Below are 117,106 nucleotides of genomic sequence, written 5' to 3'. Positions count from 1 at the left end.
ACGGGTTGTATTTGGTTTCAAACCTAATACAGATCGGAATATAATAATTACATATTGGTTCTTATTACGTATTGTATTGTTGGATACTTATAGTCTTATACGAGTATAAGTTATATGAAGTGCTCTATAGAATATATATTTCGTATTAATTAGTCGTTCAACACATTGATCTCTAATGATATATAGTCAACTAAAAGAGATCTCATAGATTACGTCCCTGCATGTGTCTCATTATAATGTTATCAGATCCAATTAACTATTTACAATTAAGTACTTTGTATACTAGTAATAATTGACCAATGTTTAATGATATAATCCAACTCCTAATAGTTATTTCCGCCTAGTTGTTATACTTTCAATTCTTACACTTGTAGAGTACGTTAATGTCTTGTGAATTTTGCGTTCTTATATGTCATTATGATCGTTAACACTTGACATATTGGTCGTGTTTGGTTTTCTGTCGACTGATACAATCTCATAGATTTATTGTTTCATACTTTAATGTATATGTTATCTCGATATAGCGTTATCAGTTTCAATTACCTATTTCTTGTTAATCAAGTACTTGTATACATGTAATAATCATTAAATGTCTAATGATATGATCAAATTCATGATATAAAAATGAATACTATGTTCTTTAAACCTGTTAGGACTACTAGTAAATTGAAGAATTGTTGTGATAAGTTATACGGAGTAGTTGTTTAACTATATTTGGAGTATATATTATGATGTATGTTCTTATACACTATAATCGTTATTATTTAGTAAGTTGAATTTCGTGTTAACTTAAAGAGTTATATTCTTAATTTCTTATAGATTTACATATATTGTATATCTATTATTTACATATGGTTCTCGTTATATAATCATTAATCATCTAATAACTTAAAACAAATTGTTTGGGCCCATATACTTGGTCAGCCCAACTCAATGTAAAAAGACAAAAATGCCCTTCTTATTTAGGAACCAAGAAGGACAGTTGTTCACTAAAAATAGACGTAATTACATAATTACCCCCGTGTAATCATATAAATACTCTGCTGTAATCATTAAAAAGATCTATCTAATCATTACCTAAAAAAGCAAATCAGTCACTCTCTCTCTAGTTCTTCTCACTTAACAACAACTTATCTAATTTTAATTATCATACGAAGGTTCCTCGGATACATTCAGGGACTATCTAAAAACGGTAACACAGGTGGTCGGATATAAGGAAATCACGGTCAAATACGTCATCGGTTACGTTAATCCCCAAGTTATTATATTCATAGTTTCTCAGGCAGAAACAGTTTGGCGCCGTCTGTGGGGAACGCTTAACAAGAAGCCATGGTGAACACCAGACGTGCTCGACGACCGTCACCCATTCGACATCCCTCACCTACCCAGTCACCCTCTCAAGGAAGGTCCTCGGCCTCCAGACATGTCGATGATCAGTCGCGTCATGGTCCAGTGCTGTCTTCTCGACACGATCACGTGCTCGAGTCGATCCATGCCAGCGACCCGCAACCTCATGGAGAAGTCGAGGGACCTTTGCCCGTCACACAGGAGGACTTAAGGAGACTGGCTGAGCAGTTCAATGACACTTTGGAGCGCAGCCTCAGGGCCGCCGTGTTGAACCTCCGGGATGGTAATGAAGGCCCATCTCGACCCAGAGGGCAACCAAGGTCATCGGAGGAGGTCCTAGACCAGCGGGAGACAAGATCACGCCTCCAGCCCCCTAGAAGCACATTCTCTACGAGAGGTCCTCCTCGGTCCGAAAGAGACCATGAACTACCACTGAATCCTCCTCGACACACAGGGAGATACCAGACATCGAGAAGCCTCCCCCCGCCACCCCAGAGGCATGGCCGAAGCGATGCTCGAAATGTGATTGTCCAACGAAGACTCAGGAGAGGCGAGCTCGACGCCAGGAGGGTCTCTACTCACTCTCAACATGAGAGTTCGAGAAGGTCCCTTGATCACCCTCGACGCTCCCCCACCCCAGTGGAACCTCCAAGATCTCGACACGGATCCTCTCGAGAACGAGATCAAGAGGAAAACTCAATCACATCTGGAAGAAGGGCGGATAGACACACCCAAACAGGGAGAGAACCTCCTCGGACCGGGAGACGGGAACCAACCCTCCCTCGAGATGAGGTGCAGCTCGACAACCTCAGCTTCCTAAGTCCTTTTAGTAGGCAGATCATTGAAGCACCAACCCCGAACAAAGTCAAGGTGCCCTCTATCGACCCATATGACGGGACCTCTGACCCGAATGACCACATGGATGCCTACAAGGCCCGAATGACTGTCCAAACAGGAGATGAAGCGGCATGGTGCCGGTTCTTCCCCGCCACTCTCAAAGGGATGGCTCTCTCATGGTTCTCTGGGCTATCGGCCGGTGTCGTCACGAGATTCTCAGTGCTCGAATCTCTATTCAAATCACAGTTCATTGCCGGACAAGTATACAAGAAGACCAGTATGCATCTCATGTCCGTCCGACAGCAGCCCAATGAAAGTCTCAAGGAATACATCAAGAGATTCAATGACGAGTCCTTGAACATACCAAACTTGCAAGATTCCGTTGCCTTCACCGCACTCATGACCGGGCTAAAGGCAGGAAGCCGATTTCGTTGGGTCTTGGCCGACGAGCAAATATCTACCCTGCCCCAAGCAATGGTCCGGGCTCAGAGATACATTCAATCCGCGGAAATCTGCAATCCGTCGGTCGAGACTGACCTTAAGAGGAGAAAAGAGGTCGTTGGACGAGAAAAAGAGAAGAAACCCAGAGAAACTGACAATGGAAACGATCCTCGGTATAACAATAACAGGAGGGAGATATACCTTGACATCAAGGAAAAGTCGTTGTTGCCGAGTCCAACCCCGATCAGGACCCCCGCGTCCAAAAGAGACAAGAGCCTTTGGTGTGAGTTCCACAAAGAGTGCGGACACACCACCAAGGACTGTCGAGAATTGAAAAGGGCCTTGGACAGACTCGCCGACGAGGGAAAGTTGAACAAATATTTGAAGGGTTCCTCCTCTGGCAAGAAGGAAGATAACAAGGGATCAGATGTCCAGAGCGATCATACCGAGGGATATGTTGGGGTGATAGCCGGGGGTCTCGCATATGGTGGCCTAACCGACAACGCCAGAAAAAGACACTTGCACGCACTAACCCATCAGATCCTCGACGTCGAAGCACCTTCATCAGACCTCAAGTGTCCACCAATAACGTTCCAAGAGGACCCCTCTCGAATTATCCGTGCCCCGCACGATGATCCCCTAGTCGTTGAAATTAAGGTAGCCAACCGAACAGTAAAGAGGGTGTTGATTGATAGTGGAAGCTCGACTGACATCCTAACTCTTGAATGCCTCCAGAGGCTACGTTACAAGAAAAGTGACCTCAACGACATCAGCCAACCCCTCGTAGGATTCGGTGGTCAATCAGTATACCCCGTCGGCATGATCAAACTCCCCGTCTGTATCGGAGAAAAAGGAAAAGGAAAAATCCTTCCCATAGACTTCATGGTCGTCGACATACCCTTGCCCTACAACATAATAGTGGGGAGACCTCTGCTAAACAAAATCAAGGCTTCCATCTCAACCTATCAACTCCTTCTCCAATATGAAACAGACAACGGGTTAGTCGGAAAAATCTATGGGGATCAGCGATCTGCTCGACAATGTTACAACAACAGCTTCAAGAATGAGAAAAACTCGATCTCAAGTACAGAACCCCCTCTGAAGAAGAGACGTTCGGCGGAAAAAGGGTCCTCGGCTGACGATCTAGGTGTATTCCTTGGCGAAGATCCAAAACATTATGCCCGCCCTAGACCAGCCGAGGAAGATGAGGAGATCTTACTCGACAAAGATCCGCTACATACTGTTCGGGTTGGAAAGAACCTAGACGAAGAGTTACGAGGTAAAATCATTGCTATTCTGCGAGAATACAGGGATGTGTTTGCCTTCTCGGTCAAGGAAATATCGGGCATCGACCGACAAACTATGGTGCACGAACTGAACATCAAAGAAGGTCATCGACCAATCAAACAGAAGTTGCGGCATCAAGGCCTAGAGCGCAGCCAAGCTGCTGCTGAGGAAATCCACAAATTGTTGGAGGCAGGGTTCATCCGGGAGTGTCAATACTCAGAGTGGCTCTCTAATGTGGTCTTGGTAAAGAAGCCAAACGGAACCTGGCGAATGTGCGTCGACTTCACAGATCTAAATAAAGCTTGCCCCAAAGATGACTATCCTCTGCCAAAAATTGACAGGCTCGTCGACTCCACGGCTGGACACGACCTGTTCAGCTTCATGGATGCCAATGCAGGCTATCATCAGATTCCCATGTCCGAAAAAGACCAAGCTCACACTGCCTTCATCACCAGCCAAGGAGTATATTGCTACAAAGTGATGCCCTTCACGAGATTTGGAGTCCCTTGGACACTCATATCAGACAATGGTCGACAGTTTGACAGCAAAGCCACCAAAGGATACTGTGATCGCTTCGGCATACAAACTCGGTTCACGTCGGTTTCAAGGCCCCAAAGCAATGGCCAAGCAGAATTTGCTAACAAGATTATCTTAAATGGACTCAAGACAATGATCGAGGGGTCTAGTGGTTCTTGGGTCGATGACCTACCTGGTGTCTTGTGGTCGACTCGAACCATCGTCAAAGAATCTACCGGGCAAACTCCTTTTTCACTTGTCTATGGAAGCGACGCCGTCCTTCCCGTCGAAGTTGGCATTCCCTCACCCCGAGTCACTTACTATGATTACGAGAAAAATGAAGCCAAAAAAAGGGTTAATCTCGACTTGCTCCTGGAAACAAGAGGAAACACTCTGCTCAAGTCCATTGCCTATAAGCAGAAGATTGCTCGGTACTCCAACAAAAGAGTTCTCCCTCGGCCACTGCACGAAGTAGATTGGGTACAAAGGAAAGTCGAGGCAACTGGCCGAAGAAGCACTCTCGAAAAATTGGGACCTAACTGTGAAGGCCCTTACAAGATTGCAAAAGTCTTTCGACCTGGGACCTACAACCTAGTCGACACCAAAGGCAAGCACCTTCCTCGACCATGGAATGCCGATAACCTCAAAAAATTCTGCGTCTAAAGTGTCCGGTACGTATTTAATAGCAATGATGTAGCTAGAGGCATAATAGGGGCATTGTCGCCAAAGTGATAAATAACTTCATCATTGTAATAAATAAAGTGTAAGGCTATGTTGAATGAAACGAAAGAAAGTTTTGAGCCAAAAATCTCGAAAAGTACTTAGATTTAATTTCTTGACAATGTTCCTCTACGAAGGACCAAACTTAGTTCAAATATCAATGTTCCTCTACGAAGGACCGAATGTTCAAATATTCAGACATTACATCATACTAAATACGGAAAGAAATCTACAAAAGCAACACAAGAAAAGCACAATCATCTGCCTAAGGGTCAACGACATCAACATGGCTACCAACGTCGTCATCACCACTACTGCTCGAGTCAGAACCCGAAGTACTAGCAGAATCAGAGTCAGACGAATCGACCTCGCCTCCATCAACCTTGTCCTAAGCAACCAGCTGAGCCCTAAGATCCTCTCGCTCCTTGGCCAAAATAGAATCATACTTCCCTTGTATCTCATCCCAACCAATACTGGGCGCAAACTCAGCCAAAGCAAGTTGAACTCGACGCAATATATCTGAAGTAACAAAAGTAGTCGCCTCAAGACCTATCTCGACATTATGAGCCTCACCCTCCTCTGGATTCTTCCATTCCTCGACGATCTTCTCCTTGAGACGGTTCTGCGAACTCAAAATCTCACCAACCATAGCCTCGGAGGTCTTCAGACGACCCTTGACGACCTCCAACTCAGCTTTCACATCCTTCAATGCCCGATTAACGGAGTCACGCTGACTTTGGAAAGTCGTTGCCTCTTCCTTAGCCTTGGCATATCATCCTTGGCCTGCTGAAGCTCCCCCTCGTCATTCTTGATGCTCCTCTTAGCGCGGTCCAACTCGGACTCAGTCTAGTGAAGCTTCTTCTTCAGCTCACTTACCTCCGAAAAATGCATCTTCTCTTTCTCCTGAAGTTTCCCGATCTCGTCCGTCAGCTTCTCTACCTCATCCGCAACCCCATTGTAGCATCGACGTGTGTAAGTCATCATCCTGATGGAAAACTGAAATGGAAAATCTAGTTAGAGGAATAGAAAAGATTCAAAAAGAGAAGAGGGAACTATATCGAGAAACTTACCTCAACCCAACTCTCATGAAGGGCATCGGTCTCAAACTTCCCAAGGGAGGACAAATGAGCATCATTGGCAGGAGTAAACAACTCATTCATCGCCTTGCTCATACGCCGATTCTTCAGATTAGCGAGAAGCTCTGCAAAAGGCTTCGAACCTCCATCATCTGTCAAAAGACACATCAAAGACCCCCGAGCCAAAGAAGCCTCCTCGGCGAGATACTTAGAAGATAGTTCACGACCATCCTCGGACGCTGGGGCTTGGCGCCTCTCCCCCTCGTCGAGACAAACACTAAGAGGGGTAGGAACCACTCTCTTAGCGGCTTTCGTTCCCTTGGAACCCGAAACAGCGATCGTCGACACGGCACGAGACACCTTCCTTGGCGCCGGTTCAGTCAGAGCAACCGTCGGAACCGAATCGGCAGGCGCTCTCTTCCTCTTGAGTTTTTTAGGATCCTGTCCATGGAAGAATTAGATAAAAGAAACTAGGGAAATAACCCTGAGGCTCTAACAAGCCCATAACCTACAAAGCCCGCGTTGGCTTACTAACCTGATCTTCAGACTTAGACGACGTGGCGAAGCGGCCCACCATGGCCTTGTCCAAATGGATTGTCACACCACTATCGACTCCATGTCATCTTATATCCATCGCCTAATCGGTGCCACGTCACCACCGTTGTTGTTACAAACTTTTACTCTTCGACACGAAGAGCGAAACCCTTTACTGAATACCTCTTCGAACTCTCGGGACTCATTAGCTCCTCGCTCAAATAAGATGTTCGAAGAGTACACTTAAAATCTGATTAAGTGTCCAAAGACCTTTTTCCAAGGCATACTTAAGCATATCGTTTAAGTGTCCAAAGACCTTTCTTAAAGGGCATCCTCCTCATATAGAGGTCGACCTATCTCATGCGGACATCAAACTTACCCTTGGGGCTTATTAGTCACTCAAAAATCTCAACGTGAAGAGCTAATTATCTCTCTACTTAAAATTAAATCAAGTCGACAAATCCAGAAAGTTCCTCGGCAAAGCCTCCTTGACACTCCTATGACACACGATCCGACTCGACAAAAGCAGAAGGGACGAAGGAAGGTCCCTCGACCGGATTCGAAGGGTTCCTCGACCAAGCGAGGTGCTCAACACATGAGGCCCACGACCGAATGCCATAATGTGAACCCAAAGTGTTCCTCGACAACGCAAGGTGAGGCCCATCCCATGAGAGATGTTCCTCGACCAAGTCCATTCATTTCCCCGACCAAGCAAACACTCGAAAGGAGAAGGTCCTTGACCAAGCTTCATCACGTGGGCCTAGGATCTTCCTCGACGACGCAGCCATCGACCGTGGTGTCGTTGGGGGATCTCTATTTAAGTCGACCATCCTATATAGGGTCTTCGACCAAAAGCCAAAGAACTCCACCAAAGGAGGTTCCTCGACCGCAGGAGGTTCCTCGACTATGAATCCCTACTCGGATGACAAAGTAGGTTCCTCGACCATGAGTTCCTACTCGGGCAACAAAGTAAAAGGGGATATCGTTAATCCCTCCGACCAAACCCTCGATGAGTGGGTTTCCCCTACTACCTCACGTCGCACAAGCCCAAAGGGACGCTCCTCGACAAAGGGAGGTTCCTCGACCAATGGAGGTCCCTCGACCATGAATTCCCATTCGGACGGCAAAGTAGGTTCCTCGGCCGTGGAAAAGTAGGTTCCTCGACCGTGAGTTCCTACTCTACCTTGACTACGAGTCCTTACTCGGACGACAATGACCTATCGCACCAACCCGAAGGGACGCTCCTCGACAAAGGAAGGTTCCTCGACCGATGGAGGTCCCTCGACCATGAATTCCCACTCAGACGGCGAGGTGGGTTCCTCGCCCAAAGATCCGAAATTCCTATACCAAGGAGGCCCCCTCCATCGCCATATAGGATGGCATCATCAACGCTTCTTGGCCGAGGCCATAGAGTTCCGCCACACTTGGGGCTAATGCATGCTCGCTCGCAATATGAGGTCCTCGACCGAATGTCACGGTATGGACCCCGTGACGCTCCTCGACGGCGCAAGGTGGACTACACACGAAGAAAAGACTCCAACCGAGCAACATGAATGGATGCTCCTCGACACTATAGGATCCAGGAGTCCAAAAAGGAAGAGGTTCCTCGACGCCATAGGATAATATACCATGTCTGGTACTGAACTCCGCTCGACATACGACATACCGAGGATGCCATCTCCTACGTCAAGCGTGGGGCTAATTGTTTGGGCCCATATACTTGGTCAGCCCAACTCAATGTAAAAAGACAAAAATGCCCTTCTTATTTAGGAACCAAGAAGGACAGTTGTTCACTAAAAATAGACGTAATTACATAATTACCCCCGTGTAATCATATAAATACTCTGCTGTAATCATAAAAAGATCTATCTAATCATTACCTAAAAAAGCAAATCAGTCACTCTCTCTCTAGTTCTTCTCACTTAACAACAACTTATCTAATTTTAATTATCATACGAAGGTTCCTCGGATACATTCAGGGACTATCTAAACACGGTAACACAGGTGGTCGGATATAAGGAAATCACGGTCGAATACGTCATCGGTTACGTTAATCCCCAAGTTATTATATTCACAGTTTCTCAGGCAGAAACACAAATATTGATATAAAATTATAACGATGTTGTAGTTTAGTAAATTTAAAATACTCGTAAATACGTAGATTAATAACTTGTCTAATTAGAAATAGAATGGAAAAAGTAATCGATAATGACTTGAAAAGATCTAGAATGAATTAATCGATTCAACCCGAGACCTAACTGAAATGACCCGAACCGATATCGAACTGGTACTGAATTAACCTGAACTGAAATGACCCGAGTCAAAGTCTACCCGGCCCAAAGTTACCCGACCCGGGTTTGACCCGATAAAACCCGTTTAGAACCCGACCCGGGAACACCGGGTCCGTTTTTTACCCGAATCGAACTTGAACCGACCCGAAATTTACCCGGACCCGACAACAATTGACCTGAAATTGACCCGAACCGAATAGACCCGACCCAAACCCGATCTGATCCCGATAACTTTTGATCCGAACTTGACCCGAACCGAATAGACCCGAACTGCCATGGGTCAACCCATAACCCATCCTGTGACCCGATTTGACACCTCTAGTCATAACGCCTTTCAATCCTAAGTTCATAACCCCGACCATGAAGACCATGATAAATAATAGGGGGGGGGGGGGTTTGGGCAGTTGGATCATAGAGGTTATTCTCATATTAACTCTGTTTCGCAATAGATGTATCATTTCTTTTTTCACGTATCCTAATATGCTTCTTTGAACATTAATATCTCTAATTACGTGTAAGTAAAAATTATAAAAAAATGATATTTGGAATCCTCACATTGACACGAATTTAACAAGATCTCACTTGACTATGTTTGTTTTTACATAATATACAAAAATAATTGTCAAAGTTAGTTAATAAATTAGTGTAAAAAAGAGAAACGATACATCTATTGCGGAACAGAGAAAGTATGAAGTAATAGAAATTGAAACAAGTTCATCCCCTTTACATTCCTTCCCAACTTAGTCATAAATTCGTTATACACTTATACGTCCCAAACTCCCAATTCCACATCCTCCCGAACGACCAACCACCAATTCATTATCAAGTAGAAAAGTTGTCATGCATGACACTATTTATGACTTAAGTCTATTGAGCAGCACAATCTTAAGCGGGTGCACTCAGCTGCAAAAAAACTACTTCCTTTGTTTGAAAATATCGCGCCATGGTTAACTTTTACTATTCTAATAATTACTTTGACTCTTAACATCTCAAATTATGTGCAAATAAAAAATAAAAAAAAGTAATATTTAGAAAATATATATCGATACGAATCTAACATGACTTCACATAACTAAAATTTTCTTACGTACGAATCACAAAAAATGCCAAAGTCGGAGTTGTAAATGGTGTAAAAATCAAATGGTGTGATATTTCCGTAACGGAGGAAGGATGTTATTGTAATGTAATTTGTAAATTATACTCCGTAACGGAAAGTGCACCAGCCCGCAAAGATTGAGTTGTTCTTTACAACCAAGCCAACTATTAACATCATTAAGGCTAATATTGCCTTCTTTCTTTGAATATACTTCTTTTTGATGGAAGTGGACATGAGATTGGAAACAAGCATTAGAAGTTTTGTCCAAAAGTAAATTTGCTTCTAGATAACTTATAATATGAGGTTGTGGACGAACATGATAAATACTGCTTTTAATTTTAATTTGATGATTATTATATTTAAGTATTAAATTTAAGTGCAAGTTAGATATGTGTTTTTTTCATAGCTTCTAGACAACCTTGCAAGCTGGGATTTATGTGTGGAAATTTTTGGGGCAGAAAGGTAAAGGTAGTACGTGGTGTAAATGAGTCTAGACTCTTTATAAGCTACTGGGATTTGATCTTGGTTAAAGTTCGTTCATATTCGTTAATTTGTAAATTAATTGAGGTTGAACAACTTTTGAAGCTCGTTTGAGCATATGTATGCTCGTTCATTTAAGTTAAGGAGCAATATAACATAATGTAACTCGTTTATTTATGTTCATCAACAAGCTGATCTATTATGTTTATAATCAAATTTACTATAAAAGAGTATTTTTTTTTTTTTATTAAAGATAAAAATCATATTTTGACTTTTAACGTCCAATAAAATAAATCATAGAATAAAAAAAAATAAAAATTAAACTGCTAAATTAATACTCCCTCTGTATTTATTTAAGACATACACTTGCGTTTTCCGGCCGTATTTATTTAAGAGATACATTTGCCATTTTTAGTTACTTATCAACTCCACCATCTAATTAAATAATACATCTAATTTACCCTATGACCCATCATCCTATTAAACAAATAATTTCATAAACTTACCCCACCTCCCACCCCACCAAAATGACATGGTCCCCACTTGTTTACTTGTTACTCCGTAAAATATCTACCCAACCCCACTTGCTTTATTATTTTATTTCATTCAATTCTTCTTCTTAATACCCGTGCCCAACCAATTGTATTTCTGAAATAAATACGGAGGGAGTACATATTTTTCTAAAGCTCATTTATGAACTCGGCTCGATTAATAAATGAGATGTTCACAAAAAAAAACCTCTTAAACGAACCGAGTTTAAACATAGTTTTGAGCTCAAAAGGTCAGGGTCCGGCTCGAGCTCACCTAATTATATAAGTTAAGTGAACATGAGTAATCGGCTCGTTTGCACCACTCCTTAAAAAAAACCTTTGCCATAAAGAAAAGGAATTTTTTTTTTACCGAATAAAATGATTGACAAATGATTTTTTTACCACCTTTATTTTTTTATACCACCCGTTCAACGACGAAATGGTAATTTTTTATTGAGACACGGACGAAGTATGTGCCAACTTTCCAATTCCCCATTTTTAAATGAAGTAATTGGCACCCCACAAATTCTTATTTACAATGATTGTACAATAAATATTGTACACCGGAGTAAAAGTTAACTCAAAATGCTTAAAAGTTAAGCTTATATATGTAAAAGTTATCTATTTTTTAGTGATAAATATTTTCATTTTAATAAAACTTATTTCTTCAAAATCACTAATAAGGTATAAAATTAATCATTTAACCTTTTAAAATGTTTATCTATCAACGTTTATAAAAGTTAATCAAAACTAGGTTAAAGTTACAAAAAAAATGGGTAAAAGTTATCTTGGTGTACAATAAATTTATTGTACACCTTGTGCGCGCAAGACCTTTTGATCGGCACCCAACCAAAAATAAACCTATAATGGAGGTTTTCTGCTAAATTGCCATTAACGATTTTGTCTAATTTACTTGCTAGTTTGTGACATGTTATAAACCTACGGAATGGAGTAGCCGATACTCCAATTGATTGTAAAACATGAAAGTAACAGAGCAATCGATTCACACTCTATTGAAAAACTGCAATTCAATCTCTCACCTCAAACAAATTCACGCCCAAACACTACGCCACAATCTCCATGAGCATCAACATTCCATAACTTCCTCCATTGTTGATGTCTACACTTTTCTCTCTCCTCGCCACACCCATCTCCTCTTCACTTCTCTCGCTCACCATGCCACTGTATTTCTCTTCAATCACTCAATCAGAGCCTTTTCTAAAACCCCATTTCTCTGCCATGAATCCTTGCATTTGTACCTTCAAATGGTGCGACATAATTTTAAACCCGACAATTACACTTACCCTTTTGTACTTAACTCGTGTGCTGCTCTTTGTGACCTTAATAATGGTGCTGAGGTTCATGGGCGTGTTTTGAAATCTGGGTTTTGTTCAATTGTTGAAGTCTTTAATGCTTTGATTGATATGTATGGGAAATGTGGGAAGTTGAGTTGTGCCCGCCAAGTGTTCGACGAAATGCCTCACAGAGATGTAGTGTCTTATAATGCTGTTCTTGGTGCATATGCTAGGGGTGGGGAAGATATGAGGGATGCCCAGGTTGTTTTTGATGGAATGCGTGTTAGGAATTTGATTACTTGGAATGCTATGGTTGTGGGGTATGTGAATGGTGATGATTTGGATTCTGCTCGGGCAACGTTTGATAAGATGTTAGATAAAAATGTTGTTACTTGGACTACAATGTTAGTTGGATATACTAAGAAGAAGATTATGGGTGTGGCTAGGATCCTTTTTGAAGCTATGCCTGAGAAGACTTTAGTTTGTTGGACTGCTATGATCTCTGGGTATGCTCAAAATGGACAACCGAATGAAGCATTGGCTTATTTTCGTAGTATGCGAAAAGCACATGTTAAGCCTGATGCTTTTGCTATGACTGCTGTTATATCAGCCTTGGCTCAGTTAGGGCGCCCTGATTTGGCCAATTGGATCATGACTTTAATGGATCAAGAAGGCATTGAGCGAAACGAAAAGGTCCTTACTTCCCTAGTTGACATGCATGCTAAATGTGGGAATATTGAAGAAGCGTGTCGGTTGTTTGAGGAGATTCGTCAACCAGATGTATATCCTTATAGTGCACTGATAACAGGCCTTGCTTCGCACGGCCATGGTATCCGAGCCCTTGATGTTTTTCACAAAATGCTGATGGAAAAGGTAGAACCTGATTATGTAACTTTTGTTGGTGTATTGAATGCGTGTAGCCATACAGGACTTGTTGAAGATGGTTTAGCCTATTGGGAAAGCATGATAAGTGATTACAAGATTGAGCCAGATGCAGATCATTATGCTTGCATAATTGATATGCTTGGACGAGCTGGGAGACTTGAGCAAGCATATAAGATGCTAAAGAGTATGCCAATGGGTCCTCGCCCTGGAGCTTTAGGCGCCCTGCTTGCTGCCTGTCGAACTTATAGCAATGTTGATATTGCAGAACTTGTTGCCCAGGAACTGTTTATATTAGAACCTCATAATACTGGTAACTATATGCTTCTCTCTGGTATCTATGCTGAAAGAGAGCAATGGGATGAGGCAGAAAGGGTTCGAAAATCTATGAGGGAAAAGATCTCCACTAAACTACCTGGTTGTAGTTGGGTTTAGTCTAACAGATACAGCAAAGGTTATGGTTGCCCAGAGAAAAGAGAGCACTATGTGGATGAGCTAAAAAGGGAAAACGGGCTATGTAACCATGGTAACTGCAATTGTGAAGTACGTATATAATAAGGATACATATACAATTAAAGTCAGCCATCCTTTTGATTACAATACACCTTCCTTTTCATTACAAAAAGGATGTCTTTACGTTGGAATTAGCAGATTTATTACCTTGCTGACTTATGTCAACGGTCTCTCCATCAATTCACTATGTTTTAACCAGTACCCTAACATGCTCGAATCAGAATAACAGCGCCCCTAGATTGATCAAGGTATCATGGTTGCTGGCTTGTACATTTGAAACAGCACAAAAATATTTCAAGTCAACGTCTCATGAAGCTGATCTTGAGAGTGAGACTGCCAGATGTGCCTGAGCTGAGGTTTGTTTCTCTTTAATTTGCTAAACTTTTCTGTCATTTATCTTTTGTTGTATTCAACATCAATTTTTTGCATTGAAGGAATTCAAACTAATCCACATTGGGTATAAACGAGTTCAATGCTCTTTGTTGATGTACTTGAAAGCTTTAACTTTGTTTTTTGCTTTCTTATTCCGTACTTTTGTCCAGTAACTTAGGTGTGTTAGTTTACCTTAACTCTGCTACGTACACATAACACATCTGTCATGCAGCCATTAGATTGGACCATTTGAAATATTTTCAAATATACCACGATGGGTAGGTGGATAACAACTTTAGCAATATTAGAAACACTTGATAGTCTGTTGTAACTTTTCACTTCTATTACAAGAACTGTTTTCGACTAATAAGACCTTAATCCGGGAGCAGAAATTATACACACACTTCATTTAATCTTCTATCTGCTTACTTATTATTTGTAGGCACCATGGAGCACAAGGGGAAATGGAAATCGCCACATTCTCATTACTTGTCTATTGAACCTCTATTTCAGGGGAAAGAAACTGGGTTGGGAGCCACTGCCACCTCAACTCTATTGCACATTCCCATTCACTCCTTATCTGTTGTGTGCATTCACTGTTTTTCAACTTATCCTGCTTACTTGTCTGTTCTCCAGTATTTCTTACTTCATGTTTCTCTTGGGAAATATCCTCCCTTTCTCTCCCACAGCCGTGCCATCTTTCTGGATTCGCACTTACACATATCTTTTGCCTACAAATGCTCTCTTTCAGAGTGAGGTGATTCTGATAGAATGATGTATAAGCCTCAAGCATATCCATGCAAGTAATTGTTGCACTTTTTCTGGCCTCTTCGTTATTTCCTGTTGAAATCTTACTCTGTTTTGCTTTCTATTTCAATTGCTATGCTTATAAAATATTTTAATCTAAGAAGTGCAATGTCTTTTGCATATTGCATAAAGATTCCCTCAGAAATGCAGCCAAAGGCTTTTTTTTTTGATTATAGTTGTAGAAGCTAGTATAGGAACCACATGACCTTGACTAGAGCACAATGCCGTATGTATGTACTTCAATATATTACTGATTGGCAAATAATTGGTAGTTTCTAACATTGTTAATAATTAGTCTGACTGCAGATATTGTAGTTACTACAGCAAGTATAGAAAAAACAATAATGACAGTCCAATGCCATGCCTTCTTCTCAGTTCTAGCTGTATTCCCCTTAACCTGTGGCATAAATTAAGAATCAACATTTTGATCTGAAATTTGTGATGCTACTACTTCTATTTAAATATATTTGGCACTAGTTGAAGTTACCTTGATGTAGATCATACTTGGAAAAATAAACGTCAACGTAACAAGTGTGAATGATCCCAATAGGTTCATGAAATCTCCCATAAAAGGTAAGGCCGCTGCCACAAAAGTATTGCCTGTAAATACTAGTACTCGTAGGAAAATCCGCCTTTTAAAATTTTCTCTTGAGTATGTACCCTCATCATCTTTCAGGAACTTAGTATCTAGTGCTTCGTGAACTGGTTGGATGAACATCTGACATATATGTAATATTCTTAGGTGAGCTATGCTTCTTGCTGACATAGTTTAATTCTTGAATTGCAGGGAAATAGCATCATCAATAAATCAAATGTGAATCTCAATTGGTTAGCTTAAGATAATTGCCATACCAGTTCTTCCAGTGATCTGAGATGGAGACATTGGCTAAACATTCCTTAATGCTTTTTAAAATGGATAAAATACGATAGTACATTTTTGCTTGAATAGTTCTATCTTTAGATAATATTAAGGTTATATAGAAATCGGATTCCTCTTAGAACTACAGCAGCAGACGGCTTGATGATGGTAGATTGGAAGCCTAGTGGAGTAAAAGATTAAAAATAAGATTGAAATATGATACTAGGAGTCTAGGAAAGAGAGGATGGATAAAGCTTTGATTATTCTATAAGGAAAATGATAACTGGGAAGAAGATATTGGAAAGAAAATTGAAACATAGAGGAGAGGGGAAAGAAAACTTTGAGGTAATTTAAAAGGAAAATGTTCAGTACATTTTATTGTTTAATGAAGTAATCTAATAAAATAAATATTGATTATGAAGATTCTTCTACTGATTCTTCTTAAATAACTCCCCCAGGGCACTCGTTAGCATTTTCCTTAGAAATCCTAGTATGTGGAAGATTCCTCTCCCTTCTCATATTCTCCATCACCAAACCTTAGAAGTAATAGTTCATTTGCCTACTACCACACAATAACTAGAACCTTGACTTGAACAATTACTAATTGGCCTACTACTGTAATAGTTTACTGAGATATTTAATTTAGTCCATTTTTATCAGAAGTTCTAAAGTTGCTCATTGGAGACTTTTTCAACTCTGTTTCCCTTTGCTGATTCTGTATATAATCACTCTCCTTAATCCTTTTCCTCCATTTCCATCTTCCACGTCAGAATTACTTACATTCACTGGTACTACAATGCTTAAGGCAACTTCTGTGATTTGCCTAATCCTATAAGATTATAATTTTCATTTACGTCATTTACGTAAAACAGAGTATGAAAATGGAGTGTGTGTGTGTGTGTGTGGGGGGGGGGGGGGGGGGGTGGAGATAGCTTCTAGATAAGCAGAAGAAAAATGACACATACATGTTGCGAGATGACGTTTTGTAGAAAGACTGCTAAGTTGATCAGGATCTTTGCCCATTTCGGCCCGCTTAGTGCCATAGGGAGATAATCTGGCACTTCTGAACCATAAATCCAATATCCAGCTATGCTAACACCATAATATACCGAGAGGCCAACAGTATATTGTAATAACAAGGCTATTCTCATGTTCCTGACAGCTGGCTTCTTGAGGGTTGACTGCACGATACAAAAGTAGACATGGTTATTGTCTCAGTTAAGCTAATTTGAATTTTGTTCTGTCTTTTGATGGCTTTTTTTTTTATGAAACCGTCAGCATGACTTTTTTCTTCATGAAACTGTCAATGCATGACTTTTGTGAACTTTCTATTGTCTCAAAGATCATAATAAGTAGAAATTTTCACCTGTATTTCGGGTATCATGCCTGAACTGTTGCTTACGAGTATGGCGGATACTGCACCTAAGGCATTGAACACCTTACCCACTGTGCTGCCCTTAACTTCATAGTTTTTGTGGCTGATTGATTTGCCTGTAGGGATGAACAGACTAATTAGTTGGCCTGAAATATGCATTGTAGGAGTAGAATGAAAGAAAAAATTATTAGCTCTATAGACCATACATCCACACACAAACACAAATACATACTTGGATGTTAGGATTTGAGTGAGCATTGTAAGGATACAACATTCAGTTTCAGCATCTAAATTTCTTGGATGTTAGGATTTGTTTATTCATTCCGACTTCCGAGTTACAACAATCTGAAAACACGTCTTTCAGCCTTCATTTACTTTCTTCTCTTACCCTCCGTTACTCCTCGTATGAAAGAGGAAAGGAGGGATACAAGAGGAATAAGGCTTAAAATAAAAAGAAATTGATGCTATTTTCGTTTTTGCTTTTGAAGAAGGGTGGCTCCTAATCCATCTCAAGATGAGCAATGGAGCTAGTGATGTTGCAGAGGAACGTTATATTGTGTAGGCCAAAGACCTAGAAAGTCAGGTTCGGGACAAGCTTAGCTTTGGGATCCTGGTGAGGGTAAGTAACCCTTGAATCTTTGAGGCACTCATTTCTTCAGTATGTTTCTCTACTGCGTATGAAACTTTGGTAATATACATGTTATGGCAGACTGAAGTTTAATTCTTAGAGCACTGAAAATTGTGTAGCATTAAGCATACCATCTTTTGCTGATACCACGAGAAGGACTCCAATAAAACCAAAGGTGAGAATGGCCGACGCTCCTATCCACACTCTCATGGCAGACATGTTTGGGACAACAATAGCAAATATGCAGTATACTACTCCTGTGATAATGATGAAATACTGGAGCCTCATGGCTGTGTCACTGAACACCAGATTTATCTCCTGTAAGAAGACCATTACAAGTTTAACTAACTGGTAACAAATTCTTGCTTTATATTTGCATAAATGTTCTTTTTGCAGTTATATTGTTTCTTTTTTTATCTTTCACTAGTATTGATGAGGTTAAATGAAAGATATACCTTCAGTGCTCTGCCTCCGAGAAGGATGAAACCCATATTTACCAAAATGAAGGTTGAAAATTGGAGAAAATATGTTACAAAGTACATTTTCTTCCCTGCACAGTTAAGTGTCTGCTTCAATATACACTTTTGAAAGACTTCTGAATAAAGATGAAACGTATGGTTTTTTGAGCAAACTAACCAAATAGATGTCCCATCATGTCTCTATATCTGATGAATCTCTGACCTTGGATGAAATGAAAACCTGCTAATAGCCAGCCTGAGTAGCAACTGAAGAACCCGACAAAAAGTAAGCAGACGATACCCCATGTCCAACCCAGGGGCACCAACATAAGGTTTGAAAAGCTTAATACCCATCCACAGTTGAAGCTCGTTACGAGCATCAAACTAACCTGCTGCCATGAATCTGTATTTTTTCCATAACAAATTTGTCATGAAAAACATTCTATTTTATCAAGCTGTATAGATTAAAAATCTAAGAACATCCATATAAGATCTTCAATGTATATATATACTCCGTATTATATAAGCGCAGGTTAACACATTTTCCCTCCTAAAACCCCTCTAAAAGCTGTAGTGTTACTAGTTTATGGTCGTTTAAGTGGCTTTAGGGTAAGGGTCAATACCAGTATTGTACTCTTTACTGATATAGAGTTAAATGACACTGCACTATGGTAAAGTGGATTGGCACCTTAGGCCTAAACAAACTAAGGGCCATACTAAGATTCTACTAATGCAGACAGAATTCGATTGCAAGTCTTAATTATCACCTCAAGACTAAACCAACTAAGCTAGCTGCGCAGTTCACAATCAGGGATGTAGTTAGAATGTAACTTAGCATTGTAGTCTAGGGGGTGTTAGTGACACATATCGTGAATGAAATACAGAATTCATAGAGCAATATTCTTTACGGTTTTATTCTATCAGGCTTAGGTGAGTGAATGAAACTAACCATTCCCGATAGCGTGAGCTGAAGCTGGAACTTCTTCCAGAATCTGATCATCCTTTATAGAGCCTGATTCTAAGTTAAAAGCTTGTGGGTGGCTTGTTTTTCCTTCTGTCTCCATATTTTTTTCTTCTCTTAAGGAGTTATTGGCTTATTGCTGCCACTTGCTACTTCTTTATAAGGCGAGCCTATGGTAAAGATTTAGGAGTAAGGAGTAATTTTGAATATTTACTTGTTTTGGCGGACAGTTGTGCATTCTTTAACATCTGTGCTTTATTTTTTATTTTTTATCTTTGTCTCTTTTTCTTTCTTTTTTTGACCAATTCCTAGTCTCTTGGTGGAATGATCAATCATATTTATGTTTGCATACATCTGACTGATGGTGCATATGTGGACAAGATTCAGTACTGATAGATATCACAGTCCCAAGTTTAGATTTGAGGTCTTAATTATTGATCCTATATTGTAAAAAGTGGGTCCTTTCACCATTAAAAAAGACCTGTAATACCAAAAGAATAAGAATAGGGAAGAGTTTAGTGTTCTAGACTCTAGAGGTAAAAGATATCCGCGTTTTTAGACTTTTTATGGTTTATGATTGAGGTATGTGTCTTCTTCCCCGGATTTTACTGAACTGAAATAATTTTACCGCGTAAGCTGGATTTTGGTTGTTTGAAACTGATTACTACTGATTGTTACTGATAAAAAAAAAGGTGCCTTTTACCTATAAAAATTGATTTTTCGGATTCAGTAGTGTTTTGCGTTAAATGTATTGTGATGTTTATCTGTAGGAGTACAAATTAATGTTTTACTAATTATTTGGTTATCCTGTTTGGCTGTTTCATAGATCCAAATGGATTATATGCTCTCTCTTTTTTTTAATATACTTTTTGAGGGGTATATTCTCATTTATTAGAATCTTATTTTTTGCAACTTTTTTAATAGCTAATGGAGCAAATATCTTAGTATAGGTTTCACGTTATTTTGGCAACTCATATTCGGGGTGCTAGACAAGGAAAGTGTTGCTGCAATTCTGCAAGTTCTTCTGTTATGTTCTACAGTTGCAGTTGAATTTGTTGCATAAGTTGACAAGCCGTATGCCTTGTTTCTTCTTATCTGGGGTAGAGAAAGGATGGCTCGGTGGTGACTTATCCCGTCTTGTTGGGATTTGGTCTTGGGATTAATATTCACCAAGGATAAGGGATGGGATTGAAAAGCTATTATGATTTTGGTGTTTCACCCATCAGTTCATTACACCTTATATATCGACTAGGTAGTGCTCGAGCCATGTTTGGATATATACCTAGGTAGTGCTCGAGCAGTTTTCCAGCTTGGTTGTGGGCTGTTATATAAATGATTGCTTGAGTTAAGATAACTGAATGCGATACCACCACACGTATTTAGAGGTCCACTTTCATCCTCGGTTTTTTAGAATTGGATTGTACTAGTCTTTTGGGGGAGGAATAGATTTTTTTTTTTTTTTTTTGGAGTTAGATTTAGTGCATGGCTAGATGATTGAGTCCTTAGGCCCGGATCCGAGGTATGTCATCAAAGAGAGAGGCCATTTCTAAGATCCCACTTCCTCCATTCGGAATCTCGTCACGTATACTGTTTTATGATGTCTCGGACAGAGGGAGTATCTCTAGCATGGAGAACAGAGCCACAAAGGTGGGCTGGAACCTAGGACTTCCTATTGCAGACTATTTCTTTGAGACATACGTAGTTTTTCTTAGTGTTTAAAATTCAGATTTGTCAGAAAAATAAAAACTACTCAAGATGAACAATAAAACGAATCTGACCTTTTCCAATAGCGTGAGCTGATGCTGAAGCTGGACCCTCATCTTGGTATTGATCATCTTTAGTGGAGCCAGATTCAAGGTTAAGAACTTCTTGCTGTCTAATATTGCCTTCTGTGTTGTTCTCCATGTACATCTTTTCAATTTTGACCGGGAAATCGTTATCTTTACGTTGCCAATTGTTGCTTCTTTATAAGGACAACATTCCCTAAGGGCTAAGGACCATATGCACTAATCAGTAATCAGTGGACTATTCCAACTTTTACCTGCCTCTGGTACATGTTTTCATTGTCGACCATGTGTACATCCTTCTTCGTTTGTCTCTCTCTTTTCCCGACTTTTTGGTGGGGAATTCCATCGCGGTGGTTTATCGGTATACGCATGTCGACAGACGAATGTGTTCAGTGTACGTGGTTGAGATCTAATCACATGTATTAGGGGTTGAATCAGTAGTGGTTGGCAAGGGCCGTGACCCCATGAATATCACTCTCTTCCTTTGGAAATAACTTGAAACGAGTCGATATTCGCAGTAATTCTGTCCTTTTCTGTTACCACATCCCTTTAATTTTTCTCACATGACAAAACAATACCAGATGTTATTTTTACACACCGCTGGAAAACTATCTTTGCGCAACACCACTCACTCAAAGAGGAAAACAGGGACTCCAGAGTGATAAGTTGATAAACTGGGGCTTTTTGAATGGTGTAAGATTGAGATTCATTTATTTCTTGATTGATACATATTTTTGTCTAATACTAGATCTATTTATGATCTTTATACCTGCAAGATCGGCGACTCGCTCCAATCTTGTATGAAGTGGACTTATAATAATTTAAGACACTTTAATTTAGTACCTTGATTTTTGCTTTAGTTTGTTTAGGTTGTTTGTTTAGTCAGTTTTTCTTTTAAAACCCCATTCATCCGGGTTTCAAACCCGTAAAATATTGTTCTGTTCGATTCCTGGATCGTGTTTTGATGATGATAAACATAACATTACATTGCATGAGACTATGAGAGAGCATTTCTGTTGGTGACTAATATTGGCATGGTTTAAACAGTTTAATTGTTTGATGTTGATTATTAGTTTCTCTATCAAAGTTGTTTAAAACAAAACAGTAATGAGATTGGTTTATTGTAGGTGAATAAAGACATCAAAGGAATCGGTTGCTATATAAGAGATGGCAAATTGGCAATGATAAGGTTTGTGGTTCCCTTCATCATTATCTTCTTTATGACCAGAATATTTTTGGTAGAAAAATATCACTATCTAATTTATATGATAAGGGTGGAAGATTTCTACATTTATTCTACCTCTTAAAATGTGTGATAATACTCCGTTGATCCGAAAGAGATAATATCCCTATAAGGGAAGATCTGATGTGAGTTTTCAGTTTTTGGTTTTATAGAAAAGTCGTTTTCAAGTGGCTTTAACACACTCCGTGTCTTTCTTGTTTAGCCTTTTAGAAGAATTGTAGTCGGTATTAATGAACAATCAACAAAATTAAGCTAGATTATAATTTGAACACACAGGAAGGGTGAACAACAAGTTTTAATAGAAAAAGACAAAAATTGCACATCAACAATATATTGGAGAAAATGACTTTATTATTCACTTTTACAAATAAAACAACGAATAACGATCAAAATAATTAAAATCGTGACTGATTTGTTCTCTTCCTTTTATTTCAGAGAAAATTAAGCAATCAAATGGTTTTATTTTTTGTGTGCAACAGTGATTTGCTTGTCATTAGTTTGTTTCTAATTAATAGTAATTCTTTTTATCTTCTTAGAAAAAATTAGGATTATATTCATAAGCCTGTAGTTATGCTATGTTCTCTTCATCTTATGACTTATGCTTGTTAAAATCATAACGAATAAGAAAAGTTATTATCAAACTACGTCAACACAAAAAAAAACACACGAGGAAAAGTAAAAGCACCCACAAAAAATCAAGACCAAAGAAGACAAATTTAGGCTATACGCGGAAGATAGAATCGGACCATATTAGAAATTAGAAAATTAAGACCATATGAGGTGAAGAGAGCACAACCTTTAGTCTCTCTCATTACTTGTGAGTTGTGAATCTATTTTCTTCAAGTTTGTCTTTGGTAGTAATAAATAACCGGTAACATTGGGATGATTAGAAATAACACAGAAGGCAAAATAATACATAATCTATCGTTGAAAAAGGTTGTAAAATACAACAATATGAAAAAGAGTAGAAAAATGTGTGATATGTAAAGAATAATTTTGCTTGAAGGACGTTTTTATTTATATTATTATAGTAAATGAACTTTTATTTGATTTAATTGTTATACATTTGCTAGATTCAAATTGTTTCGTTAATGTCGTGAGCCCGTGACTTTTATCAATGAATAAATTTTGTTATTAAAAAAACACCCAATGGCAAAATTATTGATAACTACCCATTTTGTCAATGCACTCACTTTATAAGTTATAACTATAAAATCTTGATTGACAATTCAAAACTTTGTGCATAATGGAAGATTAAAAGTCGGTTTAGTAGTTAAGATTTATACGCATATTCTAGTAATATTTCAATTCTTGCATAATAGATCACTCTTTGTGGTACAAGTACTCCTCTTTGTAGACAGGCGACGGTTTTCCTTATTAAGGTCAAACTATGCAACCTTTTCCAAAGGAAAATGTTGAAGAATATTAGGGAATTGAATTCTTATCAAGTTATCAGACTAATGATCATTATGAACATCCACATCAACATTTGGGATCAGTTCACGAACCCAAAATCGGCAAACAATAGTCATGTTTGAAATCAGATCCTGTATTGTTGGGACCAGTTTCGGATCCAGAAATTTAAACTTGTTAAGAACAATTCTAATTCGGAATTATTTGGACCGGTTCCTATCTATTGGAATCGGTTCTGAAACTATTCAACAAATGTTTTCTAGGCTAAAGAAGGGTTTTTATTAGGTGTAAGTGTGAGTATTGAGTAAGAGCTTTCAATTTATAACCCCAATTATAGTTTTATGATAACATCTCACTTAAGATTTGTAATAACAAACTGATAAAGTTCTATTGGGTTGTTTGCATCGTCTTATTGACGCATATTTGGGCTTGCATTTAGACAAGGCCCATCGTCTCAAACTTTACTTGGGCTTTGCATCATCATCTGATTACAAGGTCTATCTGTTGATGTTTCTTAAAGCTGTAAGTATTGAGTATCTAGATCAATAGAAAGATGAAGGAAAGATCCCATTGTCGATTCATTTTAGAATGAAACCTTATTTAAATCTGTTTGTAGGCATTTCTTCCTTGTCTCTCTTCCATTTGTTATACAAACTGATATTTAAACTAGGTTCAGCTGTGTTTAACTGATTATATTGATTGATATTTTTTTTTTTGACGGATTATATTGATTGATGACGACCCTTGAATGACAAACTTAATTAAGTGCTCAATAATTGCACAATAAGTCGACATATTATGCATTTTTACTTTTCAGCTATGATGTTTGAATGGGAAAAATTAAAAATGTTTACTGATGTTTGAATGGGAAAAATAAAAATGCCAAGGTCCAGTCCTTTAGAGCTGAACTGAACTGAATGTCCTTGAACTTAACTTAATTGAACTGGACTGAATTAAACTTAACTTAACTTGACTAAATAATAAAGTACTCCCTCCATTCCTTTTTGTTGTTCCCATTTCCTTTTTTGGCATTTCTTTTTGTTGTTCCCCTACTGAATCTTTACTATTTTTGGCCATAGTTTTTTTACCAATTTACCCTAAGCTTCCCCACTATTTACCAAAAAACCCTAAGATTCTACCCTTTTTCCACCCTCTTTTTCCCCACCATCCTTATTTAATTATTTAACTATTCCCCATAACCCCACCTCACTACCCGTCCCTTTCTTCCTCTCTCATTCACTTCACCTATCTGATTTCTCTCTCTCTCTCTTCATTTTCTTACCTCTTCATTTTCTTACTCTCTCTCTCTCTCTCTTCATTTTCTTGCTACGTTTCTCTCCTCCTCTCACGTTTTTCACTCTCTCTCCTCCAAAACAACTCTCTGTTCTTTAGATCTAGAAGTGAGATCGCCGCCACCACCGCAAGCAAATCTCCGCCGCATGTATTATGGCTTTAGATGTGAAATTCGACCATAAAAACTCTAGATCTAGAGTTTTCATAGTCGAATTTGACCTCAAAATCCTCAAAATCGTGAGTGATATTAAGGATCAAGTAGGTATTAATTTATTTTTGTGTGGTTTTTTGTCGAATTTTCTGGGTGATTTTTGTCGAAATTTTGGGTTGATTTTGGTCGTTATTTTGGCTGAATTTTTGGGTTAAATTTGGACAAATTTGGTGGTTGATTTTGGGTATAATTTTCTCGAATTTCAAGGTTTAATTTTCTGTTTTTTTGGTTGAATTTCTGGGTTTAATTATCTCGAATTTGGTCGAATTTCTGGGTATAATTTTGCTCGATTTTTTTGGGTTGATTTGGTCGAATTTTTGTCTTGATTTTGGTCGAATTTTTTGGTTGAATTTGGTCGTATCTTGGGGTTGATGTCTTACGAAATATTGGGTTGATTTTGTTATAATATATGGTGAATATATTCTGATTAGTGTAAATTGATTGTAAATTGATTTAGATTGTCAATTAGTCAAACTCCCATATTTAGTTACCAAGTATAGCGTGATTGCTTGGCATATTCAACGCAAGATTATTCTCAATGTATGATGTATATAATTCACGTACAATAATAACATTGGTAACTAATAAAATTGGTTGATTTTTCTGGGGTTTTTTTGTTGATTTTTCTGGGTTTTTTTGGGTGAATTTTGTTGATATTTTTTGTTGAATTTGGTTGAATTTTTGGTCGTTTTTTGGTCGGATATTTTTTGATTTTTCTGGTTCAAATTTAATCGATTTTTTTTTGTCATTAATAAATAAAATATCTTCTATTTATCTTATTTTTAAAATATTTTCTCTCTCCTTACTTTATTTTAAACATATAATCTCTTACACTTAATCATAATTCTTACACCCAATCATTACTCACATCCCAATACAACCAAAGATTCCAGTTTTCTTAAAAACCACCCAACATTCCTTAGGGGAACAACAAAAAGGAATGGAGGGAGTAATAAATAATCAATTATAAATAATTTATAAATAATAACTAAATAATTAGTTATATATATTAATAAATATAAATAATAAATAATTTAATTATAATAATAATTATAATGATATAAATATTTTAATAATAAGTTGAATTAAATTGAATTAAACTGAAACTTAATTAAACTGAACAGAACCACTCAACTGAACTGCGAAATAAGTTCTGAAACTGCAATTAAGCCAAAAAAATAGGGCCTGAATACTACTCCGTATAAGCAATAACTTCTTATCTCTTCCTCGCCTTAAGCTTACGAACTTATCCATGACCGAAATTTTGTGTTAGGAATTGAGGAGAGACAAGGTTGACCGACATACTAATATAGCCCAAGTGAGGTTACGGGAATATCATATGAACCGGATGAACCGGACATGAAAGAACAGTTAGTGTGAAACCACATGCTGAAAATTAAATGGTTCAACATGATACGTTTAATTAAGTAGGTCGGGTTAGAGTTAGACCAACTGACAAAATCCTACCTGTCCCAATAACACGATATGAATCGAACACGAAAAAAACGAATTAGTGACAAGAGTAACGGTGCGTTTAATTAAACGGGTTAACTTAATATTTTTAAGTAAATGGGTTGGGTTAATATTGAGATTCCCAATACAAACTGATATAACTTAACTTTTTTTTTTGACGGGGATATAACTTACTCCCTCCGTCCCGGAATACTCGACCCGGTTTGACCGGCACAGAGTTTAAGGGACTTGAATTGACTTATTTAATTTAATAGGTAGTAGTTGATAGTGGGGTATTGTTTTAATGTAGTTAGTGGGAGGTGTGTTAAGAGGTGGGGTTGGGGGAGAGTAGGGGTTGAATTTTTAATTATTTTTTGTATGGAGTAGGGGTAGGTGGGTTAATAGGGGTGGAATGAGAAATAATATTGTTAGAATATTTCCATTTTTAGAAACAGGTCAAGTATTAAGGGACGGCCCGATAAGGAAAACAGGTCAAGTATTCCGGGACGGAGGGAGTACCTTACTAATAAAAACAATCAGTAATTGAATACAGCTGGTGATAAACCTTTAAAATGGGCCACGTTTATTGATAAGTACGACAACACAACACGAGCCAGACACAAAAAATGCTGGTTATTGTTAAGAGTTTAGTTATTATCACATAACACGTTTTAATTAAACGGGTGTTAAGAGTTTTTCAACTCGGTTATGCTCAGAACACGACAAATTTAAAATTTCAAGTTATTGCTTTGTTTTGAATTGTTGACTTGTTCAGTTTACCCGGAGCTCGTGGTCCTCGAGCTCCATCAATCCACAATTTCCCTCGCGCAACGCGTGATCTTTTCTTGCTGAATATATAGCAATTCTGTCTGGTTTTCACCGTACAATCTGAGATCGACACATAATGGAGCTTTCAAACCCTACCACAACCCCTACCTTAAACGCAACCCAACCCTTACGAGGCTATTTCATTCCATTAATCACAGTTCCAAGCCACATTTCCAATCTTGTTGACATTGCTAAACTCTTCTCATCACGGGGAGTACATGTGACTATCCTCACCACCCACCACACCTCCCTCCGCTTCAAACAATCCATACATGATTGGGGCTTCAAAATCGACCTCCACATCGTCGACTTCCCGTTCAGGGAAGTCGGCTTACCGGAAGGAGTGGAAAATTACAGTGATGCCACCCCTGAGCAAGCAAGCCAGCTTTTCCAGGCCTTTATGATGCTTCAGAAGCCTATGGAGGATGCCATTCGGGCTGCTAAGCCCGACTTCATCGTTTCCGATAGGTATTATCATTGGTCTACTGATCTTGCACGTGAGCTTGCTATTCCACGGCTCATCTTTCATGTCAGATGTTATTTTGCATTGTGTGCTGCTGAGGTTGTTGCCAAGTTTGCCCCTCATGAGAAGGTTGAATCTGACACTGACCTCTTTTTCCTTCCTGACCTCCCTGATACCATCCACATGACCCGTTTGCAGCTTCCCGAATGGATTCAGACCCGAAACATGTTCACTGTTCTCAATGAGAGAATGGACGAGGCCGATAGGGAGTGCTACGGTGTTATTGTAAACAGCTGCTACGAGTTGGAGAGAGCTTATGCTGACTTCTACCGCAGCAACTTGGGTCGACGTGCTTGGTGTATCGGTCCCTATCCGGTACACTGCGACAAGGTTGGTAAAAAGAAAGGAGATGACAGCAAAAAACATTCATGTTTTGAATGGCTTGATAAAATGGGAGAAGGAGAAGTTATATACGTGAGTTTTGGCACTCTGTCGTGTTTCAGCCCTGCTCAAATCTCAGAGCTGGCTACTGCACTCGAAATGTCTGGTCACCCGTTTATCTGGGTAGTAAGGAATGGTGAGAAATTGTTACCTGATGGATTTGAAGAAAGAATTACAGAGCAGGACAAAGGGGTGTTAATAAAAGACTGGGCGCCACAAGTGAAAATACTTGAGCACCCAGCTGTAGGCGGATTTCTGACTCATTGTGGATGGAACTCAACTGTAGAAAGTTTAGCAGCAGGTGTGCCAATGGTCACATGGCCGCTTGGTGCCGAGCAATTCTTCAATGAAAAGTTGATTAGTGGAGTTTTGAAGGTGGGGGTCGAGGTCGGGTCTGAGAAGTGGAGTAGGGGTATAGTACCGAATACTGATATGATTGAGAAGGATAAAATAGAAAGGGCGATTAAAGAGCTGATGAGTAAAGAACCCGAGGCCGAGGAAAGGAGGCAGAAGGTTAAGGAGTTGAGTAAGGCTCCAAGAAATGCGGTTGAAGAAGGTGGTTCGTCTCGTAACAATTTAAGTGATTTGATTGAAAAATTACAACGTTTAAAGGCGAATGAAATATCAGTGTCCACAAACTCAGAATAACCTTCTGCAGTTTAAAGTTCTTGCAGAAATTTTGGAGCGAGCTTTTGAAAAATGCCCTTCTTTAAGTGGCAAGTTGTTTACTTAGTCATATAAATAAATCTTCACTAGCTTGTGGGATGGGGCATTACACTAAGTACATGTGTACTTATTTGTGAATGTTATAATCCTCATAATCAAGTCATTTTTATTTCATTTATTTATTCGGTTTCATCAGATGTCCCTGATTTTTTTAGAAAATTCACTTATAATTCTTTGGGGTTTTAAATATTCACCAAATACCTCTATTTTAAAACTTATTCCTTAGTATATATCGAATACTCTCATGACGTCATCAACCCATAATCAACTCACTTAAACTCTAAATAAATTATGTATGAGCATAATAATCCCACATAAATGATTATCCGATTATTTCCGATTTATAATTGGTTGTCCTCTTGATTTGACAGCTTTAGCTACAACCTAGTGTACATTCTTTATCGCAATAGAAATGGGCTTAAACGGAGCCTAGTTGTGGGCTCCAATGTGGCAAAGAAGGGCTAAAATGGACTGAAACTACACAAGAGTCCAGCAACTCCACAATGGGCTTGCCATTAACACAACTAGGTACTTTATACTGGTTGATAGATGCTCCTCTAGATATTGCATAGTCCATCAATTCCTCAAATGTTCCATTCTTCACGATTCGGATCTCAAGTGGCCCAATTGATTGGTCCGTTACACGGCATTCTCGATAAACCGAATTAAGGGCCTCTTCAATGGCTAGGGAGCACTGACCCAATACCTCATGACCCGGCCCGTTTATGGGATCTTTAGTTAAAAGCTCCCAATAGATGACATAATGGCCTGGAATAGACTCGGCGTCTGCAACGCTTGTGTAATGAACAATGCTTGTGTTGAAGGGTTTGAGCAATTCAGAAGCACTTTGAATGGCATTTTGCAATTCTAACTCGTCCGTTTTGTCCGAGTCGATACTGAGTAGCACGTTCTTTCTTCTAATGAACTTAAATTGTGGGGTTGAGTTGTAGAACCCTGTCACATATAACACATCTCCGACTCGGTACCTATGCATTTTCCACCCAAACATTAATAAAAAAAATAATGTATTTTGCTCTATAGAGCAATATTTTAAGATAGAGGAAGAATTAAACTATAATAGATAATCATACAATAACTTATTGCATAAAATTGCGTAAAAAGACATAATACGACGGTTAAATTGAAACAGACAGAGAGAGTACCTGTATAGTCCTGAATGTGTTGTGACTACAAGCTCATACTCCTTTCCAACCTTCACATCAGCCAAGTTCACAAGCCGGGTTGCCGAAGTGTCGCCGAGCGGGATGAACTCGAAAAACGCCATGTTAGGCAATATAGTGTAAGAAACCTCCGAGGGAGCACACATTGGGTTCAAGTTGAGTCCAATGAAACATTCCGAGGAAGCGTACATAGTACATACCTTAGGCAACCCACCACTAAAATAGTCCAATGTAGGTATATATTGTGCCATCACACCCGTCACTATCACCTCTAAGTATTTAGTATTGGGCCAAATCCTCTTAATAATCCCTTCCCAATTCTCACCCTCACATGCAAGGTTAACGAACTCCGCAAGCTTCGGGTCGGGCCTCATGATCTTACCCATGCAGGCCCGTAGGCCCGAGTCCGTGATTTTTGAGTTTAGGGTACCGGTGGTAATATCGTGGCAGAGGTCGGCGTAGTGGAGTTGGAGGAAGCGGATGACCCGGAGGAGGCCGGATGCAAAGACGGCCCCCATACGGATAACCACGTGGCGGTCGTACAAGCCACATAACATTTGAGTGTACATGGACTGAAAAGAGTCCGTACAAAGTACGGCCTCGTCCGGGCTTGTGAAGACATAGTAAGGGTCATAGGGTCGGTTCTTGAAGTGTTTACTTTTGTAATAGCTTGTGATCACTGGATGAGCCATTAGCCCCCCTGGAGTTTGTCTTTCTGCTCTGATGAATTGGAAGTATAGGCCTTTTCCTTTGTCTAGGCCTGGCATATATCTGTGCACACAAATTAAAATAAATTATTTGGGCCCATTAGGTAAGATATACGAAGTATAACGCTTAAAGCATGGGTTATTCCCGAATTAATTAAAAATACTCTCTCCGTTCTTAAATATTAGTTCTGTTTTAACTTTTCAACTCGTTTCAACTCAATATTTAAACGTAAATATCTCCAAATACATATGTTAAAAAAACATAAAAATTTGATATTGTTAAACTATAAATTAAGACGAATAAAATAAGATCTCACATAAATATGCTTTAGAGTACGTATTAGAAAGAAATTAGAAGATTCTTTTCAATTGTGAATAGTGTCAAGATTCCAAATAAAACTAATTTTCGGCGACAGAGACAGTAGAACTGATTTTAGAAGAAGGGAAACATGTTTGATTAATTTTTAGAAATTTTTCTAATAATAATATCCTTACACTTAAATGAATGTACCAAGATTACCAAGTACCTTGTTAAGTAGGTCCTACTTTGACTAATGGGGGAGAACTTACTGGTTAATAATAGGCATGATTAGGATGCAAAACAGCAGCCTCCTATCCATCTCCTCAGCAGTTGTTGGCATCAGTTTATTCTCTCCTGCGGAAGTTCCCGAGCTGCAATAATCACAATTAATTCACTTTGATTACCTTCCGTGTTTTGTACTTAAGAAAACACATAGTCATATCTCATGTGAAATCTTGTTGGATTATTTCAATAAATTTTTTTTAATTACTAAATAATATGAGTAATATCAAATTTTATAATTATTGTTAATGAAAAATATTAATCGTTGAATTATGTATTGGGCAAACGTATTAAGAAAATGCAACAACCAAATAAACATGGAATAATTTAATCATGAAATGTTATGGAGAACACATAGTATTAATGTTTGATGAATTTGGCGCACTTATAAATTTTTCTAGGGTATGAGTTGGCTTTATTCTTGTAGTTCGACCTTTCACTTACCCTTCTTAAGCAAGAGGAACTATATTTCAATCTCATACTTCGTATATGTTTTGACAAAAACATACGGAATATCAGACCAAAATAAGTTAAAAAGTGGTACTCAGAAGCTCAAAAATGGTACACAAAAGTTAAAAAATGATATTTATAAGTTCAAAAAGGGTACTTAAAAGCTCAAAAATGATACTCAGAAGTTCAAAAATAGTGTTCATTCCAAAATATGATACTCAAAAGTTTTTAAAATTATGGTGTAATTACCACCGTGCCCCCAGATATGTGTTTAGAGGCACATACATGATATGGGCCTCTCCGCCCTTCCTTGATCAATGATTCAATGCTCTGTAATTTGGATTTTGACATACTTTACTTTGAGACTATGTATTTTGGCCTTTGACTTACTTCACTTGCCATCTTTAAGCAATCAATGGAAATTGGGCTTACTTTACTTTGATCTAAATGATTTTGACCTAATTACCCTTCTTACCTGACCCAACTGCTAAGGGTTGAGGCTTGCCCACTAGCCCAAGTCGGGTTGACCAGCGGAGAAATTTAGCATAATAAAGCCTTCTCCTTACCAAAAGTAAAAAGGAGGAATACATAATTAAAAGAAATACGCACCTAGTAAGAAATTCAGTAATAGGTTGAGCACAAAGAAGAGGGGAGAAATCTCCGTTAGCAATACGTTGAATATCAGAGTGAATATCTTCGTACGTCACAACTGGAATTTTGTTCTTGAATGTCTCCATGTCAACACACCCGTTCATTCCATGTCGTTTCAAGTACTCCGTCTCAGCGTTTCGGCTCAAAATCTGAGCCAAAACCGCCCTTTGCACCTCGTCACACCGGCTCGTTACCTCCTCAATGAACCGTAACGCTGCCTCATCCTTCTCTCTCCTCGACATTTTTAAATTGTGGAGCAAGAAATGCACTAAAATTCCAGGCAGCTTAGGTTATTAGAGAGTAGTAGAAGCTTTAATTAGGAAGTTCTTGTCGTTTGAAAATTGGAATGTGTATGAGAGAGATTTAGGAGCTTATATAAAGGACTTATGGTACGTACCCGTCAAATTATGTACGTACTTTCATTTTACTTGTGCTTAAAGTCAAATGCTTTTGTATAATAAAAAAGTCTTGCACGCACACTGTATATTGGAGTAATATTTATCGTACATCAAGATAATTTTTATCCAATTTTTTTTGTAACTTTACCTAGTTTTTTCTTGTAACTTTTACTATATTTTGATTAAATTTCATATTTATTAAAAAAAAGCTGATAGATAAACCTTTTAAATGGTTTAATGATTTGAAGAAATATTTTTTTTATTAAAATGCAATATTTTATCACTAATAAATAGATAACTTTACATATAAGGATAATTTTTAAGTATTTTGATTTTGATTTTGATTTTAATTTTATTCCGGTGTACAATATTTATTGTAAAAAGAATTTGTGTTTGTATAATTAAAGCTGACAAAACTAGTTGATCAACGGTAACCGATTAACCCTATTCGAAAAAAAATAATCATTTTATAGAGACGGTAAATGTCGTCTCTATATAGTCCAAATCCGTCTCAAATTGATGCTTAGAGGCGGATTGAGACGGAAAATAGGGCGTCCCTATAGAGGGCGTCTTAGATATTATTGAGACATATTTTTTGCAAATCCATTACAAATTTGAGAAGGAATTTTTGAAACTTCATATACAATTTCATCTCAATTTTAATTTAGAGACGGAGTTTTAGTAATCCGTCTCAAGTTTGAGACGTTTATTGTATCCGTCTCAAACTCCATCTCTAATTGATGTATAATTTTGTCAGCAACTTTTGTGTAAGACCGCCTTTCCGGAAAGACCAGTTTGTTTGGTTAACTAATTGGTTCCACTGCTTAATTAACTAGTTACGTTCTAGTGCTTAACTAATTAGTTTCATTGTTTAACTAATTGATTTCAGTATTTAACTAATTAGTTTCAATTATTAACTAATTAGTTATAGTGATTAACTTATATGACACCAATGCCTTATATAAAAGTTTGTATTTTGCAGTGTTAGCTAGCAATTTCATTCCTAAAAACTCCCTCAATGTAGTACTATACCTTATTATCAAGACGTGAAGCTACATTACTACAAAAGTATATGCATGCGTGTTTGAATTATATATCTCTATATCGCCTATATGGTGTTCACGTGACTATACTTAAGTGGAAGATCACGGGGAAAGAGTATCAAAGACATGGTAATTTGGTAACACTAGGAAAGGCACATCGATCATCTTTCAAAGTCTCAACAACACAACAGTGTGTAAAAAATAGGAAAAGTCTCATTACAACAATATTGGTGACATATACTCCGTATAGAACCAATCAAAAGGAATACTAGATGCTCTTTTATTTTTGGAACAAAATGCAGCAACATGTGAATATGTGATACTATTTCATTCGCCAACATGTGATACTCTGATAGCAAATTGTGTCTTCATGCACTCAATATGTATAACATATTACTATATGTTATTATCATATTATGTTATCTGCTGGTCGGAGTGGACAACTTTGTCACCAAGCTTCCCCCCAAACGAGAAAATATCTCAACGACAAGGGAGAATGATCTTCTCCAACAACCTACGCTAATGGTACTCCTTTCCCGTGCTATTGTTAAAAGGCAAAATAAATCCCTTTTTTTATTTAAATAAAATTTTAATAGTAGAGCGACTGCTATTGTCATTAATGGTTTTACTAATAAATTAAAACAAGTAATACGTTTAGCGGCTTTCACAATGGGTTGATCGATCTGATGTAAGTCCATTACTAAGTCCCTAGATTTCCTTTTGGCTCAAAATGACTTACATGTTAGATCAAGCATCGATGAAAGCACCGGGGTGGGCTGGCTTGGGCGGTCGGCCAATTGCTACTGCCTACTTCCCTCTCCTCTATTGTTGTTTTTTATTTGTTTAGTTTGTGAATGAATTGTCAAAAAGTATCCTTTTCTTTTTTCTAGGTCACTTTGTGAAGTAATACCTTATTAGTTTGATTTTTCAGAAATAAAAGGTCTTGTGTGCACAAGGTGTACAATAAATTTATTCTACACCTAGATAACTTTAACCCCCTTTTTTTGTAACTTTAACCTAGAACTTTTATATTAGTAAAAAAAATTTGATAGATAAATATTTTAAAGGGTTAAATGATTAATTTTATACATTATTAGTTAGTTTGAAGAAATAAGTTTTACTAAAATGAAAAAGTTATCACTGAAAAATAGATAACTTTTACATATATATGCTTAACTTAACCAAAATCATCTGCTAGTTCATGATTCATGGAACTTAAAATCCAGCTAACCACCATGAAATCAGCACGTTTCCATTTCATGTAATCTTTATGATTTACAGCAGGTTTTGTTATCTCACCACTGACAAATCCTTCTTTGTTCTTAGCTACCAAAGCACGTTTAACATTTCTACTCCATCTCATAAAATTTGTACCAGTAAACACAGCAGCAACTAAGGAAGAAGTAGGATTATCTGAATTAGCAATGAAAAACGGATCACAATTATCAGTGTTACCTCCATTGTTGTTGTTGTTATGTGAATTATTGCTTTCAGAATCTTGAAATGCCATCTCTGATGATCAAATCACTCGAACAAACAAAGAATTTTGAACAATCGTCGAAGAAGATCTCAACTATCGCAAGAAATTTCGCAATCACACTTGTGAATTGCAAGAAAATTTCGCAATAAAATTTCTGTAAAACAGATACTCTCAGCTTTGATTTGAAAAAACATATCGAATTTATCTCAGAATGAGCAAACCTCAATCTCAAATCAGAGATTATTGCTCTGATACCATGTAGAAACTCAAATCAATTTGGGAGAATTTAGAGGAAATCAACTGATTCCTATATTGTATTATGAGCTCACACTGTGCTGAGAGCTGATCATAGCATTTTGAGCTAACTTTTACTCCGGTGAACAATATTTATTGTACACCCATTGTAAATAAGAATTTGTGTTTCCGAAATTACCTTGAATTAAAAATTTGTACTAAAAATGAGACATTTGGCCAACAAATATAATGTTTCATAACATCAAAATATCATAAACAAATTAAAGCAATACATGTTCATACATAATAATAGAATCTTCACATAAAATTCCCTCCAATATCATAAACACGTTCGCTTAACATCTTCACCCTTGATTAAACAAATTCCCCTCCAAACATTCACATAAAGTATAATATTGTGAATTAATTAATTGTGGGATCAAAGACTAGAAATTAAGGACACCTAGAAAATCGGAAGATAAAGGAGACCTAGAAGAATGAATGGATCTAGGTTATACCCTATCAATTTTTTTTTACGTAAAAAAAGAAAACATAACTTGCGCAATATTAACACTTGAATAATCACAAATAACTCAAAATCGACCCAAAAAAATATTAATTGGATCAAATCACAAACTTTAAAATCCTTTGTGGAGTAATTCATTAATTGATCACCTTGGTAACACAAAGAACACCCTTGTTCAATTTTCCGTCCACCATAATTTTAAGGCGCATTTGAGACGACTGAGGTGCCTTAAGACTGTATAATTCATACAACGGCACACTAGCCACTCCGATTTCCTGGTCCGGCATATTCCTTTTAACTTGGAAGACACGAAACTGGAGTGTAGGGTTTTGAAAAAGACTTTGAATACAAATCTTAAACGTCATTGGATAATTCCACTTAACGCAATACGACCCATCATCAGCCCTAATCACTTGGATTTTGTTTGTCCTTTGGCTCATACGCAAATTCTGTCCTCGTATCATGGTTCTTACGTAAAATCGCGGTAGCTCCGTTGGTTTCTTGTTCATCATATTTGTTCTTGACTTCTTCTCTTCGGTCGTCATGAAATTCTCAGCGAAGAGGATTTGGATTCTTAGCTCCTCCAACCACCGGATTTTAGGCGGCGGTATCAGCCGGGATAATAGATCGCTGAAAAGGGTCATCGGGTTTTTCTTGACGGGTACGAGAGCCATTGTTTGTGCAACGAAAAGGAAACTGCATGTATATCAATAACGAAAATAATGTTTTTTTCTACTATGATCACAAACTTAAATAAATAAATAAATAAAAACTTAAGTACAATCGTTGATATATATAAAGATTCCTAGTCCTAATAATTAATAAATTACATACTCATAGACTCATAGTTGGTTTAGGACTTTAGAGTTTAATTAGGACTTTAGAGCTTAGATAAAATAGGGCTAGTGTTGTCTAGTTTGTCTACTAATCTACTAGTGGATTGCTAAGTGTTCAGGGGTGGTACCCAAAATCTAAGCTCAAATTCTTGCTCACGCTTATTGATGCATATATTAGTCTCTTACCCCCCTTATTTTATTTTATTTTTATTTTATTTTAAGTCACGATGAACAATTGTTTGAGGAGTAGTGTTTAAGTGCAAATTAACTGGCTCAAGTAAGTTGAAAAATTATGGAAAAGGTATATCTTATCTAAATCTATCTTTTTTTAATGGCTATTTTTTTTTATGGAAAACTAATATCTAATTAATACTTGAAGAGTTTAAAGATCTAACAACCCGAAAGGTGTATAATATATATTATAATAAACTAACTACCATAATCAAATGACATGATTGGGCGTAATAGAAAACAATCTTAGATATATTCCACACATTATCTATTCGAATTAGAGCAGTTAAAAACTGACCCGACCTGAAATTAAACCTGACCTGAACCGACCAAACTCGTAACCGATAATAACCCGAAATTTTTGTAAAACAGGTATCCCGAAACCCGATAACTGATTCTAACCCGACCCGTTGTATGACCCAAACCCGAACCCAGCCGAAAGATACTACCTCCGTTTCAGAAAATTCTTTACGCTTTGGAAAATGTGTCCAAAGTATAAAAACTTTGACCGTAAATTCTCACCATTATATACATCAAAAGGTTACATGTAAAATCTTGTTAGATTGGTCTCGGGATGTATTTTCAGAATATCAAATTTTTATAATTTTTTCACAAACGAAATTGGATATATTAGTAGTTAAATATTGCATTGGAGTCCGTGCAAATAGTAACTGTAAAGATCTTTTTGAAACGGAGGTAGTAACTGATAACCGAACTGACCCGATTGAATAATGATCCAAACCCGATTCGATACCCGACAATGACCTTAACTCGATTTTTACCACATAACCTGTTATGACTTGACCTGTGGAGTAAATATTTTACGCTTGAATGTTTTATGATGACTAAATCAGATATTGACTCGATCTTAACCTATGTGCGAGAGTGAATCCGACCTGAATTTCAACCGACCCAAAAAGGTATCTGATCCGAACATACTTAACCCCAAACCCGAGATTAACCGATTCAAACCCGACTATATAAGACACAAACCCAAAATTGAACCCGAACCGAACTTGACTCGACCCAAACCTGACTTGTACCCGAAATGGAAAAAAAACCATGACATGACCCGACCGAAAACCAACATGACCGAACCCGACCTGCACCTGAGTGATAAAGTGACCCTACACAACCCGACCTGATCATGACCCAAGACCCGAGATGACCCGACCCGGACCCAACCCAATGACCTATTTTGACAGTTCTAATTCGAATACAATATTACAATATACTTTGTACTTCCTTCGTCTCTAAAAAAATGTCCATTGTACTTTATTGGGTCAGACTTTAATTTTTTTTACCACAAATTGGAAAATTTGCCAATTGCAGACATTTAAAATATCCATTATGCAAATTTCAGCTATTTAAATTTATAATTTTTGCAAATACCAGCCTAAAAAATGTGAGTTATTCCCATTATTGCGGTCTAAGTTTTACAAAAAATCACTAATTGGAACCTTACTTTTTTGGTCAATAATTAGGACCTGAGGTTAGATTTATGGTAGTTTAACTCACCTTTAACTCGGGGTTGACTATTCAAACTAATAAAATAAATCAAAAGTAAATTATAAGAATAATGAGTAATATGTAGTATTGTTTGTCGACTGGTCCATTTTTTGGGGGGTTTTATCGGGTTTATTTTGTTCGTCTTTAGATTTGAGTTTGGATACTTGTTAATTTCGTGATTTTGTGAGATAATTAATGATTGAAATTGGTTAATTTTGTGATTTTGTATGATATTAATGCTGCTAAATTTGCAAACCGAGTGCCTTAAATGGTTGCACTTGACAAACTTCCCCACAAATTTCATCAATCTAGATATATGAATTGAATAAGAAATAATACAATCTAGTTAGATTAGTTTTAACATGTATACTTTAAAATATCAACTAGTTACCTTTTTTAGTGTGTAATTGGAGATATTAACGATTCAAGGAGGCATTTTGATATATTACCAAAAAAAATTCAAATGAAACAGGCCATAAAAAATGGGTGTCTAATTTAATAATCTCCCCATCTCTCTTTAATTGGGATTATTCTTGCGTGGATCTGGTCCAGAATAATATTAGTGTGGACCCAAAATCAATATTTTTTTCTAGCACATTTTTACACTCATAGTGACATTTATTGTTCATATAGTTACTATAATAAATTAAATACCAACATTCTTAGATATAGTAACCATTTTTTGAAGCATAGTAACCCTATGTTTTTAAAAGCGAATTGTGGCTAAAATCACATTATTCAAGCACAACATGTATCAACGACACTAAGTTGATATTTTTTTTTCATAATAATCCTAATAAAATGCCAAAATATATTAGGAACAAGTTGGTGCATTTATTTTAAGGCATGGTCCACGATAAATAAAGTGTGGATCAAGTCCATTTAAGAATTGGTGCTTTAATTGTCCATAATTAAAATTCACTTTATTAAAAATTTGATATAAAATATATATACTCCGTATGAGTTTATAAAGTGGACCTATAAGAAGAGAGAGCAACTGGAAAAATATTTCATTTACCCCAAAGATATACTCCCTCCGTCCCTTAATACTCGCACCGTTTTGACTGGACACGTTTATCAATGTATAAATTTGACTACCAATATCTTTAACTACATATTATAAAAACTTATAAAGTATTAATATTTTGAAAATATATATTATTATGAAGCCAATAATATATTATATACTAGCATTTGTTATCATATACTAGAAATTAAATAGGCTCAAAGTGAATTAGGTAAATAGTGTAAAAAGTCAAAACGGTACGAGTATTAAGGGACAGAGTGAATAATGTTTTCGACGCAAACAAGAATGGACAGACGGAGTAACACCACGGCTGAAATTGATTCATGATAAGTTATTGATAATTGCAGAAAAGGGGGAGATCATATATTCCTAAGTCCTAACACCGGTCAAATGCTACTTATTAGGGAAGGGCTCAAACTCACGAAGTTGTTCAATTATCCACGTCATCGACAGCTGAGCAATGATTCATTCGAACATCCTGGAATTTGGGCGTTCAACATTCCACGTCACCTCTGGAACCTTCGATCTTCTCGTCTCGTTTCATGTCCCAACTCCATTACCTGCAAAGGTCAGTCAAACTTCCTTCAAGAAGAAATATCAATAGTATACTCTGATTATTTTTTAATTTTTTAATTGATTTTAGATCTGGTAATTTTATTATTATATTCTATTATTTCTAAGAAGAAGATTCATATTTAACGCGTTGTAGTTGGAGAGAGAAATCCAAGAGAAATGACAATCACAACCATGTCAACCACCAGCATTAGCCAAGATGGGTGTTTGTTGGTCAACGGCAAGGTTGTTTTCACCCAAGTTCCCCTAAATGTTGTCGTTTCTCCGGCGCCGTTTGGCTCCGCTTTTATCGGTGCCACCTCACCCACTTCCAGCTCCCGCCATGTCTTCTCCCTTGGCGTCCTTGAGTTAGTTCATTTCTTTCCTCCTTTTGTTTGCTTGCTTAATACGGAGTAGAAAAATAAATTAGATTCGCTTGTCAAAATATTTTATTTTGTCCGAATCTAATAATCCCTAAGCTCGAATTTAATAGTGACGAATTAGTGTAATTTTTTTAAAATTTGCTTTTTTGCGGGGATACATTAAATGAAATGTGTAGCCAAATATAGATTGTTGATGTCTGGTACGTTTGCTATTTAAGATTTTAAACTCTGTTAGGTTTGGAATAAAATATTAAATATTTTTAATTTAAAATAATTTTAATGGAAAATAATTTAAAATGGGTTCTCCAATTTTAAAATTAGTTTTCCGTTGTTTGGTTTCACATAAGAAAAAAATTAAAGGAAAGGGAAACGAAAAGGAAAGTAAGCGGACAATGAGAGGATTGTACAAGAGAGATATAGAAAAGGAAGGAAAATAGTTTTTCCTCCATGGGAAAATGGTTTTTCATCATTGCAGAGTAATTTTACTCCTATGGAAAATAGTTTTACCCTCCATTACAAACCAAACGATCTAAAATATATCGAACTGAGAGGACTCGAGGAGGTTTAGATGTATCCAACCTTAGGCGAACTAGTAATTTTTTTATAAATTGGTAATGATATGAAAGTATGAATGGGTGTTGCAGGGGATACAATTTTCTATCACTTTTTAGATTTAAGATATGGTGGATGATACCTAGAGTTGGGAATTCTGGAAGTGAAGTACAAGTTGAAACACAAATGTTGCTGTTGGAAGCTAAAAAAGAATTTGGACTCCTAGATGAGGTTACTGAGCCAACTACTGATGGTACCTTCTACATTTTGGTGTTGCCTGTTTTGGAGGGAGCTTTTCGAGCAAGCTTGCAGGGGACTGCAACAAATGAGCTACAATTTTGTGTTGAAAGTGGTCAGTTGATGTGTTCAAACTCGAGAAGGGATTCAAGTCTTTGTATGGTGATAATGTGTTTGTTGTCTTATTCTGATTGTTTTCTTGGTTCTGCATTTTGATTCAGGAGATCCTGATGTTCAGACCACCCATGTGTCAGAATCAGTGTTTATAAACTCGGGGGAGAACCCGTATGAGCTAATGAAGAATTCGATCAAGTATGCTTGGTTTTGACAGTTTACATATCATAACGTAGAAGTAGCTAGGAAACTTTTATGACTTTTGAGGAAGAGGATACTAATTACTAAGTGTTTTCTCTGTCTTGGTGTAGGATACTGGCTGAACATAAAGGGACATTCAGTCACATAGAAAATAAGAAGGTAAAGCAGAAGGCCATGAGTTCTGTATATCTGTCTGATTATTTTCTGCAAAATGGGACACGTTTTTGATAGGTATAGTGTTTGATTACTAGCAGATGCCTGCACATTTAGACTGGTTTGGATGGTGCACCTGGGATGCTTTCTATCAAGATGTCAATCCAGAAGGAATCAGAGCCGGTCTTGAAAGGTATTCAAGTCACAAATGTCAGAAGAACTTTGTTGTTTTGTGACAGTTACAAAGGGCCTTTGCAATTGATTAGTAACTATCTACATTAGGGGATATATTCAGCAGTTGTTAACAGGTTGTCACCCCATCTTTATCAGTCTATCCTCCTTGGTGTCGACTGCTGCATTGTGCATTTCATCTAACACGACTTGATATTCTTTCTGCACTACAGTTTTGCACAAGGAGGTTGTGTGCCGAGGTTCTTGATTATTGATGATGGATGGCAGGACACTTATAATGAATTCCGGAAAGAAGGTGAAGAGCACATTGAAGGGACACAGTAAGTTGTTTTTATACTAAGGATTTTGAGTGTACTCCTTTAAACATACTAACATCTTTCTGTTTTCGTATTTGATAGATTTGCTATACGATTAAGGAGTATTAAGGAAAACGAGAAATTTCAAAGTCTTAGCTCAGATGACTATACCACCCTGCCCGAGTTCATCAAATTTATCAAAGAGAAATATGGTTTGAAGTAATGCCCTTTGCATATGTTTCCGTGATTACTTTTGTCTTTTAGATTGTAAAATACAGCAAGGCTAAGGGAGATGTGTTTGGATAATATAGATATGTTTACATGTGGCATGCTCTTGTTGGATACTGGGGAGGGCTCCTTCCATCATCTGAATCACTGAAGAAATACAATCCTAAGGTTGTATATCCTGTTCAGTCACCAGGTAATGTAGGAAATCTTAGAGATGTTGCAATGGACAGCATTGAGAGATATGGAATTGGAGCTATTGATCCAGATAAAATAAATGATTTCTACAACGACTACCATAGTTATCTTGCCAGCATTGATGTGGATGGTGTCAAAGTGGATATTCAGAATGTAGTTGAAACAATTGGTTCTGGTTATGGTGGTCGAGTTCATTTGACTGGACTTCACCAGAAAGCACTCGAGGAGTCTGTTGCAAAAAACTTCAAGAACAATAATCTCATTTCTTGCATGAGTCACAATTCGGATTCCATATTCAGGTTTGCAGGATTTTATTTTGTCGAAGATAGCCTTGGTTTGTTTGATCTGTTTAAAGTAGCTTCTGATTGGATTTTTGCTGGACAGTTCAAAGAAGAGTGCAGTTGCTAGAGCATCAGAGGATTTCATGCCTCACGAGCCTACACTTCAGACACTGCATATTGCATCTGTATCTTTTAACAGTCTCCTTCTAGGAGAAATAGTGGTTCCTGATTGGGACATGTTCCATGTAAGTACTCCTTTAAAGTATGGTGTTGTTGAGTTATTACGTGAAAAGTCCTCTTTTTTGCATCCTAGATTACAGTTAAGTAGTTATTGTCATGGGTTTTATGTCCTCTAGCCGTTCAGCAACCTCTGACAATGGTGTCACACTTTGAAGAAAAAGTAACCAAACTTGTCTGGGCTTAGTAGTCATATTACCTTGGTGAAGTTCATTATCTGCTCAGCTGAATTTTTTCTCCATTTTTGTTGTTGAAAACTTTATAGAGCAAACATGATACTGCAGACTTTCATGCTGCTTCCCGAGCAATAGGTGGCTGTGCAGTATATGTTAGGTGAAACTCTTATCAATTACTCGTTGATTTTTCTTTTCTTTTTCTATGGCTCTCAACTATCGTGCAACGAAAGAAAAATGATTAAGCTATTGCTGAACTGCAGTGATAAGCCAGGAAATCATGATTTCAAAGTTCTTAACAAGCTTGTGTTACCTGATGGTTCAATCCTGAGAGCCAGATATGCTGGTCGGCCTACTCGAGACTGCTTATTCAAAGATCCTGTAATGGATGGAAAAAGGTAGAACATTCTCTCTTAAAAACTAACCCAAATTTGCATGAATAACTTGAAGTCTGTTTTAATTCCTCCATATTATTTCTGGGTGCTTGATAGTTTAATGAAGATCTGGAACTTGAACAAGTTATCTGGCATTATCGGTGTGTTTAACTGCCAAGGAGCAGGGAATTGGCCATTGAAAGACAGTTCTGTTGATACTATAGTTCCTGAAGTTATTTCAGGCCAAGTCAGTCCCAATGATGTCGAATTCCTTGAAGAGGTTGCCGGTGATAATTGGCATGGACATTGTGCAGTTTATGCTTTCAATTCTGGTAAACTTCTGCAGTAAAATCTAGCAGTCTAGGTTAATGAGCCTTTTACTCTTAATATATTTCATTAATTTCTCATTAACTAATCAATCACTAAATACATTGCAGGAACCCTTACCAAAGTTCCGAATAATGGAAAAATGGAAGTATCCTTGGGTATTCTTACATGTGAATTGTATACAATCTGTCCTATAATGGTTGGTTAACAGCATATATACCTCAACTCCTAAGAAAGTTTCCATCATCTATTTTCATTTCTTGTTTCCAAGTGTGGCAACTTCTAATTGTTTGATATGATTAGGTATGTGATGAAGCTGTTGAATTTGCTCCTATCGGATTACTTGACATGTATAATTCTGGCGGAGCTGTGGATGCTCTGAGTTCAGCTATAGGCCCAGATGGATGCATTGCTAAAATCAAAGTGCATGGTTGTGGCCGATTTGGAGCGTATTCGAGCACAAAACCAAGGTATTGTACCGTTGACAATACGAAGAAAGAAGAATTTACATACAGTCAAGAAGATGGATTACTGACTATGATGCTAGAAGGGGGATGCCAACTTAAAAATATTGAATTTGTGTATTGAAAATGAGGGAAATTTTTCCATTTGTTTGGACATTCCAGGTTATTAAACTTGTGTGTGGTGGTGTATAATGTAATGTCTGGATTTCAATTTGCTTAATTTGTTTACTGAAATCTGAATGCTTGTGTTTTTGCTCTTTCAATAACACATTAATTTTTTATTTTTTATTTTTTATTTTAAGTTGGTCAAAATAGTGTTTAGAGACCCCTCATAAGTCATGATAGTCATTCCTAAATCCAAACGTACCTACCCAAACAATAAAACCACCCACTAATTACTAGTTCCACCCGTTTCACTTGATGCATATGATGGTGGGACGAACGTCGGTGATGGATGTACAATGGATGCAGGTAAACATTCACCCATATCGAAACTAATCCATTTATATCGTTTGATAGGATCACACTTCACAAACATGTAATATCATTCTCTCGATGTTAAAATAGATCTATTTTATTATTATAGATTTGGAGTTGTAGTACGTTTGGTGTTTAGAGCTACGTTGTTTTTTTTCATTTAAAGAGAAAATTTGAGAAATGAAGCTACTATTTTGGTCATACCTCATTGCCTCAACCATTAAAGATTTTAAGTGAAATTTGAAAGGTGGTAAACTAAATTCCCCCACCCCACCCATATACAAGCTTGATGGGATTCCGTCTTAATAATCATAAGATGGTAAACTATTAATCATGAGTTTTTGATGCATTTTTATTCATTTCCGGTTATTTTGAGAGATGAGTCATTACATATTATGTATTTATGATCAAATAATATATAAATTAGTCAAATTTGTTCATATTAGTTTTCATATCTGGTCGAAATGATAGATTTGGTTCAAATCGAAATTGAATTTAACTATATCTAGCTATTCCATCTAAGTAAACACATATGAGTCAATTTTAATAGGGAGACTTTACATGTCACAACTCGCAAGTTGACAGTTTTCCGTATAAAGCAATTCTAGTGCGTTGTGAGTTTATAGTAAAATCTATTAAACCAATTGCTTGTTGGTTCGGTGGTAATTGAGGGTGAACTTGGTAGGGAGGAACCCGTGTTCGATCCCCCGCAACAATAATTAGGAGGGGGCTGAAACTTATTCATCCAGAACTCGTTCCGAATCCGTATTAGTTCTAAGGTTGAATCGAGTGGTAACACCAAAAAAAAAAAATATTAGTAAAAATTATTCACACGTACGTTTGTCATATTATAGAATATCATTTTCCTCATTTATCAGCAATTCTGCGCATTATGCTAATTATGAATATGATGAATGAGAAGGAATGACTCATATTTATTCTCGAGACCTTAGACACCAAACTCAATATAAAACCATCATGTGGATCCACGTATTTTTCATATTCCGATTGCAACTCACTACTACGGAATAGTCACTAGGTCAATTGCATCATTTACAAATTACCCAAAGAAAAAAATAGGCACTTGCATCAACCCAACCATATCTCAACTCTAAAAACTCCATCCAAGCCATCCAAACCTGCCATAGGTGATATGACCATTGATTTTTTTCACCAAATCTAAAATTTCTCCAATTTGGTAAAGTGCTTCGTTGTAATTTTGTTTCTAGTCTTTGCAAAATCCTCCCACAAAAAACCCTTCCTCCCAATATCCCAATCTCCTTATCCTTTACCTCCTTAAACCCTCACTTCCTCTCCTCTTCTCTCTTTCTCTCTCTTTCGCCTCTCAATTCTATCTCTTCTTCAATCTCTCTCCAAAAATGGCGACGAACCCACTTCTCAAAACCCTCTCAATGTCCCCAACTTGCTTCACTACATCCCTTCATACCCCTTCAATCTTCAACCCTAAATCCTTGTATTTCTCAACCCCAGTAAAACCCACCAAGCTCAACAACCTCTCGCTCTCTTTCTCTCTCCAAAAATCCACAATTGTTGCATGTGTTGCTCAAACCTCAGAATGGGAGCAAGAGGGGTCCACAAATGCTGTTCTTGAAGGTGAGTCTGACCCAGAAGGAGCGGTTAGTTGGGGTTCTGAAACTCAAGTTTCTGATGAAGGTGGAGTTGAAGGAGGTCAAGGGTTCTCTGAACCTCCTGAAGAAGCTAAATTGTTTGTGGGTAATTTGCCTTATGATGTTGATAGTGAGAAATTGGCTGGGATTTTTGATGCGGCTGGTGTTGTTGAGATTGCTGAGGTATAGAATTTTGTTCCATGTTTATGGTTTTGTGTTTTTTCAATTGCTAAAGTTTGAAATTGTTTAATTTATTTGGTTTGGGCTTGCAATTTTGTTAAATTTTGATGGATTTTGTTGATTAATTTGGAATTGCTGAAGTACTTTATGAAATTGGTTAATGTAATTGTTTAGGGTTTTCAATTTTTTTTATTGTCTATGGATTTTGTTGATAAATTTGGGTTTTTCCTCGTTGATAAGGTTTGGAATTGTTTAGTAAATTGTTCCGGGTTTTCAATTTTGTTAATTTTAATGGATTTTGTTGATAATTAGAATATTTTTTCCTGTTTTTTTGTAGGTGATTTACAACAGGGAGACTGATAGGAGTAGAGGTTTTGGGTTTGTGACCATGAGTACAGTTGAAGAAGCTGAGAAGGCTGTGGAGTTGTTGAATGGATATGTAAGTTTAGTCTCTACTTTAAGTTTGGTGCTTTATGTTATCGATTTTTCGTGTTTTGTGAACCGTGGCTGTAATTCTGGTTTTGCGGTGGTTGATGTATTTGCTTACACAATTTAGGGTCATATATAGTGCTACTTGATTTGTTGTAATAGTGTTAAATAATACTTAGATGATATTTCTAATGAAATGGTTTTAGTTCATGTATGGGAAGTTAGATAGTTGTGAATGCTGGTGATGTTTGATGGGATGTTGGTTGATAAACATATTCTTAGGTAAATGTTGTCAGCTTGTCATCAGTTTATAGGGGATGATTCTGTTCATGTGCATATTGCAATTTATTGATAAAGACTAGGAAGCAATTGTAGCTTAAGGATAAGAATAGGAAAACATGTGAGAGAACGGATGGAGTTGTGTATGGTGCTACTGTCTTAGTGTTTAGACATTGCGATTAATCTCAAAAGAGGTTCAGTGCTTAGGCAGTCCTTTGTAAGTTTCTAGATATTTCTTCGTGCCACTGTCTGTCTATCCTCCAATTTTACCTAGCTGCATTAATTGAGGGGGTCTTTGAGTCCTTTGTAAGTCTCAACTGAGGTAAAGAAACAATGTTGGAGTTTTACGGGTAGTAAGGCTTTCAAATGTGGAAGGTTCAAAGGCTGATTGATTTTGTTGTCTGGACATTCGAGTTCCTCTTAGACTGCAGTTGTACTGAATGGATGTTTGTAGATGTATTTTAGTTGCTTGAGTTATGTCAAATATTTAATTCTTGATGTACTAATACCTTTTGAAGCTTTCATCTAGTAACATCTTAGTGTAGAACACGACTCACTGGCACATCTTCTTTGTATATTATTGTATTTAGTAAACTTATCGGTTGAGGCTATTGAATGAATTTACAAGTATGCTTGTACCTCTTTTATTATTTGTAATAGGATATGGATGGAAGGCAATTAACAGTAAACAAGGCTGCTCCAAGGGGATCACGCCCTGAAAGGGCTCCACGAGGAGATTTTGAACCTTCGTGCAGAGTGTATGTTGGTAACCTTCCATGGGATGTGGACAGCTCTCGCCTTGAGCAACTATTTAGTGAACATGGCAAAGTTGTGAGTGCCAGAGTAGTTTCTGACAGGGAGACTGGTCGTTCACGTGGATTTGGCTTTGTCACTATGTCCTCTGAGTCGGAGGTTAATGACGCCATTGCTGCTCTCGATGGACAGGTGACTTAATCTGCCTGTTTCATTCTCTGCTTATAAATTCCTGAATTTCATGTGGGATTAATGCGTATACTATTTATTTTTGTATGGTTACTCATTGATTGTTGTTCGTTGTTGTGACAGACCTTGGATGGAAGGGCAGTCAGGGTAAATGTTGCTGAAGAAAGACCCAGGCGTGCTTTTTGATTTAATCCATAAACGCAACTCTGCTGGTTGATAGTATTAGTTAATTTTCTCCCCCTTTTTTTTTTTGCCCCCACTCTTTTGGTTGAGACTATTAATAGCTCATATTTTGACACCGGCGGTTCCAAAGAATGTTGTGATTTTAGTTAGTTCCTACAATGGCTGCAATTATGGTAATCAAACTCATTTCATATTTCAATATACGCAAATTTGCTAAACTTGTTCTGCAGCTTGTCTCCTCTTCATATCTGTGTTGTTTGTACTGGATATAGCTTCTATATAGCTGTATATTGAAAGTTTCTTATTTGGAATAAAAGTGTTAATCCTATAATTCCCGGTCCTGCCTTTTCCTGGGGCAGTGTTTGATCATACTGGGACGCAAGCATTTGATCCCCGGTTCTTAAGGGAAATGCATGTGTTTATTCAGATGAATCTTAATTTCTTCTCCACTGGCCCAAAGATTTCAAACTGCATTAGGATCAATCATGGACGTATATTATATAATCCTTTGCTTTCCTAGTAGATTTTTGTTTCATGAATTTAGATAATGCTTTTGAAAATTTTAAGCCAAAATTTTATCTGATTACTCTCTGTTAGAAGATTACTGCAATATCTTAAAACTTCGTCTTTGAGGTTTTTATTTATCTCCGAAATCTGCTCTGTAAAATTTAACCGAAGCTATGTTACAGTTCGGCTCGGTTCGGCTAGTGTCCCGCCTAAGAGTAACCTTGAATATTTGAATCCTAAACATTTTGGAAGCACAAAATCAACGAAACATTTTTTTTCTTTTCTTCTTTTCCCCTTTAGTAATGTATCTTGGCTAAAAGCAACTCTCAACAAAAATGAGGATGCTTTGGCTCCTCCACTGAAGATCTGCCTGAATGTATAATTTGTCTAAAATAAGCAAAAAAAACTAATTGATTTCTCAAAACCAATGCCATTGTTTTATGTACCTCTAGTATCATCCACAATTTAACGAATCAATCCACTTGCTGCTTACTTTAGCCTAGTACAAGGAGCGTCATTTTGATGAAGTACAGTGTCCAACTTTGATACACTTTACATCCACGATGTCAAATATTTACAAAAGGGAGGAAAATACATGCTGCTATAAGCTTCCAATTCATGGATAACGCGCAGCAAATGAAAAACAAAATAAAAAACATTAAATATACACAAAATAGAACATAGATAAAGGCAGTTCAATTAACCCCGCAACTGCTCTTCCCGACTAGTCAGTGGAACATATCTCACAGAAGTTTCAGTTCTGACAGAAAGAGAGCCATCCTGCTTCTTGTCAATAACCTGCAAGTCCTGGAAGAAGGTTCCTACTGGTATCACCAACCGTCCACCGGGCTTCAGCTGCTCAATCAACGCCTTTGGGATTTCTGGTGCTGCTGCACCAACATGGATTGCATCATATGGTGCATCCTCAGGATATCCTTGCCTTCCATCTGTCACCAATAATATCACGGAACGAGTAACATATGAATAAATAAGCAAGAAAGAAACATACATTGTATAATTGTAGGGAGATGTGTGAGCAGTTTGAGATCTTACCACCAACATGAACTGACAAGGAGCCCTCTTCTAGCAAAGAAGCAGCTTTACTCTTTTTGATGTTTTCAATTGACCAAGTCACCAGTTCAGGAATGTGCTCTATACCCACTGCACGACCTTCGGATCCAACCATCACAGCAAAACATGCAGTCAAGTACCCTGTGCCTGCGAGTAAAGCAGTCCATACCAACGAGGTCACTCACTTGCACAGGGTGTGAGGCTAATAACTTGGCATTGATATTGTTGAATCAATTTCTTATGAATAAAGTTGAAATAGGCCAACACTAAGGTTTCCCTTCATCATATGCTGTTTGGTATCAGTACTGAGCCTAGTTTTGCTCATTCAACTTAATTGCTTTCATAAGCAAAAAAAATCTTTCATCACGTCTTAGGCCCTGTTCTGTTCACCTTATTTCCACTTATTTCAGGGAAAATAAGTTAAGATAAGTTCAGTTAAGTTCAGATAAGTTCAGTTAAGATATGTTCAGGAAAAATAAGGGTGGGCCAAGTACAACTTATAACTAAAATAAGTTTTGATAAGTTTTAATAAGTTCAGTTAAGTTCAGATAATATAAGTTCAGAAAAAAGTGAAAATCAGTTGAATAGAACGCACCCTTAGTTTAACAATCACACAAACATTATTGCCCTCCTGGTTGCGGAGAGCATGGATTCGACGCAATTAAAACTTGTTCCCTTCCCTCATAGGAATTCTTTGGGTGATTAGACTGGGAAAAGGTGAAGAAGTTGGGAAACCAGAATTATTCCTTTTACTCTTCTGTGAAAAAGCTCTCTCAGGCGAAAATAAATAAGTCACATGAAAAAGGCATAGCAGAAGCCTTCAAGGCTTTGGAAGGTTTAACAGAAGAAAAATATCCATAAAAGTTGTCACATTAATGCATCTACTCCCACACCAATGATGACACCACTTTCTATTAAAAAATTGGTGACCACCAATTCTCTCTCGTCTCTACAAAGTCTACTTCCAAGGGGCATGGGAGAAATATAGAAAATGCAGAAATGTTAACAAGATCCTAAAAACTGCAGGACTAGTATGAAGTAATCAATTGAGACAATAGTAGTGAATGAGTTTGTAATTCTTAGTCAAAAGTCTCAGGGAATGTCCAATTGTCCGTAATAATGCATCTTTAATAGCTAGCATTTGCCGTGCTTCATTATCATTATGAATCATACCCACATCTCTAGGAATCTAGGTGTAACCATGACCATCGTAGTAGTGAGTAGTAGAGAAAATGAAAGAAATTATGTTGCTTTCTCATGAAGATTGCATTGCATGGAAAACCATACGAGGCATTGCATGCAGAACAGACACACAAGCATGTCAGTATCATTCCTGTCATTCATGACCTTGTACTGAAAAAGTATATACTGAAATAGCAATAAGAGAGACTCCATAAACAAGCATAGATAAAGAAAATCACCTGATCCAACATCTAAAGCATGCATGCCAGGCTGCAAGTTATCGTTTAAAAGATCAAGGCACATTGCATGCATATGAGGAGCTGATATGGTGGCATTATGGCCTATTGGCATGGGGCTATCCATATAAGCCGGGGTCCCAGCAGGTACAAACAAACCCCTATCAATGGTTTCCATCACTTCAGCAACCTTCTCAGAGTGAAAAACTCCACAACGCCGCAACTGTTCCACCATAGCTTTGCTTTTGGCCATGCCACCTCCAGAACCAGAAAAGGGTTTCTGCAGATAAATCACAAAAACTAGATAAATGTTACACTAAAAACATCAAACAAAGAAAGGACATTAGTCAAAGGTTAACCAAACTCAACAAGCAAATAACTAGCAACTAGTTGAAAGAAACTTTCTAAGAGGCAGCCAAGTAGGAAATCTGTAAATGCCTATGCTGTCTCCAAAATCCAAATCATCAGAATAAAACATATGTATATACTAACACAAAGGTACTCTTTGTAGCTGGTCCAAGTATAGTACTTCTTGCGCCAATTTCCAATGCAAACAATGTAACTCGAGTCTCAGACTCTTCATATCACGTCAAGTAACCTAGTGTTGGATGCTAGACAAATCGACATTAGTATGGACACTTGGCATTTCCATCTGGCTCAAAAATACGTAAAATTTTCATAAATTAACCAAGTCTGAGTGACTGAAATACCCCAGGTAAATCCATCAGTTGATATGCTGATAGTTTGAAGTCATACCCCCAACAAAAGATTCCAAAACAACACTCTGTCATAAACATACCAGCTTCAATACTTTTGGTTAATCAACATTACTCTGAGTTTATTCAAAGCTCTAATAATCATAATAGCTCAATTACGACAAACAAAGCACCTAAATCTCCTCTTGCTAATCAAGAATCTTATTAGAAGCAACAAAAATCTGTAGGAAACCACAAAATCACCAACCTTCCAAGCTTTCAGATCATCTGTTGAAAGCTCTACCTTTTGCAAACAGTAAAAAGAATAAACTTTGAATGATTAGCCACTGAATACATTCAAGTCCTTCACAAATTACAGGACATCCATTATTTTTTTCTAAAAATACAGCATCTAAGTAGCCTTTTGGTGCATATGAAGCCACTTAGAGCAGTGATGTAGACCAATTCACATCTTCATTTCACCTCAAATACCTCCTTGACACTCCAATATGGGTATGGAGATTTGAACACTTCAATTTGGGCTAAAAGCATGGAAATTTTTACAAAATAGCCTAGTCAGGCACTTGTTTTAATTGTCAAATGTCAATAACCAAGGGGTAGTTATCATTTCCACCATAATAATAAAAATTAACATCTTATGAGTAATTAAAATCAACCCATATCCACACAATCAAACCACTATGATCACATTTCTTACCTAAAAACAAAAATTTGACAGAATCATCATCAAAAGAGTCAAACTAAGAGCAAAATAAACAATTTATTTGTGGATACTTTTGATCAAATTACAAAGAACCCATATTACCATCAACAAGCTGGATATTGAAACAACTAGGAACAAAAACACAATTTAAACAAATAAATTAAAATAACCCCAAATGAATAAATAAAAAAGCAAGAAATTAAGAGACAGAACCTCCATGCGAGAGAGAAGAGAGTTGCCCGTGGTGGAGAGAGGAGAGCAAGGGTTAAAGAGAGAGAAAGTCCGGAGGAAAGCGGTGGGGACACGTGGAAGCAGGAGAGGAGGAAGATGGTGGTGTGGCAAAATGGAGGAGAAGTTTGTCAAGTGCTTGAAATAAGGCGCACGATACGCCAGGATAGGAGACGGAAGTAATGGCATCTCTTTTCTTATTTCCTTTTTTTTTTTTTTAAAGTCAAAGGAATTTTCTGGGTCTGCTACTCTGCTTTATTCCTATTTCTGGAATTCTGGATCATCCATTTACAAATTAGCCGAAAGTTTCTATTTTGGATTAAGAACTTAAAACTTATAAGATGATTGACTGATTATCTTAAGTAAAGCCCATGTCAGCATGTCCACTTCTTTTAAGTGGGCTATGAGTCCACTTGAGTAATTGAGTTGTGGGAGAAATTTTGGTTCACTGCGAAAATGGTATATATGCAGTTAGAAATGTCAAATTAGCCAATTAGCCAATTAGCCAATTCGGTTGGGATTGAGGAGAAATTCCGAGTTAATCTCAGTGATTGGATGGCATTTTTGTAAATATTTTGCTTGAACATTGTAGGTGGTATAATGCTAGGTGTTGACTGTATATTTTTACTTATTGACTGCATATTCTTCGGTGTTTATTGTATACTACTTATCGTTGACTGTATATTTTATAATTTTTGATGAATTACTAAAATGCAATATTGTTTATTGGTAAGTGATTAACGGTATATTTATAGTTGTGGATTGTTTATTAGTAGAAGTTTATTGTATATTGCGAGCTGTCGACTGTATATTATATAGTTGTTGATGTATTATGAAAATGCAATAATGACCGTACATGTGGCCATATTTGATGACATGTCATTGTACTTTAACCCACATTTAATGGTATTTTCGTAATAAAAGCATCAATTATTTACGAAAATGTCATTTGATTGGAAAAAATTCCCAATCAGTTAGATTAACTCGGAACAGCCCGAGATTGAGATAGGTTATACCGAGTAGATGAGTAATATAATACCGTATCATTGTATGTATTCATGTTGATACTATAAATCGCTTTTAATTTCGGTGGTGATGGATTATTTATTGCTTTGAGTTTGGGCCCGTTTAATTTTAGGTCATTACAGTCCGGTTCAATTGTGGATTGAGTCTAAGTCGTTTCAATTTTAGACATATTTGTATCGAATTATTTCGCGTTGGGGTCAAGTGTGGGTTGGGTGAGAATTTGTTCAGAGTCAATTTTCGTTCGTATTAGTATGAGTTTGAGTCAAATTTCGACAAGCCTCGGGTATGGGTAAAGTTTGAGTCGGATGCGTCTCAAGTTTGTACCTCGGTTAGTCTCGAACTCAGGTGCATTTCAAATTGAACTCGAGATGTATTCGGATAATGTTATTAGTATAAAATTCATGCCAAATTAGCTCGAGTATTAACGGTTTCACGTCGTGTTCAATTCTTGACTAACAATGATTTTACTTCTTCTTTTTTGAAAATTTAAATTTACCAAACAACTCCCTCATCTTCAAATTTTTTTAATTTTTCAATTTTCCATTTTTTACTCAACCAAACAAGCACTTATTGCATTGGATAAGTACATGCAATAATCTAGTATCACAAATATTTAATTAATTTTGCTTAATTCCTTGTTCATCAAATTTGAAATGCTTTTTTGTGTGTGTGTAGATTTTGAATATATGAGTATTAACAAATTAATATTCGTTTAAATTAAAGGTCGTAGTTAAATACTTAAATATCATGAATAGTTTCCACTTTTGACATAAGATAAATGTGCTCAAAGCTCAATACTTAAATAATTTAACAAATACAAAAAATGTTTAAAAAATTATAGGTGGAATTTCATCTTTAACTTTAGTTGCTTTTTCTATTTAATATGGTGAAAACTATCATGTTATCATATCCTACAAATAAAATAAAACGAACAGTTGCTTGATAACTTGAGTACAGGAAAAGAGGGAAAACCAATGAAAAGAATTACTATATTATTGAATGGTATCATCAATAAAACCACATATTACTCCATCCAAAATAACTTTAATTTGCATCGGCTAATATATAATTATATAAATGGAATAAATAGAGGGGAAAAAAAATGCAAACGGCAGTACTATTTTAAATTATCGATGGGAGTGTGTAAAGCTAGTGATTAATTATTCTTTCATACTTCATACTTCATACGTAGTATAAAATATTGAAGTACGTACATTGAATTTAATAATCGCCATATTCTATTGACTTGATTTTTACTTATCTAAACTTATTAATTTCCTAATTAAAATTAATAATTAAAGTAACTTTGACTATGCTATATGGATAGACTACTTAATTAGTCATGAAGTCATCGTTTCGAACCATGTTGCCACCTTTGCTAATTCGGCAACTTACCGGGCCTTATGAAGGAAAGAATAATTACTTGAAATTCAAGGTAAAAATATTTTTTCTAGACATGCTAATGAGTAATGACAGACCAGACCTTATCATAAGATACAGTAACTTGAATGGCCAAAGCACTTCAACTTTTGAAACCTGACTTTCAACCATAATTCCATGACTAAAAGTTAGGAGGCATACGTTCGATCATTTCCTGTAGCTAAAATTGTTACAGTAGACCTGAAATTAAATCCCTTGTTTTAAACATTAAAAAAGCGTCACTTTAAAATTATACTTCCTCCGTCTTTTAATACTCGCAACGTTTGGACTTTTGTCACTATTCATATAATCTACTTTGACTATTCGTAGTGTTTTTTTATATAAGATAAAACATAGTCATGTGGGATCTTGTTAGATTCGTCTCAATGTGTATTTTCAAAATATCAATTTTTTATAATTTTTGCATAAAGAGAATTTAAGATATAAACGATCAAAGTTGTGCATTGGCATGCGTGAAACTAACAAACGTTGCGAGTATTAAAAGACGGAGGAAGTATATTAGAGACGTACTTTAAACATTTCAAACTTTAAATGGATTACTAAAATTTTGTCTGTAAAGAATGCAATACTTGAGATGGAAGTTTATATGGAATTTCAAAATTTCCCGTCTCTGACTTGTAATATATTTGCCGAAATTCCGTCTCAAAATATTTCAGACGACCTCTATACATAGTCTACCTATTTCCGTCTCAAATCCGTATCTAATCAATATTTTGAGACGGATTTAGACAATTATAGAAGAAATTCTCGTATTTTGAGACGGATTTAGACGATTATATAAGGAATTCTCGTAATTTAACGATGTATTAATTCATAATTATAATTGAGACCGGTGGTGTCAATTTGTCCTAATTACAATTCTTACATGGATTAAATACTGAAAAGCAGCTAATTATGTAGTTAAGCAAAGATCTTATAGCTTAATGATGATGATGAACACTATAAGAAGGAATTAAGGATGCTGTAAAGTCGTGTTAGGGACCACCAAAGCTACATAACATAACAGCACCGCATGGCTAGCTTTAGGTTCTACGCAAGTAAGGAACTTGATTCTAAGATTTTCAAGATCGACTTTATTATATATTTATTTTTTTAGTAATTATGTTACACATTTTGATCACTATATAATGTTCAGCTAACTGGATTATGGAGGGTACATCGCATTCGCATTCGCATTCGCATTCGCATTCGCATTCGCATTCGCATATATAGTAGAACAGTGAAGCACTTGTTTTAGTAATATATATCAGTAAATATTATTGTAGGGAAGTGAAAAATGGCTAATAATGGTGCACCACCATCACATAGGCAGATGGCGAGGGGTGACCGTCGGATGTTTGCTGCATCGGATGACAGTACAATGCTGAAGCAAATACAAGGAACTCATGCTCCTGATGGCCGTGATGTTGATGTCAGGCCAATACTTGACATCATTGAGGATGTCTTTAAGCGCGCTGCCCCAAGCATTCAAGTATATATGTTGCATTCTTTCTTTGTTCCATTTTTAATGTAAGTATTCTGGTTTTTCTTTTTTTATTGTGTGTGTATTAAGGAATAACTTCATATTGTAGGGTGCACATATCGATTCCTTAGACGATCATAACAGTGGAGCTCACATGGATACATATGGGATGCTTGAAGCTTTAGCTTTTATCATTCAAAAAGTCTCTTGTGAGGTACGTACTGTTGGATGCTTTTATAAAAAAAAAATAGGCCCCTCTGCATGCCCTCTTAGCAATCATGGCCGAGAGGGGTTCATGACCAAGGTTATCAAAATCGAGATTCTACTTTGAATCGGAAAGAACTCTTAGAACTCAATCGTAAAATTAAATCATAGAACGGTAAGATTTTACGAACAACTATAAATAAGAATTTATTCTCAAATTTCATTTAAAATACTTATGTTACAGGTGAAAAACTTAATAACTGAAATGAAATGTATAGCTGTTTAAGTGTTTAATAGCTAAATAAGCAAAATTTAACACTATTTATCTATTAATAATTGTCTTCTAGTATGATTCAAATTTACGAGGTTTTCGCTAGTCGAGAAGAAGGGTAGTATAGTATAGTGTAGAATCTTACTGAATCGCGATTTTAATAACCATGCTCATGACCTAAGCCATAAGGACCAAACCTAGTTATTCTAGATGAACAGGTTGTACTTAATGAAATATGTTGTGTATAATGGGATTGGCAGATAACATGTAAATGCTCTGGAGGAGGAGATGCACACGCAACAACAATGTCACTCCTTAATTTACTCTCAAACTATTCATGGGATGCAAAGGTAGCCATATCCCTCGCAGCACTAGCAATATCCTATGGAGAGTTTGGACTTGTGGTTCAACTATTCACCACTCACCCTTTAGCCAAGTCTGTGGCTGTACTTAAGCAACTACCTGACTTAATGGAGCACTCTGATGCACTGAAATCCCGGTTTGAAGCTCTGAATGTTCTCATTGGTGCAATGTTGGATGTGACCAAGAGGATTATGGAGTTCAGGCATCTGCCTCATCAGTATATCTCGCCTGAACAACCGCCTTTATCTGTTGCTATGACACATATTCCAACTGCTGCTTACTGGACTATTAGGAGTGTTGTTGCTTGTGCTACACAGATTGCAAGCCTTATTGGCATGAGCTATGAGTGAGCCATTCTTGTTTAGTCTTATGTTTATGAAACATCATTACTATTTACTTACCTTCTTTGTGTTAATTAGCTCACTTTAGGCTCCGTTCTATTAGACTTATTTTGACTTAACTGAACTTATTTTATCTGAAAAAACTTATTTTGTCTGAAATAAACTTATTTGTGTGTGAAAATGTCTAAAAAAAAAACTTATTTTTGCTGAACTTATCTGAACTTATTTTGTTTGAAATAAGTTGAACATAACAGAGCTTTAATTGGGCCTTTATCTATTTATTTTTTCTAGGTATGTTACATCAACCACAGAAGCATGGGAGCTATCAAGCCTGGCTCATAAGGAAAGGAACATCCATGATCACCTTATGCAACAACTTGCTCTTTGCTATCAGCATATTGGTCAGTCTTCTTCTGAATATGTGCTTGTAATAGTATTTTTGATTTCTTCAGAGTTGAATGTCATAGAAATTCATGTGAAATGCAGATGATAAGAAACACGTAGAGGCATACAACAATCTTGTACGTGTCTTCGATTTACCCCAAGCTGAAAACTCGAGGATCTTAAGGCATTTGATATACATGAAGGATGATATGCTGCCTCTTGTCGAAAACTCCACCAAAACAAGGGTTAATTAATTCTTACACCATATCATCATATTCAATTTTGATTCATTTTTCACCTTCAACAATATAAAAGTAGAATATATTCTTAACAAGTTGAGTGAAAACAGGTTCATGTTGAAGCCCTCAGGAGGAAAACAGTACTGTTACTAATTTCAGACCTTGATGTCTCCCAAGAAGAGTTGATGATTATAGACCATATTTACAGAGAATCAAGGATGAGGCAAGAGTTGCAGTACGAAATTGTGTGGATTCCTATGATAGACAACACCGTCCCTTGGACTGATGCACATCAGGTTAAGTTCGAGCAGCTTCAGTCCATGATGTCATGGTATACTCTGCACCACCCTAAAATATTGGAGCCAGCTGCTGTAAGGTATATTAAGGAGGTATGGAAGTTTGCTAAACGGATGATCCTTGTCTCGCTTGACCCTCAAGGGAAATTGGCATGCCCAAATGCCCTTTACATGTTCTTGATTTGGGGAAATATGGCCTTCCCTTTTACTACTATGAAGGAAGAAGCTCTTTGGAGAGATGAGACTTGGAGTCTTGAGCTTTTTGTGGATGCCATTGATACTCGAATCCTAGATTGGGTATTTCCCCTTCCATTTTGCTGTCAAATTTTACTGTTTTTTCCAACAGTTTTCAGTTTCTTTACTTTCAGAGTTATGTCAGAAAAATGACAACAGATTTGAGACTTTTTCATAATCAACTTTTACTGTTTTTTCTAACAGTTTTCATCAATGTGCTTTTTGTTTCTCAGATTCCACAAGGAAAATACATATGTGTGTATGGAGGGGAAGACATGGATTGGATAAAGAGATTCACTGAAACAGCAAAAGAAGTAGCAGCAGCTGCAGGAATCGATCTAGAGCTAGTATATGTAGGAAAAAGCAATGCAAAAGAGCGTGTCAGAAAAATCACAGCAACCATAAGCAAAGATGGACTTAGTCATTTCTTGCCAGAGTTGACCTCAATGTGGTACTTCTGGACTAGGCTAGAGTGCATGCTGTACTCAAAAATGCAACACGGGAAGAACGTGGAAAACGACCTGATAATGCAAGAAGTAATGACAGTGCTTAGCTTTGATGGAAGTGATCAAGGGTGGGCTACAATGTGGTTCGGATCAAATGAGATGGCTAGAGCTAAAGGTGACACAATATTAGAGTGTGTGCTAACATATCAAGAGTGGGAGGAAAGTGCAAGGATTAAAGGGTTTGTGCCTGCTTTAAAGGAACACTTGCAGCAGCTTCATACACCACATCACTGTAATAGGCTTATACTTCCTGGGATTGAAGGTGGAATTCCTGAGAAAGTGGTGTGTGCTGAATGTGGAAGACCGATGGAGAAGTACTTCATGTACCGATGCTGCACTGATTAGCCTGTGCTCCTATATATGTAACTCGGAATTATTCGATCAGTTGATTCAATTTTTTCTTAGGGAGGGGCTGCTGTATAGTAGCTACACTCGCGAGTGCCAGGAATTTGCGATGTTATATGAATGGTTATTGAGTTTTAGATCTTTGCAAAAGTCTGTTAAAAAGTGTGATCATGTAATGGAGTAGTAAGGGGTTAAGATTGTTTATTTTAGTGACAAAAGATGTTCTTTTTCCTAATTCAAGTTTTTCACTACCATTCTGGATCAAGTTGCATTAATTGATGCTTCTCAGGCTACATTTCTGTTGTTGTTTTACAGAAATTACTCCATAGTCCATACCAGAACTGTTCTCCACATATTTTCAGCCCTCTGGTTCAGAAAATGGTATGAAAAGCCGCTATTTTTAGCCTGAAGAGAATTTTGGCCCGCTTTTCGACACGGACCGATCTGACATATTGGAACTAGTCTTATATGCACGCGATGCGTGCGAGATTATGATAGAATATAATATAAAGTCAATCGTCTTTAGCATTGATTTTGTAATTAAATATAATAAAATCAATAGTCAATAGTAGCAAAATTACTTGATTGTAAGATAATTACATTCTTGTACATTACACTCTTATCGGAGACCCTGTTCTAATCCATAAAATGAGAACCCTAATGCAAACAAATTTTCCACGATACAAACTTTGCCACAATACAAATACTATTATATTCTGCGTTACTATCACATTCCGATAAGTTTGAAGCATACAACAAATAAACAAATGTGCGACAATTTAAATTAAATTTTAATTTGTAAATAATATCACATAATACAAATAAACAAATGTGTGACAATCAAATTTCCTCCTTAATGTACTTCAATGTTCAACTCTAAAGCCCAATTTGATGAACACCATTAGCAATTAAAGTATCAAACTCCAACGTCTCCAATGTCTATCGTTCTACCTTAAGAAAAATGCAATTAAACTATTAACCACTAATCCCAGCTTCGCAAAATCTCAAATTCAGGTAGATACAACTAAACAAATATACACTAATTAACAATAAAAACATAAAATTACTGAAATTTATACCGCAAGTCATCTGCCATCAAATCGTGAAGCACTGAAATTTCCCAAATTGAAGATTATGATTGACTCGATGGTGAAATAGGAGAAGGAGAACTGGATAATACTTCAAATCAATTCCATGACATTTATTTATGAATATGATTTATTGTAAAATGGAATTAATTTGTTCATTAACTGTAATTCAAGGAAATATTGTCCTCACTCACAATTGCCCTCATGAGTCATGAGTTCCCTTCCTTGTGGAAAAAAAAAAGAATTAATACATTGAAACAATTAGGAATGCCTAATATGGAAAATGTAGTTATAATTTGATTAAATTGTAAAAGAAATCAAATTAATAAAAGTAAAGAATAACGTTTCCATAATTTGCTCCCCTTCTGGTGGATGCGTAGAGTAGAAGTATCATCATCAGTCAACCCTTTCTCTTTTTCTCTAACGTGGCTTCTCAACATGATTTCTTCTTCCCTAATTCACACCCTAATTCATTTTCCCCTCTTTTCTCTTTTTCATCCTTCAATATCAACCAAATCTCACTCACCTAGATTCCCAAATAAATCTCACAACCCCATTCCTCAGTTAAATAACCAATGAATTTGGTAAATTTTTCCTGGGTTTTTAATTTTAACCAAACCCCATCAAAATTTCAATAATGTTCGCAATTACCCAGAATGTTAAGAATTTGTATGAAGCCATTGGAGAGGTGTCTAGGGAGGAGCGATGGATTGATGTGGAATATGGATTTGATGGTGGTCCTGAAGCTTAATTACTTAAGACCAAATATCATGGGGACTTCTCTGATGATGAAGATAGGATCAATTAGTACTCCTTATTAAAAAAAATATATAAATAGTCACTCTGAATTTGAAGGTGGCTGATTTATAGAAAAACGACCCAAATGCCAAAGATTTAGAAGAATGAGCTACTGATATCTTACCAGCTGATATATTACCAGCTGATCTACAATCATGCATCAGAGACCAATGCAAAGAATCAAATGAAAGTGTAACAGAAGAACAATATAATTTAAAGAGATGAAACTATGCGAAACCGGAAAAACGACCCAAAAAGAGGGGCTTTAGAGGCAGATATCCTAGTAATATCATGTTCTTACTTCATCACCAGAAATATCGAATTGAAAATTAAACATGATAATCAATTTTTTCAAAGGAAAACATTGAAATTTTCAGAAGAAAACCAAATCAGAATCAAACCCAAATAGATGCAAAGAAAAGCCAGGGGCACAAAATGTCATTAACTCTCGGTAAACCAAAAGCTAAAAATTCAAAGACATTGAAGAGCATTATTTCAGATGTATTTATTTCAGAACAATAAAACAGCAATGCCACAATGGGTAACTCCATAACTTCAAAGAATATCCTACTAATCAAAAACCTGATAAATTACCTGATAATGAGTAATAATTTTGAAGGGATTTTCCACAAAGCTATAACCCTGAAAAGCAGTAACAGGCACTGAGCTAAGTTATCAGTTAATTCAACGGAATTCAGAAAAAAAAAACCAAATCACATTTCATGCAAGAGAGAACTTCATTTACACTTATGTGATCACCTTATACCCTTTAAGATGATCATTTACTGAACCTCCATTAATAAATGATCATCTTAAACGATCACTTATGTTTGTCTGTAGACGGTATACGTATCAGCAACTGACTGGCGATTTGCCAAAATCTTGATAAGGCACAGATAAAACACAAAATTGAATGAGCAATGATCTCAAATCATCACCAACCTGAAACAAAAAAAACATGCATGATGACAGTAAGGGATACCCACAATGGTGTTGCGAAACAACTATTAACCACAATTCTAAATGAGCGCCCCACCAAAGCGGCAGCCATACGCGGTGGTTTACCAAGGAGGATAAGTAAATTGATTAATCTGATAAGCAAATAGATACCAAACACATTCACAACAATTCTCACTGCTTGTTTGTTTATAGAATAGAAATCATACCAGGTCCCCTCTTTTTTTTTGGTGGTTTTTGACTTTTTGACACATAAATCTGTATAAATCCCGAAAAATCCTCTCTGTCTAATAAAGGAAGAACATTGAGAAAGTGAGATATCTATATGATGGTGAATTAATAGAAGATGCAATAATTTAATTTATGGATGATTGGTAACATTAAATTAGTAAAAACAAATTGGTAAAATTAAATCAAAAGAAACTCACCGCGATTGTTGCTGCTGTTATTGTTGTTGTTGTTGTCGGAAACTCGCCATCCCCGCCCTCCCTCCGCCGGTCCCTGCACCACCTCCACCGTAGAACACATCTCCGGAAAACCCAAACTCACCTTCCGATTGTTTGATTTGAAGCTAATGCATTAGAAAACGGACAAAAGCAAAACTTATAAGGACCCCAAATCATATTTCAAAAACCTATTAGGAATAAAAATCAGATTTATAAAACCTATTAGGAATCCAAATAAGATTTCTAAAACCTAATCAAAATCAAAACCTCGTAATCGGGATCGCAAAAACAGAATCAAATCGGGATGGCAAACCCTAAACCCTAAAAACGAAAACTAAATAGCAATTAAAATCCTTAGATTGTCAAATCGGGATCGCAAAAACAGAATCAAATCCAAAAAAACCACAAAATTGATGGAAAACAATTGAATGTTATGAATTAACTGATCCGAGAATTGAAGATTTGAAATTTTCGAGTGAAGGGGGGAGAGAGAAAGCAAGTGAGAGTGAAGCGGCAGATGAAGTTCGTGCATCTGGGTAACTGACGAAAGAAGAGAATGATAGCTGAATTGGTGTGCATCTGGGGGTATTATTGTCATTTTGAAGAGGGACACGAAAAGTTAATTTACCAAAATAACCTCAGCTGTTGGCTTATATAATAGAGATTATAAAAATTGTTACAGCCCAGGCGAAATCCGGCAGGGGTATCTTGCCAATTGACCGGGTCTACTTTCTGGACATAATGAAAAAGTTATTAGTCTTGGACCGCGATAACTCTAAAAGAGATGGGTCGGTGTCATCTGTGTTAAAGTGATTTTGGCACACCCGTTATATAAGAGATCATTTTACTTATATAGATGTGTTAAAATCAAGGACAAAACAGTTTTACCACCTACAAAAATAAAAAATTTGTTTTTTACCAATTAAAAAACTAAAATTTGTATTTTACCACCGAAAAAAAATTAAAATTTGTTTTTTACCACATAAAAACGAATAAATAGATGAAACGTTTATGTGTGATACCTAGTTCAATTTCCCTCCAATTTTTTACACTCCTTGTGTAATTTTTTTCAACTCTTTCACCCATGTCTCTTTACTTCCATTAAATTTTGTCGGTTTTGTAAATTAATGGCGGTGAAAATGTGAATTCATGGAAGATAAGGAAGCGGAGGAAGAGAAAACGTTAAATACATGAAATCGTGGAAGAGGGAAAATATCAGAAATATTACCGTTATTTTGGCCCCACATAACATTTTCATCTATTTTTTCATTTTTCAGATGGTGAAAAACAAGTTTTGAATTTTTTTTAGGTGGTAAAATACAAATTTTAGTTTTTTAGGTGGTAAAAAATAATTTTTCGATTTTTAATCGGTGGTAAAAAGTTATTTATCCTAAAATAAAAAATGCAGTGTATCAAAATTAGTTTTTTTGGATGAGTTGTAACTTTGAAAGATACTTTATTTATTTATTGATTGGGATGGAGAAAAGAAAGAAATCAGACACTGGATACCATGAAAAACAAACTAGGAGAGAGATCAACAAAATAAAACATAAACTTGTATGATAATCTATCCAAATTAGGAAAGAGATAAACAAAAACATACCATATTTATCCTAACTAGGAATTAAATCAAACAAAAAGATGAACAAGTGAACAATACATATGATATTTATCCAAATTAGGAAAGAAATAAACAAAAACTAATGATATTTATCCAAATTAGGAAAAAGAAAAAACAAAGAGATGAACAATATAACAATCTATATGGATTTCTTATACCTTTTCATATACTACCTCCGTTCCTTAATGTTCTTTACGCTTACTATTTGCACGGACTCCAATGCAATATTTAACGACTTATATATCCATTTCCGTATGTGAAAAAATTATAAAAACTTGATATTTTGAAAATACATAATGAGATCAATCTAACAAGATCTTACATGATAACATTTTGATGTATATAACAGTGAGAATTCACGGTCAAAGTTTTCACACTTTGGACGCATATTCCAAAGCGTAAAGAACATTAAGAAACGGAGGTAGTATATATATATAAGGAACCTCTACTTTTATTATCAGATGTACACACATACCAAGTCTCAAATAATAAAGGAATCAATTAAAAAATTAGCAAGCTTTATATAGTGATAGACCAAGTGAAATAATGGAGATGAAGAACTTGGTTAGTTTTATAATATTAGTAGCACTTTTATTAGTTGTTACAAAACCTCCATCGACCATGGCTGGTCGCAACATTGTCCCTACCCCAAACAAATTCTTTCTAGTTAACGATGTCGGATTACAATGCGTAGACCTTGGCGGATTATGTAACTTCTTCGTAAAATGTTGTGAGCCTTATTATTGTAGATTCAGGTCAGAAGTTGGCGGTGATTGTATTCGACTAGATGTTGTTTAAGATTAAATTTTGAATAAAATAGTATCCCTTTTTATTTGAGAAAAAAATACGATAATAGACACGTTTTTTTTATTTTATTATTATTATTCTAGTGTTTATTTATCTCTTAATTATACGTGGAAATTTGGTCATAAATTACTATGTATAAAAGATCTTACACATGTACAATAAATTTATTGTACACAGAGAGAATTTTTACCCAACTATTTTTTTTTTAACTTTTACTCATTATGTTTTTTTAAACTTTTATACGAAGTATTATGATTTTAAAGGTTAAATACTTAAATGAATAATTTCAAATATAATTAGTGATTTTGAAAGAATAACTTTTATTAACATGAAAAAACTTATCACTAAAAAATAGATAATTGTTACATTATATTGGGAATAACTTTTAAGCATTTTGAGTTAATTTTTTTTACTTACGTGTACAATATTTGTTGTACATAGACCTGGTTATTGGACAGGGTAGTCCAATGGATATAGGGTTAGGGTCAAGTTAATAGGGCTTTTATTGGGCAGGGCTCTTATTGGACAGGGCCTTTATTGGACATGGTCATTATAGGGTCAAACTTATACTACAATTATTTTGAAAATAAAAATAGTAATGATACAAAAAATTACATGCATAGCTTCGTATTTACTTGTACTTGCACATGGCTCTTTTGTTTTTCATTTTTCATTGCTCGTTTATTGACCCGCCCAATAATGACCCGCTATTGACCCGCCCATTATCGACCCTCTAAAAATGACCATTTCAATACCCGACCCTCTTTTAACCCGCACCGACCCTGACCCGCCCCATCCGATAACCAGGCCTAGTTGTACAACGTCTTTAAATAATAATTTGTGACCGAATTAAGTCGTCTGAGTTTACTTTCTAAGACATGGAATTGAAGGATGATTTGGAGACCTTTTCTAGGGGAGGAAGTACTTCATTGTCGGAGGAAGTATTTATTTTTATCGGTAACACCTTATTTTTCACGTTTGTAATAACTTGAACAATTAATATTTTTGATTATTGATAAGTAAAATTTTTTTTAAAAAATTGGTATTCAAAAAATATACAATAAGACGAAACTAATAAGATATTTTGTCCTTAGATATCAAAAATAAGTACAATATGTACGTGAATAGGGAAAAAACAAAGTAAGTAAAAAGAAACGAAGGAAGTGTTTGTTGAATGGACTGTAAGATACGAAGTAGTTGTGTTCTTGAAATTTTTATTATCAAAAGTTTTTATGTGCTCCAGGCGGGCAGGCGTATGATAAATTCAATTTACATCGAAATAACTTTTAATATGTTTATTAACTTTGTATATTTTGATGGGTAAATAATTAAGTATTCTAAAGGATATTGTAACTGTTATGCATTACTAGTGTTTACACACTGACACACACGATGCGTAGCGTGAAAGGTCATAAATGGAAAGATTTTATACGTTATGTTTAAAATGATTTTTTTCTATAAATAGATGACTACTACGTCTCAAAATATTTTTTAAGTCTGGTATTTTGCACGCGTTTTAAAGTATAATAAATATTCATTTTTCAAAAAAAAAATGCAAATTAATCCATCATTAATTCTGTTTTCATTTTTTTTTTCAAAATCTCACATTTAGTGTCTTTTTAATTATAGTGAAAACAACTTTAATTTTAATTAAAAAAATAAATACAAATAAAACTTAATAAATACAACTTTAATAAATACAACTTTATTTTTTATTTTTTTTGTGTACCACCCGGTTCACCCTTAGTGCTAATCCGGATTCGGGGCGAGTTCTAAGTGGATAGGGTCCAATCCCCTCTCAATTGTTGTTACGAGGGATCGAACACGCGCGCGGGGTCCTCCCTACCAAGTTCAACCTCAATCACCACTAAACCAACAGACAATTGGTGGGAAATTGTAGTATGTGATTAATAAGAATGTCAGATTTTTTTACTTTCAAGTTTTTTTTATTATGCCACATTTTTATATTGTTAAAAATAAATCATATTTTAATTTCAATTAAACAAAAGTCATTTGCATAACTGATCAGCGAAACAAATAACTCTGTAATAAAAATACATGTCCCAATTATTTTGGTGTCTAATTGTTGACCCTACTAAGTTTTGGTTGATGACTTGAAGAAAACTTCCTAATGTTGTTGGTTTATGTTCACAGTTAAGTGCACAAGTTCCTGTGAGGAACTAAGGATAGCTGCTGGAGTTCCTGAGTTGGAAATGGCAAAGCCAGAGCATCAAAGCTAATACAAACCAGAGGAACAACTATTGCAATCGGATGATTTCCATAATAAGCAAAGAATGGTGGAGTTCCTAGTTCTAAGCTCTAAGTTCCTCAATACTAAACGAGGAACTCACCTGTTTCGGAGTAGGAACAATTGAAGCCTCTGAGTTGTAAGTTCCAATAAAGAGAAGACATGAAGACTAGGTAGTTTATTATACTTAGAATTCGTGTAAGTTATTAATACGGTTAACGTTATACTATGGAACTAAGAGGAACTTAGATTTAATGATTTATCAAAATATCTGGTAGCAAATTTTATGGAAAACATTTACATAAATAAATATTGTTTTTACGTTTTAAATAAAATCAGATTTTCCTAAATCTTATTTTCCAAGTAAAAACTATTTGAATTTCCTAAATTTTCTCCTAAGATTTTGATAAAATAATAAAACTGTTTTTAGAAGAAAAAAAAATAGGGGGGAATCATGAGCCATTGATTTTTCATTCAATGGTTGATACCTTGATATTGATCAAACTCTGCCTTGTAGAGTTATTTTAGAACTTTAGAGGATCCAAAACCTCTTTGGACGCATAAAAGACTAGTTTTAATTATAACGGGGTAACTATTTATCATTTTGAAATAACTTTCCACTTAGTTTTACAATATTTAAGTGTTTATTTTAAAGGAATTTCCTTACTCCGTATTTAAGATTTTGTGTTTTATTGTTGTTGGGGGTTGGTGGGGAGGGGGAGGGGGGTGGGGAAAGAAATAAAAAATTCGATACCATAATTAGAAAAACTAGGAAACAAATACTCCGTAAATATAAACATATGATATCTGTCCAAATTAGGAATGAGATCAAAAAAATGTACGATATTATCATCGCTAGGAAAGAGATCAAACAAAAAGAGAAACAAATGAACAAAGTATATGGATCTATTTAGACACCTTTATCATTGATCATACATCTCTATCGCAAAAGAATCAATACAAAAAAAGAAAGAATCATAATTGGTTAAATATGTCCTTTTTTGTTCAAATAAAATTAAAGATAAAATATTTGGATTTATAAAAATCAAATCCCATTAATGATAGAGAAATTATGTTATTAAACATACGGTTTTATAAAAGGGTGTTCAACTCCAACGATCCAATACACACAAATACTCAAAGCCACAAAGATAATATAAGTCAAGAAACAAAATTAGCAAGTTATATTGAGAGAGTAACTAATTAAAGTAATGGAGATGAAGAAGGTGGTTACATTTCTTATGTTGATAGCCTTTTTAGGGGTTGCAACCAAACCTCAATCAATCTCCGCTGTCCGAGAGCTTCCCTTGCCCTCAAACAACCTCTTTGAAGCGCTTGTTCCTAATGATATTGGCCTTGAATGTGTAGCTAGTGGTCAACCATGTGATGATCTCCTCAACCGGTGTTGTCAACCTTATTTTTGCAAATTAGATTCTGAATCTGCGGGTGTATGCACACCGCGACCCTAAATTTAAATAGAGGCTAAATAAAATGTATTTTCCAACAATGAAATTTTAAAGAAATCTTTCCTTGTTTACTTGTTACATAAAATAAAAAGGGTGTTTGATATTATCTTTTTAGCTAACTTAATATTTTTATTTGTAGTTTTGTAGTCGATTTTCTATTTTAGGGATAGGCTAAAAACACATGGTTCGTATACCACGAATTAAATGTGGTGTTAAGAAAGACCACCTTGCTTTTCTTTTTCTTAACATTTTGGTAATGCCATATGCTAAATATTAAGAATCATAGTATGTTAAGACAAAATTTCAATGAACGAGCAATTACAAAGTTTGATGCCGAGTGATGGAGAAACATCTAACCCAATTGCATCCCTTAGGCCCTAGCTCCCTCTTGTGTAGTTGTGCGTGGTCTAATTTTTTCCACATTCAAAGGTTGATTGTTTCTTATTTTGATTGATTTACATTATTGTCAAAATAAAAAATTTAAGGACATAGATACTTCGTATTAGTATTACTCCCTCAGATCCATTTTATTATTTTTATTTGAAATCTTGATACTGGAAAAAACATAGTCATGTAAAATCTTGTTTGATTCGTCTCAATGAGAACTTTAATAATACAAGAATTTTATAACTTTACTAAAATATAATTAGAGATATCAACGATACACCATGTGCATTGGCAAATGTGTCTAAATGAAATGGGAAGAACATTAAGGAACGGAGGGAGTACTCCGATGTTAAGGAAATAAATAGTAAACACAAATGTAACAGGAATATTAAGGCTCTATTTTGTTCGACTCATAGTTTGACTATTTTAGACAAAATAAGTTCGGAATAAATACAAAGTAAGTTTCTTTCATACATTTTGGCAAACAAATAAATTTATTTCAGACAAAATATATTTTTTCAGATAAAATAAGTCTAAATAAGTTCAGATAAGTTCAGATAAAGTTAAAGTAAGTTCAGACAAAATAAGTCCAATAGAGAATCCTAAAAAAATATCCAATAGCCCATAATAGGAAAAATATATCTTTATTGGAAGGAATAAAAAACCTTTAATTTGTGTGCCTTAATTCCTTGTGTAGCCTGTTGGCGAGTAAACTGTACTGAAGGTCCCTAAACTTTGCCAAAAGGAGCAGTTAGGTCCCTCAAGTTTCAAAAGGAGCATTTAGGTCCCTCAAAATGGATGGAAAACGCTGCTTTTTGTTTTCCTTCACTAACGTCCGTTAAAATGCATTTAATAATATTAAAAATTATTAAAATAAAAGGAGAATTAATATACACGTAGATTAATGATTGAAAACAGATGATTTTGATGAAAATAAGCGTTTTCCAATTACTTAGCCTTTTCAACTTACTTTTTCAATGTGTACACGTGGAAACCCTTCCAACTTCCCTCGTTTTTTCTGGTTCCTTCCTAATAATGTTTTGGCGGTAATTTTTTACTGTTCCCAACCCTATTTCCCCCCTTTTCACTTCCTATTTATATGGTCCCCCCCCCCCCCCATTTTCACTCTCAGTTGTCTTTTTGCCATTTACTCACTCAAACACTTAAGAGAATTAGAAGTTATTACTCCTGAGTTTTCTGCAAAAAAATGGGTTCTTGCGTATCAAACAAAAGGTCTGCTGATTCCAAGTGGGAAGGTCTCACCAGGAAGAGAACAAGAATATCCAGATGGGACGAAGGTATTTTCATTCAATTTGTCGGTTTTTTCAATAAATGTTTGCAGTTGAGCCATGATAAATTAGGGTTTTTTTGTTAAGTAACTTTTTCCCAAAATTGGTGCATGCATTATCTTGATTGTGGTGTTTTATATGTTAATTTAAACAATCGTGGGCTGATTTCGCATAATTTATCAATTGAAGTTGGAATTAGGGTTTCGTCCGTTTTTACTTTCCAATATTTAATTCGAATTGATGCTTGCATGTTCTTGAAAATGGTGTTTAATATGTTAAATTATACAATTGTTGCCTAACTTGGAATTAATTTAAACTAGATTTTGTAGTAATTAGGGTTTCACTTACTGTTTTTGATTCACTTAAATAAAAAACAGAGTTTGATTAATTCGAATTGATGCTTGCATTTTCTTGAAAATGGTGTTTATTTAAACTATTGTTTCTTAATTTAGAAGTATTTTAATCTAGATTCCGTATAATAATTAGGGTTTACTTACTGTTTTATTGACTTTGGCCGTTACTTTGACTTTAGGAGCCCATGCTTTAAGGGAGGCACACCCCCTTTGCCATCATCAAGACATTCTAATCACCCAGATCTTCCCCAGGCTGGACTGGGAGGGGCAGTCTGCTGTGCAGAGTGTGTGCAAGCAGTAGCGTCGGTGGGCCAAGCTGCGGTACCGCCTCCCATACCACTACCCTCAAGGATGCTACCGTGCATGGCTGCGTGAGTGGGTCATCATGGACATCATTGACAATGATGGTCGTGACTTCCACGCCTGGTTGGACAAGGACATGACCGTCTACTTTGACGGCTTCCCCCTCCTTTTCAAGGAAGAGGAGGAGTAGCTGGTGGTGGAGGCCATGCAGGGTGGGTGGTGGTGGCGCTGGTGGTGGCCCCTCTTTTGTCAAGCTTTTGTTGATACAGCTTGTTTATAGCTTTTTTTATTTTTAATTTTCAAGGACAATTACATTACTACTGTCATTGCAATTAGGTTTTTGTGAATGTGACAAATGTTGGTTTTTGGTATTTGTCACTGCTATGACAATAGTTTATATCTAACCGTAGACTTCTCCCTCAATAGTGGATTGAGGTTTGAAATGTTAGGGTTGAAGCCTACCCTTTTGTAAATGAAACTGGAATGATCATGATGATGAATGAATGAAATGTTTCCTTTTGTTATCTCTTGTGTTGTTATTCAAGCTTTGGTTTGGTTTGATTTCTTAAAGTTTTGTTTTTTTTAATTGATATTGTTTAACTTTGATCAGATGATGTTGATGATTTGACTTTGAACCCTTGCATATATGTGCATCATGGTGGTGAATGGGTTGTGCAAGGTGATATGGTTTATAGTGGGGGGAGGGTGGATGTCTTTGATTACATCCATGAGAATGCAGATGGAAAATATGTTAAGGAATTAGTCGATAGTTTAGGTTATAATGATATAGAGAAAGTACATTTCTGGGACCCTAGGAAATAATTCAAGAATGGGGTTAGGTTTTTAGGTTTTGATAGTAGTACTTGTGACCCTTTCTTAGCTTTACTCTTTGAATACAAAAGCATTCATATATACATTGAACATAAAATCAAACCCACCTACAACTTTAACCTAAACAGGAGTGCAGGAGGGGGAGGAGAGAGAGGTAGCTTCCTTGAGTTGTTGAATACTGATGTGGTTGACTTAAATTCTGATTATGTGGAACCACCTTTTACAGTACTCCCACCCAAACAAACTGAAACTCAACCTGAACCTCAACCTGAACCTCAAATTCAACCTCAAAATGTGCCTCAACCTGAAATTGATTATGATTCAGAGGGTACAGATGAAGATGATGATGAGTTAGCCACTGCTAGGTCTAAGATATCTGATGATATGAGAAGGGAAAAGGCTTATTTTGAGGAGTTAGTAATGCTGAAAAAACTAGCAGAAAGTAAAGTAGAAGGTGGTCTGAATTTGGGGGATGACTTTGATGGATACAGTGACTTAGACAGCCCTAGTGAGTCAGAAGATGAGGATGATGTTGGTTACTTAGTTGCACCACAACACCATAAGAGGGGGAGAGGGAAACAGAAGCAAAACAACACTGAAACTGAAGAGAGGGAAGCCACTTTTTATGTTGGGCAACAGTTTGAGAATCCAAAGACATTTAGAAAAGCAATCATAGATTATTCAATTGATAAAGGAAGAAACATTCCATTTTCTAAAAATGATTCCACTAGGGTTTGTGCAGAGTGTGAGCACAAAGATAAAGGTTGTAAATGGAGAATTTGGGCTTCATGGGAGAGAGGAAGAAGGTCATTTACAGTGAAAACATTTGTCAGTGAGCACACTTGTGGTAGGACACCTATCATTAAGAAGATGACTTCACATTGGATTGCAGAACACTACCAGAATCTGTTTAAGGTTAACCCTTACATGAGAGTGCAAGATATTCAGGAAACCATTTGGTTAGAAAAGGGTATAAGGGTGAGCAAAGACAAGGCTTCCAGGGCTAGGAGAAGGGGTCAAGCACTCATTGTTGGTGAATACAAAGAGCAGTATGCATTACTCCCAAGGTATGCAGCTGAGATACTAAGAAGCAATCCAGGGAACACAGTGAAGTTGAAGTTGGATGCAAATGTGTTTGACAGACTGTATTTGTGTTTTGAGGCACTTAGGAAAGGGTTCTTGGCAGGATGCAGACCTTTCATATCACTTGATGGATGTTTCTTAAAGGGACCATTTGGGGGTCAATTGTTAGTAGCAGTAGGGAGGGATGGAAACAATCAAATGTTCCCTTTGGCTTGGGCTGTTTGTGAGGTTGAGAGCACTGACACATGGAGTTGGTTTCTAGAACTTCTAGCTACTGATTTAGGCACTAGTGAAGGAGCAGGGTACACTTTCATGTCTGACCAACAAAAGGGTTTACTTGCTGCTGTGTCAAATGTGTTTCCACAAGCTGAAAGTAGGGTGTGTGCAAGGCATGTGTACTGTAACTTTAGGGGAGTGTTTGGAGGTGGTTTAAAGTACAGAAAACAATTTTGGACTATTGCAAAAAGCAACACAGTAAATCACTTCAATGAAAACATTGAAGTAATGAGGGGTATTTCACATGAAGCTGCTGAAGACCTACTGAAAAGGAACTACAAGAAATGGTGTAGGGCATTCTACACTCCATTATCTTGTTGTGACAGTGTAGACAACAACATGAGTGAGGTGTTTAATGCATACATCTTGAGTGCAAGGCACAAGCCTATTATTACCATGTTGGAAGATATCAGAGAGGGTTTGATGGAAAGACTGCATAAGAAAAGAGATTTCATAGGGAAAAAGGAGATAATGTTGTGTCCTAGGATCCAAATTCAGTTAGAGAAACACAAAATTTGGGCTAGGGGTTGGAATGCATACTGGGATGGTGGGTTTTTCTATGGAGTAAGAGAAGGTGCAACACAGGTTAAGTATGTGGTGGATCTGAACCAACATACTTGCAGTTGCAATGCATGGCAGGTGAGTGGGATTCCATGCAAACATGCAATTGTTGCTATATGGAATAAAGTAGACCACCCAGAACAATATGTCAATGCATATTTCTGCAAACAGACCTACATGAAGGCATATGAATTTTTGTTAGAGCCTTTAAATGGTCCTCAAGAGTGGCCTACTTCTGATAGCATTGTTGTGGCTCCAAAGGTGAAAAAGGTCAATGGAAGACCTAAAACAAAGAGGAGATATGGTGTTGGAGAGGTAACTGCATCTGGTAAGCTGAAGAGAACAGGTTGTTCTATGAAATGCAGCTTATGTGGTGTGATAGGCCACAACAAAAGGGGTTGCAAGAATGCCCCTAAGCAACAACAACACAGCAACAATCATGCTACTGCAGAGCAGACCACACCACAGCAACAACACCCAAGAACCAGTTCAGCTATACCAATGCACAATAGGGGTGTGGGTATTTATACCTACCCAAATGGGTATCAAAGAATAGCTACTGTAAGTCATTCAATATACTCAAATTCTTTCTTACATGTTACTTTACTGTACTGAAGCCAACTTGTTCCTAATTTGTTTTAATTAATGCAGCCTATATCACAACACTTCCCCACACCACAGAGGCAAAGACCTCCTGCAGCTTTCTATTCTGATCATGGGGGTGAGCAAACCATCTACTCCTTCCCTGCACATGACTTCCCATTGTCACAGACTCAACCAAGTCAAGGACACACAATATCAAGCCAAGCATTGCAGGATCTTGCAATGGCTAGAAGATTAGAAAAAAGACCATGAGGTTAGATTTTATTGAATTTAAAGTCTTCATTACATTTCATTAGTGCAGATCATTACATTTTACCTACCCACTTAACCCACTTAACTTAAAACAAACCAGATAAAAAAAAACAGAACCACTAGGATTACAACCCACACTTCACATTTCACACTAATAGGTCTTCTCATCTTGCTCATCACATAGTCTGCCTCCCTCTTCCTTGCATAATTGTTAGCTTCACTAAGTTTTGTCCTAAAACTATCAACTTCAGCAGCAAGGCTTTGTTTATCTTGCATTAACCCTAGTATGACAATTGTTTGCCAAGTTGTTGGTTCTTGTTCATCAATCCATCTAAAAAAGATGCAACCCCTTCTGTTTGTTTCAACATCATAATTTGGACAAGCAATGAACCTCCTTCCAGGATTTTCTTTTGTCCATGCCTTTTGAATGGATACTGTGAATCCACAGTAGCACCTCTTAGGGTGTTCATTATCACCATTGTTGAACAAAGAGATAGCCCTGTTCATCATTCTGCAAATAAATTACGTTTTAATAATTTATTCCTAAATATGTTTAATTATTGTTAAAATAAGCTAACTTAAGATTTACAAAAAAATGGCAGAAAAATACCTTTTTATGTTGAGAAGAGTCAGCTATGGTGGAGCAACAGAGAAAAAACACAGAGCAGAAGATGGAGAAGAAAGAATTTTTTGTTTAAGTGTTTTGTTGTTGTTTTGATGTGCATGGAATGTTAAATACTTTGTTTTTTGAGAGCCTCAACGGCTATATTTTTGTAAAAAGCTAACTGAAATGAATTTTCCTTTATTTAATTATTGGTAAATGGTAAATGTAACTGTTTTTTTTGTCGTTTAGTGCCTTTTATTTAGTTTCCTTTTAATTTAAATGCATTTTAACGGACGTTAGTGACGGAAAACAAAAAGCAGCGGATTCCATCCAAACGCAGGGACCTAAATGCTCCTTTTGAAACTTGAGGGACCTAACTGCTCCTTTTGGCAAAGTTTAGGGACCTGCAGATCTATTTACTCGCCTGTTGGCTTATTTTAGTTTAGCAGTTGTTGAAGTTGTTTGGTTGGGGCTTGTTGCCTAGGGGTGTGCAAAATTGGTCCGGACCGAAAAAATGGATCGGATAGGACCGAGCCATATCGGAACGGATTGGATCGAAGGCATTTGGTCGGGCCTCTGGGTCGAGAAATATCAATTTTCGATCTTCGGTCTGGTTCAGACCAATTTTTCTTTAATAAAATATAATACGAAGTATAAACTATTTTAAAATATCTCTCCTTTAATATGTTGTAAATATTCTATATTGTGATATATTTTATTTTAGCTTCCAAAAAAGGTCTTAAAGAATTGAATTTTTTATATATAATTTTTCTTTTTTACCATAATTTTTAGAAAAAATAAAAAATATATAGAAATAGGTCTACAGCCGGTCCAGATTTTAGACCGATTTTTCCGGTCTGGATTCGGTCCAAGCATAATCGGCTGGTATTCGGGTCTTGAATTATCAAAATTTTGGTCTTCGGTCCGGATTTGGACTGATGCACACCCTACTTGCCTTTTTTTTTTATTTTTTTATTTTTTATCTCTCGCAGTTTGTACTCAATTATTATTTGGTTAATACTATTCTTATTTTACTAAAAAAAAAACCTTTAATTTGATAAAATGACCAAGGACCTGAAGAAAATCCAAAATTTCTTTACCCCATACTAACAAGATCAATCTGAATGGTCTAATCCAATCCGGTTTTGATTTTTGAGGTCTTGAAAAAATTTCCATGGGAAAAACAATACTCAACTCTAAGGATTGAGAAGTGAGTAGAAGAGATTTGGCTATATTCTAGCCTTTTGGGATTTTCACATTAAAATTGATTGGTACTCCGTACATACTTAAAAATTATTAGTTACACCTGGGTGCACTATGCACCCAAGTGTATTTTTATGCTCATTGATAGTACCCACTATTTTCTCTTCACATATAAGGAGAAAATATGAGAGGGTGCACGGTGCATCCGAGTGTACATACTACCATAAGAGGTAAAGTCTATGTTAATCACTTTCTCTCCTCCTCTACAATACTCTACTCTAAGGATCAAGAAGTGAGAATGTTTACGGTGAGAGAATAAAGCCTAAATATCTTACTCAATACATTGTAATTTTCTATATATCTTGTTTTCGAGTCCACCTAAAGCTAGGAGTAGCCATATTTTCATTACGATTATGACCGGTGCAAATTCAGATTGGCAAAATTGCACATTAGTTCATTAAATCCGACTGAGTACTTTTAATACATTATTCAATCAGAGTAAAATTTGTTAAAATGTGAAAGACATTGGCAAAAATATGAGGGAGGCTACATCGCTGGTTACCAGCGATGTATCTGCCCCATACCCACCAAAAAAAAGTGAAAAGAAAATAAATTGCAATGATGGCCCACCCCTTAAATAAATGGTAAAAATATTGCGAACTTGCTATATACTGTCAAATGTTAGATAAATACTGTCATTATTGTGTATATACTGTCATTGTTGTATTAAAATTTGTCATAATCATCCAAAAAGAAGAAAACGAAATGAAACAAAAATAGTAAAGGGACCACTTAAATGACTGGATAAACGTGTTACATATGCTCTCTGTCATAATCATCCAAAAAGAAGAAAACGAAATGAAACAAAAATAGTAAAGGGACCACTTAAATGACTGGATAAACGTGTTACATATACTATGTCATTGTTTGTATTGAATACTGTCATTGTTATATTGAATACTGTCATTGTTATATTGAATACTGTCATTTATTTCCGATACTTAGTACTTTGTTTGACTTTTCAACTAATTGAGTGAAAAGACGATTTTGCCCCTGGGTATGGGCAAAAAAGCCGCTGGTAACCAGCGATGTAGCCTCCCTCGCAAAAATATACGGAGTAAAAATTAAAAAACTATGTCGCATATACCCCCTGCCCCAAAGAGCACGGTGTAACGAAACCAACCCAAGTCGTCGTTAAAATCAAAGTCAAGAGTCAACAATAGGCCCAAATAGCCTAAATTTCCACACGGCAAACGTCTTTATAAACTTATACTAGTAAAACATTTCATCAACAAATTCCCACTTCCCAAACTAAAACAAACTACCATCTTCAAGCTCCAATGGAGCTCAATTTTACCAGTTTCCAGTTCTACTTCTTCCTACTCTTTTCTCTAATCTTTGTAGTTCATGCGAAGCTATACCTCGACCCGTCGGACTATAAAGCCTTCAAGATCATTCAAAGAGATTTGGGCATATATAATCACCACCCTTCTTTTAGTACAACTCCCTGCAACTCTCCTGCAGTTTCCTGTGAACGGAGAGTTGCGAATTACAGTTCTGTTCTGAAGATTACTCGTATCGCTTACGAGTCGGAGAAGCTTGATGGTTTCATCTCCCCTGTTATTGGTCAGCTCTCGGAGCTTCGAGAGCTGACTTTGTCAACTAACCATCTTGTTGACAAAATACCAGAAGAAATTGTTGACTGCCAGAAACTTGAGATTCTTAATCTTAAGAGTAATCATTTTACTGGTGGTGTACCGTCTGAATTGTCGAAACTTGTTCGTCTTCGAGTTCTTGACTTCTCCATGAATAGGCTTTCAGGGGACTTGAGCTTCTTGAGGTATTTCCCTAACTTAGAGAGTCTCACACTTGCTAATAATCTTTTCACTGGGAAGATCCCAGCATCTCTGAAGTCGTTTAGGAACTTGCAATTCTTTGACATTTCTGGGAATGATTATATTCAAGGCCCATTTCCTGTTTTAAAAGGGGTTGAATATATATCATCAGAAGTCCCAAAGAAGAGCTTAGTTCCAAGAAGATACATACTTGAGCAAAATTCAACTGCGAGGAGTAATCGCAGTTCGTCTAGAGCTCAGAGAGCAAGCTCTGGTCCTGCTCAAGCTCCTTCGCCATCTGCACATAAATCAAAGCACCACAACAAACGGAAGAAGCTCGTGGCTTGGTCACTCGGGTTCCTAGCTGGAGGTGTAGTAGGGGGTATATGTGGGATGATATTTTCGGTACTTGTGAAGACGGGATTGGCTATGTTACGTGGTAGGGGAAAGGGTGCTGGACCATCAATCTTCAGTCCACTTATCAAGAAAGCGGAGGACCTTGCTTTCTTGGAGAAAGAAGATGCTTTGACAAACTTACAGTTGATAGGAAAAGGTGGATGTGGTGAAGTGTACAAAACAGAGCTACCAGGCAGCAATGGAAAGATGATTGCAATAAAGAAGATAAACGAACCTGCAAAGGAGGCTGCAGAGATCACTGAAGAAGATAGTAAAATGTTGAACAAGAAGATGCGTCAAGTCCGATCAGAGATACAAACTGTTGGCAAAATCAGACACCGCAATTTGATACCTCTCCTTGCTCATGTGCCAAGGCACAATTGTCATTTGTTAGTCTATGAGTATATGAAAAATGGTAGTTTGCATGATATAATGGTAAAGCTTGCCAAAGGAGAGACAGAGTTAGATTGGCTTTCTCGATTTAGAATAGCACTCGGAGTGGTTTCAGGGCTTGAATATCTACATATAAATAATAACCCCAGAATCATTCATAGGGATCTCAAGCCAGCCAACATCCTTCTTGATGATGACATGGAGCCTCGAATTGCAGATTTTGGGCTTGCAAAGGAAATGCCCCTCGAGAATACCCATATGTCAACTTCACATGTAGCTGGAACATATGGGTATATAGCTCCAGAGTATCACCAAACTTTTAAGTTCACAGAAAAATGTGATATATTCAGCTTTGGCGTGGTTCTTGGATCTCTGGTAATGGGAAAGCTACCAGGCGATATATTCTTTCAAAACACAGAAGAGATCAACTTGGTGAAATGGATGAGGAATGTCATGACTTCAGAAGAACCAAAAAGAGCACTTGATCCTAAACTAATGGGGAATGGGTATGAAGAGCAAATGCTTCAAGTCCTAAAAATTGCATTCTTTTGTACTCTCGATGATCCCAAACAAAGGCCTGACAGTAAGGATGTTAGAGGTATGTTGTCCCAAATCAATCACTAAATATAAGTTTAAGCTGAATGTTCGACTGGAATGGTGGTAAATACAGGTAAATGCAGTATAGAGCTACTCACATATAAGTGTATCTAGTGTATCTATTAAGTGTAGTTCTGTTTTAGTGTTTTGTTGATCACTTTATAGTTGTAATATTGAATCAAGATTCAAGATCATCCATGTGTTTGCTGATACAATATATATTTTACTGCTCAAACAAATAAAGAGCAATTGAACGATTGAACAGCTATAACAAGCATGGCAAGAATTTAATGGAAAACTCTACTAGAAAGAATATAGCTCAGTCATATAACATACTCGTATCATAAGGCAGAAGTTTCAAATTTAATCCACTATACTCACAGTATTGATGATTTTAACATGTATGAATATCAAATGCTTAAGTTCACTCACTCCACATCACGCAGTGTTTTGACCATAGACATCACGGTCTTGCAGTGCCTTAAAAGTCCAACAATAATTGTGGAAGAATTCGTTCCAAATGGGTTGCTTCTATCTGACTAACGCCTTCTGCTTCAGCAATGGCGGCAGCCCTTTGAATGGCCTCTGAATTAAGGTTATAGTTTAAGTAAAATTTGGCAAGAATATTTATGCAAATGATAGAACGTAAAAATAATTCAGGTAAAAGCAAACCTGTAATGAAGATTCGGAGGAGTTCACAACTTAGTTTCACAGCAGTTGCATTTGCTGTAGTTCACAAGTCAACAAAATACATATATGATTCCTTGCATATGTGATATATTAGTGCAAGACAAATAAATGACATAAGAGAAACAACATAAAAATATCACAAATCTGTATCAATCAAAACAATGCATGCAGGAGCCTCTCCAGGAAGCAGAAAAAAGTACTGCATATCACTAGGCTGCAAAGTTCCATTACTCCCATAAGGCAAGGCTCGTTTTGTAAATATTCCCATAGAATTGACAATTAGCTTACACTATCTACGTAATCAGTATAGTCAGCACTTAACCAGTACGTTGCAAGACAGAGCGATCATAAATAGTTTTCTAACATGTCACATTGAATGTTAAACAAGACTGTTTGCATACAAGATTAAACACTAATGAGCTTGACAATGTAATTGTCATACCAGATGTTGGCCGGACTTTTTTAGTTGTCCCAACTGCTCCCTGCAGGAGCCAAAATCAAATGTATAAAATCTCTACCCGCTCTGTGCAGTATATATCAAAAGTTAGATCAAGAAGCAAATGCTACAATATCATAATTTTTTATGATGCATATGGTTCACATAATCCGAACTATCCATAGATCATTAAGAATATTCCATACTAATAACCCGAGTAGAAGTTGCATCATCATTCATCAGGTTATGAAGGAAAATGTGTGTGAAAGGAACACATACAAAGTTGAACGGAGAGGACAAATATAAGTCGAAAAAGCTAAAGCACTTGCAAAGAACAACACAGTTAATAATATCAGCTTCTGAAGGGTTTGCTTCACCTAAATGGATAAATGTAGCAGACAATGAGGAAGTGTATCGACACAAAAAATTAAACAAGTCAAGCAGATCAAGGTCAAACAAATGTGAGAAATCAACGAGGGCACCTGCATTTCTAGTACCCTACTCCACAAAATGATGTTCTAATTGCAATGCAGATATTGAAATCAAAGTGAGGCTGTAAGTAGGATCTATCCCTTCGAGTTTTGACATACACCAACACAAACTAACATAGCACCCATGCTACTAATCTTATGAAGTCATCACTTTCCATTAAAAACTCAGACAAAAATCTATATCAATGTTATAGATTCATCCTCAAGCAAACATAACATTTTCAATAATGTAGTTATGTGCTTATATTAATAATTAGACACCGCCATTTTCACCGATTTCTACATCGTACTCAAAGAGTTATATTGTTAATTGCAACAAACATACACGGCGCATAGTGATATTACATTACATAATTGTTCAAATTTCCGAATTGTTACCAAACTAAACAGAAACTCAAACTAAATTCAGCAAAAGTTTAACAAAATCTGGAAATCAAAAAACCTAAAACTGAAATTCGAGAAGTGTCAGAATTTACCTCATGGTCCAAAGTATCAATGCCTTCGTTCTTTTCTCTCTCTACAATTAAAAAAACATTAATAAAAATATATGCATAATTAACACAAATTAAGATTAAGATTGCGATTAAGCAATTAGGAGAGAGAAATAGAAATTACCGAAAGCTTTTTTGCGCCAAACGAGCTTGAAAATGGCGTGAATTAGGTCCTAATTATTCGAAATTAACGAATCAAAACAAAATTAATCAAACAATAATTAAGAAATAGACATTTGAATGAATAAAAATAGAACAAAAATAACTTACGGGGTCGAAATTCTCCTCCATTTCCGAGAGCAAATAGAACACAAAATTAAACTGGGAATGGCGCTCCTCTAATTTTCTCTCTGTTTGAGTCTTTGTAATTTGACGCAATTTTTTTGTTATATAATTTACTTTTTCAAATGACAACAAGTAAGCCCCTATAGCTCAGTGGTAGAGCGCCAGTCTTGTAAACTGGAGGTCTGTAGTTCGATCCTGCATGGGGGCAATTGTTTACTTACCCTTTTTACCTAGATTTTTTTCTTCATTTTTTACAAGAAAATAACATGGCTTAAATTATTATAGGGGGTCAATGGGTCATAAAAAGTGGAGAATTTTTTTAAAAAAATATGTCACATCTTTAAGTTTTGCTCTTTAAAAAGTGAGATGTAACTTGACTTGTTACATTTTTTTTATATTTGGTAAATTTTAAACTTTTGGAAGTTTTTTTGCTTGTCAGTTCTATTCTAATTTCTAAGAAGATATTCCACGATCTACGGGGATTTTAGTGGATGTTTGAAGTAGTCAATAGTCAAAACTACTTGACGAGTCAGTAGTCACTTCATATTTTTTTCGAATTACTAATTTACAGAGTCATGTTTATGAAAATATAAAAAATCCTAAGTAACCTTAACTTTGTTTTGTGACCAATACGTCATCTTTGATGATTATTTTTGTGTTCAATTCCACTCAAAATTTCTTCTCGAGTTTGTCAAGTGAAACCTAGGCATAAGTTCTAAGAAACCATCCTCGCTTGATTACTTTCATCATTATTTTGACTAGTAAATTGCAATCATACTTAAGGGAATATACAAATTTCTACGATGAATAATACTATGTTCGAAGTGTGGTGTGGTAATTTCACTTCATATTTATGCCCAATGTCTTCATTAATCACTAATTAACCTCTACTAAGACCTTTTGATATATAAACATTCTATAACATTTTCAAACCAACATATAGCACAATATACGTTTAATGGTTTCGTGTAAGTACTTAATACAAGCCTACGAGTACATGCTGGTGCGGTACTTTTAGGCCCCGTTTAGTTCGATCACCTTATTTCTTCTTATTTGATTTTAATTGATCTAATTAGAACTTATATTTTCTCATCAGAACTGATCCGATCTAAACTGATCCGATCAGATCTAATTTTTCATAATTAAGATTTAAATAAAAAAAACCCTACAATGATTCAATATTAAATTATTTACATTAAATAAATATTATACAAATTTATAATATTATTATTATAAATTATACATTATTTATTTGACTTTAGTCATTATTTAACTATTCCATATATTAGACAGACTTGGACAAATCGATTCTGATTTGAACATGATATGGACACACTGGTTCTGAGTTGGACATGATATGGACATACGGGTTCTGATATGGACATAATGGTTTTGACCTAGACATTATTTGACATAACGGTTTTAATCTAGACGTATGAGTTCTGATCTGGACAGATTAGTTCTGATTCGGACATGATATGGACATACCGGTTCTGATCTGGACATATTGGTTCTAATCTGGACAGACCGGTTCTGATCTGGACATATTGGTTTTAATCTGGACGTAATCTTTACATATCGGTTCTGAACTAGACAGGTCATGTCAGATCGGTTCTGATCTAGATATGATCTGCACATACCGGATATGATATGAACATTATGGTTATGGTCTGGACAAAACACATATGATCTGGACATAGTGATTATGATCTGGACATAATATATCTAGTTTAATTACCAAAACTAGTGTACTTTGTAATAAATATACGAGTAAACTTATTCAAAACAAACGAAGTATATTTGTTCAATTAATCCTTGCCTGGACCGAGATGTGTACTCAGATCCAGCATGCATGCTAACATTTGGGATGTTAAAAGGCTAAAAGCTCATTCAATAATCAAATGAATTTGGTAAAGGCTTAATTAGTAAGCTTCTTGTATAATCTTCAGCCCAACTCTACTCCAGCCCAGTAGTTTTCTTTTTCCTAAGAGAATGGAAACACATGCAATACCACTATACCAGTATACCACCCACTAATATAGTCTTTATTTGCATTTTTGTCAGTGACGGATTCAGGAATAGAGAGATGGGGTGCGGTCCTACTAATGCAAGTTTCATTACGTATACTGAAAATGGTCTATTGGAACTTGCTTTAGTAGATTTGACCATAGCTATCTTTCATTACGTATATTTTTACATCTCCACTAGACCACCACCCAATAGGGGTGCAAATGAGTCGAGACTCTCAATAAACTACTCGGGTTCAGGCTCGGTTAAAGTTCGTTCATGTTCGTTGATTTAATAAATGAGCTGAGCTTGAACAAATTTGGAAGCTCGTTTAACAAACGAGTTTGAACATGAACATATGTATGCTCGTTCATTTATGTTCATGAACTACTCGTTATTTATGTTCATGAACTACTCGTTATTTATGTTCATGAACAAACTCATCTATTTGTGTTCATAATCAAAATTTTCATACACAATTGTACGATCATAGATAAAAATCGTATTATGACTATAATTCAAACAACCAAAAACATATACTTCATAGAATAAAAAATACTTTGAATTCAAATGGCTAAATTAGTGCACGTTCAAAATTATGTTTTCTAATGGTTAAACTTTAAAGTGAAAGCTCGTTTAAGGAAAAAAAGCTCGTTTATGAACTCGGCACGGCTAATAAACGAGACGTTCATGAACCGGTCACGAACACAAAATATTTTAAATGAACCGAGCTTGTACAAAATTTTGAGCTCGGTTGAAAGCTCGGTTGAAAGCTCGGAATCGAGCTCGCCTAAAATAAATTAATATGAACAAGAACAGGACAGTACTCGACTCGACTCGCCTCATTTACACCCCTAGCTACCACCCAATAATATAAAAAATAATTCGATGGTTACGCTGCCCAGCAACCCAATTACCCAAATACTTTAGTACTCCGTTGGACATAAATTGAGCAGGGCTTGGGTACCCATAAAATCTTAAATGAGAATGATACTTCAAATAGAGCTGGCAAAAATTGACCCAACCCACCAACCCAACCCGAACCCAACCCAATAATAAAGGGTTGGGTCAAGATTTTCAACCCGTTTAATTAAATGGGTCAACCCAACCCAACCCGTTTAATTAAATGGGTTGGGTCAGGTTGAAATTTTCAACCCGAAAACAACCCGTCTAACCCATTTAAGTGCAAGCAAGTATGTAATATATATATGTATAATGTGATTTGAAAGATTTTATTTCTCATTTTCCCTTCAACATTGAATAATTATTTGACGTTTTGATTCATGTCAAATACATATTGAAAAATTACTTTTTGCAATGAGATATGCCATAACAAAATCACCTCGCAATTCTATAGTCAAATCAATTTACAATTAAAAGTGGGAAAAAAAATTAAACGGGTCAACTTCAGGTCAACCCGTTTATAGTTGGGTTGGGTTGGGTTGAAAATCTCAACCCGTTTAATTAAACAGGTCGGGTTGGGTTGGGAAAATCTCAACCCGTTTATAAATGGGTCGACCTGATTTCGACCCAACCCAACCCATTGCCAGCTCTAACTTCAAAGCACAAAGGTAACACCGTAAGAACCATAGAATGCTTCAACAAACTGATAAATGAGGTGCTTGGTTATGAAAGGTTTGGAGAAAAAAGAAAGGTGAGTTGATTTAGAAATTTAACCATTTTAAAAAGCTAACAGGATCATAGTGTTTGGTTCGGAGTTGGTATGAAAAAAGCTAATATTAAAAAAGCTCAATGTAGAATCTTTTTGCATTAGAGATCTGGAAAAGTGGATGTAAAATGATAACTTTGTCCTAATCTATTATCTATTACTATATACTAAAAGAGACACTAGGAATGACACGTGTCAATTTCTGGTGCAATTTTTTCCCGCCAAAAACCACTTTCCCAAAAGGTGTACCTGTTTGATTTTATATTTATTCTCTACCTTTTTTATAATCTATTTATTGGAAACAAAATTTAGTTTATAAATTATGGCAATAATAGATATGGCGTAATAATAATTATTCTAAATTAGTAATATTTTAGTCAAATTGCTATATTAATAATGGAAAATATACCATTCAATATTTGGTCAAATTACCATATTAAGAATTTAAATATGCATATTAGATGAATAAATTTAAATGAGTATGTTAAAAATGTTATAACTATGCAATAGTTTGGGAGATATTCAGTTAAATATTTTGTGAAAAAATGATCAAAATCCGTGCGTGCACGGGATTTAATCTAGTATTATTTAAAAATACAACTCTTACCAACCTACATTAGTTTATGTCAATGTTATGTTATTAATAGTCATTTTATATATTAAACATACCAACTAACAGGTGATTTACCAAACACTTTAAACAAACAGATGTTTCAAACATATAGTAACAACCAGTAAAACCAGCTAAAAACTACTCTATACTCCGTCATTGCCAAACAAGACCAAATTATTTGTTTTACGTTTCAGCGTATAAATTGTTTTAATAACTTTTTTTTAATAACTACTATGTAATTAAATTAAACTAATAATTACTCCTAAGAATTAGTTAATTATAAAGTACGACGTAAGCAATTACGCAATTATGATATAATTGCGATTTGATATAGTGGAGTTATAGTTGAAGTTGATACTCTATAGATGCTTAATTCTTCAAATTAAACTAATTAATGTAATTAATTAAGATGATTAGTGTGAGCCACATGTACATGCTCCCACAAAGATGGAGTTTAACATAGTGATTTCAGTAAACATCCCCCAAAAATGTCGTTATTGGCAAGAGGGGATGATTAGAAACTTGCCTTTTTGCTAAGCATATTTTTGTTTCAACTTTTTAACATAAACTGTAAGGAAGTAGCTTTATTGCATGCCTTCTTTTGATTTTCTACCATATGATATTGGTTTATTAAATTATTTGACTCCCTCAATATATAATACAAAATTTTGCACCCAAAATACGGAGTATATAAAATTCAGGAATACATACAGAGTTTTGTGTAGGGTTATAATATACTCGTAATTTATCACTAATAATATAATGTAAGGCATTTAAAAAAGGTGAACATCAAATCATGATTCATGAAATAACATAACTAATTGGAGTATCTAATCAAATTCCTTGTCAAACCTAGGAAGCAACGGAGTATTAGCTACTACCTCCGTTTCAGAAAGTTCTTTACGCTTAGGAAAATGTGTCCAAAGTATAAAAACTTTGACCATAAATTCTTACCATTATATACATCAAAACGTTACTTGTAAGATCTTGTTAGATTGGTCTCGGTATATATTTTCAGAATATCAAATTTTTATAATTTTTTCATACACGAAATTGGATATATAAGTAGTTAAATATTGCATTGGAGTCCGTGCAAATAGTAACTGTAAAGATCTTTTTAAAACGGAGGTAGTAGCTAGGAACTCAAATTGTACTCTTGATATATAAATCAAACCTTATTGTACGTAATTGTCTTTAGCCACAACAAGCATGCTTTTCTATCACCTGAAATCTTTTAAACTTATTCTAAACTGATTGGATCTTATTATAGCTAATTACTAATTAGACATGCTTGTAAGAGAATAAAGTTTAGGTTATATAAATTAAATATTGTTTCTAATTTAAATCATGACATATAAGCATGTCATTTCATCATTGTGACACGGCTTAAAGTTCGCATGTTGCGACCTTTATCATTTTTGTAAAGTTTATTAACAAAAACTTATTTGTCCTAACAATATATAAGAAAGGGGCTGAAGGAGAACAAGTGTATATGTTAATTGTTTAAAATTAATTAATTAAGCATTTGATTATACTTGAGCTTACTTTTGAGTTTTGATCATAGTGCTCGCCCGCTCCTTTTGGGGATTTGGATGTATGCTTCGAGTCGCTTGCACAAACATGGAAACAAACACCTCCAAAGTCTATTTCACGTCACGACGTGTCCTGAGCCTAAAATATAATTAAATACAAATACAGAGGCAATCATATTGCAAGTTTGCAACAATACCCTATTATTCCCAAAATATAATTACCATTCGAAATTATAGTGACACAAATAATCTATTAATACTGTATATGATATGTGGTCCAATTTAGTGAATTAATTAATTAATTAATTAACGTTAAGAAATATTGGTGCTTGAATTATTATATAAAATCAGGAAACCATAGTTGTTAAGATTTTTTGTGTTGATACTTTTAACTTGCAAAAGGAGATTGAATGACCTCATGATTCATGAATATAATTCGATTGTGCAGTTGTGATTTACCCGATCATAATACGTAGTGTTAAATTATTAAAGCCTATAATATTTTGAGTATAATATATACAAAATTCGGTTTCATTAAATTCTTTACGCTTTGAAAAATGTTTCCAACAATCTAAACTTTGACCATTAAATTTTTACTATTATATCTATCAAAAATTATCATGAGATATCTTGTTAGATTCGCCTCAAAAAGTAGTTTATAAATATCAACATTTTATATTTTCTTGCCATACGAAATTGAATACAATAAAGATCAAACATTATACTGGAGTCTTTGCAAATAGTAAGCATAACGAACTTATTGAAATGGAGGTAGTAATACGTATAGTCGATCATTCTCGAAACTCTTCCTTCCTTCTTTTTCTTTTGCCATTGCCAAAGAAATGTACTTCAAACGAGATCAAAATGGATGTAATGATTAATAATATTTGATGATTACAATCCAATCAATTGTACCCAAAATATATCTCATACTTCGTACTCCCTCCGTATTTATTTAAGAGATACACTTGGCCGTGCACGGGTATTAAGACGAATAATTGAATGAATAGAACAAGTGGGGTCGTTGAGTAGATATTTTAATAAGTAAAACAAGTAGGGACCATGTCATTTTAGGGGTTGAGGGGTGGGGTGTAGTTATGAAATTATTTGTTGATTGTTATTAATTTCAACTTAATTATCATTTAATGTTACTAATTTATTGTCATAAATTTATACGGAGTACTTGATTATTGTTTAATGTTTTTAATTTTCGTTTATTGTTAATAATGAGTAATTATTTAAATATCGTTTGATGTAATAAAATTAAAATGAAACGGGTCAACTTAAAAAAAAAAAAAAACATAACAACAAGGAATACATGTCATCAACGTGGATCAATGATGTCTTGACCTAGTTGTTAAGACTTAAGACTATATTACAATCAAATACTTACAAAATTATTACAATAATTCTCTACGGGTTTCATATGCTTAGAATAACTTAATTTAAGAGTGCAGGCATTTAAATAATTGATCTCTTTGCTTTGAATTGAATTTATTCAAAATTCTAAGAGACTGGTTGTTTATACAGACTGATCTCTTAGTCTTATCCCCCATAGTTATACACGATGTCTTATGTGCGATGATGGTGTTTTTTAGTACTATCACCTAAAATATCAGTTCTAGATTACAATATGTCTCTTAACATTCGGTTATAAGTTTTTTTTCAATTTTTCTTTGGGGAGTCGGTGACCCCCTTGTACCCGCGTGGCTCCGCCACTGGTAACAAATGTCAGTTGGTCTGATATGAGACTCGACCGCTAGCCGATAATAATTGACTTTGGAAAAATATTAACGGATCTTTTACCAAAGTGGCTACTTTTACAATTTTACTTACCAAAATTCCTATCTTTTAATTTTAATTCCCAAACTAGTTTTTTTTTATTTTTTTTTATTATTTTAAAGTAAAATCCAATGAACGAGCTTGAGTTTTTATTTTTATTTTTATTTTTATAGTAAACCGGTTTGAGCTTTTTTATAATAGTGAACCGGTTTGAGTTTTTTTTAATAGTGAACCGGTTTGATTTATTTTTAAATAGTGAACCGATTTTGTTGGAGTTTCTTTTTTTAATAGTGAACCGGTTTTGTTTGAGTTTTTTTTTTTAAAATAATTATTAACTGATTTGGAGTATTTCAATGTTCTGAATTTTGGTTTCGATTCTAATAAGAAACCGAAACTATTTCTAATAGCAATTGAAAACCGTGGTTGGGGTCGGTATAGACTTCCTAAAACTTCTTCACTGAGGGTTCCTTGCTAGTTGGAGGTGATTTAAATTCTGGAAATTGATTCACTTGCATTCTTATTGCTGGTATGATAAAAGTTCCGGTTCTTGCAGCTTAATTAAATTGTCTACGCATATTTGAGAATTGTATACTTCCCTATTATTTGAATGTGCATGAGTATCTCAATTTCTACCTTTCTATGGTTCATTACCCTATTTATGTCATTTATTTTTTCTTGAGTATCGAGTTCTACTGGGATTACAGGTTGTATTGGACAAATATTAGGGGAAGTGGTTAGTTATGAAGGTCTTAAATTTATGTTTAAAGGTTTAAAGGTTTCTTAATTTCTTTTTAGTAAAAATACAAAAATATAAAACCCCCAAAACAAGATTTTATATTTTTTACTAAAAAGAAATTATATATATTATAAAAAAAAAAAACCTAACCAGTTTAATGATTTTTTTTTTTTTTTTGCCTCAAAGTTAATATAGTCATTTTGATAAATAAATAGTAGCTTTGGAAAATAGAATTCAGAAGTAGCTATTTTGGTAAATAAAATTGTATAAGTAGCCAGTTTGGTAAAAGATCCAATATTAACCTTAAACAAAATGTATTGTTCATTACTCGTGGTTATTAGACCGATACACCGCGATTTGGATTATACACCCGGGTGCACAGTGCTCATTGTGCACCATGTTGAACATTCATTGTAAATCTAATAAACATGGAGAATGATTTCAATTTACATGTACTAGTGAAATATTTAAACTAATATTCTATGGATTTGAACTATATGTTTATTAGTTATATGTTCTTTGGGTATGAACAATATGTTCTTTGTATTTAACTATATGTTCATTTAAAAAGAAGATGCACAGTGAGTATTGTGCACCCGGGTGTATAAACCATATTGTGCAACCGATACACCATACACCAGTACACCACATTCACTATACTAAAGTTATCTAGTACGGTGTAACAATCTTTGTTGCAGCCATGCAAGAAGGCCTATGATTGATGAGCTCAGAAGCCATGATTTCCCAAATCTTAATCTCCCCATCCAAGCTCCCACTACAAACCGAAACGACACCGTTCGACGACACACTTTCCGACGACGCCACCACCAACGACCTCACCGGTTTATCATGCCCTTCTAAAACACCCATACAACAAAACAATCCCCTACCCCCACACCCATTTCCCCCCTCTCCTCTCCCCCAAATCCTCACCGTCCGATCCGCTCCACCGCTAACAAACAAATCATGATCCAATCTAATCAAGCACAACACGGCCCCATCATGCCCTCCTACAACTCCACTCTCCACCATCTGATCATCCTCCCCTTCTTTTTCCCACGCAATGATCGCACCATCACAGCCGCCTGATAACAACACCCTCCCATCTTTACTCAACGCTAACGCATTTACCGTTGATCCATGCTTCTCCATGTTAGCTACCATGGAGTGTTTCCCCACCTTATCATACCCCCTCTTCCACACCCTTATTTTCCCGTCAGCTGACCCCGTATACACTACCCCGTTTGTCGAAACCGCTACGGCGTTAACAGCGTCTTCATGCGCCGTTACCGACTCTAAACATTTAAAATCCGACCCCCGCCATATTTTCAACGTTTTATCCCATGAAACGGAGTAGATTAAACCGTTATGTAACGTCATCCCTGAAACGGCGTCGTTATGTTGAATCCAAAGCTTCCTCTTATTTCTTCCAACTTGTACGTAGTTTTTCGCACAATAGAAACGACGTAGTTTGTCTTTGATCGTAGGGAGGGTTGCGAGTAAACGGTGTCGTTTCCATACTCGGATTTTAGTGTCTTGATGAGCGGTTAAGATTTTGTCATCTTGGTGGAATGCAATGGACTTGATGAACCCTCCCGAGGAAAAATCTCGGCCGTCGAACGACACCGTAGGAGAGAGTGTGGTTAAATCGAAGGAAGTGATTTGGTTGCCGGACGCGGCGTAGAGGAGGTTGTTGTGGACTGCTAAGCAAGAGATGTGGTGGTGGTTTGGTGTTTTAAGAGTTGTTATGCATTTGTAATAGGGGTGGATATAAGTATAATGAGATAGATTAAGATTGTTTGTGCTGCTATTGTTGGAGATTGAAGATGAAGATGTGCTTCTAAAGCTCCATTCTTTAGACACCATTGAGGAGGAGCTATTGTTGCAGCTGCTTTCGAAACCCATGTTTTTTTTAATTTAATTTTCTTTTTGGATATTTTGGAGAAGAAAATTGAAGCGGGTATATATAGGAGGGAAAAAAGTGTATCCGTAACATGTTTACTTTAAGTGTATTGTTTAGTGGCTGGTGTTTAAAACGAAGGTAAGTGACTTTTATTGGTAATGAGACTAATGTGTTAATACTTATTAACATACCAATACACTGCTAAGGAACGATAAGAGTCATTTGTGTTATTGGTACTGACATATTCAATTATGTGTTGGTACTAATAATGATTGTAATGTGTGACTTATATCCAATTTGTTCACAAGTCACTTGATGTTAAAAAGAAGCTTTTGTTTGTTGTAAACTTGTACATGAAAAGTGATATAGGCGGAACTAAGAGGGTCTGGCGGGGCCTCGCCCTGATATGTTTGAAAACTAAATATGCATTATAAAACACATTTTTAATACGAAATATAGTTCAAGTGGTAATTTTACCTTGAAAAGTAGAGGCCCAAGGTTCAAATCTTGTCTCACTTATTTTTATACTTGTTTTTTTTTTCGATTTTTTGTTTTGTTTTGAATTGTTATAAAAATCGTACGTTAAATTTTGGCCCCCATGTATAATTCCTGGTTGCACCACTGGATCATATAATTGTATTATATTAAATAAATGTTATAGTACATAATGAGAATGTAAAATGAAGTGTCTTATCGGGTAGAAATCCAGTCCAGGTGAGTTGTCTAAACACTTTGAAAATGGGGAGAAGGGTAAGAGGAACACTAGACCTGGTTATCGGGCGGGGCGGGTCAGGGTCGGTGCGGGTCAAAAGAGGGTCGGGTATAGAAAGGGTCATTTTTAGCGGGTCGATAATGGGCGGGTCAAAAGCGGGTCGCGGGTCAATAGCGGGTCTTTAGTGGACAGGTCAATAAACGAGCAATGAAAAATGAAAAACAAAAGAGCCATGTGCAAGTACAAGTAAATACGAAGCTATACACGTAAGTTTTTGTATCATTACTATTTTAATTTTCAAAATAATTGTAGTATAAGTTTGACCCTATAATGACCCTGTCCAATAAAGGCCCTGTCCAATAAAGGCCCTGTCCAATAAGAGCCCTGCCCAATAAATGCCCTATTAACTTGACCCTAACCCTATATCCATTTGACTACTCTGTCCAATAACCAGGTCTAAGGAACACTCCCCTTAAAGTGTCTACATTGAAGATTGAACGCCCCGAACCTTTTAGTTGAAAGTGAAATTATTTCCTAATTTGTTAAACAATGATTAATTTTGTTTGAAAAACCAAAAAAAAATAAAAATAAAGCAAAGATTAAACTAGACACCACTATACCGATCATAAGACCTTTATAAAAATGAAAAATGTATAACCGAATGTTCGAAAAGGTCGAATGGTCCATGTAGTTTAGGACTTGTTTTTTTATGTGGAATTGAAGTTCTAAGTTCATGAACCATGTGGCAGCAGTTGAGAATCGAGGAATATTGGTCTCGATTAAGATTCGCCCTCAATATTAAAATTAAAACGTGGCAGTGTCTCATTGGTGGATCTGATAGTGTAGGGCCATACTTTTTTTTTTTTTTTGACAAGTGTAGGGCCATATTTTGGCCAAAGATCTTAGTGTTATATTGAATTAATTAGGAAAATAGAGTTTAAAATTAGAAAGAAGTGTAATGGACTAATGTGATAAATTGATACTAGGTTTTTTGTGGGTTACTCACTTATTTGAATGATTAGGTAGTGTACGTTGCTTCCACAAAATCAAATGATTGATTGTATTAATAATTTAGAGGGATTACAACAAACATGATTAAATTATCGAATATCCATTAGGACAAACATTATACAGTAATTATATACCAACAAAAACATTATAAGTATTGTAATTTTTGCTAAGGTAAAAACATGATTATCTATTTCATACAAACAAAACCATAGGAAGTGTATTCTCATGGTTCAAAAAAACACACTAAACTTAAATATACTTCTCATGGTTCATCTACGATCACTTCACTTTTTCACAAGAATTTTAAACAAAGCGATATAAATTAGTTCAATTTATAAAAGATATGGCCTCACAAAACATCAACTACCATGCCGGCCAAGCTAAGTGCCAAACCGAGGCGAATATTTTAAAAAAAAATTCTCAAATTTTCTATTGTAAATATCGTATCATTGTTCACATGATTAATGAATTAATTTTTTTTTCAAAAAAAAAATGTTGAAACGTGACGATGATCACAAATCTTTCCTAAAATATAAAATAAATTAAAGTTTTTTTCCTTTTAAATTAAGATTCAAAATTAATTGATTGATAGATTCATTTATTCTAATTCTTGCTGACTGTTCTTACAGGAGAAGGCTAGCAACATTGCAGAGAAGGCCACCTCTGCTGCTCATCAGCTAACACTACAAAAAATTGTACCATTAATGACGGGAAATCCCGTCGCTAAAGGCTAATAATCGTTGATTAATGACGGATTTTCTGTCGCGAACCCGTCATAAAAGGGGGCCGTCGTTAATGGAAAATCCCGTCGTTAATGGAAAATCCCGTCGTTAACCCGTCGTAAAAGACATTTGCGACGGTTATTCCCGTCTTTATTTGGTTGTTAGCCCCGTCGCAAAAAGCTTTTGCGACAGGATTTTTGACCCGTCGTAATTAAGTTGTCGTTAAAGATATAAATTCTTGTAGTGTAAGGAATCAATTCAAGAGGTCAATCCCCATTTCTATTTAATTTACCTCCACTATTAGATTAATTCTTATGTGATTGATCAAGACGGGTGTATCAGTGTAAAATAAAATGAGAATTATTCTTTTTTCATAAATTGTTGCTTGATTAGCCTCCTTTCATCCAAATAGGTATTAGGGAGTCCAAGATGCTGCTACTCGGACTCCCTTGTACCCACGTGGCTCCGCCAATGGTAACTTGCAAATAGGTATAAGAGATGATTCTAGCTACTTGAATATATATTCAATAAATGATTAATGTTACTACGAAGTATATGATTTTATATGTTCTAGTTGATTTCACAAAAGAAATATTTTTGATACTAGCTAATTGATCTGTTTAACGTGTCAATTTTATTAAAGATTTGAAGTTTCCAGAATTATATATGTTTTGATTGATTACTTATACTGATCTGATCGATAAGTTGGGAATAAATAATTTAGTACTCTATTTGTTTTTGATTATTAGTCCCTTTTAAAACGTAAGATATTTTAATATAAGTATACTTGTCAAATAAATCTAACTCGTGTGGGTAGGAGAGAGAAATAATTCAGAGGTTGTATAAGGATATATATAAACAGAGTATATAAGGAAGACTTTTCAATGGCTCCAAAAAGTGGTAGCCATTGTAATTGTTTTAATCTGAACCTTTGAATTTACAAGACTAATCTTGGCCGTTTATTTGTTTGACCATTAAAATAAAAATGAAAAAAAAATAATCAGTTATTCTTATAAATGGAAATAAGGCACTCGAATCTTGATTATTAACTGCATGATGTTAATGGAACAAAATTCTCGTACTTCCAATTTCCAAGTCTGGAACTACTCCGAATTTCTTTGTTAATTAATCAACAATTTTATCTTTATTCAAGTTATTATCCATTTATGAAAATAACACAAAAATAAGGGAACTCCATTGAGTGACACTGTGTATTTGTCAAAAAAAAAAAAAAAACACTATGTAATTAAGAATTCTATAGCAATATACTCCGTATAGCACTAATAGAAACCAGTTGTTAATGATATGAGAATGGTATAATATTACTTTCACAAATAATCATTTAAATTACGACTTATTTGAAGGCTTCCGTCCATTAATGTTCTTGTGAGATAATAGAAGGAAGGGAAATGGGAAAACCTGGTTTATGGAGCAGTTACTTTATTTGTCTTTATCCAAAAACACTTTTTATTTTTATTATTAGTCAACCAAACCAGTGGTGTAGATTTATTTATGAAAATGGAAGGTCACGATTAATAGTTTACAGTGGCTACCAATTTTTTGTAGCCATTGTAAAATCATCCGAGTATACAAAGCCAAGGTCAAAACAACACATGCATCTATACATAATACGAAGTAATATATAAACATGGAACACAGTTTTAATAGTTGGTAATTCATTAGATACAACGTACTACCAGTCTCCCATTCTCTAAAGTCTAAAGAGATGAGAGTAAATTTATTTATTTAGCTAGAAATTAAGTAAAAACAGCAAACAGTATAACACAAGGTGAACGAAGACAAGAATCACAAGATCGATATTTGATAGTATAGAGATCAACGCCACATAATTTAACAAACACGTACGTACCATACTTGCATGTTGCATCTAGTTCATATATAATCTAAGAACAACGACCCCATAAGAGGCCGTCACAGGTGTAGTCAGAGCAACAATGGCGAAAAAGACTACAAAAATCCCCACGTACAGGGCACTTTTGGCATGTACCAGTAACACGACCAGGAATTATGCTAATTTTGCATACGCTGTCTGTGCAACAATCCTTTTTCAGATACAGACCACATGCATAGTCAATTGCTATGCACCTCAGATTATCATCAACACCCCCGCCGCGGCCTCTAGTCCCTTCGACCAAGATGTTTGAAATTGGGACCACTACCTCTGCTTGTTCCGGCTCAGCCAAAGTACAAGCGCCGCCTACCAATACAGTTATCATCGCGCACCATTTTCCCTAATACCCATTTCTTCATCTCTCCCATATATACTTATTAGCTTTTTTTTGTGTTTTCTTTGATTTTAATTATACTAGATCATTTCTGATATTAGTCTTCTTTTTATAACCCTGCATGTTGGACCCCGTGACAAAATACACTTACGTACACAACTATAGGCATGACGATCTAGCTTTGGACTATGCGCGCGTTGAGACCACAAGAGATATTACAAATGTAATATATAATTCACATGTGTATGATTGTGCTCGACTTTTGTAATAAGATTATAACTAAACTACATTTTTCACAACCACGACGACGTACATCTTCCCAAGGTGATGTTGCTTTCAAACTAGTTTGAGTAAGACTGTTTGATTTGGTTTCTTGTGTGTCCGAAGCTTCCTGTATCAGTATAGGGCATTATCTATTGTGTTATGTTGTAATGCATCTGATCGAATGATGTGATGTACCATGTACGTTTGTAAAATCCAATACAAAAAACTACTCATGTACGTACTATCTGATGAAATTTCTTCGAAATGTGTATTATGTATGCTACTCCGATCCCTCTCGTCTCGGAATACTTGAACTGGTTTGACCAACACAGAGTTTAATACAAAGTAATTGACTTATTATTTAATTAGATGATAGTTGATAGTGGGGTATTTTTTAATATAGATAGGGATATGTGACAACTTTTTAAAAAGGTAGGGATAGGGTGCATGGGACCACAAAATGGCATGTGAAGAGGGTAGTTGATATAATATTAATAAAAGTTTACCATTTATAGAAACGGTGCAAGTAATGGGGGACGGCTTTATAAAAAAAGCGGTGCAAGTATTCCTGGACGGAGGGAGTACTTTTGATGCATGTTCATCAACGTAACTTAACGTAATGCATTTATGGTTCTTAAACAAAATAGCCACCCCCTTCCGATCCTAATTAGTGCTTTTTAACTTGTTATTGTGATGGTGGTACATTAATTACTAATTGGCCCCAAACTTTTGATCGATGTATGATGTCGATCCCTCCATGGCTCCATGCATGCATGATGCATGGCTTGTTCCGTATGTGTTAATGTGGCCTTTGCGGACATCAAACACTTCAAGAGTTAGCTTGCCGAATATGTAAAGGAAAGACTAATTGAATTTTCATGGCAACAAATGCTATGGAGCACAGGAGCAGGAGAGGAAAAAGAGAAGGTGATTTTGGGACTTTGGCCATATGGGTGGGATATTTTAATGCATTTGCAGAATTTTGGACAGCTTTATTGGGCCTGGGCCTTCGCAAGGAGTACACGTAAACTTCATAACCCAAACAAAATTTTCGCAAACTCATTTGTAAAATAAGAACTCTTTTTTTTTTTTTATATATATATAAAAAGTTGATAAAATCTCTTTTGTGATCCTTTTTTTTAACATATATTTGGTCAAAATGAGTCACTGCATTAGATTAATAAATCATTTTTTACCTTTAAAAAATTTTACCTTCAAAAAAGATTACTAAATCATCAAGATATACATCAGTAGATAAGTTTGTGCTGATTTCATCAACTTTCACTACTAGACGGTACAAATACGCAGCCAATCATGGCACCTATAGGCTATAGTGCACAAAAAATTATCTTTCAAAACAGAAATGTCGTAGTTAAAGAGATATCACCAAATTTTTAGGGGTTGGTAGGGTGGTGCAACTCTTGGATGCAACAGACTCAACCAGACTTTGGCTTTCCTCGCCACATAATTTATGCTTCGTACTACTTATTTGCATTAAATAGCGGTAACATAACTACTACAGGTGTAACCGGGGCAAGACGAGTCAAGTGCACCACATGAACTTCCAGAGTCTCAGGTCCAAGACACCATACGCATGTATTATCGACCTCCAACAACCTTTGAAAACACTACAAATAATTGTACCATTAACGACGGAGATCCCGTCGCTAAAGGCCAGTAATCGTTGATTAATGACGGGATTTTCTGTCGCGAACCCTTTATAAAAGGGGGTCGTCGTTAATAAAAAATCTTGTCGTTAACCCGTTGTAAAAGACATTTGCGACGGTCTTTGTTTGGTTGTTAACCCAGCCGCAAAAGGCTTTTGCGACGGGATTTTTGACCCGTCGTAATTAGGTTGTCGTTAAAGATACAATTTCTTGTAGTGAAATTTGCAAATACTGCTCGGCAACAATTCATCCCACCATGCAAGAGTGGTCGGATGGTAACTTAGATTATTATTATTAGATATCTAAACTAACACAACTCAGTACATCGCACAAAAGCCAACTCATCCCGCCAAATCGCAAGTCACCAGAACAACAACAACAACAAAGAAAAAAAACGCACTAATAAACCATACTATCATTGTCAACAATATACCGTGTCCATTAAAAAAAATCTCAACTTTTGAGAGGCTAACAAATCTAGCCGATGGGTTTACAGAGAATGATAGAAGAAGACTTGTTTATGATATAGTTCAAAAAAGAGTCGTCTCATTTTCTTATTATATTGATTGACAATAATATAATTGAATCGCTTAATTATAACATGGCTACATCATTGGTTTATATAGGAAACCATAACATAACTATAATGGGTTTAGTCGTTTAGGACTCTATTAGATTCCTAAACTAACACAATTCTAGTTTCCTAAACATACTAAAAACCTAGATACACCATAACTCTAACAATTATCATTGCCTCGACTCCTTTCAAGCATGATGTTGGAAATCATTAAGAGCAGTTGCTCCATTTTCGGCTGCTCGGAAAATTCATTCCGGACAGCCGGCCATAGTAAAATTAGTGCCAACCATTGTAGCAATTATAAGCAAGAGAAGCACCTTACTTCGTATCCATTTCTCCATGTCTTTTTTTGTTTTGATTTAATTTGTTTGGATTATGTGTAAATTGTGTTTTGAAGAGGGGAGAGTCCCTTTAAATAACCATTATCTAATATTACATTTTATTTCACAATTTGATATATGAATGCCTCAAGAAACGCGTTGTAATACTTGTAAAATAAAACATTACATATATTGTAAAACGATGTAGTATTATTTCAATCATCAATATGACAATATCTATTGTTGTCATGCATTGTTATTGATTACTACGTACATACTATTAGTCTAATATACTTCACTATTTGCTACGTATGACTTTTACTACTAGCTATTATTGATTTTTATTATTGTTGGCGAAACAGTAAATTTGGTATACACATTCAATAAAGTAGGGACAATCACCACTTGATGCTTAATTATTATTATTGTTTTGTGTTGATCTTAATTTGTGACACTTGTTTGAATTATTTTTTTCAATTTGTGATGTTTATACTTCTTTTTCTTTTTTTTTTTTACATTAGCTTAAAGAACACAATTACAAAAGGTTAGTTACATAAGGAGATCAAAATTTTTGCATGCTTTCTGAAAAAATTGAAAGTAAAATGACGTTCGAGCATTGTTTCGAATGAGGATGCTTTTTAAAGAGGTGACGTGCAATGGGGAGTACGATAGATTGATAATATACACTACAAGTATTTTTAGGTTGCATGTGACTCGTATACTCATTTTCTTTTTTAAAAAATGGGTCAGACCGGGTTGGGTTATGCTAAATGGTCTATAACTCGACCTGATTGAATATGACTAGCTTGTTTAAATTATGATTCGAATCGACTCATTTCATTTAAGTTTGGGCCTGACCCGCTCTTGACACGACCCAGTCAATTCAAGTGTTAAACTCTGCACTGATGATCAAACCGGTGCGAGACGGAGGAAATATTATTTATATTTCTCCTATATCCCCGCCCATAGCCGGCCACGTCATTTTTTTCTCACAAATTTTCGAAAGTAGTTGGAGGCAGTACATGTAATACTTCGTATACCATAACTTAATGGATAAGGCTACAGCATCCGCGTTGTTAAATAGATAACCATTCGATCGGACCCGATTAAGCCGGTAACACAAGTTAATTCATACTTCATTTAGTTGCAAATTAAAGATAGAACTATAAAATTGTATCTTTAACCACAACTTAATTATGACTGGTCAAAAATTCCATCTTAAAAACATTTTGCGATGGGGCTAACAACCAAACAAAAACGGGAACAACCGTCGTAAATGCCTTTTACGACGGATTAACGACGAGATTTTACATTAACGACGGTCCCCTTTTATGACAGGTTCACGATAGAAAACCCGTCATTAATCAATGATTATTGGCATTTAACGACGGGATCTTCCATCATTAATAGTACACTTTTTGTAGTGTAGAATTAATACGAGATCTTGGTTTTTTAATTTTCTAAGGGAAATCTTTTGGCAACGGTTGTAATTGTGAAGGATAAATATAAACGTACGTACATCGCCACATGGGTTAAAAAACAATTAAAAAAATGCACGATTAATTATCTTGTCTCTGTACGTGCTTGTCTAAGCGTGCATGCATATGTACGTACTTAGATCACATTATGTCATTATCGCATCACAAGATGAACATGCATGAAATAGAAATAAATTCATTATATAAAACACAACATTAAACTGTTTTATTTCATATAGACGACATAAACAACAATAATACAAGATCGATGAGGCATATATCGATCAACTGCCAAACACGTACTCAACGGGAAAGGGAAAGGGAAAGACACGTACATAAATAATCATAACCTACGTAAGTACTACTCATATGCAATGATAGAAGTAGTATAGTAGTAGTAATACAAATACAAAGCGATAATTCGCAATTCCAAACAGAACGGATCGGATAGCCAGATATATTTTTCTGACAGAATTTGAAGATCGATTTTAACTGCATGTACCTTTGAGCCAATCATTGCAGGATAAGCCAGGGCAACAAGGGTCGTTTAAACCGCAAGAATCCCCCTTCCTTGGACACCATTCACATCTTCCTCTATAACTATCGCATGAATAACCGTCACAGCACCGCTTGCTTGAAATAAAAGGGCTGCAAGCTTCGCCTTGTGCCCAGCAACTCAGATTGTTATCATCATTAACACCACCACCGCCGCCGCCTCGGACACCTTCAAGCAGGATGTTTGAAATCTTCAAGAGCAGTTGTTGCTCCTTCTCTGGCTGCTCGGAATATTGAATATTCCGGGCAACCACACAACAAGTGCCAACCATTATGGCAATTATTAGCAGGAGAAACACCTTACTTCCTACTACCCATTTCTTCACCTTCATCTCACCCATAATCATAATTATGTTTTTTTGGTTTTGTTTGTGTGTTTTGAAGAGGAGGGTACACTCCCTTTTTATACAACCCATAATCCCATGCATTATTGATGACATATATGGCAATTGGCAAGTAGGGACGACTTCTCTATACACCAAGTATTCTTGATAATAGGCTAATTGATCAAGCTAGGGCTGCCATAGATTGATGTTTGGTTGTAGCTTCACAGTGCTCTTCATTATCTTTTCAATTCTCAATCTTAATAACCACGTACGGGTTAAAAATTCCGGTACGGTTTGATTTTTTTTTTTTAGATTAATGAAACGATTTGGTTTCTTTTAGGGACTCCCTTTTCCAATTTAGAAGGTGGACCATGGTGCACCGTGAGTACGGTGCACCTTAAGAACACTAGTATATAATTAAAATAACATTTGATTACGTGAAAAGAACATGATTTTTTTTTATTTATACTTTTAATAAATAGTGAAATAATATTATTATTTTTTATAACAAAAAAGTGTTATATTATATCGCATGTTCTTTTATCGTAGTATGATGTTCTTCTGCTTATGCACCTATGTTCTTTTGGTGCACTATATATGATCACCGTACACCGTGGTCCATAGTCCATGGATTGCTCCCTTTTTTATATATATTTTTGGGTTCTTTTTATTTTTTCTTATACCAAATTTGATCGATGTTACTGCATGAGTCTGGCCAATTGACTATTGATATTCATAAACCCTAATATTTTTCGATTGAAGATTCCAAGAGGACAATTGGTAAGTACTTCGTATGTAGGAGTGCCTGATGTTAATGATCGAATTGGACACGGTTGAGCTTGATGCTTATACTGCATTACATTGTGTCAACTTAGAGGGAAAAGACAGGCCTATAACGACCGATATATATTGTATCCAATTTGGAACGCGCTCTGACCCAGTGTGATGATAGTCATGGTACTAGTATATCTAAGTACTTTTTTGGTACAAGTTATTTTTTTTTTACAAATACCCTTTGGTTTGTAATTTATGTTTTTCAGTAAAAAAAAAACCAGTTCACTGTATATATATATATATATATATAGAAGAAAAAAAAACCAAACCAAGTCGGTTTTATTGGTTTTTTTTTTTTTGCCTCAAAGTCAAAATAGTCATTTTGGTAAATAAATAGTAGTCAGTTTGATAAATAGAATTTGAAAGTAGCCATTTTGGTAAATAAAATTGTAAAAGTAACCAATTTGGTAAAAGATCGATCAAGCTTTATAGGATAGTTTTATAATGACTACAATAATTTCGTAATCATGGTTACTTTTTGATCTTTACCGTTGGATTTCTTGTATTCAATCAGGGTCACTCATTAGGATGACTTAATATGAAAGGTCGATAAGATGAAATGTATGACGTTGAAATGGTGTTTGTCATAAATGGCCCCAATTCAAGATTTCCTTTGATTTGTTTATTGCATCTATCTGCTATCATACACTATTTTCATTTATTGTACTCATCAATAATGTCTACCCGCTAAATCTAACATGACCCCCAATTATTAACATTAGGCAATTACTCCCATCTACAAACTACTGGATACCGTTCGCCTAGCGATTGTAACTACCACCCGTTTTTTTTTTTTTTTTTTTTTGGTGTGAATGAGATTACTGAAACAATACAAATAAATTACAATTGAGAAAGAAAATTCAACTTTACAACTTATTGTATATTACTCTGTATATACACAGACCCTTATTTTTGTTTTTTTTTTTGGTTGAAAACGAGTCACTTTATTTAAATATAAACATCAAAAGGTTGTAACGGTTTGTTCATGATGCCCCACTCCTTTCGGAGGCAAAAATACAGCCACTTATGGCATAATTATGAAGCAAGCATGCTCCCAAAAAATAAGTTTCATTGTTACTAGAGATATCATTAGCTAAGATGGGTGGGGGGGAAATTTTAACGCCTTGATCCAACAGACTCAACCGGGCCTTGGCCTTCTTTGCCACGTAGTCCACCTCCAAGAGTTGCTCTCTTCTTTGGAACTTCACACATAGGCTCCCGTGGCTTCTTTGCAATGCCCTGCATTTTCCATACAAGTTAGTGAGGTTTGTAGTTGGTGCTTGGTCATCATTTAGCTCTTGTACTGCAGCTTTACAATCTGAGTATATTGTTGTGTTTTGCCAGTTGTTGTTGACACTCCAGGAGACTGCAAGAAGGATTGATTGTGCTTCTGCAGTCTTTGCTGAGTTTGATGTGAAAGTACGAGCTACACCTGCTATGAATATGTGATTTGGATCCCTGCATACAATAGCATAGGAAGCAAAGAGTGTGGTACTGCAAAAGGTGGCATCACATTTTATAAAAAACTGAGATTGGGGTTTGGGTTCTATATGCATTGGCTTTGGCTGATTAACTTGGGTGGTGTGGAACTGTTCAAACTCATTTGAGAGCCACATGGTTTGCTGACACCAGGGGGTGATGTTTTTATTTTCCTTTTGAAAAGCCCACATGTTTCTCCTGATCCATATCCTCCACAAGCAAAAGGCAAACAGAGTTTGGGGGAGGGGTTTGTTAGGATTTGGATCAGTACTGTTGGTTTTTAAATTTTCAAGAACCCAGTATTCAAAATCAACATTTCCTGAGCTCTAGGGCAATGTAGGAAAATGTGTGCCATGTCTTCTTGGGCAGTGGGACAAAAGATGCAGTGGGGGTTAGGGATGATGTGCCTGCTGGCTAAATGGCAAGCTGTTGGGAGCCTTTTCCATAGGATGAGCCAGAGAAAGAATTGTATCATGGGTGGGCATCTGGCTTTCCAGATATAACTCCATTTGTCATTTGGTAAAAGTTCAGGGAAGAGGTTCCTCCAAATGGTGTTATATGCAGTTTTTGAGTCAAACTTTAAGCCTAAGGTAAGGGAGCAGTAGGGGCCATCTCTTCCAAATTGGGGTAGAGGGATGGCTTGAATCCATAGGACTAGGTCAGCAAGGAGGATGAAGGAAAGGTACTTGATGTTCCACTTCCCATTACTTATAATGCTACTGAGTTTTTGGTTTTCCTCACCTGTGTTCATTGGACCAACCACTAGAGATCTAAGGGGACCTTTTCCTGTCCAATTGTCATGCCAGAGGTTGATATTTTTCCCATCCCCAATGTACCAAGCAGAAAACTTTTGGTATAGATCCCACCCTTTCCCAACATTCTGCCATATATTAGAACCCTTGTGGAAGGGAGTGGGGTAGGGTCTGTTCTCAATGTACTTATCCTTCACAAGCTTACTGGCCAGGTTTGTGTTTGTGTCAAACTTCCAGCAGAGTTTGGCCATTAAAACTTGGTTCATAATAATTGCTGCTCTGATACTTAGCCCCCCTAATTTCATATCCCCACAGGATTTAAGCCAAGTTACTAGATGAGTTTTCTGGGCTTGAGGTTCAGAATCCCACAAGAATTTTGCACAGATTTGGTCAATTGTTTTTAGGGTTTTCTTGGGGAGATAAAGTACTTGCATGGAGTAATTGGCTATGGCAGTGAGGGAGGCCTTAATGAGGACTAGTCTTCCAGCTTTGCTCAGGCATTTTGCTTTCCATGAGGCCAACCTACTTTTAATGTTCCTACAGACATATTCAGTTTGGTTCTTTGTTGGCCTCTTATCAGTCAAGGGGAATCCAAGGTAAGTACCTAGGTCTGGGCTAGGTTGGACTTCTAGGGCTGAACAGAACAGATCCTTTTGTTCTTGAGGAGTATGCTTTGAGAAGTACATTTTACTCTTTTCATTGTTCATCTTTTGGGCCAGAAACCTCCCAAAACTTCCCAAGTACATTTCTTATGCTTTGAAGAGTTTTGCTAGAAGTGTCCCCAAAGAGAATGAGGTCATCAGCAAACATGAGATGAGTTATTGGGATGCCATTCCTCCTAAGGCAGAAGGGTTTCCAGTCCTCTTTTGTTGCTGATTCTGTGATGAGGTCAGCAAGGTATTCCATGCAAAGGATGAATATGTATGGTGATAAAGGGTCTCCTTGTCTAATACCTCTGGAAGTTCTAAAACTGGGAGATGGTTGACCATTAACAATGATGGATGTGGATGGGGAGGCTACACAGTTCATAATCAGGTCACAGGAGTTTTTGCTGAAACCTTTTCTGGCTAAACAAAACCTAATGAAATTCCACTCCAACCTATCATAGGCCTTTTCTAGATCAATATTAAAAGCAAACCACCCAAATTTGCCTTTCCTGGTTTTCATGGAGTGTAGAATTTCAGAGGAAACTATGTAGTTTATCTCACAACCTCTCCCTAGGAGGAAACTATTCTGATTGGGAGAAATTAGGTTACCAAGGTGAGGTCTGATTCTATTCACTAAGACTTTGGAAACAATCTTGTAGTTGACATTACAAAGGATGATGGGTCTGAATTGCTTGATTGTTTCTGGGTGTTCAGACTTAGGGATAATGCAGATGGTGGTATCATTCACTGAGTTGGGGAAGAACCTATTCTGGAGGATGCTATCTACAAAGTTATAGGTGTCTTGCCAAAGATTTCCCCAATGTTGTTGGTAGAAGAAGGCATGGAGGCCATCTTTACCTGGTGCTTTGAGGGCTCCTAATTGAAAAACTGCTCTTCCTACTTCCTCAATGGAGGTTGGGTGGTCTATACTAATTTCATTAGTGTAATGTTGGTCCTCACATGGGGAAACAGTGCTTTCAGAGGTGAAGAGTTTAGTGAAATAGGAGACAATGTGGGGAACTAGTTCAGGTCCTTCAACACTAACACCAACATCAGAATTAAGTTTTGAGATCTTATTTCTTCTCCTCCTTATGATTACTGACTTATGAAAGAATCCAGTATTAGCATCCCCACTCTTGATCCAATTAGACCTTGCCCTGGCCATCCAGAAGGCTTCTTGCAGTTCATAAATTAGGCTCAGCTCCTTGGAGAGTTCCTCATTTAATTCCAGTAGATGCCTACTGGTTGGTCTAGTTTCAAGGGCCTTTTGAATCCCTTTTAACCTAGCAGACAGAGTTCTCCCTTTTTTTTGGAAATTCCCTATGTTTTGCTTTGCCCAAGAAGACATTTTTTTTGAAATATTATTTAGTTTAGGAACAAGGCTAGAGCAATCAGTATTCAGGTTCTCATTAACCATGTCAATAAATCCTGGTTCAGCATACCATAGTGGTTCCAGTTTAAACAGAGGGTGGGTATGGACAACCCTTTCATCTTTGTGGTCAGTCATAAGTTTAATTGGATTATGGTCTGATGTCCCTCTGGGGAGGTTATGAACAGTTGTGTTAGGAAACATGTTTAGCCAATGCATATTTAACCAAGCCCTATCTAATTTTTGATAAATGGGATTGTCCTTTTGCTTGTTGAACCATGTAAATCTACTTCCTACACTACCAGCATCTATCAAGCCACATTCATTCATTGCATCTACAAACCTATCAGCTCTGTACTGTTTTATTCTATTTCCCCCAAGTTTATCCGATTGGCAAGTGATTTTATTAAAATCTCCCATTACAACCCAAGGCACAGAAACATGGTTGGACATATCTATTAATTCATGCCATGATTCTACTCTACTTTTAAACTTTGTACTAGCATAAATTGCTGAAAGTAAAAATTGAAAAGGGTTAGAAGTGTTTACCTCCACAACGCCGTGAATAGCATGGAGATCCTTCCCAATCATCTGAAAATTGATGAACTGGGGGCTCCATATGTCTATTATTCCGCCAGAGAGCCCATACGGTTCAGCCAGTACATAGTTCTCAAAATGGGTCTTCTTCATAAGGCGCTCAGTGTGTTTTGGGCTAGTTTTGGTTTCAGTCAGGATGAGGATTTGGGGCAAGTGTTCATCATACAGGTAGCGCAAGTTAGCTTGGAACCCTCTGCGAGCTATCCCTCTGCAGTTCCATGCGACAATGATCATCGGGTCAGGGATTTTGTGAGTTCTCGAGAACTCTTTGTACTTCTTCTGAGTGGAGGGGTCTATCTTGTTCATGAATTCTTGACTCCTCTTGCTTCATAGGACTTCCTTCCTGGATACAAACTCCAATTCCATCTCGCAATCCCCTTCCTCTATCTCCTTCACCGAGATCACCTTGATCTCCACCTGTGGGAGATCCTCTGTTGTGGAGATTACCATTAGGGCGTTGGTCGCTTCGCCGAATGTTCCCTTGAGGGGAGCCCTTTTGGTTAGTTGCCAAGTTTTCCTGACTTGCGGGAAGATCGGTATTGGATCGGAAAGAAACTCCAGCTCCGTTGGGAAGATGAGGTGTTCCTCCTTCGCTTCCTTTGTCTTCATCCACCATCTGATGAATTTCTCCAGGCCAGGAGAGAGAGCCTTCACAGTCTTGAGATCCGGTAGGTGCACAGGCATCAACGAACCTCCTCTTTTTGGCGACATTTCCAAGTCTTGATATGGAAAGTCCACCCAGTGCGATGCCAAGATGAAGCCCCTTATCGCTTCCGCACCGACGTCCATCCATTCGTTCGCCAGTCTGAGAGTGAATCTCATGTTGTTGAAGTTGAACTCCGGGTAGGTTGGAATTAGAGCTTCTTTGCAGACATAGTGCTTGGGAGGCAGATCTTCTGTGGGTTCGATGATCGGGAATGGAAAGTCCAGTGGGAGAGGTTGGAACGGAAGAGTGAACCTTGGGTTGGGGGTTGATCGCCGTTTGAAATACCGGCGGATGCATGGTAGTGGAATTGAAGCATCGCTGTCCTCCGACTCGTTTCCAAAGTCGAACATGTCCGTGTCCATGTCGCTCGACATTTTTAGGGTTTTTGGAGTTTTCTGGTTTTTGGCTTGGAGAGAGATTGTGGGGAGAGAGAGAAAGAGGGGGGTTGATTTTTTGGTTTCCTTCTGAAGGGTGATTTTGTATGGAGGTGAAAGTAAACGTTTGGTCTTTCTGGATTGTGATTGGTTGGATGGTCGGTTGGGTTTCAACAAGGTTGGTGGGAGTTAATGCAGTTTGGGAGGGGGGGTTGAATGTGGTTGGTGGGGTGAATTTATCTTTTGGCTTTTGGACTTCGAGAATCGACTGATTTCCCTGCCCAATCTTCATTGGGCCCGTTTCTTGGTTCTTCTTCCCCCATTGGGCTTTCTGCTGGTCTGTTTTTGCAAGTTGGGCTGATAGCCTTGTAGTGACTTTGTGGACCGAGATTGGGTATTTACCCACACTTGTAGTTGACTTCTTCGGTTAGCTCTTGGTATTTTGTTTTTCCCCCTTTTTCCTTCCTGAGTTTCTCCCACCTTTTGCTCTGCACTTTTCTTGTTTTTTGTACTTAGCTTTTTTGTTTCCCTTTTTTGTTTTATCTCTTTGCTGGGAACATGGATCCAAGGGTTGGTGTTTTCTCCCTCCTCATTGGTGGCCTGTGATGGTGCCACGTTTTGCCCTACTCCTTCATTTTTGTCCTTCTCAACCTCCTCCGCGCCGTCCTCTGTTTCCCCTTTATCAACCGGATAATGCGGGAATCTTTCACTCCGGTACCCAATTGACTGACACTGGTTGCAGTAGTGTGGTATCTCCTCATAGTAGATGGATTGCTTGAAGGCTCCTAGCCATATTACTTCTTTCCTCTGTTTTGCTAGGTCCAACAACACTTGAATCCTTGCGAACCTTATTCTGTTTTGCTCAAGAGCTTTTGTGTCTGTTTTGATGAAGGTCCCAATTTCGCTTGCAATTCTTTGAAACATCTGCAGCGAGTGGAACTCAATTGGCAGCTCCGGTAATGAAACCCAGACTGGGGCTTTCGAGATTATGGCTTGGGATGGTATGAATCCTGGCATCCATGGTTGAACAATTAACATGTAGCTAGCAATGAACCACGACCCTTGTGACAGGATGTGTTCCCTTACTTCCTCATTCGGGACCGAGATGTTGTAGAAACCTTTGCCCAAGGCAATGAAGCGAATCTGGTGGTTGGTTTTCCAAATTCTTTGGAGGGTTGTTTTGAGGTAATCAACTGAAAATGATTTCCCTATCACTTTGATGATGAGTGAATTTATCCATTGCTCCGAGAGCACCATTGCCTCCTCCTTGTCGAGGCTGATGAAAGCTTCCATGGTTGGGTCATAATTTGGGGATGGGGTAGTGGAGGTGAGGGCTTGCAGGGAGGCTAGAGGTCGGTAACCAGGTGGAGGGGTTTGGGTCACTCCTTGGACCATGACTGCATAGGATGGTTTGGTCGTGGTTTTGCATCCTTTGTGGGTGTTTCTGGTGTCGTTTGGCTCGTTGGTCGGTTGGGGAATGGTTTGGGGTGGTTTGGTGGCGCTGTGGCTGAGTGAGAACTATACTGGCTGACCGATGGGCTTGCTGCTGGAATCCGGCGGTTAGGGGGGCTCTCTCTCACTTTCTCTCTCTAACATTCTCTCTCACTTTCACTTAACTCTTTTACTAGTTAATTACCCTTATTTTTGTTAGGAAATGATAGTTCTTGGTTTTGTATTTCTGTCATTAAGCGTTTATACAATGTGAGGGCGTGAGGCTAATTATAAGACCGGCCTGAGCATATGAGTCCCAACATTTAGTTAAAATGTGAGGCTAATATCAATACAAGGCTAAAATTTATCAAGGCTTAACAAAAAATTGCTTATTTTGCTTTGAGTATCTTGCATCGTGGACAATCTCTCGCACATACCACTAAAAACACAGTTTTTTTGGAAGACGATCTAACTTAGTTGTTGCATGTAGTTGTGAGGACATATCCATTTGATCAATCTGATATTGGATTTGAAATGTTGATAACTATTGCAATCTCATATAAATCTTTAATTATCAATGAATTACGTTTCACATAACTCCGCCAATATACTACACTAAACTCAAACAGCCACCCACCACCATAGCCCACCTTTACTTCACCACCTCTGGCCACCGCCACCTTCGAATATCAATCCGTCCACCTCACCAAAGCTAACGTCCCCAGTGAGAAAATGCGTGAAAATTGTTATATGTCTGATTCTACAGGCCGACGACTTCACATGGAAGACGTGATTTTTTTTGTCCGAAAAAAATTCACGGACTTATTCATTTTAAGTTTGTACCACAGTATAGACCTATGAATTTTAAGTTTATACCATGATACAGACTTATGACTTTTTAAGTTTCGACCATGATATAGACTTATCAATTTTAGTATCGTATGAGCTTAAATTTCAGAAATCTATATCATGCACCTTATTTCCTACCCATCTTCGGCCTACTCCGTATTATTGTTACCTATTTTTACCCATCTCCCCCCTACTCAATAGGTTTTTTTTTTATCAACCATTAATTTTTTAAGTTTCAACTTTTGAAAAACCAATCTCGCGGAAACGTTCATGATACCAAACATAAAAAATAAAAACGACGAAAGAAATGCATTACTAACAATAGGGGTAGTTTTATTCATACAATGGATTACAACATACATAATATTTTTTAAACATAAACTGAAATGCAACTCGAAAAACAAAACACGGACGGAACTATGCATACTGGCATAGAGATCATAAAATAGGATAGTAGTACGTCATGTTTCCATGCAACGATAGTAGATTAGTAGTACGGAGTAACACACACACATTATAATATATATTCTCCGATAAAGGATAATATGTTTAGATTAATGGCATGTACCGGTAACATAACTACTACAGGTGTAACCGGGGCAACATGAGTCAAATGCACCACATGAACTCCCAGGTCCAGGGCACCATACGCATGTCCTACTTCCAAGAGGCTTTAGAAATGTGCAAATACTGCCTGGGCAACACTGCAACCCACCATCGCAAGATTGACCACCTGCTACGCAACTTATTAGATTATTATCAATATCAATATTGCCTCGACCACCTTCAAGCATGATGTTTGAAATCTTCAAGAGCAGTTGTTGCTGCTGCTCCTCTAGCTGCCCAGAATTAATATTCTGGGCAGCTACACAAGAAGTGCCAACTATTGCGGCAATTATCATCAGTAGGAGAAACACCTTACTTGCTACTACCATTTTCTTCACCTTCATCTCACCCATAATAATCAATTAATTAATTAATTAATTAATTAATTAATTGTTATGTTTGTGTGTTCTGAAGAGGAGGGTACACTCCCTTTTTATAACCCATAATCCCATGCATGCATTATTGAATATTGATGATTGATACACGCAATTACGCATTCAAGATTCAAGAAATAAGTAAGGATACGTCATTTGTTTATTTCTTTGGCCCAATGTTTAAGAGTAGGTTATCTTATTATTTGTTTCAATTGTTTATTTCTTTGGCCCATGTATTATGTATAGGAGTAGTACTACGTATTTGTTAGATTTTAATCTCTACTGTAATTAAATGATTATAGCATATAATAACAAAAAACAACCTGGGAATCTCACTTATTTTGGCAATCAATTAAATGAGTTCCGCAAAAAGATGTGGAAATTGGCACACCTTGATGACAAATATAATGCAAGTTCGAATTTGCCAATCCCAAATTAATTGACATTTAGATATTTGGAGCTTCCAAATTTTCCAACCCCGTACTCTACGGAGAAGTTTTAAGACATCACTTGACTATAAATTATTAGATGTACTCGGGTTTATCGTGTACCCAAGGATATTTCTATGCCCATGCGGTCATGGGTAATCTCTCTCATATTTTCTCCTTAAATGTAAGGGGAAAATGTGAGAGGGTGCACCGTGCACCCGAATGTACCTAATATGTTCTATTTTTTTTTTTTGAGGGAACCTAATATGTTCTACTTGACAGGTTTGTTTGTTGTTAAATCAGAATCGAATTAATGAATCACTCTTATCAACAAAAATAATGAAAAGATAAGATGTAATGAATCACGTTGAAAGGGTATTTATCATATACGGCCCCAATTCAAGATTTGCTTTGAATTTTTTGTTGGACCATACACAATTATTACTCACTCCGATCCGTTCTTAAAAGGTTATCCCGTTACAATTTTAGGGTTAAAATTTAAAAACTTAAATCATTAATTCTCATTTCATATAAGAAAAAAATATAGTTATTGGTTTCGTGAATTTTTTTTTTATTCGAACTTGAGGGGTACAATGTATAACTTTCGAAACAGTTGGTACAAGTTAATTAAAAACCACAATCACATGAAACACAATGTAGAAAGTTTTAAATTAAATTTAACACATCTATTTTATTTTATTTTATTGGTTCTACTACGAGGAGTTCCCACCGCCTTCGGCGAGGTAATCTACCGTGGGAGTTTGCATGGGTACCTCGATGGGCAGCATCCCTTCCAGTTGAGATTTTTTCCATTCCCAAAGCTCGAATCCGAGACCTTGGTTAAGGAGCAAGAGACCCTTAACTATTTAACACATCTATTTGGGTAGGGGGATGGATCAATTGATCGGTTGATGTGTTGGATGAATCTTCTCAAATCCGACTTATGTCGCCAGATCCGACCATCATCCTTGTTTAGCTAAAATAGTGCAGTCAGCTTGATCCCATAGGGAGTAGGAGTGAGCAGAATGATGATTGAATTGGATGGTCGGATGGTCGGATGATCGGTGTATAAATCTAAATTTTCGTTTATAATTTTAGGTGTTTTTCTTGTCCGTGATGAGGAGATGATGGATGTGTTGCACCGATTCAATTGTTGGTCCATATCACATTTTCTATTTGTAACAGCTTTTTTTCTTCTTTCAAAAGTAATCCAATTCTGCTTTGGGGAGTTTTGGTGAACAGAATTGGATTATATTCAGATGCTAATATGCTATAAGCTAGAAAAAGAGAGTTCATATTGCAACGGACGTGACTCGAAGTCAGAAATGTGATACCATTTAGCAACATTTTTGTATGCGCGCGAAATTTGGTGCATAACTCTGTATTGGCAGGTGCATACAATTTTATTTAGTTGTTTCTTTTAGTACAATCTTATGTCAAAAAGATAATACACTTTTAAATAAGCCATATTCCCTTAAAATAAAAAAAATACAATCGCTAGTATACGTAAACTCTATAAGGTCGAGTTCCTTCGTCTATTAGGCACAGACAAAAATTGGCACTCCATTATCCATAAATAAAACGAAATATCATTTTGAAACGGAAGTATTACATAAAATTTCACATTAGCATAACCAAGCCCACACGGCCACACCCCTTCAGCTTACTATTTGATAAATTCACCAGGTCATGTATAAACCCATACAAGAGAAGAAATTGACCACATAGAAGCCCCATGGGTTACATCCTAAAATAAAATTACCAATTTTATATGTTAGGAGAGAGAGAGTCTGTTTTACATGACCGAATGAGGTTAGTCCCTACTTGGTGAAATCAATTATGTAGGGTTTCTTGCTTGTTAAATACAGGCCTGTGCCGCACCCCGTAATCAAGAGAGAGAGAGAGTCCACTAGCCCCGTAGCCAAGAAATTTTGTCCACCATATCAGGTCGGGCCAAAACTTTGGGCCTTTTTCAGTGTTCAAAACCCGCTATTTTGGGCTAAATTAGCTGGCTTTCGAGTCTTTTTTGTATTGCATATAATTAAGCAAACTCTGAAATTGTAACTACCAACTACCTTAGAGCTGGCTAGCCAGAAATGGGTCTATCACCATTTAAAGTATGTTTACTATATTGGGGTCTCTTGGATATAAAGTATGTTTACTATATTGGGGTCTCAACCCACAATCCGTGGACTATGGACCGTGGTGCACGTAGAGCAACTATCCATCAACAACTAAACTTTCAAGAGATTTAATTAACAAAAGCGAGCAAGATGAAGATAGTTATGGTTTCAATAAGCATGATTGTAATGGTGATGTGCAGCAGCGGTAGCGGTATCGCAGGCGCTACACAGCAGACACCTTTAACAGCACTTATATCTGATATAATGCTTGAAGGTGCTGGAGCCTGGAGCTATGGTTGAGAGTGGTATGAGTTGCAACCAAATTGGTCAGGAATGCACCACTGCTAGTGACTGCTGTCAAGGATCCTTGTGTGTAGCAGACTTCACTACATTCACACACAAGTTCTAATTTTCTAAACATGCTAACGTACACAGCAAATGACGCGTTCATTACTCCAGGGAGCTGCTATTTGTAACTTAATTAAAAGACAACTAATGAATGAAAAACCAAGTTGTGTGAGAAAGTACGTGGCAAATGATAACAAGTCAAAAAAAAGAAAGAGAATCCACATTCAAGTCTTTCCTCCAACCTAAGCTAGCACAAGAGTCACAAGACTCTTAACCATCCAGGAAACTGCAATTTGCTCTAGAAACTTGAAGCACAGACACACACACAAAAAAACAATGGAAGTTGTAAACAACCGCTACTGTAATCTGTTTTAAGAGCAAAAGTACTTACTTTTCATGCAAGATTCTAACATAGCTTCTCAAGGATGAT

The 117,106-nt window shown here is 36.3% G+C and overlaps 13 protein-coding genes, 1 long non-coding RNA gene and 1 other non-coding gene across 19 annotated transcripts; 7 read left to right on the top strand and 8 right to left on the bottom strand.

Annotated features, from left to right (window-relative positions):
* Positions 1 to 5,994: 5,994 nt before the first annotated feature.
* LOC130465673 (uncharacterized) lies at positions 5,995 to 6,801 on the bottom strand. The gene is made up of 3 exons (XM_056834531.1): positions 6,760 to 6,801; positions 6,219 to 6,665; positions 5,995 to 6,144 (listed from the first exon to the last, which is right to left on the bottom strand). Exons 1-3 carry the CDS (start codon positions 6,799 to 6,801, stop codon positions 5,995 to 5,997), a joined length of 639 nt encoding a protein of 212 aa, XP_056690509.1.
* A 5,216-nt stretch (positions 6,802 to 12,017) lies between these two features.
* LOC110802335 (putative pentatricopeptide repeat-containing protein At5g37570) lies at positions 12,018 to 18,145 on the top strand. 3 transcript variants are annotated; one of them, XM_022007784.2, is made up of 3 exons: positions 12,018 to 14,201; positions 17,747 to 17,877; positions 18,006 to 18,145. In XM_022007784.2, the coding sequence occupies exon 1, from the start codon at positions 12,136 to 12,138 to the stop codon at positions 13,765 to 13,767; it is 1,632 nt and encodes a 543-aa protein (XP_021863476.1). In that variant the 5' UTR covers positions 12,018 to 12,135; the 3' UTR covers positions 13,768 to 14,201; positions 17,747 to 17,877; positions 18,006 to 18,145. The 3 variants fall into 3 exon arrangements, with proteins under 3 accessions (XP_021863476.1, XP_021863477.1, XP_021863478.1); XM_022007785.2 differs by having other exon boundaries at positions 17,968 to 18,099; XM_022007786.2 differs by lacking the exons at positions 17,747 to 17,877; positions 18,006 to 18,145 and adding an exon at positions 14,660 to 14,799.
* LOC110802337 (proline transporter 2) lies at positions 14,536 to 21,765 on the bottom strand. Of its 2 annotated transcripts, none has more exons than XM_022007788.2 (8): positions 21,084 to 21,765; positions 18,523 to 18,747; positions 18,342 to 18,436; positions 18,018 to 18,204; positions 17,250 to 17,374; positions 16,849 to 17,064; positions 15,512 to 15,742; positions 14,536 to 15,421 (listed from the first exon to the last, which is right to left on the bottom strand). In XM_022007788.2, exons 1-8 carry the CDS (start codon positions 21,214 to 21,216, stop codon positions 15,272 to 15,274), a joined length of 1,362 nt encoding a protein of 453 aa, XP_021863480.1. In that variant the 5' UTR covers positions 21,217 to 21,765; the 3' UTR covers positions 14,536 to 15,271. The 2 variants fall into 2 exon arrangements, with proteins under 2 accessions (XP_021863480.1, XP_021863481.1); XM_022007789.2 differs by lacking the exon at positions 21,084 to 21,765 and adding an exon at positions 19,294 to 19,603.
* A 5,411-nt stretch (positions 21,766 to 27,176) lies between these two features.
* On the top strand, positions 27,177 to 29,299 carry LOC110779455 (soyasapogenol B glucuronide galactosyltransferase). The gene has a single exon (XM_021983967.2). It carries the CDS (start codon positions 27,609 to 27,611, stop codon positions 29,082 to 29,084), a length of 1,476 nt encoding a protein of 491 aa, XP_021839659.2. The 5' UTR covers positions 27,177 to 27,608; the 3' UTR covers positions 29,085 to 29,299.
* Positions 29,300 to 29,470: 171 nt separating this feature from the next.
* Positions 29,471 to 33,095, bottom strand: LOC110779457 (probable indole-3-acetic acid-amido synthetase GH3.1). The gene is made up of 4 exons (XM_021983968.2): positions 32,693 to 33,095; positions 31,621 to 31,722; positions 30,326 to 31,114; positions 29,471 to 30,148 (listed from the first exon to the last, which is right to left on the bottom strand). Exons 1-4 carry the CDS (start codon positions 32,974 to 32,976, stop codon positions 29,581 to 29,583), a joined length of 1,743 nt encoding a protein of 580 aa, XP_021839660.2. The 5' UTR covers positions 32,977 to 33,095; the 3' UTR covers positions 29,471 to 29,580.
* Positions 33,096 to 40,300: 7,205 nt separating this feature from the next.
* LOC110794579 (probable galactinol--sucrose galactosyltransferase 2) lies at positions 40,301 to 45,258 on the top strand. Its single transcript, XM_021999554.2, has 15 exons — positions 40,301 to 40,586; positions 40,728 to 40,938; positions 41,598 to 41,857; positions 41,964 to 42,054; positions 42,168 to 42,216; positions 42,312 to 42,403; positions 42,615 to 42,722; positions 42,801 to 42,917; positions 43,010 to 43,420; positions 43,506 to 43,647; positions 43,905 to 43,972; positions 44,076 to 44,210; positions 44,304 to 44,518; positions 44,624 to 44,712; positions 44,817 to 45,258. Exons 1-15 carry the CDS (start codon positions 40,409 to 40,411, stop codon positions 45,099 to 45,101), a joined length of 2,451 nt encoding a protein of 816 aa, XP_021855246.2. The 5' UTR covers positions 40,301 to 40,408; the 3' UTR covers positions 45,102 to 45,258.
* A 1,342-nt stretch (positions 45,259 to 46,600) lies between these two features.
* On the top strand, positions 46,601 to 49,406 carry LOC110794578 (28 kDa ribonucleoprotein, chloroplastic-like). The gene is made up of 4 exons (NM_001426436.1): positions 46,601 to 47,265; positions 47,600 to 47,701; positions 48,631 to 48,915; positions 49,036 to 49,406. Exons 1-4 carry the CDS (start codon positions 46,834 to 46,836, stop codon positions 49,096 to 49,098), a joined length of 882 nt encoding a protein of 293 aa, NP_001413365.1. The 5' UTR covers positions 46,601 to 46,833; the 3' UTR covers positions 49,099 to 49,406.
* Positions 49,407 to 49,999: 593 nt separating this feature from the next.
* Positions 50,000 to 54,051, bottom strand: LOC110794577 (protein-L-isoaspartate O-methyltransferase-like). The gene is made up of 4 exons (NM_001426437.1): positions 53,724 to 54,051; positions 52,095 to 52,371; positions 50,656 to 50,820; positions 50,000 to 50,549 (listed from the first exon to the last, which is right to left on the bottom strand). The coding sequence occupies exons 1-4, from the start codon at positions 53,925 to 53,927 to the stop codon at positions 50,302 to 50,304; spliced, it is 894 nt and encodes a 297-aa protein (NP_001413366.1). The 5' UTR covers positions 53,928 to 54,051; the 3' UTR covers positions 50,000 to 50,301.
* A 3,303-nt stretch (positions 54,052 to 57,354) lies between these two features.
* On the top strand, positions 57,355 to 61,103 carry LOC110794576 (protein SIEVE ELEMENT OCCLUSION B). The gene is made up of 7 exons (XM_021999551.2): positions 57,355 to 57,675; positions 57,776 to 57,880; positions 58,402 to 58,850; positions 59,137 to 59,246; positions 59,332 to 59,474; positions 59,579 to 60,061; positions 60,232 to 61,103. The coding sequence occupies exons 1-7, from the start codon at positions 57,481 to 57,483 to the stop codon at positions 60,847 to 60,849; spliced, it is 2,103 nt and encodes a 700-aa protein (XP_021855243.2). The 5' UTR covers positions 57,355 to 57,480; the 3' UTR covers positions 60,850 to 61,103.
* A 434-nt stretch (positions 61,104 to 61,537) lies between these two features.
* On the bottom strand, positions 61,538 to 70,356 carry LOC110794575 (uncharacterized). Of its 2 annotated transcripts, XR_008920469.1 has the most exons (6): positions 70,049 to 70,356; positions 64,121 to 64,263; positions 63,902 to 63,979; positions 63,495 to 63,677; positions 63,330 to 63,377; positions 61,538 to 61,800 (listed from the first exon to the last, which is right to left on the bottom strand). It is a non-coding gene; the product is annotated as an uncharacterized lncRNA (long non-coding RNA). The 2 variants fall into 2 exon arrangements; XR_002535056.2 differs by lacking the exon at positions 70,049 to 70,356 and having other exon boundaries at positions 64,121 to 64,700.
* An 8,897-nt stretch (positions 70,357 to 79,253) lies between these two features.
* LOC110794572 (leucine-rich repeat receptor-like serine/threonine/tyrosine-protein kinase SOBIR1) lies at positions 79,254 to 81,503 on the top strand. The gene has a single exon (XM_021999549.2). It carries the CDS (start codon positions 79,366 to 79,368, stop codon positions 81,271 to 81,273), a length of 1,908 nt encoding a protein of 635 aa, XP_021855241.2. The 5' UTR covers positions 79,254 to 79,365; the 3' UTR covers positions 81,274 to 81,503.
* Positions 81,504 to 81,532: 29 nt separating this feature from the next.
* LOC110794574 (protein MHF2 homolog) lies at positions 81,533 to 83,753 on the bottom strand. Its single transcript, XM_021999550.2, has 6 exons — positions 83,625 to 83,753; positions 83,479 to 83,527; positions 83,340 to 83,380; positions 82,379 to 82,418; positions 81,919 to 81,972; positions 81,533 to 81,831 (listed from the first exon to the last, which is right to left on the bottom strand). The coding sequence occupies exons 1-6, from the start codon at positions 83,643 to 83,645 to the stop codon at positions 81,728 to 81,730; spliced, it is 309 nt and encodes a 102-aa protein (XP_021855242.1). The 5' UTR covers positions 83,646 to 83,753; the 3' UTR covers positions 81,533 to 81,727.
* Positions 83,754 to 83,775: 22 nt separating this feature from the next.
* On the top strand, positions 83,776 to 83,847 carry TRNAT-UGU (transfer RNA threonine (anticodon UGU)). The gene has a single exon. It is a non-coding gene; the product is annotated as a tRNA-Thr (tRNA).
* An 8,800-nt stretch (positions 83,848 to 92,647) lies between these two features.
* LOC130465672 (protein JINGUBANG-like) lies at positions 92,648 to 93,889 on the bottom strand. Its single transcript, XM_056834530.1, has one exon. The coding sequence runs from the start codon at positions 93,881 to 93,883 to the stop codon at positions 92,648 to 92,650; it is 1,236 nt and encodes a 411-aa protein (XP_056690508.1). The 5' UTR covers positions 93,884 to 93,889.
* A 16,916-nt stretch (positions 93,890 to 110,805) lies between these two features.
* LOC110794516 (uncharacterized) lies at positions 110,806 to 111,912 on the bottom strand. Its single transcript, XM_021999491.2, has one exon. It carries the CDS (start codon positions 111,910 to 111,912, stop codon positions 110,806 to 110,808), a length of 1,107 nt encoding a protein of 368 aa, XP_021855183.2.
* Between the last annotated feature and the right edge of the window lie 5,194 nt (positions 111,913 to 117,106).

This window comes from Spinacia oleracea, chromosome 1, assembly GCF_020520425.1.
Source record: "Spinacia oleracea cultivar Varoflay chromosome 1, BTI_SOV_V1, whole genome shotgun sequence".
Lineage (NCBI taxonomy): Eukaryota > Viridiplantae > Streptophyta > Magnoliopsida > Caryophyllales > Amaranthaceae > Spinacia > Spinacia oleracea.
Note: the sequence above shows the minus strand (reverse complement) of the source record. Positions and strands in the feature narration are given on the sequence as shown.

Excerpts from the sequence above, each read along its gene's own strand:
- LOC110794572 (XM_021999549.2), top strand. The coding sequence starts at position 79,366 with ATGGAGCTCAATTTTACCAGTTTCCAGTTCTACTTCTTCCTACTCTTT.
- LOC110794516 (XM_021999491.2), bottom strand. The coding sequence starts at position 111,912 with ATGGTCCAAGGAGTGACCCAAACCCCTCCACCTGGTTACCGACCTCTA.
- LOC130465673 (XM_056834531.1), bottom strand. The coding sequence starts at position 6,801 with ATGGTGGGCCGCTTCGCCACGTCGTCTAAGTCTGAAGATCAG. Across the intron at positions 6,666-6,759 it reads CGTCTAAGTCTGAAGATCAG|GATCCTAAAAAACTCAAGAG; the intron begins GTTAGTAAGCCA and ends TTCCATGGACAG. Across the intron at positions 6,145-6,218 it reads TTCATGAGAGTTGGGTTGAG|TTTTCCATCAGGATGATGAC; the intron begins GTAAGTTTCTCG and ends TTTCCATTTCAG.
- LOC130465672 (XM_056834530.1), bottom strand. The coding sequence starts at position 93,883 with ATGGGTTTCGAAAGCAGCTGCAACAATAGCTCCTCCTCAATGGTGTCT.
- LOC110794574 (XM_021999550.2), bottom strand. The coding sequence starts at position 83,645 with ATGGAGGAGAATTTCGACCCC. Across the intron at positions 82,419-83,339 it reads TTGATACTTTGGACCATGAG|GGAGCAGTTGGGACAACTAA; the intron begins GTAAATTCTGAC and ends TGGCTCCTGCAG. Across the intron at positions 81,973-82,378 it reads AAAAGTCCGGCCAACATCTG|CAAATGCAACTGCTGTGAAA; the intron begins GTATGACAATTA and ends TGTGAACTACAG.
- LOC110794579 (XM_021999554.2), top strand. The coding sequence starts at position 40,409 with ATGCTACTTATTAGGGAAGGGCTCAAACTCACGAAGTTGTTCAATTAT. Across the intron at positions 43,421-43,505 it reads AATTCGGATTCCATATTCAG|TTCAAAGAAGAGTGCAGTTG; the intron begins GTTTGCAGGATT and ends TTTGCTGGACAG. Across the intron at positions 43,973-44,075 it reads GGCTGTGCAGTATATGTTAG|TGATAAGCCAGGAAATCATG; the intron begins GTGAAACTCTTA and ends GCTGAACTGCAG.
- LOC110794578 (NM_001426436.1), top strand. The coding sequence starts at position 46,834 with ATGGCGACGAACCCACTTCTCAAAACCCTCTCAATGTCCCCAACTTGC. Across the intron at positions 47,702-48,630 it reads TGGAGTTGTTGAATGGATAT|GATATGGATGGAAGGCAATT; the intron begins GTAAGTTTAGTC and ends TATTTGTAATAG. Across the intron at positions 48,916-49,035 it reads TTGCTGCTCTCGATGGACAG|ACCTTGGATGGAAGGGCAGT; the intron begins GTGACTTAATCT and ends TTGTTGTGACAG.
- LOC110802335 (XM_022007784.2), top strand. The coding sequence starts at position 12,136 with ATGAAAGTAACAGAGCAATCGATTCACACTCTATTGAAAAACTGCAAT.
- LOC110779455 (XM_021983967.2), top strand. The coding sequence starts at position 27,609 with ATGGAGCTTTCAAACCCTACCACAACCCCTACCTTAAACGCAACCCAA.
- LOC110802337 (XM_022007788.2), bottom strand. The coding sequence starts at position 21,216 with ATGTACATGGAGAACAACACAGAAGGCAATATTAGACAGCAAGAAGTT. Across the intron at positions 17,375-18,017 it reads CGTGGTATCAGCAAAAGATG|GCAAATCAATCAGCCACAAA; the intron begins GTATGCTTAATG and ends TCATCCCTACAG. Across the intron at positions 15,743-16,848 it reads AAAACGTCATCTCGCAACAT|ATGTTCATCCAACCAGTTCA; the intron begins GTATGTGTCATT and ends CATATATGTCAG.
- LOC110779457 (XM_021983968.2), bottom strand. The coding sequence starts at position 32,976 with ATGTCGAGGAGAGAGAAGGATGAGGCAGCGTTACGGTTCATTGAGGAG. Across the intron at positions 31,723-32,692 it reads ATTACTGAATTTCTTACTAG|CTCGGGAACTTCCGCAGGAG; the intron begins GTGCGTATTTCT and ends TGATTATTGCAG. Across the intron at positions 31,115-31,620 it reads ATCATGCCTATTATTAACCA|ATATATGCCAGGCCTAGACA; the intron begins GTAAGTTCTCCC and ends TTGTGTGCACAG.
- LOC110794577 (NM_001426437.1), bottom strand. The coding sequence starts at position 53,927 with ATGCCATTACTTCCGTCTCCTATCCTGGCGTATCGTGCGCCTTATTTC. Across the intron at positions 52,372-53,723 it reads CTCTTCTCTCTCGCATGGAG|AAACCCTTTTCTGGTTCTGG; the intron begins GTTCTGTCTCTT and ends ATTTATCTGCAG. Across the intron at positions 50,821-52,094 it reads TGCTTTAGATGTTGGATCAG|GCACAGGGTACTTGACTGCA; the intron begins GTGATTTTCTTT and ends CTTTACTCGCAG.
- LOC110794576 (XM_021999551.2), top strand. The coding sequence starts at position 57,481 with ATGGCTAATAATGGTGCACCACCATCACATAGGCAGATGGCGAGGGGT. Across the intron at positions 57,881-58,401 it reads TTCAAAAAGTCTCTTGTGAG|ATAACATGTAAATGCTCTGG; the intron begins GTACGTACTGTT and ends TGGGATTGGCAG. Across the intron at positions 59,475-59,578 it reads AAAACTCCACCAAAACAAGG|GTTCATGTTGAAGCCCTCAG; the intron begins GTTAATTAATTC and ends GAGTGAAAACAG.